At 45.8% G+C, this 141554-nt stretch overlaps 4 protein-coding genes across 4 annotated transcripts; all 4 read left to right on the top strand.

Moving 5' to 3' along the window:
* The first annotated feature begins 12232 nt into the window (after positions 1–12232).
* Positions 12233–38018, top strand: SERPINE2 (serpin family E member 2). The gene is made up of 9 exons (XM_054175585.1): positions 12233–12284; positions 26742–27016; positions 29368–29595; positions 30862–31059; positions 34480–34678; positions 34801–34901; positions 36132–36218; positions 36765–36848; positions 37619–38018. The coding sequence occupies exons 2-9, from the start codon at positions 26761–26763 to the stop codon at positions 37654–37656; spliced, it is 1191 nt and encodes a 396-aa protein (XP_054031560.1). The 5' UTR covers positions 12233–12284; positions 26742–26760; the 3' UTR covers positions 37657–38018.
* Positions 38019–47519: 9501 nt separating this feature from the next.
* On the top strand, positions 47520–69061 carry WDFY1 (WD repeat and FYVE domain containing 1). The gene is made up of 12 exons (XM_054175599.1): positions 47520–47760; positions 55045–55112; positions 55670–55743; positions 56476–56530; positions 57897–58047; positions 58571–58683; positions 61515–61641; positions 63295–63400; positions 65924–66025; positions 66752–66882; positions 67841–67949; positions 68546–69061. The coding sequence occupies exons 1-12, from the start codon at positions 47624–47626 to the stop codon at positions 68603–68605; spliced, it is 1233 nt and encodes a 410-aa protein (XP_054031574.1). The 5' UTR covers positions 47520–47623; the 3' UTR covers positions 68606–69061.
* An 18806-nt stretch (positions 69062–87867) lies between these two features.
* On the top strand, positions 87868–95570 carry AP1S3 (adaptor related protein complex 1 subunit sigma 3). Its single transcript, XM_009897607.2, has 5 exons — positions 87868–87885; positions 90235–90413; positions 91879–91987; positions 93626–93763; positions 95271–95570. The coding sequence occupies exons 1-5, from the start codon at positions 87868–87870 to the stop codon at positions 95304–95306; spliced, it is 480 nt and encodes a 159-aa protein (XP_009895909.2). The 3' UTR covers positions 95307–95570.
* A 33595-nt stretch (positions 95571–129165) lies between these two features.
* SCG2 (secretogranin II) lies at positions 129166–135124 on the top strand. The gene is made up of 2 exons (XM_054175614.1): positions 129166–129205; positions 132772–135124. The coding sequence occupies exon 2, from the start codon at positions 132786–132788 to the stop codon at positions 134661–134663; it is 1878 nt and encodes a 625-aa protein (XP_054031589.1). The 5' UTR covers positions 129166–129205; positions 132772–132785; the 3' UTR covers positions 134664–135124.
* Positions 135125–141554: the final 6430 nt, after the last annotated feature.

Raw genomic sequence — 141554 nt, forward strand, 5'->3', positions numbered from 1 at the left:
CTGTCTTTGGACTAGCATATGAACCAAGAAGGAAGTTCCTAAGGAACTGAAGTTGCTTTATGCAGCTCATTGCCATCCAGATTTACCTTCCCAAACCTTCTTGATTACGGGAGAACTGCCAAACCCAGATTCCTCTGATACCACAGGGCATGAGACAGCACAACACAGCACAACAGTGCTAATGCTTATACCTCCTGTTGCTTCACATGCCTTTTGCTCCTTCCTTCCCAGGGCATAATCAGAAGAAGCCTCTACAAGGGGACTTAACTGCAGCTATGTGAAGCTGAGTAAATGTTCGATGTGGACCTCCAGGACTTCTGAACCACAGGGCACACCAAATGAATTATAGATATGGGCTACTTCAAGGCATTGTGACTAGAGGGAGGTATATCTGTTTTACTAAAGAAATGCAGCTGCTGGTGTTGACTGTCCAGGAACTTGTGAAGTTAGAAAGTCAAGTCCAAGTATTTATGTTCTTTGAGTAACTGACTTCAGAGAGAAGCTGAAATGAGCCAGCGTTCTGCAGTGATCCTTCCTCCTCAAGCCCTGACAGCTTTCCTGAGTGCTGTCATCTGATGGGAAGGCACTGGGTCTGCAGCATCAATCATTTCTGAAGCGCTGTCGAGCCCGGTGAGGCAGAGCAAACCTGAGCTGGGGACGCTGCTGCCAGCCTGTGAGCTTCCTGACTTAAAGCTTATCCGCTGGGCCCAAGTGGTGCGGCTGGAAAACAAAGCAGCAAAACCCTTGCTGACAAAAGGAGATGGAGGCAAGCCAGGTCTGCAACAAAGCAAAAGCTGCAGATGTAATGTGCATCATCTCAGCCCCATTAAAAGAAGAAAGGACTCTTGTGTGGCCAGGGGAAGTCTCAGGGCACAGAGCGGGCCTGGACATTGATTTGTGTCCCCTCTTATGAGACTGAAATATGGTGGGGAAGACAAAGCTGTCTGGCAGCACACACAAAAAATATGAAAAAACCAAAGAAAAGTGATGTTTGTTTTACCCTTTAGTAGGAGGTGATGTGAAACAACCTTGGGTTCATTGTGTCCTGTCTTGGTTAAGGAATAGCTTTGATCTCTGGTCTTCTGGGCCATGTGTATGTGAGGTGAAAAGGTGCTGAGCCAACGAGGACCCTGAGAGACAGACCTTGGTGCAGAGCTGATGTTTTGTTAGGCTAGCCCATGAGCCCATCAGTTTACACGTGGTTTCAAAATGCAGACAGTGGGCACAGCTTGGAGATGGAGACCTACCCCAAGCACTGTCATGATAACTGTGGAAATGGCATCACTCTCTGCAAAGCCAGAGTAGCAAGGCAAATTGCTACAGCCTCTGTTTAGGAAGGAGCACTCATGGTGCTTGGGCACCAGCGAGATGTCCAGACTTGGAATGGAAATGTGCTCCACCAGCCCTGTTCAGACCAGCAAGATCACAGAATTGCAGAGTGCTTAATTGCTTCTAGAAGGAGCCATTGGCTGGACATCTTCCTTAGTTTTCCCAATGGTGCTAGGCTTCATGGATGGATCCATCTGCTGAAGACTCAGAAAAAGGAAGAGCTTGTTCTGGTGCAGCACAGAAGTGGGTAGAGGCTGGCCTCAGCTGTCTGAGCAGGGCTTGACCCAGAATTGCCACCAAAAGGGCCAGAAATTAATGAAGCTGATTGGAAGTTGTGGTGGAAGCAAACCACAGGGGAAGAACATGGGTTACCGCTGTCCAGAATCCAGAACAGGCTGTCTCAAGGAGATGTCTGGACTAAACTATAGGCAAGTTCTCTCCTGCCAAGAAGGAAGAACACTGGTCTTGGAAAAAGCTGATACTGGAATGCAGAAAGAGGTGAGCAAACCCAAGACACTGAGGTACTGACCACACCAAACAAAGGTGGTGGATGGAAAAATACATTGGGGAAATAGCAAAAAGAATGTTTATCAACACAGTGATAGGCACATTCCAGATTGAGAGATATATATATAAAAAGAGAAAATATATGCATAAAACTTGGCCTTAACCCGAGCTGAATGTTAAAGTGCCAAGCCCTAGAGACCTTGAGAGGCCATGAGAAGTATGACAGAGTTTAAGTGCAGGCAGAAAAATAAAGAGACCAGAAGGAAAGTATTAAATACTTTGTTAAGATATAAGAGAGTTTTCAAAGCAAGACCTGATGTATGTTTATTAGTTGACAGGTAAGAAACCTATACTCTTAGCCAAAGACTGCCTGATCTGCCATCTTCCACATGCTTTTGGCAAATTGAGCAATAAAAGATTTCCTCTGAGTATTACTCCAGCTTGCCAACTCAGAAGTTAGTCTTTATTTTGAGCAAGCTGACTGGAGATGCTAAGGTGTCAGGTCTTGCTGACATGTAATGAGGGAGTTACATCCCAGTAGGAAGCTGGAAGGCTCATTGTGGGTCTAGAGGTTGTGCTTGCCCTGACACACCAAGGAGAAGCCAGGTTAGCTCAGGCAGGCAGGAGCAAGGTACATTTGCCTTGGCTGTCTGCCGACAGTTTCCTTCCTGCCTGAATGACAAGTGATTACAGGCTGGAGCTGCTAATTATTTCAGACAGTGGTTTGAACCTTTGGCAAATCAAAGCCATTGCATTTCTCTCCTAGACTCTGTACCTTAGATATTTACTTCTGGCTGAACAGGCCAATAACATGCTCCCTTGGACAGGCTTAGCAGCAGCCTGTTTCACTCAAGCAGGTTGAAATCAAAACCCTCAACCTTGTTTGTAACTGTAGGCTTCTGAAAGAGAATGGTAATCTAAACTGAGTCTTGGGCTGAATCCAGAATTTGTCTTAGACCTTATCCTCAGAGGATACAAAGTACTTGTTAGCCCCAAAAGTCACTTAAGTGGGTGGAAAAGGCACCAACAAAACCCCAACCAAAACAACAATCTACAGTCTTAATCTGTTGATCTCTGGGGAGAATATTAAGTTTTTATTGTTTCCCTGTCCATAAAATGCAGGAAACAGTCCTAATGGCCCCTCCTCTACAACTTCCCCTTATTTATCACAAGAAATGGCCCTTCTAGGCTCTTTGGTTTACTTCTGCAAATAGATTATGCAAATACAGCCCAGAGTTCACTGGCTGGAACAGAACAGACCAAACCTCTGTGCAAACCAATGCAAGGTGCCTTCATGTGGTGCTGCTTCAGAGTGTGAACTGATTGCTCATGAAGAAGGCAATGCATTGTACTGTGCCATGAGCTGAGAGCATGAAAACACCCAGGGAGTCTTGGAAAAATGGCTAGCCTGGCAGGAAAGCAGGTTTTGCAAATGCTTGTCTTATAAATGTGTCTTCTAATAATTACATTTTGTTAATTTTCAGACAAAATAAGCCCCAGAATGGTGACTGAAAACTTTAAGTTTGAAATTACTGTGTTGATTTGATTATATATATATATATATTCAGAGAATCATGGAATCATAGTGTGGTTGGGGCTGGAAGGAACCTTTGGAGATTATCTAGTCCAGCCCACCTGCCAAAGCAGGGTCACCCACAGCAGGTTTTCTAGGATCACAATGTCCAGGTAGGTTTGCAGTCTCTCCAGAGGAGACTCCACAGCCTCTCCAGGCAGCCTGGTCCCTCACAGGCTCAAAGTTTTTCCTCATGTGAACACAGAGCCTCCTGTGTTCCAGTTTGTGCCCATGGCTTCTTGTCCTGTTGCTGGGTACTAATAAACACAGTTTGGCCCCATCTCCCTACCCCCTACCCTGTATACATTGATAAGCATGGAGAAGATCCCCTGTCTGTCTTTTCTCCAGGCTAAACAGCCCCAGGTCTCTCAGCCTTTCCTCACCAGAGAAATGCTGCAGTGCCCTAAGAATGTTTTTATCCTCCAGTGACTCTCTCCAGGAGTTCCTTGTCTCTTTTGAATGGGGGAGCCTAGGACTGGAGACAATATTCCACATGTTGCCTCACCGGGGCAGAGTGAGAATCTCTCTCAAAGTGCTGGTCACACTCTTAATGCACCGCAGGAGTCCACTGGCTGCCTTGACTGTGAGGGCACATTGCTGGTTCATGTGAGCTTGTCCCCCTGCACTTCCAGGTCCTTCTCCACAGTGCTGCTTTCCAGCAGATCAGCCACTAACCTGTTCTGGTGTGTGGGTTATAGTCCACACAACCTCTTGTCTTGTTTTTTTCAGCTCAAAAGATCCGAAGGAACTGACATCTGAGAGACTTGTCTTGGCCAGAATGCCAAGTCAAGCTTTCCAGAAGAATGTGTCAGTAAGAACTGAACTTATCATTAAGTTATCTTGAATAAATTAGGTATTGTGTATTTCCTGAAGAGCATGACGAAAAACTCCCTCAGCCCACAATCTCCTGGTAGGTTATGGCAAAAAGCCCGGCTAATATCTTATGCCTCTCTTTTGGTTCACATCCAAAAGGATTTGTTTGTTTGCTTTCACCCAGGGGAAAAAAAAAACCAAAAGGAGAATAGGGATAGCAATACAAAATTCATGTTTTGTTTGTTAGAGAGCACTTACTCCAGACTGTAAAGAAATTCTTTCCCAGCATGGAAAAATCTGCACTGATGTGGCTCAGATTTGAGAATTAGTAATGAATTTCCCCAACTGGGGACAGTTTTGAATGTCTTCAGGGCAGTGAGTCACTCTAGTGGTGCAACCAAACTCAACTTCCTTATGCTGAATGACCAAAAACCCCAACAAAACCTTTCCCAAATGCGAAACTATCACTGAAAAGGAACAAAAACATGTTTTGGGGTGGTTTTTTTTCAGCCATTATGGCTGCCCTTGTGTGAATCACACAGGGAAATGACTTGTTAATGGATTTCTTCTTTTACTCTTCATTGGCAAACAACCAAGCCAAACCCCTTGCTTTGTTCTTATTTTTTTTTGTCTTTTATGGATTGTTTTTCCATCTGGTTTTAGAAGCTTTAGAAGAAGTTGGTTAGCAATTATATTGAAATCCAGAGTTCTGGGGTTGTACCCACAGACTTCCTGAATACCCATGGACTGACCGCTTTACCTCCACTTCTGTTCTGTAAAATGGGAGTAATTCCACTTAGGCCATTGCTAGAAAATCTATTCATTGCTGCAAGACACCCAGCCAGCACAGGAATATTCAAGGCATATATAGATTGTATTTTTCCTTGTAAGCGTGCACTGTGTGGAGTTTAAGCTAATAAGCCCCAACGATGATTCATGATGATAGGATGATTCATAAGAGGAACAAATTTGAATAGATTTAAATATGTACATGTAAAAGAAGTAAGTACAGCCTCCCAGCACTCTTTGAAATATAAATGTGAGAATTCCTTTAGGTATGATGCTGGAAGCCTTCATGTCAGACTGTACTGGCAGGTGCCAGGCAGAACGAGCAAGCCAGGACTGATTTATTCAGCTTTCTGCTACCAGACCCCAAAAGGCTGCAGCCCCACATGACTCTAAACCGTGGAGCAAGCGTTGGATGAGTTCCACGAACATCATCTTCTGCTTTTACACCCAAGTGTTCTGGACCAGCTTCTCAGAGTACAATTGTCATTTTATTCCCTTCACAGAATCCCAGCGTTGGAAGGGAGTTCTGGGGATTGTGTAGTCCAACCTCCCTGCTAAACAGGGTCACACAGAGCAAGTCGCCCAGGGTCACATCCACGTAGGTTTGGAATCTCTCCAGAGAAGGAGACTCCACAATCTCTCTGGGAAGCCTGCTCCAGGGCTCTGTCATCTTCACAGGAAAGAAATTTCTTCTCATCTTCAGATGGAGCCTTCTGGGTTACAGTTTATGGACATTGCCCCTTGTCCTGTTGCTGAGCATGACTGAAAAGTTTGGCTCCATCTCCTTGTTCTCCACCCTTTAGAGATTGATAAGCACTGAGAAGATTCCCTCTCAGTCTTCTCTTGTCCAGGATAAACAGCCTCAGGTATTTCAGTTTCTCCTCATCAAACAGATGCTCCAGTCAATCCCCTCAGTACTTCTGTAGCCTCCTCTGGACTCCTTCCAGTAGTTTCTTGTCTCTCTTCAAATGAGGACCCCAGAACTAGATACAATCATCCATCTGTGGCCTCACCAGGGCAGAGTAGAGAGGAAGGAAATCCTGCCTCTACCTGCCTGCCACACTTTCTAGTGCACTCCAGAAGACTAGTTCCCGTCTTGGCCACAAGAGCACATTGCTGTCTCATGGTGAACTTACCCACCAATACTCCCAGGTCTTTCTTCACAGAGCTGCTTTACAGCAGGTCAGTTGCTGTCATCCTTAGAGTATTATTTACAGCTGAGTAGCAAAATGCTACAGGCTGAGCAGACAGGGCACTATAAATACCAAGAGCAGGGCAGTTCCTCACTCTAATCATCTCCTCCTGCTTTTATGCAGACTATAAATGATGGGCCACAGAGGGAATTGCCACTCATCTCTAGGAGTCAAAGGAGTTCCCGTGCTGCATTCTGTCCACACCAAGAAAAGTAATTTAGGCTTGACATGGCAGCACTGGTTTTCCTAGCACTGAGGAGCCACAGATGAGATCTTTTGTCCTTCAGCTGAGTGCAAACAGCCCAAGGTTTAGAACAAGTTATTGACAATAGCAAATGGTAGCACTCCCAGCCTGGAATAACAGGCAAATTTCAGCCCAAAAAAAAAGTGGCATCCATTCATCTCATCCCCCTCTTTGACCCCTTGCCGACACTTGCTTCTCTCAGCGTTGGGAACCAGGCCATGCCTTGGCCAGCCTCAGGGCTGCCATTTGCTTTGTTTGTGCTTCTGGCTCATTCCTCTGACTTGCTTCCCCAGAGCCAGCTGAGCTGCCTGTGATTTTCTCCCTCTGCCAAGTCTGCTTTGCTGCCTTCTTTCAGGTCTGGAGCTGTTCTGCTGCCTGCTCTTTTTCTTACAGCTGTCCAAGTGAGCAGAAAGAGTTGAGCCAACAATGAAACTTCACCAGCTCTGGTCACTTGAGTCCTACGACTTAAACACAGCATGTAAAAGCTTAAGGAGCAGCTTTGCTGATGAAGCTTAGCCCCAAATCCACCCAAATCCAAGGTAATCTGGAAGCAGCTCACTGCCTCAGCGTCAGATAGTCTCAGGTGAGAAGGGGGCTGAAGCAGCTGGGAGCTGTGTGTGTGTCTTGTCAGAGAAAGTTCGTGACCTAAAGGGTTTACTTTACATGTCTGCATATAGAAAGTCATCAGAAAATTTAGTGCAGTGGTCCTGCTTTTCCCCATATGGAGCTATGGGGCACAGGTTGAGACCCAGCTCCAAGATGCAACCAAGTTTCCACCATGCAAAGGAGGATAGGAGATGCTGAGGACAAGGCTGTCAGTTGAATTTTCTGCCCAGCCTAAGGGCTGTTCATGTGTTTTATCCACTGGTTGATTAATGCAAAATACAAAAGTGTTCTGTCTTGCAAGCAGGGAGTGGAACTGTGGCCTCCATCCCCCCAAGGGATGTCTTAAATATGAAGCTACGGCGCTGTGCTCTTCCCTTCCTTCTGCCTGATCAAATGCATTTTTAATTCTTTAATGCAAAGCAGGAAGGCATCAGCTCAAGAGCTGAACAGCTCTCCCTTGCTCCAGCAAAGCCTCAGACAGGGTGGCTAAAGGCCTTTCATGGGAGTAAAATCGTACTCCCCATGTTCTGAGTGACCACTGAACTCCTGGGTATGGGACGAACGGTGTTGTGCCCTTCCCAGTTGCATGCTGGGGCACAGCACCAGTACTGTGGCATGTTGCATCCCTAAAGCATTTCAGAGTCACTCTTGCTGAGGTGCTCAAACACACCTGCTGTGGTGTTTCCATTGCAGGCTTGCTATGAGTCAAGTCACAGATACCTTCTAGTTAAAACACTCAGATGAACACAGTGACAGCCAATAAATCAGAGAATACCAGCATGGTGGAGTTTAGAAGGGATCTCTTAGGATCATCTAGTCCAAACCCCCCTGCTACAGCAGGGTCACCCAGAGCAAACTGCCCAGAATCAAAACACCCAGGCAGGTTTGGAATCTCTCCAGAGATGAAGACTCACTGCTTCTCTGGGTAGGGCTTCAGTACCCTCTCTGAAAAGAAGTTTCTCCTCATCTTCAGACAGAACCTCCTGGGTTACAATTTATGCCTGTTGCCCCCTGTCACTAGGCACCACCTTGTCTTCATGACCTCCACCCTTTAGATATTGATCAGTACTGAAAAGATCCCCTCTCATTCTTCTCTTCCCCAGGCTGAACAGCCCCAGATCTCTTAACCTTTCCTCATCAGAGAGATGCTCCAGGTCCCTCATCAACCTCATAGCCCTAAATAAACAAGAGAACTGTTGACTGAAAATGTTCCCCCACTCCTGCCACCAATAAAAGCAACCAGCAATCCAGTGTGTTTGCAGGGTGAAACAGTACAAACTTTTTAACCCTCAATACCGAACTCACCTCAAAGATTTAGTGACAAATATTCCTCTTACTTACAGCAGTATAAACTTAGGGAAATTTCACCCAAGTTAATGTATTGCTGGGTGGGGGATTTTTGCCTCAGCTCTCATTATTTGTTGGGCTTTTATTTATATTCAGTCACTGTGTGTGTATACAAATACAAAGCAGTAACTTCTGCCAGCAACGAGAAGAGTGTGGAGTCTGCTATATAAATCAATATTTCTCAGTCAATATGTTGCAACCCCTGAAGGGGTTATAAAAACCATCTGGGGGTTTGTAAAGCACTGAAAATTTTATAACAAGCTCAAGCAAAGAAAATGTCATTTCTTCCACTCTCCAGAGTGCAGCACCACGCTCTTGGCAACCTGTCAAAGCCATACATGAAGCAATAAATTCTATAGGCTTAGCACTTTCACCCTGATTTTGCACATCGGCTTTGTAACACATCTATGGGAACAGTGACGTTTCTTTTACCTTCCCATAGGATTTCCAGCCTGAGCTGCTTGAGAAATGGTGCTCTTTTGGGTTTCAAAATCTGGTCATTTTCACGAGGGCCTCTGCCTTAGTCTTCTCTTAAGCTGCTTGTTAAAACTACAGCCTATTTTGTCAAGCTTAGGCTTGTTTGTGTTGGAGCCCATTTCTCTGTTTCATCGCAACTTTCTGCCTGTCAGCTTCCTCTTGCAGCCTGAATCTTACAGGGGAACATCAACATTTCCCTCTGTGGGAAGAGATATTTAGCTTCAAGTGGAAAAAATGGATGAGAGTTCCTGCATCCTTATTAGCAACTTGCTGCATGGTTTGAAATCTGCCCTTTCTGAGGTGAGATAGCATCTGGAGAACCCCCGGGCTTTTAAGTACAGCCTCACAGCACACCTGACTTCTCACTGAGTTTTGCTTTTGTGTGCACATCTTTAATCTCTGTGCATAGCTACTTGTCTAGGAAATTGACTCAGGTAGCAACCATGTGTACCCACGTGCAACCCCACAAAAGAATCTCCACCAGACCCTGCAATGCTTCCTATGGCTGAGTTTAAGCCAGGCTTGCTCCTAGCTGCCACAGACCTGGCTGTTTTGTCATTCCACTGGCTCCAGCATTCATCAAATCTCTCAAAAGGCTCCTTCACAGAGTAAATTCAGAAGGCTCAGCCCCTCAGAGAGGTAGAATTAAAAGGAGTGAACAGTGTGTTGGCAGCTCTCAGATTGGATGGGCCAATCTCGCACAGCTTCACCCCAGACTCCTCCTGAATTCAATTATTTTGGCCTGGTGCTTGTGTTTCCACATCTGAGCCCTTTGCTGATGCTAAGTACTTCCTAGGTGTGTTGCTTCACTCTTTGCAAACAGTCTGACTAGTTAACTGTTTAATGGGTGTAAATTGGATCACTTAAGACAATTGCTAATGAGGAGAAGCAACGATTTCTTGCCTGGGCAAGAGATGCTTGCCTACAGCTACTTCAGTTTCTATCTGTGGGCTATGTTGCAACAAGAAAGGGGAAGAACAATATGGACTTCTGACTGCAACACTTTAGCTTCAGCTTTGGTGGGCTGGAACTGTGAGGTCCAAACTGGGCATTATTAAAACTAAGTGTATTTCTCAGCAATTTGTTTGGAATACAACTTCCTTTATTCCTGCCCTCCTACTGAAGACAAGACTGTGGGTTTGGAACCAGTCTGGGGGCGTTTAAGGGTTTGGCTGTTGATTTTGGTCTTCAGCCTTTTGGACTAGGGCCAGGATTCTCACCCCAAAGTCTGGGTGCAGCTGCCTTGTCCTGATCTGGGTCTTCTGCCTGTTTTTCATAAGCCACATTGTACCAAAAGGCTCCTAAAACAACTCAGTAACATTTTCCCATGTGTTTTTCATGATGTTAAGCAGTTGAGAGGGAGATCTGACACAGTCTACATAGCTTTCTGTCTTCATCCATGAGAGAAAATGGATACTCAAAGGTTGTCTCTGCTAATATAAAAAATCATGGGGACAGGTGGTGTGATTTTTTGGTTATCTTTAATTAATCTCTATTCTCAACTCAGAAATGGACCTGCCTTTGTAGAAAGAATGACATGAAGCATTTTGGTAAGAAGACAATTTTTGATTAAAACAGCAAAATTGATCTAGTTAGTATATAGCCCAAGAAACTGTCCACCTCAGCTGCCATGGCTCATGAAGAAAATATCCTTTGACAGCCCAGCCCACTGGTGCCAGCACTTTGTCCCAGCCAAATTGTCCTTGCCCTGGCTGAGGCTGAGCTCCTTGCCTCTGTGATGTGTCATTTCCATCATCCTGCCTGCCAGCACTTTGGTTTCAGCCAGGCACAGAATCTCTCCAGAGAGCCCACCTTGATGGACACAGGACTCTCTCATCTTAAAGACCAACAGTGGTCACCACTGCTGCTCTGGCTTGTGCCAGGAGATGGATTGGTGGGGGGTTTTTCATCCAGAAAAGTCCAAATTCCTGAGAGAAGAAATGTAGTCTATTGCATACTTGTCCTTTTTCTTCAAAACTGGACTGTGCCATGTGTGAGAAATTTTCTGGAAGACAGGAAGAGAAAGGATGACTTAACAAGGCAGTGCTGTGCTCTGCTGGACCAACACTCTGCTTCTCTGGGGGTGTCTGCAGCACTGCTTTTGGTGTAAATAGCGGAAATTCTCTCTTGTGCTTTGTCAGCTGAGGAGTCTGGGGCTGTCACTCAGTGTTAAGATTCACATGCCTTTTTCCAGCATTGCACTTTTGCCCTGTCACGCTGCTGTGTCTGTGCTGTTACACTAGAATGGCAGTTTGCCTTCCTCAGATACTCCTTTATGTGGCTTGTGAAGTGTAAAACTCCAGCACCACAGAAGAGATGGTGGTCCTAGGCTACTGGCATCTTTCCTTGCTGCTAGAGGATGTGAGTGCAGCAGTTCCAGCTGGGGGGAGCATGCAAGAAGGCTGGGATAGGGAGAGGAGTTCCCCATGTGGCTGAAATCATAGAATGGTTTGGGCTGGAAGGTACCTTTAAAGGTTGTCTAGGCCAACCCCCATGCAGTCAGCAGGGGCATCTTCAACTAGAGCAGGTTGCTCACAGCTCCAAACACCCTGACCTGCAATGATTTCAGGGACTGGGCATCTACCACCTCTCTGGGAAACCTGTGACAGTGTTTCAACACCCTCCATGTAAAAAAAAATCTTCTTTCTATCTAGTCTGAATCTCCCTACTTGTAGTTTAAAACCATCACTCCTTGTCCTGTAAAACATCTGTCCCCAGCTTTCTTACAGGCCTCTTTAAGCACTGAAAGGCTGTAATAAGGCCTCCCTGGAGCCTTTTCTTCTCCAGGGTGAACAACCCCAACTCTCTCAGCCTGTGCTCACAGCAAAGGGGTTCCAGCCCTTGAATCATGTTATAGCCTCCTCTGGACTCACTCCAACAGGTCCATCCACGTCTTTAATCTGCAAATCTCCCTTAACGCCGCCGCCAGGAAGGGACCTCATGGTGCTGGGAAACACTGCAGCCTTTGGTCTCGGTGGTTTCCATCCCTTCCCTGCCTTCTGTTTGGTCAGTAGTCCTGCCCCGCAAGTACTGCAGCTGCTGCCTACGCTTCCATCTCCCTGCGGTCCGGAGAGAAGTGAGAGCGCCCAGTAAGGGTCAGGAGCGACATCCGGACGGCAGGGGCAGGAGCATGGGCGAAAACACGCGGCCGGCCGTGCCTAGCAGTAGTACCGGGGCCGTGGGGTACCCCTCTATGCTCTGGACCCCACCTCGGCGGCTCCCGACCGCGCTTCCCACCCCCTTGCCGCGGGCTCCTCATCAGCAGCCGCAGGCAGCTCTGCCCCGAGGCGGGGGCTCAGCGGAGGGGCGGAGCGGGGCGGGACGCGGATGCTATAAACACCCGGGCGCCGCCGCGCTCCGGCCGAGCGGTGTGGTGCAGCGGGCTGGCAGCCGCCGGGAGCTGGAGGTGAGCGGCGGCTAGCTCCGGCTACCGGAGGAGGACGGCGACGGCGGACAAAGGGGCAGGGGCAGATCGGAGGAGGAAGGGGAGGGGGCCGGGGCGGCCTGTGGGCTCCGGAGCCGAGGGGGGCAAGGGCAGGAGAAAGGAAGCCAAAGTTCCCTGTTGACAGCCTGGAGGCCGCCGACGGCAAATGCTCGTTCCGGGCGCGGTGTCCTGAGCGCTCTCTGGTTCTGCTGTGCCTGCTACAGTCTCCCACAAGTTTCCCAGCGCCGGGAGCGTGGGCGCTGTGGAGCGAGTGGGTGCTGCTGGCGTGGGGAGTTCCTTCTCCTTGTTGGTTTTGGACGCAAGGAGGTTTTTTTGGTTTACAGCGGGTTTCCAGTCTGGGAGTTCTATGCTCCGCCCGGGTGGGAAGCGCCTGCTCCCCTCGGCTCCATCCTGTGTCCCTGGTGTCCCGGTAAGCAGCAAGAACGGAGCCAGCGCGGAGTCTGCTCCGCTCCGACGGGTGCGGGAGAGGCGCCGCTTCCCGAGCATCGGCCTCATCGTTAGAGCCTGGAAACTGAAAGTTGCTCACTTTCTTAATGGCTCTTATGAGAGAAAGCTTGCTGTTCTTGTACTGAAAAAAATGAAATGAAATCATAATTCAGTTAACAACTGAGACTTTCTTTGCGTATCAAGTGATAGGGAAGTGTTTCTAGCCATTGTGGTTTGAGGAAGAAAGAGTGTATATATTCTGTTATTGAAACAGGATTTGGATACTGCTGGTGGCATCAAACTGTGTGTTGAGCAGAGAACTGCTTAGCTGAAACTCTGTCTTGGCTCCCTTTTGAGTAATGTGGGAGCGAGCTTTACTGAGTTCTGGGAGGATTTGGGAATGCAGAATACACCTCGGGAGAGAGTCTTTTGTCTCCTGATTAAAATGGTGTTTAATACCTTGGCTCAGCTTTGTGCAGGGCAGGAGGATCTTCACAGAGAACTGAAACCTTTGGGGATACCATTGTGCTAACAAATACGTGTGAAAATGTCAGGTTTCCCTTAATACACTAGAGTAGCTGTGTATGGATTAGAGGCCTCGGTGTGACTTCTTTCTCTCCCCCTTTCTCACGCCTGCTTATGATTCTGAAACATGGTTTGGATTTTGTGGTTTTAATTGCATTCTTGGGCGACTTCCTGAAAGGGAAACCTGGTAGGCTGAGGTTTTGTTTGTGTTTTGCCTTTTTTTCTTTCCCCCCTTACTGCACTGAAAAATTACTTCTGCCTTCATTTGCTCATGTGTGAGCATTTAGTAATGTCTTACCCCCTGCTCTCCACAGGAATTCATTAGAAACCTGGTTTTGTAAGGACTATTCACAGAATGTGTGTAGGTGTGAGCATCTGTACTGTTGAGGAGCTTCAGAAAGGGGAGAAGCAGAAAACCATGAGCGAAGTGAAAAGCAGCTGCTGCATGCCTGCTGGGTGATCAGATGAGTCTGTAAAGTGTGTGAAGTTGAAGACCAGTGCAAGTAAAAAGGCAGGATGATTAAATAGATTGATTCAAAGGCATGCAAGAGGTGCTAGCTTGGAATTTCAGCATTTTCTGGGGTACAATTTGTAGGACACCTGTGAGAAGAGCAGCTGTCTTGCACAGGAGTAAACTTTGAGTAAGGGATGCTAGTCCACAGCTTCTTTACAATCGCTTTAAGTTGTGTCAGAGAGTCTGTTGGTGAGTTTTGTCAGTGCTCTTAAAATGCTAAAAAAAGCTGCTGATAGGGACATTGCCTAGGGATAGGTGTCCTACAGACTTCTCTTGGGTGATATGGCCATTACTATAGACAATTGCCTGTATGTAGCTCAGTGTTCCTCGTGTGGGAGGTGATATAAACTCATGTCAGTGCAAAAAGGAAAACCACAGCAGTCTGCAATGGATTTAGTCTCAAGGTGTGTACAGAAGCTTCTGTTTGGTGTTGTCATTGACAACCAGGAGAATAGTGTTTCTTGGTGGCATGCAGAGACTTTTAGCATGGGTCTCTTAATTGCACAGCCAGAAATGTGTTCCAGTCCTAAAGCTTCTTAGCAGCATGCTGTTAGGCAGAAAACTGTCAAGCAGTGAGCCCAGGAAGGTGCAGTAGACATTTTTAGACTGGATTGAAGCATGTGTATATAAATCTATAAAAATAACCACCTCACCTTATTGCTGGGAAATAAAATGGAGATGTTTATAAACCTTGTACATCTTCGTGTACAGCAAAGGAGCGGTTCAGAGGGGGCTCTGGCTGGAGCTTTGTGTGGCTGTGGTGGTAGGCTCAGTATCTACCTGGCTCATACAACAAATTGTGACTTTTGATTCTCTCTCAGCAGCTGCAGTGCTCATGCTTGAAAAGGCTGAGGCTCAGTGGAAGCATTTTCTTGGAAGCCAGAGTGAGGGTTGTCTAGATTGCTTGGATTGCTTCATCACGAGCATGCATGAGAGAGCATGCTTTTGTAATATTAAGTGGGGGGAAATCAAGCCTAATCATCAAAATGTTTCCAGTTAGTTGGTTTCTTAACTGGATTCTACTATTCTTCGGGGTCAAAGGTTTTATATACACAGGAAGATGCGGAAAAAGTGGATTAATCATCACTAATCTGGGAAGTGTTGCTGGGTGCAGTCATCTTTGTGTGCCTCAGGGCATCCTCCCAGTCACCTGTGACATCACTTAAAAATCATGTTGTATGGCAAAGTACTGCCCTGTAAGTGCCATGTAATTCAGTGCAGCTCTGCTAACCATAAACAACTTCTGAATGAGCAGAGTGATATAAAGAATTGCCTCTTAGCTTTGGAGAGCAGGCAGTGTGGAGTAGCCACTCACCTACCTGTGGATTTAAAGATCAACAGTGTGAATCAGACTGTGAAAATATAACAATTTATTTTAATTGGAGTAACTATATTTCCATACACAAACTGAGGAAGCTGAACATGTGCAACCATGTGCATGTTAAGGTGTGTCTCTTCTGCAATGGTTAAAATCGTGGGGTGGGAAGGGACCAGAAAAGGATGAAAATAAATGGTAGAATCCTGCAGTTGTAGCCACACAAATTCTTAGGCCAGAGTGCTGTGGAAAAAAAGCTGTCCTGTGTTCTGCTTTTTCCCCTGTCTCCTCTTCAGTGTTAGTCTAGTTTACTGTGCAACTTCTGCAAGCACAGAGGAGGTCGCTGCTTAAATTGGAGCCAGCCATCATGGGCAGGAAGTGGACAAGGCAATTTTAGTGGCAGTGCTAGTAAATATGAGCCATAGTTTCTCAGGTTTTGTCGTGGCCTTGAAAGACCTCTAAGTGCTAACTGAAATGCTTTATATATCCCTTAGCACCTCTTCTTGAGCAGTGTCTGTGGAAACACATGGTTTTGGCAGCTACTGTATCTTGTCTGTGGTCTGATGTTCACCTTTAATAGTCAGAAAGAGGCTTTTTCTTAACGTTTCCAGGCTGAAATCAGCATGTGACTCATGCTGGGATCTGATAGATACACCACAAAGCAGTTAAAATATGAAAGCATATTAATCTTGTGGATTCGTCTCCCCATGGTGGAAATCTGTCTTGCTGACCACACTCAGCAATGTGATATAATCCATGTGCTTCTGGCAGCCTCTTGTTCTCTTCCTGGGACTTATAAACAGGGCTTTGAAATGTTTTAGTAGCTTGGGACTATGACAGCAATTACAAAGGGCACCAAGACTGATTGCAAGTCCTGAGCTCAAAACCCCTGTTCAAGGCTGGCTGTATGTAGTGGCCTGCAGATGTGGGTAGAAACCGAGAAATGTTTACCAACAGACTGTAAGCCACAGTTGTACATCACACTGCAGGCTCCAGCAGTAGTGTGCTGGTGCATCTTAGCTCTCTTACCTCAGCTGAGGTACAGATGATAGGAATTCATATTCATCAGCTATGTAGCTTTGACCACACTTTTTCTTCAATAACTTGAAAAGCAAGTTACGACTTGAATTTTAAACAGGAGGACAGTTTGTGATCGTCACTGCTAATGAGGCAGCTGTGTTAGCTGATCTGCACTGCAAGTTTCTGTTGAGCAAAGTTTGTGAGTGGGTTTTGAGGCTTCTTGTTTGGTTTTAGTAGGCAAGGGGCAGTCTCTGTCATTGGCTTTGACGGATTACAAGCACAAAAAAAGTGAACTGAACATCTCTCTAACTTGTCTTGTCTGTTACCACCTTCTTGTACATCCTTAAGCAATCCCAGAAATCCTGTCTAGAACTTGGATATATGTTAGCTCTGTGTCCCCATCTTGCTCTACACCTTCCTTTTCCATCACTGAAGCAGGCTTGAGGCCTCCAGCTGCTCTGGCAGCTCATCATAAAAGGCTCCTTTCCCAGCTAATTGCCTACTTCCTCTGCTGAGGTTTGTCATCTGCGCTGCAGAAAGAGCCCCGGACTGTGCGGAGGCTTCTCAGCCAACGCAGCTCAGCCTACAAACTTTCAGTCTAAACTGAATCAGATGGTCTGATGTGCCAGGTCATGATCTGCTCTGGCAAGATTATCATGCATAGCTCATTCAGTTATCTTTTTTCCTACGGAAATTCAGGGCTTGCCTTTCCAGAAACCTTTAGCAAAGCCCAGTGGGATTAATTGGAAGTGAGGTCAGATTAATGAAAAGAGTTTGTTTTCTTAAATGAAAGTTTCTAAATTGCTGTTCTTTCTCTTAACTCATTAGTGTAACTCTTCTTGAAGATGACTGAGGAGGTGTTTGAGTATTCGGGGTACCCAGCACAGCGCTTCATTCCTTCCTCCTTACAGCATCTATGACTTCTGATGCATTTTTGACTGCCTGGTTCTGCTTCTGAAGCTGAGGGGAGGAAAGGGTGAATACAAGTAGGTGTCTCTATGCTGTAAAGACCCCTGTCCTTTTGGGGTAGCCTTTAAGCTAGTTCTGAAATGGATGAGAAAAGGCTACTGGAAAACTTGTATCTGATGTTGCTGTGATCTTGTTTCAGTGTCCTAGAGACAGAAAATGATATGATGTTTTTTGTTTCATCTTTAATATTAATACCTTAAATCCTTGGCTAGATTACACTTTGAGTTACATTTATCTGATGAGGACAGGGTTTTTGACTTATCTTTTGAAGAGGAAGTGGTTGATTATTAATGTTGTATGGTATGATTAATAGATAAATAGAAGGCTGGTCTTTTATCGTGCTCCAGATAATCCAACCGCAAGTGATGTAAGTGGTTAGAACAGCGCTCCTGAGCTCTCCAAGTATTTTTGTCAGATGGTGGCATCCCTTAGATACAAATGCTTCTAAGTTTCAGGTCTGAAATACCAATGAGTTTAAGTATAAATTCTTATAAAAGCTCTTAGTATGAACACAGGACTGGTTCTGGTTTATTTTTAGGGTTAAATGAGTGTATTAAATACAATCCTGTAGCTTCATAGAGCTACCAAAACTGTTAACATCGAAGTCTTACCTCTTCTAAGAGGAAAAATAAGGAAAAAACTTAGTAATACTGAATTGCTTGCAGCAATTTAAGTGAGGTTTCTTAAAGGCCACTTAGACTGAGAGCCTGTCTCGTTAGTGTCACCGGTTGGGCATCTGTAATCAAAGCGCGCTTAGATCTTGGTAAGGTACCACGTGGACAGTGTCTCCTGTCAGCTCTCCTAGTTTCCCAGAAGTAGAAAAATGTTATTGCTGCATAGAACCCCCAATTTCCAGTTGTGTTGTGAACCCAGACTGAGCCATAGGGTGTGGAATGATGGGAGCTGAGGAAGTACAAGTACTCTTTTTGCGGAGTAACTAAACCTTGAAGGTGTAGAATCTGAAGGCAAACAGTCATCTGTCTTCTACTCCGTAGCAGCTCTCCTGTTTTGTCCAAGCCCTGCTGGAGTCTTTGCTGTTGGTTTCAAAACTCGATTCTGTCTTTACTTCTTTTAGTCCAGGTTTGGTTCTGTGGTTTGGGGTTTTTTTGCTTGGCAGTTCTCTAGGTCTAAGTGTTACAGATATTAGTATCTGAACCCTTCCAAAGCAGAATGTGTGCTGCAGAGTTCTTGACGTTCAATCTGCTCCAGGCGCAGCTCTCAGAGTCTCCCAAGTGACCATGGAGCCACCTCCATGAGGCTATTTCTGCTCTCTCAGCCTGGTATGTGCAGGTGACAGGACATGTCCATAGCCAGCAGACTCAAATTTACCTAGGGATAGAAGGAGCAAGTTTCAGTTTGCTCTGCAGGAGTGCAGAGGTGCAAGAGACCTAGTATCAGAAGAGTACTTCAGCAAGTGGAAATAAAGAATATTGAAGGGCAACCCAGAACCCTTAAGGAGGAAGATCAAATACTACAGCAGAAGTGAAGGTTAGGCTGAAGGTGGTGGTGAGGTACCTAATAAAACATCAGCTGTAGTTAGTCCAGCACCATGTGGAGTTACCTCAACAATCTGTGCTTGCCACTGAAGAGTTAATACCCTGAACCTCATTAATGAGAGGTTGCAATCCTGCCTTTGGCTCTTAATGAGCCTGTACTTGCATAGTGAGCATTGTTAATACACAGCAAATGTGGGAACTCTGGTTCCATGTGGCTCAAGGGAGACCTTATTGCTGTCTACAACTACCTGAAGGGAGGTTGTAGCCAGGTGGGGGGTTGGTCTCTTCTCCCAGGCAGCCAGCACCAGAACAAGAGGACACAGTCTGAAGCTGTGCCAGGGGAGGTTTAGGCTGGATATTAGGAAGAAGTTCATTATAGAAAGAGTGACTGGCCATTGGAATGGGCTGCCCAGGTAGGTAGTGGAGTCACCATCACTGGAGGTGTTGAGGAAGAGACTGGATGGGGTGCTTGGTGCCATGGTTTAGTTGATTAGATAGAGTCCAACCTATCACCCAACACTATCTCAAAGGTCTCTCCCAGTCTGGTTAATTCTATTCTATTTTTCCTTCTACAAACTTAGAATGGGTGCCTGGGTTATGGATCTGCTGCATTTTAGGAAAATGTATTAATCCTTGAGCCACTGTTCCCTCTACTGAGATTGATCCAGAGCAAGAGAGTAGTCTCACTGCCATGTTGTGAAGGTGTCTTTGGGGAAACTGGTTCTGCAGCATTAGTCATGATGGGCTGACTGTCCCATGCTCTTTCTCCATTAAGTTAAAATAATGACATTGCATGAATAACTTCAGATCAACATAACTACTTGTTTAATAAAGGCACACCAGTAAATGAAAAACTTAATTCTCTGTAATCTTCCTGATACTGTAAGACTTGATAATAGATCTTGATGAAGGCTGTAGAAACACTGCTTTAAATACAGGAGTAAGCAACCCATAGAAACTCAACAATAGTTGTTGAACCCACCATAAGGGGACAACATGGGCTACAGTTTTATCATTTTCAAATGTTGAGGCCCAGAGTTGTCTCCATAAGTCCCTTGCTCTGTGATGCCAGTAAATTCTGTATTTCCCTCACAAAGCAGAGCTAAAGTTGGCTTTTTATAGTTGTGTAAATGAGGGATGAGAGTAAAACACGTATCTGTCCTCTTGAAACTCTGGGAAGTACTTGTGTAGTTGTAGTATGGTTACAACTGAGTGGTAAAATCCCAAATTGGCTGTGGCAAGCTATAAAAATCAATTTCATATGCAGTGAATGATCAAGAACCATCATAAACCAAATGACACAGAAGCCAGATGCCAGTGAGAAAATTAGTCTAGCTCAGTAGCTGAAGATGCCAGTCATGAGGCTACAGAAGGTTTTAAATGGAGCTTGTCTCTGTCCTTTTTGCTGAATGGACACACTCAAGAAATGGTGGTCAGGACTCTTCATAAAAGAAGCACTAAACTGACTTTCTGCACATGTGGGAGCTGTGCTTGGACAAAGAAGGTTCCTGCCTAGGGCCAGCCAGTTTTACAAGTCCTGCTGGGAAATTCCCTCTTGGCAGAGGAGGCTGGATGGACAGGGAGGAAAGGGAGGTGTTCCAGATGGAGACAGTCCATCTTGAAACAAACAAATGCACTAACAAAAGGAGAGAATTGGAGAAAGGAGTAAGGTTGAGAGGGGAAAGCCTCAGGCCCAGTCCCATGTTTTCTGTGATTGTGTGGAACGTTGGCTGTAGTCCTTGAAGTCAGACCAATATCTTAACATGAAAAATGTTTTCTAAAAGACCTTCCAGCTTATCTCTGTGTACAGATTCTATTTATCTCATGTTGTCAGTAACTCCTTTTCAGATTAATGGAAGTACTGAGTTGCTTAAAAGCTAGCAATCATTCTTTCTTAGTAAGGCTCTGTGTGTACTAAACCTTCCAGGTATTGAGTAATAAAAATTTGTTTTCTTCTGTTAGATGTTTTTCATGTGACCTGACATGTTGATGTAATATGGCTTTTATTTTTGGTATCTATGGAGATTTCTGTGGGGGTTTTCCTTATTTCTTCAACGCAGAAAGCACTGGAAAGATCTTAGATGAAAGGGAAGAGCCAATGTTCAGGATGCACCAGAAAACGTGAAGGAAGGTGACCTATTTCATATCTCTGTTTTGTGGCACTTACCTGCATTCAGACCATGAGTCCTGCTGCTCTGAACCAAAAATTGTGTTCAGATGTAGCAGAAGCCAAGCAGCACGGTAGAGAGGATACTGCCGCTGGAGGCTTTGGGACAGAAGCGGCTTAGGCAGAAGGGGAGTTGTGTACACATGTGAGGGGGGGAGGAGAAGCCTACCAACAGGCTTGAGTGTTTTAATATGTTGCCAAGTGTGCATCACCAGAAAAAACAAGACCCAGCATGTGACCTTCCCATTGCAACCAGAGCAGTCTCATTGCTTTGGAGAAACAATTGGGGTGTGCTCAGCCAGCTCCTTAAATGACTATTAACAAGTTTGAGTATTTATTCAGTTCTGCTGGAGAGAGTTAGTTAAATGCCTGAAGTGAAACTGCTTTCTTTGAGCTCACATGTCAGTTGAAATAAGACTTTTAAATTAGTAGCACAGATGGTACTGACAAGGAAACATCAACATCTCAAACTTGGAGAGGTCCCTGAATGTTTGTCCCAGCTGAGTTTCTCTGGGCATGCAGGCTACCCACTGCCTGCCATGTGGACTTGGGGGCTCTCAGCTCTTTGGCTTTGGTACAGTGAAACCACCAATGCTTCAGGACTCTGCTTTTCCATTTTACTCCGAGCTGTGCTCACTGCTGGTTTGGTTACAGTGATTCACAGAAGTCTGGTGTTTGAGCATCCTTTAGAGAAACTGCAGGATCCATCTTGCAGCTGCAAGAATGAGCCTTTTGGGTTGTACCATAGATTCATAGAATGGTTTAGGCTGGAAGGGACCTTGAAGATCATCTAGTTCCAAGCCCCATGCCATGGGGTGGGACACCTTCCACTAGACCAGGCTGCTCGAGGCCTCAGTGAGCCTGGCCTTGAGCACCTCCAGGGAGGGGGCATATTGCTGTTCAAGTCAGCTTCAAAGTAAACTCTTGGGTGGTGTCTCCTGGAATACTAACTACATCAGTACAGACACTGGAAAACTTGTGTACAGTTCACTATTTCATCCTCAATTCACTTGCTCTCTGGAACAGATCATTTCTCCAACTTTTATTTTAAGTCTGGGTGGTTTTTTTCAGCTCATGTTTTTGCCTCTGGTATTGAACCAAATGAACTTCTCTTCCACTCTGGAAGAGTACAGCAGCTTCATTTGGCTCCATGAAAACTAAGGCTTTCCTAAGCTAGTTCTTCCCTGTAGGAGGATCTCCATGTGCAGCAGCTTTTTGTGCCTGGGGCTGAAGTGGTAACTTCTACCTGCTCCATCAAATGCCTTTCTAGACCTAGATCTGTATTAATGTAACTTCACTGTTTTAACCAACCATCCTGTAAATGCAGGCCAAAAGCATTGTGTTCTCTTCACTGCCATAAATACTTCCATAATAACCTCAGCCAGAAGCTTTAAACTCTGCATTGTGTGAGTGATACATTGAGCCTAGTGAGTTGAGTACGCTGCTAGTATGCACGAGGGTTAGTGCTTGCAACACCAGCTGGAGGCTGAGGTCATTCGGAGATTGGTAGCCTGAAGACATTTCATCATCTGTCATGAAAGAACAGAAAGCTACCAGTGCAGATAGGGCACACGGTGGTGTTCCTCTCCTGCCTTCCCTAGAGCTTTCTGCCTGAGTGAGCTGCGTGTCAGAAAACGCTCAGCTGAATGCAAAATGCTGTCACCTGTTTTGTTCAGAAACTTCAGCATTAGGGTGAAGAACGGTACTCGCATAACAAAACTGATTCGGGGGGGTTTAGCATTCTCTAGATGCATTTCTTTGGGTCATTGTTAGCATTTCTGCTGCCTGTTTAGAAGTTGAAGTTGTGGGGTGTTGTCCTTCATGTAAGTTTTCAATCCAAGTGGGCAGCCTGCCTTGAGGGATGGTTTGGATTGGGTTGTTTTGTTGTGTTGGGTTTTTTTTCTCTCTCCTGTTCAGCATCTTTCAAAAGCCCACATTTATGTAAATGATTTTGCTTATACACCTTCCTCCTTCTCAGTTAACTATGCAAAAATATAAAGGTCACAGGCAAAGAAATGCCTAGCTTGTATTTTTGTTTGAAGCATTAGATTCAGATTTAACTATCAAGAAGTTTTTAGCTTCATCGTTGTGAAAACTTGTTGAAAGCTTGTTGATATTCGGTGTAGCAGGTCAACTGTTTTCCATCCTACACATCCTACATCCTTTTGGATTTTTGGGGTTTTTTTTTTCTCCTTGCACTGTACTCAAGCTCTTTCTTTCAGGATATGTAAATGCACTTCTTGTTACTGAGCTGCACAGAAGTTGAGTATACTGAAACCCATGCCAGAAGCATTAATACCATGAATGCTACTCCTGCTCAAAGATGAAATTAGCTCTCCATTTAGCTGGTTAAGCTACGTGATGGGCATGGCAGGGCCAAGAAGTGACTGCCCCATCTAATGCTGAAGAGCAGTTCCACTTTTTACCCATGCTCAGAACAGTGCACAACTTAGTTTTGTTCACTGAGTAGGTATCTGCTAAAGATTGTGTTCTATAATGGAGCCTGTCCTGCCTTAATGGCCTAGCAGGAGGGAGAGGTTAGGCAAGCCTGGAGACCTCTGGGGAAATCAGGTCCCAGAGGTGACAGTTTTTCCCTGAAATAAGGCAGGGGGGGGGAAAAAGGCAAACCTAAAAACCTGCAGCAGTGGCCTTGGCAGCAGAGTTGGGTTGTTCTGACAAGGCTTCACACATGTCAAGGGGGAAAATGCAGCTGAGTCTGGCAAGGGTTGTCACTAGTGGGGAAGAAAACTTGGAACTTGCAGTGTACTGTGGTGAAGGCAGAGAAGAAAGAAGTGCCTGACTTCAGTTAAGCTTGTGCAGATGCTGTATGTGACAATGAAATGTTGTGTTATTTGCTTCCATAGAAGTGTCACTCCTGTCTTTACCCTCATCATAAACTTCTGGCAATGTGTCAAGTAGATGTGCTCAAAATAGCCCAATAGCTCCTTGTTTGCTGGCTGGATCAGGTGGAGCTACCTCAGCCAAAAGCTGGGTTTTCAAATTACAGCTCAGTGGTGTGCTCAGTGATTGTCTGTCACTGTCCCTGGTCTCCACCACTACATGGGGCAGGCTGTATTGAACCAACATGGGCTGTTTGCTCCTAAGCACATCTACTAGGAATACCCTCAAACCCAAAACTCAGCTGCTCTTGGAGTAGTGCCTCCTGCAAGGCAGCACTGCTCTTGGGATAGAGCTGTTGCCTGGGAGTGAGGGAAGTTGGAAGCCTTCCCCCAAGAACAAAACTAGAGTTTTCAAGTGGTTTACTAACAAAGTCCAAGTTCCCTTTCTCTGACAGGTGCTGTTTCTCCCCATGGCTACTTCAGCTGTAGCCAGTGGTATGGGGGTGCAGAACAAATCCAGGACATGACTCATAGCCTGCTTCAGGATAGTCAGTGTTTAGGTCTTCCTCCTGCAGGTCTTGGTGCAACTGCCCAAATACAGACTAGTTTTTGGACAAAGCTTAAGTGGTGTCAGCTGCTGGGTGGTGTGGAGCACCTGTGGAATGAATGCTTCTTCAGTAACTCAAACTGTTAGAGTTTAGTAGGTTGATGGGAAAGGTTTAATTAGTGGGCAGGCTGTTAACCTACTTTGTAGGACAGTGTTTTCACTTTTTCTTGCATAACTTAGATCAGTCTGACAGGCTCCTGTGGTCACAGCTACACTGACAGCTGGGTTGAGGGGAGAAAGCTGTCTCAAGTCCTGCATTACTTTGTGTTGAGCAGTTGGTGTACCCTGTGTTGCAATGGCAAATTTTGACACAGCCAATTCCGTCCCCTTAAATGGTGCAGAAGAAGGTGGAAATGCTGAGTTTGTTGCTTTCAAGTATTTTAGCACAGTTAAAGTACATGCTATTAAAAGATGATTAAATGAATCTGTACAAACACCAGCTGGTTTTCTGGTAATCAAGTGCTCCAGCATGGTTTGAACTGGCAGCGTAGGTAGGCTGTGTGTGATGGCAGAGCACTTGGTGCAGTACACCCTTCCATGTGTGTGGGAGGCAGCTGGGAATATCACTGGGAAAAATGCTCTCAGTGCTGCCTGTGTCTGATAGCCTCCAGCTCTGGGGCTGCTGGAGCCAGAAGAGCAAGTGTGCAGTGCTGAGCAGGGGGCTTTAGGGCAGAGGAGACCTATTTTGGAGTTTTGAATGTGGTATGCAAATGACACTTTAATCACTTGGGTATCTCCTGCAGCCTGCTTCAGGGAACTAGCTGATGACTCTGTTTGAAAGATCTTGGAGCACAAAGCAAGCTCAGTGAGGGAACAAACTGGCTTGTTGGTCTGGAACTGGAACTTGGGGCTCTTGAATTGTCTTAAAGTAAGAATGCTGTGACTGAAATGCTCACAGTTGAGCAAGGAATCTAATTTCATGAGGTAGGAGATTACTGCATGACTAGTGCAACAGGTGCGTGAGTGCACAAGTGCAGGTTATGGGCTGACCTGTTGGAAAGCAGCTGTGTGGAGAAGGACTTGGGACTGCTGATGGGCAAGTTCACTGTGAGCTAGCAATGTGCTCATGGGGCTAAGAAAGCCAACGGTCTCCTGGGGTGCATTAAGAGTACGGCTGGCAAGTCAAGGGAGGTTCTCCTTCCCCTGTGCTCTGCCCTACTGAGGACACATCTGGAGTACTGTGTCCAGTAATGGGCTTTGCAGGTCATGAGTGATGAGGAGCTACTGAAGAGAGTCCCCTGGAGGCCATGCAGATGAGGGGACTGGAGCACCTTTCTCACAAGGAAAGGCTGAGGGACTAGGGGCTGTTTAGCTTAGAGAAGATGGAGTGAGGATCTTCTCAGTTGTTACTAATATTTTAAGGGGTGGAGGGAAGGGGTGATGGGAAGAGGATGGGGGCAGACTCTTTTCAGTGGTGCCCAGCAAAAGCATAAGGACCAGTGGGTATAAACTGGAACCCAGGAGGTTCCACCTGAACATGAGGAAAAACTTTTCCTGTGAGGGTGCTGGAGCTCTGCAACAGGCTGCCAAACCCACCTGGACATTGTGTTCCTGAACAACCTGCTCTGGGTGACCCTGCTTTAGCAGGGGTGTTCGGACTAGATGATCTCCAGAGATACCTTCCAACCCTCGCCATGCTGTGATTCTGTTCTGACCATCTAAGTACCTGTTTGCCCTAACAAAAAAGGGATTGAACATACTTGCCTGAGGAGGAAATATAGCCTCATAGTTACAGTACCCAGTGTTTGAAATATGGGCTTGGTTCTCTAATCGCTTGTTGAGAGCTCCTGGACAAACCTGCTGCCACTTGTGCCTCACTTCTAGGAGCCCATGGCTGTACCAATATTGAGTTGTGTTAGGCCTTAGACCTGCAGGTGAAGCTTGGCCCATGCTGAATGAACTTCCTTCCATGCTCATTACCTGTGGGGTTCTCTTCATTGGGAAAGTACAGGCTTCAATCCAAATTCCACTTTGTGCTTTGAAATTTAAAAGTCTTCCTCTCTGTTCCCAGCATTGAAAAGTCAGTTGTGCAGCTAACTCATTCTAGGCAGGTGTAAAGTCCCACCAGAGAAGGTCTGTTTGTGTCTGTATCCATGCTTCTGTTCACTGCAGAAAGTGACCTGCAGAATGTGTTGTGTGCATCACATCTTGGTGGGCAAGGAGCACACCACAAGGATTCTTTGCACTAATTGATCCTCAAGGGCAGTTTGAATTGCCAAGACTGCATTTAACTGAAACACCAAACTAGCTGAACTTGTGTGTGGTACAATGTAGTCTCCAGGTTGGTGGCTTCAGTCTTGTTAGAGTCGCTGATCTCTAACTATTTGTAGTTATCCCTGTTTCTGGAAACCCCTGGACCAAGAATACAGCAGTAAAATGTGAGTCCCATGGCCAGAGCTCTGTGAATGGCACATGGAGCATGTGCAAGACTTGCTGCTCTTCAGATAAATAAGAATTTAAATTGAAGATAAAAATTGTTCTACTTGTGAAAGCTGACTAAATTCCACCCCTCCCACCCCCCCTTCTTGTCCTCTTGCAGGTATCGCCAACCAGAGACCATGAACTGGCACTTCCCACTCCTCTTTGTTCTTGGGACTTTGACATCTGTATGTTCCCAGTTCAGTTTTTATCCTTTGGAGGAACTTAGCTCTGATGTTGGCATCCAGGTCTTCAATCAGATAGTGAAAGCTAAGCCTCAGGACAACGTTGTTGTGTCCCCTCATGGGATTGCATCAGTCCTGGGGGTGTTGCAGCTGGGGGCTGATGGCAAGACAAAGAAGCAGCTGACAACTATGATGAGATACAGCGTCAATGGTCAGTGATTCTCAGGTGGTTTGGGTGTATTTTGTCAGACTATTCATGCTGTTCTGAGGTGGCTTTCAAAGTGTGGCAGACTGCATCATACACCAATTAACTCTGTTTACCAAAGCAGAAAATGGACACACTTGAAGTTAATTGGCAATTTGTGTGTGGACATTGTACATGCAAGCAGCTTTAATGACTTCAGGGGCCTGCCTAGAACTACCTTCAGCCTTACAAAATGGATTTTCCAGAGCAGTGTAGATGGTGGTGTTGTGCTAGTACAGTGCAGGAAGGCTGCAAGTGCTATGCTGAGCAGTCCTTCATGTGCCACACCTTGAATAACAGGGCAAGAGAATATTTCTTGTCCCCGCATTACAAGTGCTGCAAACTAACCACACAACTGACAATTTCACTTGGATGCTCTTCAGCTTTCTTTATTTGTGTTTCTGCTGCCAAGATGCCTGAATGTTGCAGTTCTTGTAGTGCCCTCCTCTCAAAAGAGCTGTTTCGGCTCATCTCTAAGCCTGACACTGCATGCATCTGTGTTTGTATTCCTCTGCCAATGCCTGCCCCTGAAGAGGGTGTAGGCTGAAGGTTCTCACTGCTTTACTTTGCATGCTGAGTATCCATGTGAGTGTTTGCCTGCAAGACTTAACATCTTAGTGCCATCATTCTGCCTCCCTTCCAGGGATAGGACACCCCCCACAAAGTAAGTGCACATTTCAATCTTGAGCTGTGTTGTCCTTTCTTCACTTGCTTTGCTGTTTTGGTGCTGGGTTTTAAAGCAAACCAATTTGTCGGCTTAAGATCTGAATGTTGTAGATTGAAATCTCTTCATGGGATAACCATCTTCAATATCAAATGAATGCTCAAAACATAAGTACTTGCAAAACATTTCAAGTGTTTCATTTGGCCTGCAAGAATTTCTAATACTGAGACAGAGGTTCTCAAACTTCTAAAGAAGGTAGCCAGTACCTTCTAGAGACTTGTTATGGAATCCTACCTGTCTCTTCACAGATCTCTTCTGCTCTTGTTCATGATTGCCTTACAGTCATTTGGCAACCACAACAACTTCTTTAGAAGGGTAACAGTTGGGAAGTATTTAATTTATCTTTAGCTGTCTTTTAATGCAATTTAGCAGCTGGAAGCAAAGAGGAGAGCCAGCATCATGAGACCAGCCAGCTCTCCCTGGATCACCACCAAGTGCTCCGTGGACCACCAGTGGTCCACAGAATACAGTTTGAGAACCTCTGTTATGGTATGTTCTCCAGAAGAATTTGCCCATAATATTGGAGAGTGGAGGTGTAGCAATCCATACAAACAGTGCTGTTGAAGCAGTTGTGACACATGAAACAGCAAAGCCATCTGAGGCTTTTTTTTCTCATTTGCAGCTAAGAGAATAACTCTGAACTAATTTACTCCCTTTGTATCTCCTATCTCAAGTTTGTCTGCATAAGGAAGCAGTCTGGAAGTGTTGCTGCCTAAATTGTTGGGAAACAGAGGGAGCCCGTTAATTGCTGTAAAACCAGCCAACCAAGGACCCTGCTCATTGTCATGGTTGAACATGAGGCTGCTTGCCTGGCAAGAGCTTCCTTGTGTAGACAAGCCCTCATTCATAAGCTGCAACGAGGAGAGCTGGGTATGGTGAACATAGCAGTTCTTCTGTGCTGCCATATGCCTTCCCTCACACACAGTGAAGGAGCTATCCAGCACTTGGTACAAGCTGCTTTCAGGTCCTCAGGATCTTGACTGTAGGCACTGGAACCTGCTGCATTCCCTTTTTTTTTGATGGCAAGCTCATGTGTTAAGTGTGTTGACTCCTGCTTGTAGCTGATTTAGGCCAGCACTTAGTCTTTACAACTTGAACCTTATTACAGAAGTCTTGACAGCTTGCATTATTCCCCAGTAAATGGAAAGGAAGGATGGTGAGAGAACACCTTCTGCTTTGTGCTCTGAGATTCAAAACCACCTGCCTAACCCTGAGCTGAGCAGACTGAATCCTCTACTTTTCTTGTCACTCTTACAGAGCTGACAGGTGACCTGGGCTTGTATGATAGGAAGTACATCTTGGAACAGTTTGCCCTGTGGAAGAGTATGGCTAGTAGCCCCATTCTAGGACCTGAACTACTGTGTAACATTTTGAGCATCCAAGTTAGAAGAGCAGCAGCCATCACAGGTCATGTGTTTGCTGGGAAACAGGAGTGTTCTCCAGATGAGAGATCAGGAGTTGGTATTTTGGAAGGCCTCTCAGAATGCCTGCTTTGGTCTCTTAATGTCTGACCTTTCATGTCATGAATAGTTGCATATAAAGCAAATGTTTGTTCATCTTATTCTAAATTAAACTTGCTGTTCTTTTTAACTAGGAGTTGGTAAAGCCTTAAAGAAGATAAACAGGCTCATAGTCTCAAAAAAGAATAAAGACATTGTTACAATTGCTAATGCAGTGTTTGCAAAGAGTGGCTTTAAAATGGAAGTGCCTTTTGTTACAAGGAACAAAGAGGTGTTTCAGTGCAGCGTCAAGAGCGTGGACTTCGAGGACCCAAATGCAGCTTGTGATTCCATCAACCAGTGGGTGAAAAACGAAACAAGGGGTGAGTATTGGCGAGTGCTGCTTGTGTGGCTGAGGGTGGTGGCATCTGAGATCCCCCAGATTCAGATGGAAGGATGAGGAGGTAGAAAAAGTTCTGCCTTTCAGCTGGCATCAGTGTGATGTTTGGAAGATCGTGGGCCAGGTATCTGTGGTCTTAATGACCCAGGAGATGTGCCTGCCTGGTGGCCTTGAGGGATGTGTACTCTGTGTGTGTGTGTGTTCATCTGCCCATGGGACTAGGGGAGCTTTTACTGTTTGTTATCCTTGTACAAGAAGCAGAGTTCAATTGGAGTTCTGCTTTTTCAAACACAAAACCTGCATTCAAGCAACTCAGATATTTTCACTCAGCAAATCAGACTTGTGGAAAGCTGCAGAGTGGTTCAGCTTTTGCTCTTAGTGCCCTAAGCTCTTGCAAGCTATGGCTGTATTCATACAAGTCATGTTTGGTAGAGCGTCTTTATTTGACCCTGCCTCCACAGAGCTGCTTATGGTTCAAGCCTCTTGGAATCTTCTTGTCAAGCTAATGTATGCTAAAGCCAGAGATAATACTTGACAACACACTTAGTCTATGTAAGCCACACATTTGGTAGCCCTTGAAATTCAAACCAGTGCCCTCCTGGATGTGAGGAGAGCATTAACAAGCTTGGATGTGCTCTTTGTGAAACGAGGCTGTCAAATTCTTTCTCTGCCACCTCACCAGTTTTGCATAGCAGTGTTGCAAGCACTGTGTAAAATGGGGAGGAGCTTCAGCCAAAGCTATTAGCACATAGATCTGTGCTCATGCTGGAAGGGTAAAGCACTCTACCATCTGTCTCTCAATGAGCAGGAGTTTGTTTCTGATTGTCCCAGAGGTTTACCTTGACAGAATACTGCCAAGTGTGTGAACCTCAAATGTGTTGCCCTGTGCAAAGTAGTGACAGGACAAAGGTAATGGCTTCAAATGGAACAATCCAGGTTTATACATTAAGAAGAAATTCTTTCCTTTGAAGGTGGTAAGGCACTGGAACAAGTTGTCCACAATGTTGTGGAGGTTCCAACTCTGAAAGGGTTCAAAGCCAGGTTAATGGGGCCTTGAGCAACCTATTCTGATAGGTGTCCCTGCCTGTGGTGGAGGGTTGGAACTAGATGATCTTTAAGGTCCCTTCCAAGCCAAGCTGTTCTGCGAGGAGCTGGCACCCTTGCAGATCAAGTGGCCTGAAGTAAGGTTCTTCATGGACAGTTGGCTAATGTTATGGCAGCAAGTACTTAGACTTTCTATTTCTTCTAGGTATGATTGATCAGGTTCTGTCTCCAGATTATATTGATGGCAGCTTGACCAGGCTGGTTCTAGTAAATGCTGTGTATTTCAAAGGCTTGTGGAAATCAAGATTTCGACCTGAAAATACAAAGAAACGTCCCTTTAATGGAGCTGATGGGGAGATCTACCAAGTCCCTATGCTGTCCCAGTTATCCATCTTCCGCTGTGGTAAGCTCAATGGCCAGCAATGGATGTAAAATTGGCTCTTTTCCTTCCAACTCCAACAAGATTTTGCTGTATGTGAGCTGTTTAATGGTACTGCTTTTGCTAGCTGATTTAGGAAGCTTGTGTTGGAGAAGTACTTCAGCAGCCTGAGATACAGATGAATTTGCTGTGCAAGGAATTTAAGGTCTGCTTAAGGCTGGGTTCCCTGTCAGAGTGATTGCCTTATCCTTTGCCTTTAAAAAGGAAAATCTGGAGTACCCAAACCAACAACTTTGTGACTTAGGCTTTGCAGTAAGAATATTTTTTTTTAAGGGCAAAAATAAAGAAAAGCAGCCTTGAGTTTTCTTTGAGTTGTGCTTGAAGGAAAGATTGGAGTAGAATCACTCCTTACTTTACTGTAGTATAAAGAAATGGGACTTGCACAGTCCCCAGTCCTGTGGGAGCAAGAGGAGCTCGGTGTCAGTACGCTGGCTCTGTCTCTTGAGGTGTGAACTTGCTCCTCACATTCAAATTAAGTCACAAGTGAAAAGAAGTTCGACAGGTTCAGCCAGGCTTCCATCAGGGACACTCAGAGCTGACATGGGCAGCTCAGTGGACTGATAATGTATTTCAGAGCTTCAGCTTTACAGTCCTGTGGGGATTTTATTGGTCAAAGATTGAAGCTCTGATAAAAACACCTTCCAAGAGAAGTGCTGCCTGGAGGTCATTTCCTTGTGTACTAAATACAGCCTGAGACTACAGCTTGCTATAAATCCAAAATCTCAGACCCACTGTGCTCTTAAATACCTAGCTTTACTGTTAGCAGTGCTCAACTAGCATTAGTAGCTTTGTGTTAAAGTAAACTCTGTCCAAAACCCCAGGTATTGGAGCAGAATATGGTGTAATGCTTTGAGAACTGCTGAAAGAGTGAGCAGGTGAGGTGGGGAGGTCTCCTGCAGTGTATGGTCCTTATCTATGGACTCTGAAAGAAGCTCACAACTGAAGACAGATCTTAGCAAGACTAAAGGCTTTTGACTTCTGATTCTGATTAAAAATTACATTATGTTGGCCTGCATTTAAGCTAGGAAAGCTGTTTTAGATTGAGTGTCTCCAGATATCCTAACACAGGGCTTCTGTCTGTCTTAAGCTTGAAAAGGGATCTGTAATAAATGTCTTAAGTAGCTTAAATCCAATCAGTTGACTGTGAAGATGAGTCCCCTATGTATTTTATGTATCTTAGTCCTAAGGATGTAGTAGCATGTAGCAGGTCAGAAAAGTGGTGCTTCACTCTTGGATGGTCTATTTTTTGTGGCTGTCCTGTAGCTGGATTCTGTAACCAGCATTGTGATCTGCAGACCCTTCTTTGAGAACTGGTGCCATAAGGGAAAGGAAATGATCAAACTGCCAAGCTTGACACAATTCCTGCAAAGTCAGTGCACTGCTGCTGGTTTCCTAGCAGCAGGAGATCAGTCAAGGTAGGATGCATGGTCCTGGCAGCAAGATGGAGATGTGAGTTTTTCAGCTTGGGCTGACAAGTGCAGACTTACTTGAAGAAAGGGAAAGATAATAAGATTTTTTGGATAGCAGCAGCTTTTCCAGAAACCTTGTCTATAGTTACACTGGCAAGTTTTCACTTGAAACTCCTATAAAAATCATTTACATCCCTGCCATGTGCCAAAAATCCTACAGCAACCAAAGGGAACTTGGAGGAGGAGAGGGTTGCTCAAAACCAGTCTTCACAGCACTTCTGTAACTCATGGAGGTATCCTTATGTCACTCCTCCTCTAACCAGCCTCCTGCACTGCCTCACTGTGGCTGTTCTCCACTGCTTTGGAGGACCAAGTATTGCTTCCTACTGAGACCCTTATTAAGCAAGATGGTGAAGTCAATGCAACAGACAGGAGCTCTTCCAGTAACTCTTGGAGGAGGAAAAAAAGCTGTCTACAAGATTCTTCAGCTGGACAAGACAGTCTGTTGCTTGGGAGTTTTTTTGCTCTTTGTTTCTCAGTGCTTGGTTGGTCCTGGTATGTCTGGTATATGTATTGGACATCCAGCTGATTCACAGACCTGGTGACTCCTAACATAGTTGGCCTGCTGCTCTGGGTTGATGAGGTGTGTCTGGGAAACTATGCACAGCAAACTCGAATGAGTACTTGCATCATGGTGTCATCCTGTACTAGCATTTTCACAAAGCCTGAGCCACTTCTGAAGGAAGCCAGCCTGGGACTTCCTAGGGTCAGTTTTCAGATGTGGGCAAAGCTTTTCTAACAGATACTTAGATCAGAATTGCAGAATGGTAGGGGTTGGAAGGTCCAGAGAAGGGCAATGAGGCTGGTGAAAGGCCTTGAGCACAAGCCCTACGAGGAGAGGCTGAGGGTGCTGGGGTTGTTTAGCCTGGAGAAGAGGAGGCTCAGGGGAGACCTTATTGCTGTCTGCAACTACCAGAAGGGTGGTTGTGGCCAGCAGGGAGTTGGTCTTTTCTCCCAGTCAACCAGCACCAGAACAAGAGGACACAGTCTCAAGCTGTGCCAGGGGAAGTTTAGGCTCAAAGTGAAGAGAAAGTTCTTCACAGAGTGAGTTGTTAGCTGTTGGAAGGTGGTGGAGTCACCGTCCCTGGAGGTGTTCAAGAGGGGACTGGATGTGGCACTTGGTGCCATGGTCTAGTCATGAGGTCTGTGGCGACAGGCTGGACTCGATGATCTTTGAGGTCTCTTCCAACCTTGGTGATACTGTGACTTCTGGAGATTACCCAGTGCAACACCCTTACTGAAGCAGTCCCACAGAGCAGGTTACCCAGCATCATGGTGTAAAGCAGATTTGGAATGTTTCTAGAGGAGACTCCACAACCTCTCTGGGCAGCCTGGGCTAAGGCTTCAGCACAAAATTGTTTTCCTCATGTTCAGATGGAGCCTCCTTGCGTCCAGTTTGTGCCTGTTGCCCTTTGTCCTGCCAGTGGAAACCACTGAAGAGCCTCTGGACTCTTCTTCTTGACTCCTGACCTTTAAATACTGAAAAGCATGGATAAGATCCCCTCTCAGTCTTTTTGTGTTCAGGCTAAACAGCCCCAGCTCTGTCAGCCTTTTCTTGTCAGAGATGCTCCAATTCCCTGCTCACCTTTGTAGCCTCTGCTAGGCTCTCTCCAGGAGTTCCCTTATTCGCTTGAACTGGGCATTCCATCACTAGACACAGTACTCCAGATATGGCCTCATCAGGGCAGAGTAGAGGGGGGAGGAGAGTTTCCATCCACCTGCTAGCCTCGGTGGTCATAATGCATCCCAGGAGATCATTGACTATCTTGGCCAAAAGAGCATGTTGCTGCCTCACAGGCAACTTGTCCACCAACACTCCCAGGTCCTCCTCCACTTCAGTAGGTGTCTAAGGGTAAAATAGAGATTTAAGGCTGTAAGATAATCAACCATGATGCTTTGCTGGGTTTTTTTTTAGGCACAACAAGTACTCCAAACGAGCTGTGGTATAACATCATCGAGCTGCCCTACCATGGTGAGATGATAAGCATGCTGATCGCTCTGCCCACAGAAAGCACCACACCCCTCTCTGCCATCATTCCCCACATCAGCACAAAAACAATAGGAAGCTGGATGACCACCATGGTAGCAAAAAGAGTACAGGTTATTTTACCAAAGTAAGTACTGACATCATCCATTTGTCCTTCAGGGAGTGTCCTGGTGTCTCCTCTGATGGCCATACACTAAGGCAGCTTTCCTGCCTAATACTGATCCCTTCTATGTTGTTTATTCCGACTAGATTTACAGCAGTAGCAGAAACAGACTTAAAGGACCCTCTGAAAGCACTTGGCATTACAGATATGTTTGACCAGTCAAAGGCAAACTTTGCAAAGATAACAAGTAAGTTGGTTTTGTTTGGTTTGGGTTTTTTTGATCTATGGTGGTCCTTCATAGTCTCATTGTTGAATAAAGCGTTGTCTGTCTCTTGGATCGCTGTTACCATGACGTTGGAGGTGTTTTGTAGCCAGCCAAGCATAGCTGCTGGCTTCTGTTGAACACTGTTTGGGTTTTTTTTTCCCCTTTGTGTTTCAGTAAATCATGTTGGTCAGGTTCTTAAGATGTGATGTTACAACCTGAGAGTTTCCAGCGCTGTCTGAAATCATGGCAGGACACCACTGTGCCTTAGACTGTTACAAATACTGCAAGGGCAGTATTTACTGTTCCCTGAATTTTGTGCATGACTCTTTCTTGAACATAGGAAAGATCAAGGACCAAATTCCCAGTTTAAGGGACTAGACCAAATCAGAGCTGTAAATAGAACGAAATCCTGAACTGGTTTGGATGGGAAGGGATCTTTAAAAGTTATCTAGTGCAACCCTACTGCTGTCAGCAGGATCATCTGGAACTAGAGCAGCTTACTCAAAGCCCTGTCCAACCTGACCCAGAATGTTTCCAGGGATGGAATATCTACCATGTGTCTGGGCAACCTGAGACATTGTCTTGCCACCCTTAATGCTAAAAAACCTTCTTCCTTCTATCTGTTCTAAATCTCTCCTCTTTCGGTTTAAAACCATCACCCCTTGTCCTGTCAATATTGGTATCTGAAAATGTAGCGTAGACATTGTTGAACTCATACCTCTCAAATGTGACCTTATTTCTGTTCTGTTTCAATTAAACTCTGGATTAGCTTCTACAGAGAGATCCAACAGAAACCCTGCTTTGTGCTGACTTAACCTGAAAACAAATCCCTATTGCATTGAAAGCAAGGTGCCTTGCCAAATGCTGTTATTTCCCCTGACACTGAGATAAATGGGAGTGTAACTGAAAATCAGACAACATTATTTTTTCAGTCATTTAAAAATGCAAGTGGACACTTCTAACTTGAACCACCAGACAGGTTATTCTGTTTACTAGGTTATCTTATCTTACTCTTCCCTCCTCTGTTACTTTTGTAATTACTCAGGTATTGATTGTGTTCAGAGATACTACAGGTAGTGTTCTTCACTGCGGTATGAGGATTTCAGCTGTAAACTTCAGCTTTAACTGTTCTTAGCCATGCTTGCATAGCTGCTAGCCACAGGGTGCTTCAGCACTCATGCAGCTAAGTGCTGTTCTCCTTGGGTGTTTCAGGGACAGAAAGTCTTCATGTGTCTCATGTTCTGCAAAAGACCAAAATTGAAGTTAGCGAAGATGGAACCAAAGCTTCTGCAGCAACAAGTAAGTGCTGGTAACTTCAAGACTCAAAACTATTAGGAAGAAGGCCACTGAGCACAGATAGCCCATGCTGAGACCATGGTAGGAATGCACCCTGACTTGATGCTAAGGGACACAGTTTAGCACCACACTTGGTGGATTTACATATTGGTTGGAGTCTATCTTAAAGGTCTTTTCCAACCAAAACCATTCTTCTCTTCTATGATTTGTATCAGTTGATGTATTTTATGTAGCTTCTCAGGAACTTGCCAATGCTGATCAGACCATTAGTATACTCTTAAGAAGTATAAAAATACTTTCTCCTAGAGAAGTGTTTTCTAATAGCTAACCCTTTGGCCACCAGGTTAATGTTCTGGCAAAGAGGACTAAGCTGCTATATCCTTTGGGTGACAACCAACGACTTCCTTCCAGCTTTCTAGGGCTGTTGTATTGTCTTTTTAATATGGTTCCTAGTACAACAACACACACTCTGTGTTGCTTTAACTGTCCACACTGGTAGATCTCATGTATCTTGTGCTGCCTAACTTTAACCCTTCTCTCTCTTGCAAGCTGCAATTTTGATAGCCAGGTCCTCCCCTCCCTGGTTCATCGTAGACAGGCCGTTCGTGTTTTTCATCCGGCACAATCCCACAGGTAAGCAGCATTTGTGTGGACTGTCTTAGAAGTTACCAGCTGTGCAAGACACAAAAGAAGTCTGGAGCTACTGAAAAACTACTGCTTTAAAACAAAAATCCTGCAACTCTGTTTTTATGCCTTTAATATTAGATTATTTTATCTGAGCATAATTTAGAATGGGAAACGTGTAAGTACTGGCTGCCAAGTTAACAGAACCAAGCATGGCAGGTTCATGAGTCCAAGTAAGTCTTTACTACTCTCAGTTTCATGAGTGGAGATGAAATAACTGATGGTGAATTAGTGACTAGGACCCATCCTTCTGATGGACAGGAAAATAGTGTTAGGGCAAAGGCTGCAATAGGGACTTTGGGGATCTAGGGTGGTGCCTCAGCCTGCTGGGAACAAAAGTGAGTGTTCAAACATAGTGATAGTCATTTCTGTGCAATATGGATTGAATCCTAGAGCCCAGCTGCCCTAGTTACCTGAATAACTCATCTATTTCTTGCAGTGGCATGTGGAAGATAGATATGCCCATTAGTAGGGAGCAAGGTGCTAGCTGCCAGCACTGGGGGGTAGAGAAGGCTTCAGTCCCCATTCCACAAAACCTCACAGAACTGTGTGTGCCTAGAATTAGGAGCTGGTCACCTATCCAAACATTCCTTTCCCGGGCTCAGACTAGAGAGAGGTTTGACAGGAGTGGGATGAGGTGGCTTGGCTGCACTCTGAGGACTTCCTGGAAAAGTTTATTTACAGACTGTGGTAATCCTTGCTCTCACTTCATCCCTCAGGTACGATCTTGTTTATGGGACAAATAAACAAACCTTGAATGTGGAAAAGACTTTTTCTTCAAGAAGTAAACAGACTCATGTGGCACACCCCTGTCCTGTTAAATATTTTGTACACTACTCTCTGGCTTCACTCAAGAGCTAGTTGTAACCACTGGCTGGGTTTTGAAACAGGAGTCAAAGTATTTCTGGCTTGGTGGGGGAAAAAATGCAGATTGAAACCTACAGTGTCTCTTCAAAATGTATAAAAGATTCTCTAAACTACTGACTGGTTGCCTATGCTAACAAACTCCTGAGCTCTTTCTGTATCTACTAAGAATTTTATGTATGGCTTTTGTGAGAGGATTTTTAACAAGCAATGGTAAACATTTCCATTAATGTTGGTTTTATTCTTGGGGGGGGGGGGAGGGGGAAGTCTAATTGTGTAGATACCACCTATGGAGATTCCTTTTTGGTCCTTGAGTATCTTGAGCCCTGGATATTCTTGGTAGAGATAGATGAAAGGTTCTAGCAATTTTTATTTAGTGCATGTATCACTGAGTTTTGAAACTAATGTGGTGTTAGAAACACATCGCATCGTCCTGTCTGTGTGATGTAAAGGTGCCATTGCTAGGCTACACTTTCTATTGGATTGAAATTTTATATTTGGGTTGGTTTTTTTTTGGTTTTGTACAAAGGAAGAAATAAAACTGCATTATGAACAGTCAGAGGTGTGGACCCTGTTTGTGCTGATGGGTTTCTGGGTCCAGAGCCCCGGAAAATGCTTGGTTGAATCTTCTACAGACGGTGAAGGAAAGGGGTGGTGAGGGATTTGCATGTGGGTAGTTCTATTGCTTGCAGCTGATTTACTGCTGAAGTCACTCTGCTGTGGATGAAATGTCCACACGTTTGACACTGGATGAATTTGCAACAGCATTCTGGCCTGTATCAGGAATAGTGACAAGCAGAACCAGAGGAGTGATTGTCCCCCTGTACTCAGCACTGGTGAGGCCCCATCTTGAGTGCTGGGCTCGGTTTTGGGTGTCTTGCTACAAGAAGGACACTGAGGTGCTGCTGCAGGTCCAGCATAGGACAATAAAGCTGGTGAAGGGTCTGGAAAACAGGTCCTATAAGGAGCAGCTGAGGTAACTGGGGTTTAGTCAGGAGAAAGGGCTGAGGGGAGACCTCACTCTCTACAGCTACCTGAAAGGAGGTTGTAGTGAGGTGGGGGTTGGTCAGTCTTCTGCCGAGTTACAAGTGATAAGATGCTTTCACTCTGTGGCCTCAAGTTGTACCAGGGGAGGTTCAGAGTGGATGTTAGAAGAAAAATTCATAACAGAAAGAGTTATCAAACAGTGGCATGAGATCTCCAGGGAGGTGGTGGAGTCACCATCCCTGGTGGTGTTTGAAAGGCACATAGATGTGGTGCTGAGGGACATGGCATTTGTATTGGAGGTCCCATCCCTGGAGACATTCCAGGTCAATCTTGATGAGGCCCTGAGCAACTTAATCTAGTTAAAGATGTGCCAGCTCACTGCAGGGGGTTGGACAAGATGACCTTTGAGAGTCCCTTCCAACACTGACACTATGACTTTAGCACCAGACTTGGTGGAGTTAGGTAATGGTTGGACTTGATGTTAAAGACCTTTTCCAACCAAAACAGTTTCATAACTCTATCCATAGCTTCAGTATCTGAAGTGCAGAGTCTTCAGATACTGCCATGTGAGGACATGTCAATGTATACCTTTGAGCCTTTCCAGATCCCTGTGCTGTGGGTTCCAAATGCATCCATGTGTCTCCAGCTCCTTGCAGGACTCTCCTGAGAGCACAGCTCTTCAAAAGACAAGCAGTAAATTTTGTTGGCTCCTCACAGATGGTTCTTTGGAAGCTGCTTGTGCTGCTCCTGTGGCAGCTGAGGGATTTGGATGGGAAAGGTAGATCTTTGATAGTTGCTTCTCTTAAGGACATGCTTGTGGTGAGAGAAGCCTGGCTGATGGTAGTCTGTAGGGAGAAATTCCTGCAGTGTTTGACAGCTCAGCACTGGTGTAAGTGGATGCATGTTGTACGTATCCGTGAGCTGGAGGGTGAAGGAGCATTGAGGTTGTTTGTTAGGTCAGAATACAAATCACAGAATGGAAGGGGTTGGAAGGGACCTCTAGAGACTGAGTCCAACCCCCCACCAAAGCAGGATCACCTATGGCAGGCCCCACAGGAACACATCCAGGTGGGTTTTGGGAGTCTCCAGAGAAGGAGACTCCACAAGCTCTTTGGCAGCCTGTTCCAGTGCTCTGTCACCCTCACCATAACCAAGTGTGTCTTCGTGTTGAAGTGGAACCTCAGATGAGGGGGAAATGCTTCCATCAGAGAATACACAAGTGTCATGGATGGGCCCTCCGAGCCCAGTGCAAAGCCTGGGATGAGATATCATAGTACACTGGCACAGATAACACACAGCTACTAACTTAGTAATGAGGAATAACAAAACAGCTCTGTAGGAACAATGTCTGGCTCTAACTGCTGGCCTTTCTTCCTGCTGGAGTTACTACTGCAAACATCAGGAGCAATAAATCTGCTTGGATGCCTTTTACAAGATGTATTAGCTGCCTACCACCAAATGCTCATAACCTAGGAAAGCAGTGCCTCTGCTGTGTGTTCTCTTGTGCTGCTCCATGCTGAGGGCTGGGTCGTTGTGCTCAACTCCAGGTGAGTGGAAACACCAGCGTGATCTCCCTGCTCCTGTCTCACTGGGGAGAAAATGAGCCATGCAGGCTGGCGGGGGGCTAGGGAATCCAGAGACTAAAAACCCCTAAAACTCTTTCAACACCTAACTCATGTAATTAAAGATGCTGTTGCTGAGAAGGAAAGTTCTCCTGGCTGGCCAAGCCGGGCTTGCATTCAACTTTTAGTATCTCACAGAGATAAGGAGCAAAAGTAGTAACAGAATTGGTAGTGAGGTTTGCACAGTTAGAGCAACACTCCCCGCGGTTTGTCTTGCATCTGGCTTGGGTGTGGTTTCTCCAGCAGAGACAAGTTGCTTCCAACTATGTAGCTATGACCTGAGGTAGACTTTGGAAGGAACGGGGTGTGATAGAAGTGAGGTTCAGGGTGCCTTCTGAAGGCTCTGGAGCAGTCTGGGATCGTATTTCAGGGTAACACTTGCTGTTTTGATACCCAAAATAAAACTGTAACCTGAGAGTTTTCCTGCTGCTTCTAGTGGTGAGTTGGCACTCAAACTGAACTCCTGTGGGGGCTTGGACAGAGCAGCAAGCAAGCCTGGGACTAGAATTGGGCAAGAAAAAAATGCAATGGCCTAAGTTTTCAGGTTTCCCTTAGCAGTGTTTGTAAACAGCTGTTGGTTGCCTCTGCTAGCCCTGAAATAACTTTCCAAACAAGATGATCCTAAGAGTACTGAACAAATAGTATCTGTGGGTATTTTTCCTCCCCCAGACAAAGCAAAGCCTGACAAGGAAGAGCATGGCTTGGCAACAGTGAACAGGCTTATTCAGGCCTAATGGAGCTGAGGCTCCATCTGAGCAGGCTGGTGGGGAATGTCACACGTGGCAGCTACATGGAAGCTTCAGAGTTTTGCAGTGCATGGGTGAAATATGTCACTGCTCGGAAAAGTGGGGTTCAGCTCTGATACTCCTGGACAGGTGTCTTTGTTTCTGGGGGTTTTTTAAGTGCTAGGAAAGAAAAGTTTCACAAAAGCTGTTCTAACCTAAGATGTTTATGGTATTTGCCTAGAAACTGGGTAAACAAGAGCAAGATGAAGGGAAGTGAAATAAGAGCCTGGGAAGGAGTGGGTTAGATTAGCTGCTACAAACTTGCTCTAGAGTAATGCTCTGTCTGGGCTCTTCTGTCCTGGGAGCTGATTCCTATCCCATGTCCAGCTCCACACAGTAACAGGAGTTCAGCTGTGATGTTTCAGTGTTCACTGTAGCTTTATTAACCCTTGCTGCAGCAGGGTGTTAGCTGCTCCTGGAAGGCTTGGAGGGATCTGCCTGTCGTCTGCAGAGGCTGTCAGCTGTTTCCAATCTTTGTCTACAGGAATACAAAGCTTAGGGTGAATGCTTATGCTGCTTGGCTCTGCTTCTATCTACTCCTCATTTATGCCCAGTTGCTTCATAGTTAACTTTGTCTTTATGGAAATGTCAAAGTGGTCTTGGGTCCCTGCTTGAGGGCAGGAGGAGGTCTGGGGAGGAATGGTCCTTGAGAAGGAGCAGACAGTGCTGTAAAGCTCTCAACTTCATGATGGATCAGGAACTTCAAGCAAGAATGTAACTCTATGCAAATTTGCAACTCAGAAGATCTTATTATCTGCCTGCTGATCCTGTCTGCTTTCCCTGAGCATGCCTCAGTTTCTCCATCTTTAAAAGTGGAGGTAGCACATCCTTTATAAACTCCTCTGAGGTGGAAAGCTCATCAGTAATGGGACTGAAATCCTGGGCAGGGAATGGGTGGTGGAAAATTCTTATGGTTATAATTGCTTCAGCCTAGAGACTGGGTAGGGAGGAAGAGTTTGGTGAAACTCATCATACAAGTGGCTACTCACAAAGTAATTAACAGGAAACCAGCAGGATATTAATCTGCTCTGCTGCACTTCACCTTTGTGTTCCTAACTTCAGACAGCTTGAAAAAGGCTGCTTTTCTTTTACAGCTGCCACATTTCATTCACACTTGAGTTTTCAAATCTCATTTCTTGGGTGGAGTAGGGAGGGGCCAGATCCTGAGTCCATGCAAAAGAATAACTGCTGTTCACCCTCTGGCGTCACACCAAATTCCCTTTCCCATCAGCAACCTCTTCTTTAAAATGTGACTGCATTGCCTCCCAGCAGTGGAGTGGGTTAATAAAGATGAAAAAAATGAGAAAGAAACTCAAATACCTCTTGTAAGCTATGTTCTAAAAGCCTTCCCTTTGCTTCAAAGGAGGAAAAAGCCCTTTGGCTTAGCCTCATCCACTTAAACTGTATATATTTATTAGTAATGCTGCTACATATTGCAGTTGAAACCTGTCTAACACTAATAATTTCCATGATTACTGTGGTGCCAGGAGGCTGTGACAGTCTTGTGTGCTGGATGTGGCAGCCAGGAGATGACAAACCCCTGCCAAAGGCAGGAACCTGAGAGCGGAAGCCATAAAGAGTAAAGTTCTCCCTCCTCTCTGGGCTGGTGGTGAAGTCAATGGGAGACTGCACATCTCCTTGCTCTTAGTTTGCTATGACTGATGGGCAGTGCTCACTCACCAGATGACAAATAGACCTGATGATCACAAAGGTCTTTTCCAACTAAAACAATTTCATGGCAGTTTTCTGAGATCTCTTGACTGATTTGTGTTTTGTGTGCTGCAGGGATGTGGAGTCATGCAGGCTGGATGCTGCTAGCTTACAGAAACAGCCATCTCAGGGCTGAGCTGCCTTCAGTCCTTTCTGTCCTTCAGATCATCCTGAACTTCCCAGGGATGCCATTTTTGCTTTCAAGGACATGGTGGGGGTAACTGTTATAGTCTGGAAGACTGGACCTTGTCTGGGATGTGTGTAATGTGTCATAGATTCCTAGAATGCTAGGGGTTGGAAGGGACCTCCAGAGATCATCAAGTCCAACCCCCTTGCAAAGCAGGACCACTTAGGGCAGGTCACACAGAAATGTGTCCAGGTGGGTTTTAAAGATCTTTAGAGAAGGAGACTCCATAGCCTGTTCCAGTGCTCTGTCACCCTCACAGTGAAAAACTTTTTTCTCAAGTTGAGATGGAATTTACTGTGGTTGAGTTCATGTCCATTTCTCCTTGTCCTGTCACTGGGTATCACTGAAAAGAGACTGGCTTCTTCCTCCTGACAGCTACCCTTCAGATATTTGTAGACATTGGTCATATCCCCTCTCAGCCTTCTCTTCTCCAGACTAACCAGCCCCAGGTCTCTCACTCCTTCCTTGTAAGCTAAATGCTCCAGTCCTTTACTCATCCTTGAAGCTCTCTCTTGAACTCTTTCCAGTAGTTTCCTGTCCCTCTAGATCTGGAGAGCTCAGAATTGTACACAATATTCTAGATATGGTCTTGACCAGGGCTGAGTAGAGGGGGAGAAGAACCTCCCTCAAACTGCTGGACACACTCTTATGAACTTCCAACATACCTCCAATATACACAATTCATCCTAAGCCAAGAATTACCTTCACTATGCCTTTCCTGTCTGCTAAACCCATGGCATCTCCCTTGAATATTGGGCTCTTCATGCACCAAGTTCCCCACAATTAAGTGCACCAGCTCTTGAGGTTTGTGATTGTGCAATGGGGGGGTGAATCAGATGCTTTTCCTTGGGGGCACTGAGCACCTGGAGCCTGTGGCCCTCAGTTAATGATGCTGGCTGTGAGCCAGCCTGCCCTAAACCAAAGGCCTGGATATATCTCCTTGCTTCATGGGCAGCATTTGCTTCACTTTCGGGCTCATTTGCACTGACTGGTTTGGGATTGGAACATGGGATGGACAGGGGGGCAAACAGCTCTTTATCTTTTGTTCTGCCTGACCAGTTTGGGCTCCTCCACTGTCCCCAGATGGCTGAGGTGAGGATTCTGCTGCTATGGACCTCTTCAACGCTTCATTGGTAGGTGTGTGCCCATGAGAAGGACGGACCCATGTCGCCTTTGGCCCTTCTCACCCTGGTGTGGGCAGGATGTTGTCTTCAGTGGGCATCATGGGGTTTCTGGTGGACCTGGGGCAGCATGTGTCCCTTTGAGAAGTGGTGCCACCCTCAGTGCTGCTCTTTGTACCATTTTAAATACCCAAAAAGAGATTCTAAAGGGAAAGGATGGAATTTGACTGTTTCTTCTCCTGGGTGGTCTTTAGGATGTCCTCTAAGAAGCAGGGTCAGGTAGAAGGACCGAGAGGGTGATTTTCCTGCAGTGTCGGCATCTCCACGCGGCGGTATTTCAGCGGGAGGTTCCACGTTTCATGTACCCTGTCCCACCAGGACCTCGTGCGGGTGAGGCGAGCGCAGTCCCCGCGGCCGTGCCGTTGGCTGCCCGGGGCGAGCACAGCAAGCCCGCAGTGCCCTCTGGTGGCCACGACTCGGACAGACACTCACAGCTCACCTCGGTCACAAAGCCAGCTCTCCCGAACCCGGGTTTCCTGAGCTGAGCCGCACCTTCCTGGCTCTCCTACCAAGCTATTCATAGAATCGTTTTGGTCGGAAGACGCATTGGAGTCCAGCTGTTGAGCCAGCACTCCAGGACACCACTACACTGTGCCCCTCTGCACCACATCTACACAGCTTCTAAATACCTCTGGGGATGGGGACTTCACCACTTCCCTGTGCAGCCTGTTCCAGGCCTTGACAAGCCTTTTAAGGAAGATTTTTTTCCTAATGTCCAACTTAAACCTTCCCTGGCACAACCTGAGGCCATTTCCTCTTATCCTATTGCTTGTTACTTGGGAGAAAAGACCAACCCCACCTCTCTCCAACCTCCTTCCAGAGAGTTTTGGAGAGCAAGAAGGTCACCCCTGACCCTGCTTTTTTCCTGGCTAAACAATCCCAGGTCTTACCACAACCTCTCCATGTGAAACCTGGATGAAGGCTTGCACAACCTTGGAAGAAGTGAAGGTAATCAGTCCCTTGTTAGAGGGACTGGTATCTTGCACACTTCATCTTACAGCTTTGTTTGATTGTGGTGGTGGCACAAACAGGGTGATGGAAAAAATAGCTTGAGGAAGGATATGAAATGTAGAGAAAAAGCAGGTTCTAAGTTTGGAACTGGATCAAAAGAGGAAGACCAGAGAAAGAAAAGCACCATGACACACGGATGAGCTGAATGAGTAGGGAGTGGGCAGGGTTCAGGAAGTAGGAAGGGTGAAGGAAAAGGGGATTCTGGAAATACAGAGGAAATATGAGAAAACAGGGGAAAGCTGAAGGCAAAGCAGACTATATTTAACCACATGTATTTTATAAACTTCAAGCTGGGCCCGTTCTTCCTGTGTCTGTTTCCTTTCTTGTCTGGCAAATAGCTGGGAAACACAGTAAGGCAGATAAAAGTCCTCTCTTGGGACAGCTCAGAGGACAGACAATCCCTGTCTGTTGCCCTGCTCCACGAGCTTGAGGAAGCCCCATTCGACCTCCCTGGCTGCAAGTGTGTGACCTGGTCTGTGCTGCTCTATCAGTTCCCATCACTGTGCTCCAGGCAGTTTGTCCTTACCTCAGCTTGGGCACAGTTCTATCTGGGTCATCCCCAGATAGTGAGAGCAGAAAGAACTTCACCCAGCTCCCAGTTAGGATGTTCATGTAAGATCAGTGTATCTCCAGCTATGTTGTTGTCCAAATATTTACATATTTGCTAGACCTGGGATTAAAATCTACATGTCTGCTCACTGAGATGAATCCTGACCAGCTCTTGTAAGCTCTCCCCAAGTTCCTGGCTCATCCTGACAGAAAGGAACTCTGGTTCAAGATTGAACTCAAAAGTGTGAGCACCACCAGTGCCATGGTCACAGCAACTGCCAAAAAACTAGCACCACAGGAAGGGGAGGAATTCTGCTGTTGATTAACCAGCTACATGGACAATATTCACGTGCACTGGACACAGACACAATAACCAGCACAATCCAGCTGCTTAAGAACTTAAAAGGATGAAGGCTTACAGCTGCTTCTAGTTTAAAATCCATAAAGAAACCAGCTAATATATTTCCTGTGACTACACATCCTTCCTCAGCCCATATCCCCCCACTAATGACTCCAGGGGGAATATCCTTTTCTTTGCTCCCTTATGGTGGCCCCAGGCCAGTTATGCATGGGCAGTGAGCTTATCCACCGAGTGGATAAGGAATTGGCTGACTGGTCACAAAAATTTGTGGTTAGTGGCTCAATGTCTGAGTGGAGACTGCTGACCAGTGGTGCTCCTTAGGGGTCAGTACTGGGACCAGTGCTGTTTAACATCTTTGCTGCCAACATGGACAGTGGAATTGAGGCATCCTTGGCAAGCTTCCATATGATGCCAAGCTGAGTGGTGGTGTCAGTGTGCCCGAGTGACAGGATTCATCCAGAGGGATCTGGACTAGTTTCAGAGGTGGGCCTGTGTGAACCTCATGAGGTAGAACAGGGCCATGCTATACCTGTGTAAGGGCAATCCCCAGTATCAGTCCAAGGTGGGGGATGAAGGGATTGAGAAGTCCTGCAGAGGACTTGGGGCTACTGTTGGGTGAAAAGCTACATGTGGTCCATCAATGTGCACTCACTGCCTAGAAACCAGCCATACCCTGGGTTGCATCAAAAGCAGTATGGGCAGCAGGCTGGGGGGGAAGGGATTCTGCTCCTCTGCTCTGGTGAGACCCTACCTGCAGTGCTATGTCAGCACAGGAGAGACATGGCTATGTTGGAGTAGGTCCACAGGAGGCCACAAAAGTGATTAAAGGCTGAAACACCTCTGCTGTGAGGACAGGCTGGGAGTGTTGTGGGTTTTCAGCCTGGAGAAAACTCCAAGACCACCTTACTGTGGCGTTTCAGTATTTAAAGGCACAATGAAAGGCAGCGCCTTTAAACTAAAAAAGGGTTGATTTAGATTAAATACAAGGGAAAAGTATTTTCACAGTGAGGGTGGCATGACACTGTCCCGGGTTGCCCAAAGAGGTGGAAGATGCCTCATAGCGGGAGGCATTCCAGGTCAGGTTGATCGGAGGTCTGAGCAAGCTGCTCCAGTTGAAGATGTCCCTGCTGCCTGCAGGGGAAGCGGACTAGATGGTCTTTAAAGCTTCCTGCCAACCCCAACAATACTGTGACTCCTTGATTCTGCTCCCTGGGAACCCGCAGCCCTTCTGGGGGTGTCACCCCGCAGCGCCCAGCAGCAGGCACGGCGGGAGCGCTCCCCTGCTCCCCCGCGGAGCTTGCCCCGCCCGGCGCCGGAGGTGACGCCAGCGCGGCGGCAGCGGCTGCGGCGCTACACAGGGCACCTCGGCCCGGCGGGGCGGCGCCGCTACACGCAGCCTTACGGCGGCGGCTCTCGGGCTTCCCCCGCACCGTCAGCTGATGGGCGCCGGGCCGGTGCCGCGGCAACATGGCAGCCGAGATCCACTCGCGGCCGCAGAGCAGCCGGCCCATCCTCCTCAGCAAGGTCGAGGGGCACCAGGATGTGGTCAGCGCCGCGCTCCTCATCCCCAAGGAGGACGGAGTCATCACGGCCAGCGAGGACAGGTAAGCGGGGCCGTGGTCAGGCCCCTCACAGACCGGTGAGGCCCATTAGGGCCTGCTCGGTGAGGGGCTGGGCAGGGCGGACCTTGCCCGGGCAGCCCCTCGGCGGAGTCGGATCCGGGCCGCTCTCCCTCGTCGGCGGTCCCTGCTCCGCGCGGAGCTGGGTCCTTGCTCCCCAGTCCCGGAGCCCAAGTTTCCGCTCCCCTCTCTCGGCGTTCCCCGTCCCGTGCCAGAGCCCTCTCAGTCCCCGAGGCTCCGGGTCAGCTCCTCTTTCTCGGTGGCTTCTGCTCCGTGTGGGGCTGAGGCTGAGCCCCCGGATCCGCTCCCCTCCTCGGCATTAGCAGCTCCATGTAGGGCTAGGGCTGAGCCCCTCGATCCTGGAGCCCCTGAAACGGGGGCAGAGCCGGGGAAGCGTAGCGCTGGGGTGAGGGGGAAAATCAGTTTTCAGGCTCTAACTTTGCCAGGAGGCACGCAGCCATGACTCTGCCTGGAGCCATAAGGAAATAACCGAAGTTACAGTTCGAAGGAGGAAAATAACATTAACCAGTTGCGTTCCCCTTCTTGTAGGAAAAAACTCATGTGCTTCATGCTTTCCAAGCCCCGCGAGGCAGATGGAAAAATGAAGCTCGTTTGTGTGTAAAAAGGTTCTGCAGTGATTATGAGCAGAACCAAAAAATGCGGGAATGTATTTTTCTCTGCCTTTAGCTGTGCTGGTTTGATTCACTTGTCGGTACATTATTGCTGCTCCTGTCTGTCGGGAGAGTTGCAGCTCCCTGAGCTGCTTCAGTGACAGCAAGCCCAGTCTGATGTCTCGGTCTGAAGGTCTCAAACCTGCTGCCTTCTGGGTGAAACAGTTCAGGGAGTGAGTTGGCAGATCTGAGGGGAGAGGTGGCGATGAGCTGCCAAGGACAATGGTTTCTGTTTGGAAGGGCAAACATTTTCTGAGTCTTCTCCTCACCCTTGAATCACACAGCCTGGGAAACATCTGCCACAGAAGTTGGTAATGTCATTAAGCAGTTATTTAGAAGAAACGAAAATGAGGAAACAAGTAGCACTGAGGGTTGTTGGCTAGGAGAGAGGTGAGGGTTCTGCAGCATGATGAGAGCTGGAATTTCTTCCCTGATGTGTGTAAAGTGACTTGTAAATGTGCAGAGGTGTAGGAGATGCTTCGGAAGAGCTCCTGTCTAGAAACAGCAGCAGTGGTCAAATGGACCATGCTGGAAGGTGCTATCTGTGGGATGTGGCTGCAGGTATATGAAACTTTTAAACCTGAATTTGTTTTAATTTTTGTCTGAATTATCTTTTTAGAAGACTGTGAGGGTACAAGTGCTGCAAATCAGCAGAGCTATGATGTTACCTGAACTGCTGAGCTGGGGTTATTTTGTCCTGGCATTTAGGTTACAAAGAGCAAATGAACCACCTACCAACAGCACTTGCTATCTTTATGTGCTTCCTGTGAGCCAAGGCATTCAGGATTTGACAGGGAACAGAACAGATAAAGTGCAAAAGATGTTAACTTGTCCTGGTTTAAGTATAGTTTACCAGACACTTTCAGTTTCTCATCTGCTTGCAGTAAAGCAACCAAATTAGTACAGGACCTGTCATAGTGCTGCTCTGTCCTTGCTTTGTGTGGAGAGGTGGTGAGAATGTATTTTTCATTGGTATGCTAAGGATTGTTTTCAAGCACCCGGTGAACTCTAGAAAACAAGCAGCAGAAGTTGTTGAATTTGCAAGAGGAAGACTTCAGAAGTAGTTCTTTAAAGTGGCTGGTTGGATTCCACCTCCCCATGCACCTGTTTTTTGGTGTGAGGTTTCTTTTGGTGTTGGTTTGGGGGTTTGTTTTATTTCGTTTTGTTTTTCTCCCCTCTGAAGATAAACAGATTTAATTCTTAGGTGAGTTATCAGTTATGAGGACAGGAGTGAAAACTTGCCACTGAATTCTACAAACCTGAAGAACAAATGCTGTGTTTGGGGTAGATGTTCTGGTACTCAGGATACCAGATGAAGCAGGACAACATTGGCTTTTTGGGTATCAGAGTGGGCTGAATCTCTACATGTCTGCTTTCAGCTTGTTTGATGCACTTCCTGAAGGGGAGAACACGAAATAGCAGCTTTTAGGAGTTCATGCCTGAATTAAGCTAGAGAAGGATTTGATGGTGCAGGTTTGCAGAGCAGACAGTGCCAGCCTGTGAACTGAAAGGTCTGAAGGGTATGAGCCTCCACAACTTCTCTGGGTAACCTGCTCAAAAAACTCATGAAGGCTCCAACCCTGGAAGTATTCAAAGGCAGATTGGATGGGTCCTTGAGCAACTTGGCCTAGTACGAGGTGTCCCTACCCATGGCAGAAGGCTTGGAACTAGATAATCTCTAAGGTCCCTTCCAACCCAAACCATTCTTTGATTGTGTGAAGGTTAGCAGTCTGCATGTTTGGGCTGTGTTGATAAGAGCCAAGGACCCAGCTGCATCTTTATCTGGTTGGGTTTTGATACTGTGAAGAGACCCACGCAAAGAGACCGAAGGCTGTTATCCATTTTTGGGGTGTGTAAACCTCTAAGAGATGGTCTAGACTGAAGGATTAATTCATGCACTGTATTGCCTCTAATCTGGGATACCTCCCACAGCACATCTGGGCCTACTCACTCATGTATCCTTCACCTACACTTCAATGTTCACCTACAGTTTAATGTTATCAAACTTGCTGCTCTGCTGTTGGGGTGTAGGTGTTAATACCTCATACCTGGTTCTGCTGCTAACAACAAGCAGAGTTCAGAAGTGAAAGAGCTGCTGTGAACACTGAAAGAGTAGGGCCAAAGTATTTCTTCATTGCATCTTAATGCAGTTAAGGCTGTGAAGTATGTCATAATAACCAGCCTGGGGAGTGTGTTTACCAGTTAAGAGTGATGTAAAGTTTGGTGCACAAACATTGGCTGGGAAAGCTGTGGATTAGCCTCTTGTTAGAGGAGTTGTAGTTCTATTTTGAATGCTAGTGTGAGAAGTAATGGTTCTGTTTTTTTATGAGGGTACAAAAGATTCTGCAATAGGTCTGTGAACACTAACTAAAATCTAGCTCCAGCTGCTCTTTCAAGTTTTGAAGCCAAAAAGAGGAAGCATGAATACTTGCAGAATTAAATAGTAAAGTAATTTTTCAGTGGGATACATGCCAGCTGTGAAGCTTTCTCAGAACTTACCTAGAAAGGATGATTAACTCTGTGTCCCTGCAGGCATTTTTCTGACCTTGGCTGCTGGACAGTGTTTGGAATGGCTGTAGCACATCCCTCAGCCTCTGCAGGCAGTGCAGATGCCAGCTGTGGGTTAGATCTGTCTGCTCCAGGCTGGCTTCTGTTTTCTCCCATTTTCTCCCATCTGAAATAGGGTGGTGTGGGCTGCAGAGATCTGTGACAGGGACAAATCCTTGAACTTAGTCTTATTGTCCTTGTCTTCAAATAGCTAAGGCAAGATGAGTGTTTCCCAGCAGCAGCTGGAGATGCTATGGGATGATAAGCCATTGTGCAAGACCCTAAATGCAAGATGAAGGTATTATATTTCCCACAGGCTTATCTCTGGAGTCACTAGCCCTTCTGAATGCTGGGGTTCTGTGACCAGCAGCAGCTGCCATTGTTTCAGTTCTGGTATTAGGGTTTGGGGAGGTTATGGAACTTATATATTGGTCAAAAGAAGTGTTTTTGTGAGCAGAAATTAAATCAAATGCATCAACTGCAAGCTGTGTCCTTGAGCTCCTAGCGCACTGATTCAGCTACATTTCCGATGCAGCTTTGGGAACATAGACAATAGCAGCCTAAATACTTCTGCTTTATTTTGGCTATCAGAAGAAGGTAACCTTCTGGTTTTGATAGGAAAGCAGTTCTTAGAGCTTGATTGCAAATGGGAAAGCAATTGTTGGTGGTCTGAAAGTGTTGGGGAGATACAGCTGGATCAGAGCTGAGGTGGCTGTGTAGTTCTTGAGGCAGCACTTGTGTCGCGGCGAGCGTGGGTTTGCCTGCTAATCTTTTACCGCTTCTTTTTCCACGACATATTTGCATCTGGCTTTTAGAGAGCAGCTGACATGGCATCAGCACAAACACTGATGGAATCACAGAATCATGGAATGGTTTGGGTTGGAAGGGAGCTTAAAGATATTTAGTTCCAATGCCCATCCCATGGGCAGGGACATCTACTAGATCTGGCTTTGAGCATGTCCAGGGTTGGATCTTCCACAACTGAAGCAGTGGGAGGACTTCTCTAGTCCTTTAAGCTAGAACCGGTATTTCACAAGTTAATTTGGCCTAACAAAAGGCAATAGCACCACAGGAGGTTGGTAGAAGAGAGAATCCAGAAGAAGTGGGATGGAATTTTGGCACAGGCTTTTTGCTGATCACTGTGAAACAATCTCTTCAAATTTTGCTGGGTCAGGGCTTTGTGTAATTAGATATAAAGCTTTTGGAGAGCTTATCTTTGCAAGCCTGAAGCTGGTGAAGTCTAAATCTCACTTAACTGAAATAAGCTTTCAGAAGTTACATTTGCTAGCTCTGGCAGCTGTTTGCTTAGGCTCTCAACTTTAGTGTTGATGATCAGTGCACACGTCATACTTCCAGCAAATAATTTGCTCAGAGAAAGTAAATCATTGCTTCTTTTACGTTAATTTCCAGTTTAGTGGACCAGAACACAGGGAGGAAACATGGGGAAATCAGCAATGCATGATCTCAGTCACTCTGATAACTCAATTTCATTATTTGTGATCTAAAAAGAATATCATTTTGGCTAGGAGTGAAAGAATTGAGTAAGGGTGGCAAGCTACCTTCTGAGGTGTTCAGAATGGTTTGAGTGTGATGGAGCTGCATTAAAATACAGTTTAAAAATCCCTTAAAAACTCTGAGGTGTTCACCCATGCTACCACTGGCATCTGCATAAGACTAGAATAGAAGAATAGAATAGAATAAACCAGGTTGGAAGAGACCTTCAAGACCATCATGTCCAACCTATCATCCAACACCACCTAATCAACTGCACCATGCAACCAAGCATCCTGTCAAGCCTCGTCCTGAACACCTCCAATGATGGTGACTGCACCACCTCCCCAGGCAGCCCATTCCAATGGCCTGTCACTCTCTCTGTGTAGAACTTCTTCCTAACATGCAGTCTGAACCTCCCCTGGTGCAGCTTGAGACTGTGTTCTCTTGTTCTGGTGCTGGTTGCCTGGGAGAAGAGACCAACCTCCGCCTGTCTACAACCTCCCTTCAGGTAGTTGTAGAGAGCAAGTCACTCAGGGTATGACCTCACCAGTGCTGAATAAATGGAAGTGATCTCTTCTCTAACCCTGCTGACCTCATTATTCCTGATACAGGCCAGGCTGTTCTTGGCCTTCTTGGCTACCTGGGCACACACTGGCTTATCTTTAGCCAGCTATTGACCAACACCCCCGGGTCCGTTTCCAGCCACTCTTCTTCAAGTCTGTATCGTTCCAGGGGGTTGTGGTGGCCCAAGTGGAGGACCTGGGTGGTGTTTGCTCTGTTTCTGAGTGGTCCTCTGAAGAAAAGCCCATAAATGGAATACAAAACTACAACACTGCCTTTATAACTTCAACCTGAAAAGTTCTCATGCTGATAGGAGGTACCAGTGCCCTCCTGTGTTCTTTTTGCAATCCTTACCAGCAATCCTATGTGGTGTTTACCAAATCCACCCTCTAGGTTTTGTTCTTACAAAATCTAAATACCAGGCCTATTTTAGCTAGAAGTAAATAGAAGCACTCATCTCAATGAAGTTTCTTGACAACATTTCCAGGCAGACATATTTACTTTTAGGTTTCCATTCAGGAATGAGGAAGTTGGATTGAAACAGTAGCAAGAAGGCAAACAATGGTTTGGAGAGGAAATTTCAAGTGGACTTAAAATAACCTTAGCACTGTCTATATGTGAGCACTTTTTGCTGTAAATTTCCCTTCACGTGTGCCTACGGTAGGAATGTTTTCATCTGACAAGAACTTTCTACTTCCTTGCTGATTCTTTGATATCCCTCCCCCCAGAATTTGACAGTCAGGAGAGTGGAATACCTTGAAACATTCTCAAGACTGCTTTTGCTTTCCTTCCAAGGCCTGCTTCTGGAAGGTTACAGATAAAACATATTTCTGAAGTGCTTTAGCTTGCTGTCTCAGTTGTCTTCTCAACTTCTTTTGGTTCCCATTGGCTGGCTAATCAATCCTGCTCAGATTTGAGTCAGAAGAGCTGTACAAGTGCTGCTGACATGGGTTGTCCTTTGCCTTCCTATATGAGAGAGCAGAGGCATAGCTTAGAACAAATAATACTGAACTAGATGTGATGTCCTCTGTGGATCCAGACATAAGTGTTTGGGGATGGGTCTTGATCAACAGCTGGCTGAATAGGAGTCAGCAGTGTGCCCTCGTGGTGAAGGCAACCAGTGGTCTCTTGGGGTGCATTAAGAAGAGTGTAGCCAGAAAGTCAAGGGAGATTCTTCTCCCTCTCTACTCCACCCTAGTGGGGCCATATCTGGAGTATTGTGTCCAGTTTTGGGGTCCCCAGTTCAAGAGAGACAAGGAACTACCGGACATAGTCCAGCAGAGGCCACAAAGGTTGTAAGGGGATAAGAGCATCTCTCCAGTGAGGAAAGGCTGAGAGACCTGGGGCTGTTTAGCCTGGAGAAGAAAAGACTGAGAAGGGATCTTCTCAATGCTTATCAATATCTAAAGGGTAGGGATCAAGAGCACAGGGCAACAGTTTTCAGTGGTGGCTAGTAGCATGATGAGGAGCAACAGGCACAAACTGGAACCCAGGAGGTTTCATCTGAACAGGAGGTAAAACTTCTTTCCTGTGAAGGCGCTGGAGCACTGGAACAGGCTGCCCCAAGAAGTTGTAGAGTCTCCCTCTCTGGAGAGATTCCAAACCCACCTGGACATTGTGTTCCTGGGCAACCTGCTGTGTGTGACAGCTTTAGCATGGGGGTTCCACCCCCTACCATGCTGGGATTCTGTAATGTGTAGCAATTTATGAGGTGAGCTTAGACAGCATTTCCATTTAGTAGCTACTGAAACTCGGTGTATAAATAGTTGTAAAGAAACCCCTTGAGTATCCAAAGGTGGCAGTTCTTAGCTCTGTTATTGTTATGGTCAAGCACTGTTGGAGTGCTGCTATTTCTGTTATATTGTCCCTCTAACTGTTATGCTTGAGGAGCATAACAGTTAAGAGGATTGTAGCTGATATATCAGTAGTAAACTGATTCAGAAGCAAAGGATAATGCAGTGAAAACTGTTTTCTCCCCATTTTTTCCACCTCACAGAACAATACGAGTGTGGCTGAAGAGGGACAGTGGACAATACTGGCCCAGCATCTATCACACCATGTCATGTAAGTGCAATGCTGGAGGTGGTAAGTGATGGCCACTGGGGTAATTTTGTTGGGTATTTCTTTTCACATCTCTTTTAGCCCTTCCTTTCAAAAGGGAAGAAGTTCTTTTGAGGTTGTCTGCTCAGCCAAGTTTTAGGTAATCTCAGAGACAAGAGTCTTTTAAATTGCATATTGCTCCCTAGCCCTTTACCTGATACAGGTGTAAAGAGCAAGGTACTGATCTTGTCTGCAACTCAGGGTTCATTTTGAGATAAATCTGGTGAGCTGAAATTCTGAAGGGTAACCAGCTGCATGCACTGTTGCTACTAGCTAGACTTTTAGCTTGTGCAAGACTCCTCTGGGCTGCGCTTTGGGGCAGGCAGTCACATTTGCACATAGTTCCTGGCACTGTACCGGAGTTACAGCAGCAGTGTCCCTGTCCTCAGCTGCACACATGGGAATGTAACTGCCTTACCAAGGGACATTGATCTGTGCAGACTCAATCTTTAACAGCTTCTGTCTTGGTGTATTCTAATACCTCTGTGTCAGTAACAGCAACGTGCTTTCTTCTTTGGCAGCACCGTGTTCAGCCATGGCATATCATCATGACAGCAGACGAATATTTGTAGGCCAGGATAACGGAGCTATCATGGTAAGCTGCTCTAACTTTTCTTTCTAATGTTGATTACAGAATCACAGAGTGATAGGGGCTGGAAGTGACCTCTGGAGACATCTAGTCCAATGGCCCTGCTAAAGCAGAGTCACACAGAGCAGGTTGCCCACAGTTACCAGGGTACAGGTGGGTTTGGAATCTCTTCAGAGAAGGAGACTCCACAACTTCTCTTGGCACCCTGGTCCAATACTCTGTTGCCCTCACAGGAAAGAAGTTTTTCTTCCTGTTCAGATAAACCCTCCTGGGTTCTAGTTTGTGCCTGCTGCCCCATGTCCTGTCACTGGGCATCACTGAAAAGCATCTGGCCCAATCCTCTTGATCCCTGCCCTTTAGATATTGCAAAACATTGAGAAGAAAATTGGATGATAGGTTGGACATGATGATCTCGAAGGTCTCTTCCAACCTGGTCTGGTCTATTCTATTCTATATCCCTCTGCTTTTTCTAGCTGCAGACTCTTTAGTTGTGGAAATTGCAACACTAGCTCTGAAGTGACAAGAAACAGAGTTGGTTTTTTTAATTTTTATTTTTTTTCTCCTTTCTGGCAAGTCTTCCTTGGCTGTAGTCTTGCTGTACAGTGCTGTGTACAGGGACAGAATGACCTCTCTGCTCCTGCTGGCCACACTTCCTGATAGGCCAGGATGCCATTGGCCTTCTTGGCCAGTGCTTATGTCACTGCTCTCTCTTACCTAAAACTTACTCTTTGTTTTTAGGAGTTTCATATTTCAGAGGACTTTAATAAGATGAACTTTGTGAAGACCTATCCAGGTAAACTCTTAAGTACTGTTTAACACTAACACCTGTGTGAAGGGGAGTCCTCTAAAACACTTGGGAAACTGGAAACAGTTACAGCTTAATAACACCTAAATATGCTTTAAGCCTGGCTGACAATCTAGTTGTTGGTTAAGGATATCTGCCACAGATAAATGTCCTGCTATTGAGTAATCCTGAGTCTGAGCTGCAGTGCTTGTCATTAAGGTCAGTGCATGAAATTGCAGCATTGTTTTTGTTGGAAAAGTCCTTTAAGATTGAGTCCAACCATTATCTAACTTTTCATTATTGGCCTCCAAGTGTAATGAGCCAGAACTAGTGAGCTCAGAGTCTGCTCTTCAAGTGGAGCTGTTGTACTGCCTGAGTGTCAGATAAGAGCTTTCTAAAGGTGCGTTTTGATATTTACAACTTCTGTCCTTACTTTCTGTAATAATTGGGCTTGATTATTTCTGCCTGGAGAGTCCTTGACTTTTGTCAGAGAGCAATAGGGATGGGGAAGAAAAAAATCTCTTATTTTTGCAGGATAGGGATTGCACTACTATGTCTGGAGATACTAATTTCAGTATACATTTGCAAAACTCAATTGCTGGTTAAAATTGGAATATTAATGTGAAAGGCCTGAAGGAGGCTTTTAAAGACTGCATACTATGTAGTGAAACAAAGCACATTTTGTCTTCTGACTCCCTGACACTGATAGAAGCAATGTTCTTGCTTAGGAGAAAAAGACCTTGTTCTTAAAGCAACAAACCCCCCCATTAATCCTCAGGAAGAGGACTTGACAAAATGATCAGGGGAAGTGCTTGCATCACAGGGGGCAGGGAATGCTTCTTTCTTATGTTTGTGTAACTTCTTGCTCAGTGGTAGCATTCTAAATGAAGTTGGGTGGGCTTTGGTTGCTGACACAGGTAGCAAATGGACTTAAAGATGCTTCCAGGTGCTTAAAAGTGTGAATCTGAGCATAGCTTCCCTGGGTTGGGAAAAGGGGGATGAGAGGGATGTAAAGAAAGCAAGTAAGGTTCTTGGATGTGTAACATTACTCTCTAGAAGCCCTGGTCTGACTAGAAGAAGCTGAGAATTTGCCTGCTCCTTAACCAGAGTGATCTGGGCTGAACTCAACCCCTCTCCCTGTGGGAGAAAGGCTTAAATCTGTTGACTGACATGTTTGGTACACTTAAGATATTCAGAGGCCAAACGCCAAAGAGAACAATGCCTAGAGGCAAGTATACTGTAATGGTAACAATGCCTCCCAGGGGCATTGCTTAAATGTCATTTTCAGCCTCTCTCTCTCAGTTGGAACATAAGAACCATCTCTTGGATTTTATTGTTTTTCTAGAAGCTAAGCAGAATGTTTTTGTTCTCACAGCTCATCAGAATCGAGTGTCTGCTATTACTTTCTGCCTGGCCTCAGAGTGGGTTATCAGCACTGGTCATGACAAGTGTATCAGCTGGATGTGCACCAGGAGTGGGAGTATGCTTGGAAGACATTATTTCACCTCTTGGGCTTCGTGTCTACAGTATCCTTTGAACTATGATTGCTGTCCTGAAAGTGGAAGAGGACTTTGTTCCTTTAGCTCATTGTTCACTCCTTCTCATGTAAAAAGCTGCAGAACAAACTCTTGCAGGTCTGCAAACCCCTATTCTGTTCAAATATTTAATACCTTTAGCTTGAGGAGTTTTGACATCTCTTGTGGAAGATCATGAGTGTATTCTATAAATATCTGCTAGATATAGTCTCATTCTACTTGGCTTGCCATAAATTTATTCCATGGCTTCTCCAGAGGCTTTCTGAAACTTCTCTTGCTCATCTTCAATAGTGTCTTACATGCACATGTAGGGAGGTGTGAGGAGAAGAGAGGAATGAAAATGGCTTAACTGTTTCCATCTCCAGCTGCCCTAGAAGTGGTTATGTAAGAATTTATCTGGAGTATTAAAATACTCATTTCCAGGTTGTTAGATTCTGTGGCTGCCAGCTGTGCTGTTTCAGTACCATCAAATACTCTTCAGAGCAAATGAGGCTTCTCCTTGATGGGCGTTCAGATACGACCACGAGAGCCGGCACGCCTTCGTTGGTGATTATTCTGGACAGATCACTCTCCTGAAGCTCGAGCAGAACACGTGCTCAGTCATCACCACGCTCAAAGGGCATGAAGGTAAAGTAACTCTTCCTTCCAATTCCACTTGGCTCAGATTATCGTTATTTTTTGTGAATCAGGTTGAGAGAGACATTCAGTTGGGTATCTGGCTCTTCAGGGTAGGTGCGGGCTAAACAACTAGTGCTGTTCAAAGCTTTTAGCAGAACATTCTTGCCTTTTAAATCCTGGCAGGTATTTTTATTATAGATGAAAAATAATGGTAAACTTCTGTGTTCAGTTACCCACTAGATGGCCACCTTTAAAAACTTTAGTCTCCTTAACATGGAGAAGAATGTGTTCCTTTTTTTGTAGCAGAGGCCTTGTAGTAATATAATAATGCCTAAAGCAGCTTTACAACTTCCAATCTAGATTCTAAAAGCCACCTGCTCTTCCCAGTTCATCTTTGATGCTCTAATCAGGCTTTATAAGAAACAAAAATATACATAAGAAATTTAGAAATTGCAGGATCAAAATTGTCCAGTCAGAGACAAATGATCTCATCCTATGTAGTATAGCTGAAGTCCTTATATCAGGCCCTGCTTTTGGGTCACAACAGCCCCATGCAATCCTCCAGGCTTGGGTAAGTGTGACTGGAAGGCTGCTCAGTAGAAAAAAAGACCTGAGGGGTGCTGGTCAAAGGCTGGCTGAAGATGAGCCAGCATGTGCCCAGATGGCCAATAAGCATCCTGGCTTGTACCAGCAATAGTGTGGTCATCAAGGAGAGAGAGAGAGAGGTGGTTGTCCTAGTGTACTTGGTATTAGTGAGGCAGCACCTCAGATACTGAGTTCAGTTTTGGGCCACTCACTCCTAGAAGGACACTGAGGTGCTGGATCAAGTCCAAAGAAGGGCAGATTTTATGGTTCTGTGATTTTTAAATGAAGAACCAAATAGTCTGTAACATGATAATAGAGCCACTGTGTACTGTCATGAGTAAGGCAAGGATGCCAATCATAAAAGAATGTGTAATTTAATAATATACTTGGAGAAATCACAAGACTTAATGCTTCTCCCCATGGGTACTGGCAGCTTTCAAATCAGCTGACTAGTTTGTGTTTTTAGGGATGAATTACTGGGTCATGAGTCTCTGACCCACTGGAAAATGCTGCATTGTTTAATAGCTGTAAGTACAGAGCACACTTTGTTAAAGACTTGATTTATAGATGGCCATCAAATGATAAAGCAGGGTTTAAATGTGGGGGGGCAAGTTGAGAGCACTGTAACAAGCTGAAGGACAACAGGAAATGGCCTCATGTTGCACCATGGGAGGTTTAGATTGGATATTGGGAGAAAATTCTTCACTGTAAGGGTTATCAAACACTGGAATAGGCTGCCCAGGGAGGTGATTGAATCACCATCCTTGATGTATAGGTTGTATAGGATGTATAAGGTTGAGCACCAGACTGTGGAGTTTGGTAGTGGTGGGACTCGATCTCAAAGGTCTTTTCCAGCCAAAACAGTTCTATGATTGTGTGTCTCAATATGGCACTACTCACATATTCCATTCATGCAGATGTGGTGGACTCTAAGCACCAACTCTCACTGTGCTGTCTGCATAGCAGAAAACTTGGCTTTTGTGTAGGTTCCCTGAGGGGATTGTGGCCCTCAAAACAAGAACTGATCTAGTATAGAAAATGATTAAATGGGGGGGTCAGAAACAAATTTTTCTTCAACTGGTGTAAAATGGGTGATGTGTGACCTGTCTCCTCTGCAGTACCTGTGTCATATTCTCAAGGCCTGGTAACTCTGAGCTTAAGCAGCCTCTAATTCTTCTCTTGAGTGCAGTGATGTTTGGCAGACTTCAAAACCCTGACTCCTTGTTTCCTTTCTAGCTCTTACTGTGGCTTCAAGCAATGTGTGCTTTATGCTTTACCTGGGTTTAGAGCTTCTCATTCAACACTGAGCTTCCAGAATTTTCCATGTTTAGCAGTGTGCTCTGTGTGAAGCTGAAAGAATACTCAGACTGCCATTTTTGGTGTGGGTGCTCAGTGTTCTCTGAGGCAGCCATTCCCAAATGTCAGTCTGAAAACTGTAGCCCTAAAGGAAGGAAGAAAAACCTCCTGTTCCAGAGAGCTGGAAGGGTCTGGTTTGGGCTGTAATTACCACTCATCTTGCTTTTTGACTAGCAAGGCTTTGGATTATGATGAACAGTGGAAAGAAGCTTTGAATGGAAGGCTATTCCTGCAACTTCAAAACTACAGGAGGCATGTGTGACAAAATTCTTTAGTCTCCTGTCTACATTATGGTGCACATGGGTTTAGTATAAGACTGCTCCTGTCAGATGACTCATTTTTTGTGTGTCTTGCTAATGAGGTGAACAGCCAGGCTGGGCCTTCTGAAATCTGGCTTTTTGATTTAGTGTATAGATTTGCTAACAGCAGTGAAACTGTCAGTTAGTTTCTTATTCTGGTCATTTTGAGGTTGTAAATGGTTACATAAGGGAGTTGTTTTATCTGTGAGCATGATGTTCTGCAGCCACTGACCAAGCACTCTGCTGTACTGTAGCTTGGCAAGTTTCAATACTTTCTGTCCTCCAAACCTTATCAGCGGCCTGTTGACTTCTCAAACCAAATCCCTAGATAAAGGTGCAGAAAGCTAGTAACTCCAACATTCTGACCTATGCTTTGCATCTAACTTTCTTCTTGGGGGATATTTTGTTCTGTTGTCAAGTGCCCTTTGCTCCTCTAGCAGGACTTTATCTTGCTATTCCATCCTATTCTTTGCTTTACAGCTTTCAATATCTGTTACTGCAGCAAGGGAGTACCTCAGGTTTCACTTCAGTGACCCAGAAGAGCATGATTATGTTGGGGAATGGCTCCCTTGGATCTAACTACAGCATGTTCTTTCCTAGGAAGTATTACTTCTCTGTGGTGGGATCCTGTTCAACGCCTGCTCTTCTCAGGTGCCTCTGACCACAGCATTATCATGTGGGACATAGGTGGAAGGAAGGGGCGAACACTGCTGCTCCAGGGACATCAGTATGTAACGGCATCTCATTTCTACTGCATGTTCTGTAATGAACACAGAGTCCTATGAAGACTAAATAGCAAAGCAGGACATTTGAGTCTTTGAGTAATAGGAGAAAATTACTTTTGGCAGAACTCTGAGGACTTTGAGGGGGAATAATCAGCACTAGGAGAGCATTACTGATATATCTTTTTTTAGCTCATTTGATACTTCTAAACCATGATGATTCTATGAGTAATGAGAACATAACATAAGTAGGTTATAGAAAGAAGTGGGTAACAGTCCTAAATCATCTTGCTTGGACTTGATGTGAAAGTTGTGTGCTCTTGTATTGTTGCCTATGAGGATAGGGCTAGAAGTATGTAAGCAGGTTGCATATGGCCTTGAGCAAGCTGGTCTTTATAGGAGGTATCTGCTTATGGCAACAGATTAGGAACTTGATGATCTTTAAGGTCCTTTCCAAACCATTCTCTGACTCTCTACCTTTTTAGCATAACCTTTGATACGTTCCTGTTCTCCTGTCTCTGTCAGTGAGGTAATCAACTGATTGGCTAAGTTACAGGGATGGTCTTTTAGATTGAGAAAGCACATCACATCTCTGCTCTGTGGGTTAGGTACTTAGCTGTCTGTATTTAATCAACTTTTTATTTTTTACAGAGAGACAACACTAGCTGCCATTTGTAAATCCAGTGCCTAAATTCAGTCCAACAGGCAGTTCATCTTAGAAATATTCTACTCAGAAATGCAGTGATAGTAGAGATCTTGTGTATGTTTAAATATATATTTGTATAGTGCATTCTAATTCTGTAGATGCCTCCATCCATCATTGACTATCTAAGGCCAAAACTGATAGTCTTAGCCACAGAACTCTTGGTAAATCTTGATGATTTAGTTTTATGGCTGAAGAACTAATAATGAGTACTGGTTACCAAAAAGTAACTGAAGTCAGGACAGGAGGATTTTCTGCTGCTGTTACTGCTGCATATGTGCCCTGGTGAAGATGTACAACACTGTTCAAATATTCCACTTAGCATCAGACTTCATTCTGAATGGGAAAGTAAGCTCTTCTGAGAAGCAGAATGTTGGCTTTTGTTTAATTCAAACTAGATGCTGCAAAACAACCTAACAGTGTTGAGAGCCTTTGTTTAGTTTCTGAGGGTAGCCTTTTATTTTGTCATGACTCTAGTTAGGGTTAAACTGTTTTGGTAAAGGCACACTTTGCAGCTGCAAAGTGACTTACTGGGACTGGTTAGCAGAAGTGGAAGCTCCTGTTTCCCAGCTGTATCTTGAAACAAATATTTCTCTTTGTTTCTGCAGTTGTCTCTGCTTTGATAACTAGCTCTCCTTGCCAACACAAGAGTATTTGCACACACACTCTGAGCCAGCTGCCACTCATCTCACCATCAGTGTTTATTTCCAGCAAACATGGAGCTACACCTCTGGTATCTTGGGCGAGCCTGCAGAAACACTGTTCTTTGGCACATCCCCACGCTGGGGTGGTGCTTAGGTGACAACATCTGCTCACTCATCTTTATAGCTCTACGTAGTAGATTTAGCAAAATGCTTGGAAATCAGCTCTATCTTCCTAGGCAGCTTTGCAAGGATAAATGGGGACTTGCTGGGAATCGAAGCTGTGTTCAAATAGCTGTCTGTGTTGTTTGCAGTGACAAGGTGCAGGCTATCTGTTACATCCAGCTGACACGGCAGCTCGTATCTTGTTCGGCTGATGGGGGAATTGCTGTTTGGAACATGGATATCAGCCGAGAAGAGGTAAGATCCTGTCCTAGGGCAGAGATTCACAGTGGCTATTCATACTGCATTGTGGTAGAGGGATTCCCAGGATGGCAGTAGTGCATGATGGGCATGGCACTGCATGGAACCTTATCTCAATGAGACAACACGTTCACTGGGATGGCTACAGCCCTTTGCTGCTGGAACACTGAGGCAGGCAAACTTCTGCAGAAGAAACCTGCAGGCTGTGCTGCCAAAACACATCGAAGCAGGTAAAGCAAGATGCTGCTTTGAGATGTAGGTCAAAATGTAGAGATTTGGTCCCCAGACCTCTGTACACAGCATCTGAGCCTGCCTTGCACAATCTTTCTGCATCACTTCACATCCATTACAGGAGCTGAAAATACATACATTGTTGCTATCTTTAGTGAAAACTAACTCCTATGATTATAGTGTGGTTGCCCCCACATAGCATCACCATTCCTTGCCCCATTGCTTTTCTTTAAACACAGGTGTCACAAGTAAGGCCTGTTTTCTGACCTGTGTTGAGGTGTGACCCTAAACACCCTGAATGCTGTATGTGATGCTCCTGACATTGAGTGTGATCTTTCTGCACAACTTCTGTCATATTATGAAACATTGTAGCTGCAAGGAATTGACTGACAATACAATTGGGAAAAACAAGATGTGGCTGTTTTGCTTCTGCATCTGCACACAGTAATTAAGGGATCTTCTAAATAATAGACACTGTTAATACTATTAAAATAATATGGTTAGCTTAGAACAGGGCTACGAAAATGCTGTGGGGACTGGACCTTTTCTCTGATGAGGAAAGGTTGAGTGTGGAGAAGAGCAGTCTGAGAGGGGATCTTATCAATGCTTATGAATAGCTAAAAGGCAAGGGTCAAGAGGATGGGGCCAAACTCTTGTCAGTGGTGCTCAGTGACAGGATAAGGGGCAATGGGTACAAAGTGGAACTGAGGAGGTTCTGTCTGAACATGAGGGAAAATCTCCTTCCTGTGAGGGTGCTGGAGCACTGAAAGACCAGGCTGCCCAGAGAATTTGTGGAGTGGTCTTCTCTGGAGAGATTCTGAAGTCATGTGGACATTGCAGTGCCGGGCCATCCGCACTGTGAGACCCGGCTTTAGTGGGGGGTTGGAGTAGATGACCTCCAGAGGTCCCTTCCAGTCCCCACCGTGCTGGGATTCTGTGATGTCTCAGAACTCATTGGAAAAACATAATCAAACTAAATCCAAAGCAAAGAAAGTAATGTTTAAAGAATGATGAACATCCTGCCTCTGAAGCATTAGCCAGTGAGTCATATCATAGATTATCATCTTCAACTATGCACTGATGCATCTAAGACCAAAGACTCAGTTCTTTAATTAGAAGGACTGGCAACTCCACTGATAGCTGCACTATTGATCTTGGGCAGTTCTGACTTTGTGTTGTCAATTGTGCTGGTAGTGTTTGCAGGTTTTAATTAATACCTGAAATTAAGATGAACAGAATAGGAATATATCCAAGCCAGAATGTCAGTTGTCATTTAAAAAATGCTATTAAGTGAAAACTGCTATTGTAGAGTGGCTGCAAGAAGGAAGGTAGAACATCTCACTTGGTGGTGGAGAGGCGACTCATTTCTTTGGCTCTCCTCCACACATCCCACGCTGGACTTGTTATTGCCCTTTACAATGTTTTCCAATACCATGGGATAAGGAAGGGGGCTGCAGTCAAGGTTGAAGATGTAGGGATTGGACATCTGGTATGCATAAATATCCATGGTGTGAAGGGGATGCAACTGACAGTATGATTGTTTTGTTACTGTCAACAATGGGTGTAAGTACATTGAGAGGAAAAGCTTTGTCGGGATTCAGGGAGTGTCCTCCATCAGATGTAGGTATGGTGTAACTCAAGTCTATGTATTACAGGTAGTGTGCCTTTCTTTCTATCCCTGACAGGGATGCTTATTTAATGTATCTGAGAGTGCTGAAATCGGTGAAAGCTCTATTTTCATTTGGCCTAGTCCCATTTATGGTGGAAAAAATACGTGGGTGGGAGAAGAGGTGCTTAATGAAGATGTGGGGAGGGTGGAGAATGCAGATGAGTTCTTAATTATTTCAAACTGCATTCTTAGCAAAGCAGAAAAAAATATTTAACTCCAGAATTTACTGCTGGAGTCCTTCTCTTAGCTTCTACAATTTACAGTATCTCCTAAAAATCATCTAGGCAACCGGAGCGGCAGGCTCTGAATGCCCGCAGCAAGTTTAATAACTTAGATGGTTGAATTAGGTTTTTTTATTAAGGCAGTAACATAACATAACTGCTTCAGGCTTAGAAAGTACAGGAGGTGTCTGGGTAACAAATAACTTTAGTCTTGGGTTTGGGGTTTTTCTGTACTAAATTTCTATGCGTTCCTCCTTAGGCAATCCATTGTTATGATGTTCAGAACTGAGATGAGGCATCTTTCTAAGGCAAACTTTACTCTGGCTTCTTAAAACCAACTTCCTCGGCTGTTGTATGAGGAAAAAGAACTGATTGCTTGCATCTCTTGCTCTTTCCTAGGCTCCTCAATGGCTTGAAAGTGATTCCTGTCAGAAGTGTGAACAACCTTTCTTCTGGAACATAAAGCAAATGTGGGACACAAAGACATTAGGGTTGAGACAGGTGAGGTTGCTAGTTGGAGTGCTTTGCTATGCTTCAGCAAACAGAAAACCACTAAAGCTGTTTGCTCTTTTAAACTGGTGGTAGTTTGCTGCTTTGAAGTGAAGGTTTACTGAGAGGTCATAGCTCCTACTAGGTGCTAAGGAATTTTCCAATTCTATGGAAAGTGTTGCATCAAGCTTCTATCACAGGGCAGAGCAGGCTGTGTTCAGAGTGCTCTGTTGGATCTCTCAGAGTATTTCCTTGCACTGGAGTTGTGGACTCCTCAAGTGTTGTGTGAAGTGGCACACAATGCCTCATAACTGAGCAAATTGCATCCTAACATTGGAGGGTACTCAGTTCAGTGAAGCAGTGATGGCCCTGCTCTTGCTGGGCTGGAATGTGAAAGCTTTCCAGGGAGCTTCCTTTTTCAGAGGGACTCGCCAAGCACCAAGATGTCTGTTTCTGACTTCTTTAGACTTATTTCCTTGGTTGCTTTTTCAGCTGCCTAATTTTCCCTGCTCCTACAAGGGACTTGCTAAAGGAGACAGGAGGATGAACAGGGAGCATATGGTGGTAAACCTGTTAATGGTCAAGAAAACCATTGGTCTTTGGTTGAAGTAGCAGGTAGCTTCCTAGTGGATTGCTTTGTTAGAGGTAGCACACCAGACGCTTTGTGAGCACTTGGTAAGATGGTCAAGTGGCACAGTATAGTGATTTGTTTCTTCTGGGTTTTTGTCTTACATGAAGCATCACTGCAGAAAGTGTGGGCAAGCAGTGTGTGGCAAATGCAGCACAAAACGGTCAAGTTACCCCATCATGGGATTTGAGTTCCAGGTCCGTGTCTGTGATTCCTGTTTTGAGTCCATCAAGGATGAAGAGTGAGTACTAAGGAGTAATAAGTTAAAGTAATCCTGCTGAGTTGCAGAAACATTGGGGCTTGCTCCGTGCCCATGCATATTAGTACACAAACGTGCCAAGCTGACAGCACTGTGATAGCAGAGATACCTCAACAGGCTCTGCAAGCTGATTTGGATCCAATTTCTATACCATGATCCCTGATCTAGAATTGAAATGTTTGTCTCAAGCTTTCTGTCTAGGTAAAAGCTATTGATCACATTTAAAATGGCTAAGCAGGTGCCCAGCAATACAGCACAGCTGCCAGGATGCCTGTGTGTTAGCTCATGTGCAATTGCTGACAGCTGCTTCCACAGGAATATTCCTCACAGCCTGGCATTTTTTTCCCTGTACAAACAAATTGAGTTAAACACCATTTGCTGTTTCATTAAACTCTTCTTGGCAATGAAGAAACCCTCTTTTTACCATCGTATGAGCAGCACTTTCTTGTCTCGTCACCTCCTTGGAGTGTTGAAATGCCAAAGTAATCAGATGCAAATTTTTGAGGTGTTTGGGGTTTTTTTGATCTGTTGTTTGGTTTTTTTTGGTTGTTGGAAATGTTTGTTTGCATGCTTGAGGTTTTTGCAAAAAGGAGGTGCTGTGCCCTAGCTGACTCGCTATATCCAGCAGGAAAAAGTGTAGCTAGACTTGAATTATTGAGCAGCAGCATTTACCAATGCAGTGTTCCACTCCTGCTCTAGTACTGGTAAGAGACAGACTGCAGAAGGCCAGTAAATGTCACTCCTGTGTAACAACAGAAGCAGTGCTTCAGCATTAGCTGCTCATTTAACTCTGTCCCCTTTCATATGGCACTGCAGTCCTCGGGATTGAATTACAAGTACTTGAGCAACGTCATTTTCATGTCATTTTATCTTGTACTCTGTAATGATGCCATCAAGCTTCAGCTGATGGCTGCCTCTCGCTTGGGTTCTTCTCATGCAGCCGTACGTCCTTGGCAACCTTTCATGAAGGCAAACACAACATTTCACACATGTCCATGGATATCTCCAGAGGGCTGATGGTGACCTGTGGGAGTGATCGGATTGTGAAGGTATTTCTGGACCTCTTTCCTGCATTTATTGGAGTAGTTTAATAGAGAACTAATATTTGTGTATGCTTTTTTTTCTGACAACTATTGCTACAAATCTAACTATTGTGGGCAGCAAGAACTGCATGTGTTGGAGACTGTTCTTCCTGCAGCTGAATGGGGAAATGACCTATGACTCCACTGAGTAGATGCTAGCTGTCAGAACTGGTTACTGGTGGTGTCCTCAGGACAAACAAAGCAGTAGGAGAATGTGCCAGCAGCATTAAAGATACAGACACAATGAAACAAATGTGCAGGTTTCCTTTGCTCAGTTATGACTGTTCCAGTTGGTCCCTGCTTTTCTTATAAGCTCTTTGATAACAAACTGTTTAAAACAGTTGAGTCTTCTCAAGACTTGAAGGCTCAGGCTTGGCTTTTGGTTTGTCAGGCTGGTATAACTCTATGACATTTCCCTCGAGTATAGCTTAAACAGGATGTGCTGTCATGTGTCCAGGGAGGCCTTTGTTTGCTTCTCTGCTTCTTACAGAAGCCACCTCTTAGCTCTTACAATAATGCTGGTGTGGTGATGATTTTTTTCCCCCCACAACATTCTCTTCCAGATCTGGGACATGACTCCAGTAGTTGGTTGCAGCCTTGCAACTGGCTTCTCTTCGCGCTGACCTCCTGCCTGGCAGGTTGAAGCACCTTATGTACAGCAATACGCACCGACGGAACGGAGTCCTCCTTACCAACCTTACTGCAAACACTGGTCGCTTGATTCTTCTCCTGCTGCTGTTCCAGGATGGACAGTCACCTCTGTAGAGCACGGCTTTTCTCTTGGGCTCACCAAGAGCCTCCTTGGTGCAGAAGCGTGGGTTTTGCAGCCTCTTGGACTAATGTCAGATGGCTTACCTGCAACACGACGCCTTGATGGAAGGACCTGTTGTATCTCAGTTTACATATTTAGTGTTAACAATGTGCTGTCTCTGCTGATAGATCTTGTACAGACACCTCCTAGCCTAAACGTTACCCGAGTAAAATGAGTGTAGTAAACCCAGTTTGTGCAACTAGTAGAATAAATCCTCTCTTCCAAAAAATGGTTCTGTAGAAACACTTCTGAGCAGCCCCTGGCTCAACTGCCTGCCTCCAAAAGGTATGTTAGTTACTCCTGTGGAAGGAGAAGGTACTTCAGAGTGGCAGGGAGCTTCTTTATTGTGAGACAGTGACAGAGGCTTTAATCACAAAAGATTTCCTTTGCTGGCTTTCTTGTAGTGTGTGTCTTTAAGAGTTAGTGAAGCCACTGTTGTGGGACAGCTTTTCTGTTTGGGTAGCTGGTGAGTCTCTGAACAACTCCAGGCTCTTTAAGTCTTGTTTTAGCATAGCTAATAAACTCTAGTTCTTAGGAGAACATGCAGCCCAGCTACTCTACTCTAAAGACAGGTTGTAGGCATGAGCTGTGCACTTCGATAACTCTGCCATGTTAAATGGCTAAGGAAAAAAAGGCCAGCTCGAGCTTAGAGACTTTTCCTGTGGAAAGGCTGATATTTCTTTACTGCTAGGGAGCCTTCCTCTGCCAAAATGCAGCATAAATTCAGATACTGCCTTGGTGTTGCTTAAAACAGATAAATACTGAGCAATAACTACTGAGGTACAGAAGAGCTGCATTTTTCCCCTGCTCCTAGGTCTTTTAATGCTAAGTAACTGATAGCAATCCTTCCCTGTTTCGAAGTTGAGGAGCACAAAGAAGACCTGGGAGGCTTGTATGACTGCAGTTGGCACGTACAGGAAATACCTAGTGAGGCAGTCAATAAATTGGCTATTGGTTGTGTCAATCTACATTTGTAGACTGCAAGGAGAACAAAATTCTAAGAGCCAGCTGGGAACTGGTTAGCTCTGAAAACAGCTGCCTATCTGTGAGGACAAAACATGTGGGTAGGTTAGATGGCCCAGAGTAGGTGGTGTTGCACAGCTATCAAAGGTAGAAGGCTTTTTCTGGCAGAGGACTTAAGGGTTTATGCTGTCTTTATTTACAGCAACAATCAAGTGGTGCTATGAGTGTTAGTGAACTCAAGGCCAAGGTGTGTAACTTGACACTAATAATCTATGTTGGTCCATGCTGTAAACTGACAGAAGTGGCAATGTCACAATTCACTTGTGTTTTAAGCCAAAAAGCTAATGGTCTCCAGAGGGCATTAGGATCCAGGCAAGGTTACTTACTCTTGTTTAGGATCTGGCTTCACCTGCCTTTCCATGGACCTTCTCTGGAAGTTTTGTGAAGAGTTTTTCAATTTGCTGGAGGTACTGGGCTGCTGAAGAATAAAAAGAAATCTCTCTTGTGTCCTTGCCTTCAGTTCAGGATTCAGCACTTGTCGCGCTGATTTGATTCATCCCTCGCTACATGCTGTATCACTTTGGGGGTTTTTGTGAAGGCTTATTTCTATGCTGCTTGAGAGAAAGTCAGCAGGTACTGGAAAAAAGTTGCAGCTTTCTGCTCTGAAGGCCTTCACCCTGGTGAATTAGGAGGGAATCTGAGTGATTGAAGGGGTGGATAAACTTTGGAATAGCTTTCAGACTTCTTCCTGTCAGGCTCAGGATGAGAATGGAGGCCTTCTGCTATGCAGTGTGTGTAAGGCAGTGTGAGAGCTGCATTGTTAGAACTGTTTAAGAGGTAAGGAGGATCTGGAGTTGACCTGGAGCTTGATGCAGATGTGGGATGAATAGTGTATTTCTCAAACCAGATGTTCTGAGCTTACACCAATGATACTGAGGTGTAACTCCTTTGCAGCTATCACTCCTCAGCTCCAGCTCGTTTTAGTTTTGACTAGTCAACATGGCCCTGCTCAGTATACAGCTCCTCCTTTTCCTGTGAATACTTCCTCTGCTTCTTCACATTAGTTTTGCCACTAGATAATATATTCTCTACTACATATTGTTAAACCTAAGAAATCTATTTTCTATAACTGATATACTTAAAGATAGTGCCAGTTCAGATACAACAAAACAATCATGACTGCTAAATCATTAGTCATCTAAGTATAGTCTGGATGTTGACTGAGTGATGCTTACAGACCACTAAAGAGCTGGTGTTTTTGTTAACAACGCTCTTGAAGGCACACTGTCCCTCATGAAACCAAACATAGCTATCTCAGCTCAAGTGTGTGATTACTGAGAAGCATTACTGATCTCGCTTGTAGAACTTCCTTCACTGGGGCAGGGAAGGGGAGCAAAGGGTACTAATCTGTGCTCATTCTTTACTAGTTGTATATCTGTACCCTGTGTAGTGAAGAGATGCTAGATAAAGCTGTCCCTCGCTCCTTCTTGTCTGTTTTTTAAACTTTGATTACATGTACAATAAAATATTTCTTGATATTCACTTAGTTTATTTGCATGATCCATCTTTTCTTGCGTTCTGTGAATGCACAACCCCCATCATATGCTCTGGCTCCTCCTTTGTGGCCTGTGCCTAAATTCCAGGCTGGAGGGAGAGCTTAGATTTGTTGTGTTGGAGCTGAATGAGCTGCAGCAGCAGAGTTAAAAGCCTGTGATGAACCAGTGGGCTGAGAGACACACTGCTGTCTGGTTCCAGCTTGGGATGTATAAAGCTGTCCTGTATCCTGCTCATATAGACCTCTTCCTTGAGCTACCTGGTCTAGTAGAAGGTGTCTCTGCCCATGTTGGGGGGGTTGGAACTAGATGATCTTTAAGGCCTCTTCTCTGGTTTATCTGATTCCCCTTGAGGTCTGCAAAAGGCTCTTAGAACCTGTATCAGATGATGACCCCTTCCACGAAATCTCTTGGGCCTATCTGAAATACTAGATAAACTGATTTATGCTCGGTGAGATGAGCACACTGGGTACACAGAGCAGATAAAGTGCAGCCTTAGGAGGTGGTGACACCTGTCTGCTAGTAGTTTCTCAGAGAGAAAGGATGAGGACAACCTGGGAGGCATCCTTGTCGCTCACAATTACATCCTTCACCAGCACTGACTGGCTTGTAATACCTGAACGTTGCCCCATAACATGGTGTAGCTCACTGCTAGAGTTAGGTAATGATTGGACTAAAGGACCATAAAGGTTGTCCAGCTTGAACTATTCTGTGACTGTCATTTTGATAGCTTAAATGTCTTACCTTTCTCAAGGCAAAATACTGTTTTCTAGTTCTAATAAAAAAACTGGAAGCAACAAAGCTGTTGCTGATCTCCAGTGAGAAAAACCTCTCTAGATGTCTGTGGTGACCATCTGACAGAATGCTTTAAATAAGATCTGTAAGTGTTGTTTGCCTGCCAATGGTGTTCTCAAGCACTACAATACATGTGCTGGGTTTCAGAGTGAGAAAGCAGAGCTGATCACTTCTCGCATTCCTTACATTGCAAATTTCATTTCCATTTTAAATGGCCTGCTAATGCTCTTGGCAATAAATTTCTTGTCATGGGGTTGACTTTATCCATTGGAGAGCTTTAGAATGCGCTAGATGCAGGAATGGGGCAGGTGTTCATTGATCAGATTTACTGTTAAGATACTTCAGAGGGAAAGTTCTCTGAGGCTTTTTGTCTCTCTAAATGTAGAGTCCTCAGTGCTGCCAGACCTGGCTAGTGGTGAAATACCATACCCTAAATACACAAATGTTTCCATTTCTGCCAGGTTAACATTTAAAGGGTTTTTTGGTTAGTAGATTGGGGGTTTATTTGGTTGGTTTTGATGGGGGATTGTGGGGAATGTGTTTGTCTTGGTTTGGGTGTGTTGTTTTTTGGTCAGCAACTACTGACCATCTTTTGCAGCATGGCTTTTGAATGCTTTCTCCACTTCTCTGGTGGATACAAGGTAAGCTGTCTAGATGATCTCTTAACTAATGCTAGCTGTGAGGGTTTTTCAGCCTTTGGAAAGAAGAAGTAAGGATATAGTCTCTAAGGAGCTGTGTGCGCTCTACTAAACTCTCAGATTCAAAGGCAGTGGAGGAATGCATTAAAATAGTATCAGTAATAAAATCTACACAATTTTCATAAAATCAAATATAAACTATTTCAGGAAATCAAGTGAGTTTGGTTTCTATAGGGCCAGAAGAAATCTTGCTTTCTGCTTCTATAGCTCAAGCCTTTTCCCAGCCAACAAATGGGCAGCACAGAGCTGCCATAACTAGCTGTCTTCCAACTTACTTGTGTACCCAGGGTCTCTTAACCAGTTTTACTGTTTAATTTGTGCTCACACAGACAAGTTGAACCATATTCTTTGACTTACTTTTGATGTGCTAGTTTGGGTGGGATTGACTGGCTTGGCTGCAGAATATTTGTTACATTCAAACCTAAATTGCTTTTTGTCACGAAGATAGCACAGTTTGCCTTACATCTGTAAGTGAATTCCTGAGTAATTCTGTTTACCAAAGCCCTGGTGTGGCATGAATCATGCTTTTTGCAAGACAGCCAGAGGCTGAGATCTCTCTGAGCATTTATCCAGCTCAAAACTAAGGCACACAGATCTAGAAATACAGGTTGGCTGCAGGATTTCCCATCTGTATTTTTATACATGGTCTTCCATTTTTCCTCTCTCATGCTCCCTGGCTTGCAATGCGTGTGTTACGGAGGTGCGTGCTTTCCTTCCCTTGGTTAGAGGGCCAGGCACAGAACAGGGTTTAACTTGCTCCTAGCTTTGCTACTATAGCTGTCTTTCAAATAATTATGATACCATGACTCATCATACTGATTTTTCTTGATGGAGCCCGTGGCTTCAGGTGCTCTCAAAATCTCTGCATGAACCTCTCAAAGCTCTTCAAGTGTTTCTGAGCTGAAGCGCACGCACCCTGTGTCGCTGAGCAAGAGCGGGCATTGCTTGCTAATATTCCTTGCTTGTGTTGCTGCTAAGCCACTGCTGATTTTCTGTTCTACTGCTGTCCTCTGGCTTTTCTCCATGCATATTCATTTATCCTTCTTTGTTTCTAAGTTTATGGTTTCTTCTCCAGGTTTCCTTCACAGCAGCATGTCCGTGCAGGAGTTGGGCTCCTTGAGACAGGTGTTAGCAGCTATTGAAGCACAACTGACACGTTTGCCTGAGCACTCTGATCTGTGGCTCCTGGTCTTGTCTCTTGCAGTGGCTGAATTCAGGATGATGGACAGAGCAGACATAAAGGGTGAGTGTCTTCTTGGAAACAACCTACTACCTCACCCTCAGTGGCAGAGCTCTGTTCTATTAAGCACCCAAGCCATAACGTGCTCCTCTGTTTGCTACAGGCTTTGCAGAGTGGTAAAGAATACTGTAAATTCTTACAACCCTGACTGTCAGGACCCAGTGGTGGGCACCAGAGCGCTTAATCTTGGTGATTAGGCAAGGTCTGGGATCAGTCTGTGTTAGTGAGGCCACATCTGGATTACTAGGTCCAGTTCTGGACTCCCCAGTTTGAAATACAGGGAACTACTGGAGAGAGTCCAGTGGAGGGTACAAAGATGTTGAGGGGACTGGAGCATCTCTGACAAGCAAAGGCTGAGAGACCTGGGAATGTTTAGCCTGGAGAAGAGAAGACTTGAGAGGGGATCTTCTCAATAGCTAAAGGGCAAGGTGGGATAAAAGGATGGGGCCAAACTCTTTCCACTGGTGCCCAGCAACAGGACAAAGGACAGCAAACACAAACCCAGGAAGTTTCACCTCAACATGTGTGAGAGTTTAGCATCACACTACAACACCATGTAGGAAAACTTACTTCCTGTGAGTGTGCTGGAGCACTGGACCAGGCTGCCTGGAGAGGTTCTGGAGTCTCCTTGTCTGGAGAGATTCCAAATTTGCCTGGATGTGATCCCAAGCAACCTGCTCTGGATGACCCTGCTTTAGCAGTGAGGTTGGACTAGATGATCTCTAGAGGTGCCTTTCAACCCTCACCATGCTGGATTCTGTGTTCAGTGGGACTGTCCGTGGTACTTACAGGCTTTGGAGAACACCATGGTGATTTCTGTTAAGGGTAGAGAAATGCTGCATGTATCTAAATGTCTGTGGGATACTCAGTTTAAAGCTTGGTTTCATTATCTAGAAGAAGGAAACAAGGCTGTAAATTGTGTTTGTTACAGTTCTGTGGAGAAGAAAAGCTGGGATACAAGTGTGCTTTCAGGCAGTGAGGGATGTTTTGGTCCTCATCCTCCAAAACAGCAGTTGTTCTGTTTTATGGTGTGAATACACTGCACCAGCTGAGCACTGCTGATTCAGAACCACGGTCTGAGCACACTTAGCTTTTACCACAGGATTGCAAGAGGAAAAACCTGAAAGCAGGAGAGGGAAGGTGGAGAGGGCCAAGACCTGCATGGCAGTGTGGTCAAAGCACACAGAGCCTTCATTTAAGGGGTGATAAGGAAGAATAATATCTGTTAATCTCACTGAACACAAGAGGGCTACAATAACCCATTTTCTCTTGACAGCAGGAGAATTCTGGATGGAGCTTCATTAATGTCTGTCTAGCTTTGGCCTGCTCTTGGTTTTATACAGCTAGGGAATGAAATAAAATGATACTTGACAGACTTTAAGTGCTTGTGTACACCTATCACTTCAATGCAGTGCTATATTTAACACCCTTCTAGTGCTTTACACTGCTTAGAAGTTGTGACTACTTACTGAACATGTTGCTGCTGCTGATAAGATATCAAAATCTATGGCACAGATGCATAGCTCGATATGTTCTCTAGTGATATGAATGCTTTGTTCTGCACTTAAGTTGCAGAAAATCCAGATTGTGTGAGCAAATAAGGAAAAGAGAACATATGAGGAGTGGAAAGTTGCCTGGAAAAGTACAAACCCCTGCCTAGTAACCATAAGCAAGTGTTAGATTGCTTCTCTATTGATCCAAAGTGCAATTAAAAGCTACCCCCTGCAGCTGAATTTAGATTGGGCTTTTAAAGTTTTCTTTTTCCTTTACAAGCCTGGTATCAAATGGAAAAAAACCTCAGCATAGCAGATCTCCTGTAATATCACCCAGGGTGTGCATCAGTCTGAGCCCCTTGGTTAGCCCAGGGCTACCTGAAGTATGTGGCTCTGGGTGCCTGGCAGCTCAGTTTTGGTGCTGTGAAAAATAGAATCAAGGCATGTGCTGGCTGGCATCAGTGTTCTACCTCACTTGTGCACTCTGTGTCAGTAGAAAGGTTGCCTTCTGTGGTACAAATATGGGAGTTTCTGTAGAAGGAAACCTACAGGACTTTAGAAGGAGGTGAGAATGTTGTGTTTTGTTCTCTCCCAGCTGTTCTTGAGGCAGTGATTTGTGTCTCTTCATTGGAGCTGTCAGGATTTGTTTCTTTCCTTGGAAATGTAGATGAACACAACATCTCTATCCATCACAAACCTATAGTAAATGTAGAGCTGTATTTATATGGTCCAGAATCAGTATCCACCGTCTATAAAGCTTGTGGAGATTAGAAGGACCTAAGACAAAGCTTGTCACAGGTTTAGGACTCTGTCAGCCCATGGCATCTGACATTGTAGCAACACCCAAACTCACCAAAGCTTATACCTAGGAGCTAGAGAAGATCTTGCCAGCAGCTGGAGGCACACAAGGCTCACTGTAACTCCTGGTGTGAACATTTTCTACTCCAGAATGTGAGAGGCTGCTGGAAGAGTGGAATATAAGCAAAGAGGAGGCAATATCCAGTAGCAATACAAAGCTACTTGCCTCACTTAAAAGCCTTTTCAAAGGACCTTCAAGAAAGCAATATGAGAGTTTTCCATCAAGCAGAGACAGAAATCAAGAGAGAAATAAATCTGTGTTACTGTGCAAGCTTTCTGGGCTGCAAGACATCTAATTTAGGTATGATCTGCAGCCTTGTATCTGTAGGACAGCAACATTTTTCTCTCTAATAACCTGCAAGACTGGCCATCGTGGGTTGATGTTGTCTGCTGCTGTTGTGTGCACTGTATGCTGCTTTTTTTTTTCCTGATGTACTTGCAAAAACCCAAAAAGCAGCTCTGGAATCCATGGGCCTAACTGGGTAAGGTCTTTGCTTAGAGAAGATTATTGGGAGCAAAAACAAAGTATTTCTGTTCATCAGCAAAGTAAATGTTATAGCTGGGTAACAAGTAGGCTGCTGAACAGTCATTTCCATGGAACTTTTTAATTCTTTTTTAAGTAGGGGGAGTAAGGGGAATGTTTATCCCACATCTTGAATCCAGACATTTTATGCTAGGGGCTAGATGCATGCTGTGTGCTGGGGAGTGTCTCTTCTTTAGACTACAAACTGGGACTTCAGCGTCCTAAGCCTTCTCATTTGCTTGTTTGCATCTGAATTAGACTCTTGATAAGAAATTGAGATGCCTCGGGCCTGACTTCAGAGCTTTTATTGCAAGTGCTGAGTCTGTGGATATTGCACATTCTTTGGGTACCAGCTGCTTATCAGTAAATTTCTGAGAGAGGTTACAGGGATTTGCTGATCTACCAGCAGATCTGCTCATGCCTTGCTCTCTCATGCAGTTCCACAGGTTAGCAAAGTCCAGCAATGTAAGGTGTTTAAACTATGAGCTTCATATTGATGGATAAGGGCTGCAGGGCAATCATGCAACACAAACTGAAAACCAAGAGGTTCCATCTTGAACATGAAGAGAAACTTCTGTGAGGGTGATGGGGTCCTGGACCAGGCTGCCCAGAGAGGTTGTGGAGTCTCCTTCTCAGGAGAGATTCCAAACCAACATGGACGTTGTGATCCTGGGCAACCTGCGGTGGGTGACCCTGCTTTAGGCAGGGAGGCCGGACTGGATGATTTCTAGAAGCCCCTTCCATCCTCTGCCACTGTGTGATCTATGCCTTTAGCTGGACCAGAGTGTCTGTAGGGTTCGACTGCTTGGGAGTAGCTAGGACGGAGGACAGAAACTGCATTTTTGTCCAACTCGGGTATTGCTGTGGGGAGGAAGGTGCCTTTGCGAGGTTCATGTGCAGAGGGTGTGACAGCTGGGGGCACCCCGTGCGCAGAGGGGCTCTGCAGCCCCTGCCTGTCTTCGCCCCCACGTGCTCTGTGGGGCAGCCGTGCCCAGGGGGGCCTCGCTGCCACGGGCACACCTGCACTGTCTCTGCCACAAGCCTGCCCATTTGCCCACGCTCCGCTCCCCTTCTCTCAGGGGCAGAGGCGAGGAAGAGCTGTGGACAACGGTCCCTCGCCACCGGTATGGGGACAGCGCAGGACTGCCTCGGGCAGCGAGGTAGCCCGCATGCCCTCACAGCTCCTCTCTCGGCTGGCACCTCGCTGCTGCCCACGGGCCCCGGCCCTAAGTCCCCCGACGGGCGCCCGCCCCAGCGGCGGCAGCGAGGAGGCGGAGGCGCCTGGGGAGTTCCCTTTCGGGGCATTGTGGGAAGGAGCGATGCGGCCGGGGCCTCACCTGTGGTGGGGCGGGGAGGAGGGGAGGGGAGGGCAGGAGAGGAGGAGGGAGGCGGCCGGCAAGTAGCCGGGCCGGGCCGGGCCGGCTCCCAGCCCACCGCCGACCAACACACCATGGTAAGTGGGCTGGGGCCACAGGGCTTCACCGGGCGGCAGCAGCTGCCTGCCGGAACCGCCCTTCGTCCCCGCGGTGCCCCCCTCGAGGGGCACGCTCTCCGGGCGTCCCGATGCGGCTGGCAGGAGGCGGAGCGGCCCCCGTCCCTCGCAGCCCCGGGAGGGCTCGGTCCCACTCGGACCCGTGGGAAGACCCTCCGCGGGCCGGCCCGGACGTTGCGCCTAGGGCAAACAGAAATGTTTGAGAAGGCAAAGTCCCCGCAGAGGTGGGTCCGGCCGTGGCACCGCGCTGCCGTCTGGGCTACCAAGGGAGAGAGAACGTCCCGGAATAAGTGCGGCAGCGGCTTGTTGTGCTTGGAGAAAAGAAACTTGGGTTTATTAATTTATTTATCTTTAAATCGTTCTGCCGGGATAATCCGACTTGGCTTTACACAGAGGTGAAATGTGTTCTTTAGCCAGTGCGTGCCAGCCCTGCTAGGGCTGTGCCGGCTGCTCAGAGGTGCCAAAATACTATTTCCAAGCAGGTTTGGGCAAGGTTTGCACCTGTTCTGAGGAAATGAACCTTAGATTCTTTTGCTTTCTGCCTTCTGGCCCGTGGGGTGAGCTTGGGTCATGCTATCAGCTTTTCGTAGCCAACCAGGAAAACAAGGCTGTACAGAGAGAGGTTCTATAGTCTTCCTGTAACTTGAGGAGTGGAGGTTCAAGTCGGCTCCAGTGCCGGGAGAAGGATCAGGTGTGGTTTCACATGGATCTGTGTCTTTTAGCTGGCTTTGGTGTCAGAGCAGGGCAGTGCTGAGCAGTGGGTTTTCTTGTGGTGGGAGCATTGGAAACAGCGTTTCTCCACGTGTATTCCCTGATGCTAGGTAAGTGGAGAGCTTGGGTGGCAGCCTTGCCTCCCCCTCCAGTGCTTTGCACAACTGCTTGGTCTCATGAGAGTTGTAGGAACTTTGCACTCTGCCTTTCCTTCAAGTAATGCTTCCATGAGAGAACATGTGGGTCTGGTTCTGTTCCGTGTGTGTTGTCTTATTGGCAACCAGCCTACATATGGCTGGGTAGAGGCAGAAGCAGTGCCTTCTTTTAGCTTGGAAGGGGCCAATATCCCTTCAAGTTGATGAGCTGACAGGCAGGATGCTAGGATAGTGGCCCTTTGATTCTCCAGTGCTGTGCTTGGTGGTGGTTTGGTGGGATCAAAAAGGACTGTTGTGGTTATTCTCTCTTGTTACATGTGACGACCAGTATCCTCAGAATAATGGTTAGATTTTCCCCTCCAGGCTCTCAGGCAATGAGATGGTCAGTGATGCCTCTTAACTGAGAAACCACCTCCCTGCTTGGTAATTCCAGTTTGGGGCAGGTTCTGTTAGCGTGCCCTGAGCTGACGTCCCACACAGCTTGCCTGTTGTGTGCAGCTGTGATATCAGTTACTGGCTGTGCAGCTGAGGAGAAGTCTCTCAACTCCTTCCTTCATCACAGGCCAAGTTTTGTTGTTTGTCTCTACTCTCAAAGGCAGAGCTCTGTTATTTCTTTTCAGTGGTTTAGCCAGAATGTTAAATGTGGTAGCCTGCTGTATTTAGACAGGCATCCCTGTCATTAGGGTTGCAAATGGAATATGCACAGTAATGAATTTACAGACAACAATGCAGCCTCCACACCTTAAGTCCCCATATGTATCTTTCTGGTTACACCCTGAGAGCCCTACATAGCCACTTCCCTCCAGTAAAGTTGATGTAAACAAGTGGAGTTCCTATTTTGCCCTTGAAGGTCAGTAAATAAGGTAGTTGATTTCAGGGAAGCTGATCTCAGAACCCTCCCTGCTGCAAACACTTCACCAATGCCAGTTCTCAAAGCACTCACCAGGGTCTCAGGGGAGTGCTGCTTACAACAGTGCTCCTTATTGTCAACCTGGAGCCCATCCTCTCTATTGATTGTTACAGTTTGATAAGGTGAGTGTGCATTCTTGCAATTAGTAAGCTGGGTTTTGTTTTCCTTTTCTGAGGTCACAGGACAAACCCTTCCTGGTTTTATCACATCTAGTGCTGTCAGCCTTGCCCTGTTCTGTTGCAGAACTAGTGCTGATGAAAAGGTGTTTTTGTCAGGACTCTCATCTCGCTTAAAATCCCAGTGTCTGTCTCTCTGAAGGGCTTGTCACACTGGGTTGAGGCTTCAGAAATAAGTGTTACTGGGTTACAAACCAAGAATAAGCCCTTATTCAGGCTTGAGAGTAAAGAATTTTCAGTGGATCATTTAAAGTCTCTGTAGATTGGTCCCTGCAGTTTGGAATTACAGAGTTGTGCTTACCAGGTTTTTTCCCGTGTTTTGAGATCTGAACGGCAGGCACTTGCGCAAGTAGTGTCCCAGCAAGAGGCTTGTTCCAGGTATTTGCTGCCTTGTAGGTTTCCAGGGAAAGAGTCTGTTTAGCAAAGCGAACTCCACATCCACAGATGGCTTTTCTGCTCAGCTGCTACTCCCTGACATCAAAAATAAAAGGCTTTTAAGAGACTAGATTCTGCTCCCTGACATACGTGGGTGCAGCAAATAAATGCAGGATTGCTGTCCCAGCAAAGCAGAGAGCAGAAAATTATTAGTTTCCCCAAGGACACCTGTTGCTGTAGTCATTCATGCCTCTGAGTGTTTCAACATCTATATCCCGCTGCCACCTTGGTGTTATCAGTGTGGCTTTCACAACAGTGCAGGGCTCTGGGTGCACAGCGCTGAGTGCAGGATTGGTGTCTGCCTGGTACAAGGCCTGCTTCCCTCTTACCTATGCTGCCAGTCAGTGCAGCAAGAAAAACTGGTACTTGTGGATGTGATCTGAAACCCTGGAAAAAGGTCAGAAGAATCCCTTTGAGCAGGAGGGCTCTGAAAATGGACTTGGCCTGAGTGAAAAAGAGTTGGCAAGCACTGTTTGCTCTTAGTGAGACATTTGATAGCAGTGCCTGATCCAGAAGCTTGGGTGGAAATATTGAAGTGACTGCAGCTGCTGACACCTGCTTGGTGCTTGAATTGGACTCTTAGCTCTTCTCAGTATTTGCCTCACCAACAGCCTCAATGTTAAAATAGCCTCAGATCTGCAAATACACTTTCTGTGCTGCGTGGAATTTACTGTCTGTAGTTTGAAGAATATCTTTGCTGCAGCAGTGTATTGACCTAGAGGAGACGATGAACTTTGCCTCTGAAAGACCAGAAGGGCAGCACATTGGAATACAGAAAATGACAAATAGATGATTCTTGTTGTTTGAGACAGCATTCAGTGTGGAGGGGGAGGAAAAAAAGAAAGCCCATGTTGGTGTTTCTTTGCTTACTTCTTCTGTAGTGAACTCTTCGTGTGAAAGTAGATACTGGTAATGGCATGGCATCCCTTTTAGAAGATCCTGAGTAGATAGGCTTTAAAGCTTGGGAGGAATGATAGAAATGCATGAAATCATGGACACCGTGAAGAATGATTGCTACAAAAAGAGTCAAGGTCCATGCTGGGTAGTTTTTAGGCACTAAATACAAAGGGGAATACTTTTTCACGCAGCATAGTGAATGTTTTTAATCCACTGCCACGAGCTGCGGTTATCTTAGTAGTTAGGCAGACAATGGGTCCACAGGCAGGTTGTCTGGATCCAGGTTCTGGCTCTGAATCCTTAAACCTGTGACTACCACAGTGATTTTACACATGCACTGTTATTTATGCTCTTCCCTTCTGGAAGCTGCTCAGATCAGAGTGCTGCTCAGGGGGTGATCTGGGATCTGGTGTTCACTTATTCCCTCTGATTCAGTTGGACTTCTGAGAATCATTTTGTGGGATTTGCTAGGGAAAAAGTGGTTTAGGATTTTTCTCATGAGGGATGTAATCTCTGATGTTGATGTGATCTGGTTTTGGATGTTCTCTCTCAAGTACTCACCAGTCACAAAAAAGAAATTTAGGTATGTCTCGGACATGGGAATTGCTATCATGGAGAGTGCCTGGAGGGCTTTGGAGAATGCATTGGCATCTGGGCTGGGCAAATGCAGGACTGGAGGGATCATGGGCAGCCAGACCTTCTGAAGGCATCAGTTATAAGCAAGAGCAGCAAAGGGACAAAATGATGAAAGGATTGAGGAAACTGATGGGTCAGGGAGGGCAGGTAGAGCTGCTTTCCTTGAAGTCCTCATAAGATTTATGCTTCAGTATGTGCATCAGGCATTAGTGTGAGCCAGTTGGAGTCTGTCCAGCAATGCCTAAATTAAAACTGTATAGCTTCTGTACAAAGAATTCTTTCTTTATCCCTCATTACCATCCCTGCTCATTAATTTCCCTGCTGTCCTGTTCCTGCAGGCTCTCATCTGCATTCACGTGGCTGCTTTGGGTGTTTGCTTTGCTAAATGGCTACCCCGGACCTTTGCATTCTCTGGGATGTCTTTGGGCTGCTGCTGGGCCAGGTCTGGCAACAGACACAGCAGGGTGCTCCCTTTTATGCTGCTCTGGGGCACTGTCACTGGTGTTGGCAGGTGACAGCCCTGTGACATCAGGGTGATGGGGTCCCCCCTGCACAACCCTGCCCAACATCCACCATCACTCCACCCACTGCCCTTCTGCCCAGCATTCTTCAGAGGATGGGTACCTTGGGGTGCTGGTGCCAAGGCAGTCCCTGTGTCCAGGAGACCTGGGGGACTTGTCCCTGCCCTCAGAGGCCATGTACTAGGGCCCACTGCTGGGCATCCCTGATGTGTCTTCTGGCACTTGGCTCCCAAGGACAAACCTTGAGCTGTTAGTCTTCTCTCAGGCCATGACAGAAATGAACCCTGCAGGCTGGAGACTGCCCTGATTAGCTTGGCCCCTCTCTGTGGAGCTTATGTCCATAAACACTTTTCTCCTGTCCATATTATCCATGAGATAGAAGCACCTGTCAGTGTCTGAACTGTCAGTGCAGATTAAAATCCCTCTTCACCAGACACTCAGTGCCCATTGTTGTCTTGCTGCTTGTTGGAGCTTGAAGGTAGTTTTGGCCAGACACCTGCTTTCTTCAATGGCTTGTTAACCAGCGCAGGAGCTCCTGTGTGGTCATCACCCTCTGTTTCAAACCCTGAGGCAAGCAGTAAACACAGATTGCAATGGAATGAGAAATGGAACCATTTTGGGGGGAAGAAAACACAGAATTTGCCCTTGTCTTTGACTTGCACTCCTGCAAGCTGGAAGGAGAACACGTGAAGTGCTGGGTGAGCCTTTGCCTGCTCAGCTGTCCTGTTTGGATGATAGCTGTGTTTGACTCAAGTGAGACTCTCCAGAAGGTTGTTGGCTGGATCAGTACTTTAAGTGCTTGTATGCTGCTCAATTTCAGATCGTCAGTAACAAGCAAAGGGCAGCTTCTGTGTGACGAAAAGCATAAAATCAATGTGCAGCTATAGCTACATGTGTCTGTAATGATCTGGCACAGCTTTTATTGCATGGACTTTGGATGTATTGTTCAGGGGAAATTGGTCAGAAACATTCCTAATGGAGATGAAGCGAGGAAGAATCCAGTGCCAGTTTGGCAGCGGTGCGCTGCTTCAGGCTCTTCATAGGATCAGCTTTCCATTCAGTTGCTTTTTTCATGCTTCCTGACACCATACAGACAAAAAGTGTGTTTTAAAGTTGCATTTCAGAGAATCATGATGTTATGTTAGTTGGAAAAGGCCTTTAACATCACTGAGTCCAACCATTCTCTAACTCTGCCAAGTCTGGCGCTAAACCATGTCCCTCAGAGCCACAACTCTGTGTCTTTGAAACACCTCCAAGGATGGGGATTCAGTCACCTCTCTGGGAAGTCTATTCCAGTGTTTGAGAACCCTGTCAGGAAAGAATTTTCTTCTAATATCCCATCTAAACCTGCCCTGGTGCAACTCGAGGCCATTCCTTCTCATCATATCATCACTTGTTCCTTGGGGGAAGAGACTCACCCCCACCCTGTTCCAGCTTCCTTTCAGGGAGTTGCAGAGAGTTAGGTCTTCCTTGAGCCTCCTTTCCTCCAAGCTAAACAACCCCAGTTCTCTCAGTTCCTTGTAGCGAAACCTTTTCTCCAGACCCTTCAGCAGCTTCCTTACCTTTCTGTGGACCTGATTCAGCACCTCAGTGCTGAGCACAGAGGGATGATTGCCTCTTTAGTTTTGCTGGCCACACCATTGCCAATACAGGCCAGGTGGCTCTTGGCCACTTGAGCATGCTGCTTGCTCACCTTCAGCCAGCTGTTAATCAAAACCCCCAGGTCTTTATGGGCAGTTTTCCAGCCACTGTTCCCCAAGCCTGAAGCATTCGTGTGCTGCTTGTGACCAAAGTGCAGGACCCAGCACATGGCCTTGTTGAATCTCAAACAACTGGCCTCATTCCATTAATCCAGCTTCTTCAGGTCTCTCTGTACCTACCCTCAAGCAGATGAGCACTCTCACGCAGCTTGCTGTCATCTGTAGAACTCAACAGTATTTAATAAACTTCTCTGTCAACTTCTGTGCTGCTGTGGCTGGGAGTTTTAGTGTCAGAACAAATAAGTAAGGCAATAACAGTTTGAATAAAGGAGCCTCCTTGGGGTTCTATTGGATTGCTTTGAAAGTCCCGAAACCCACGGGTATTAAAGGTCAGCAGACAGATGGGGACGTCATGCAGCAGCAGAATACCAAATGCCTGTGCTTCAGTGTGTTTTTACTGTCTTCTGCTGATATGGCCAGATTGTTAATACATCAGATCAATAGATCTTTTTCATTTCACCCTACTCGCCTGGCACTCCAAACCCTCTGTGTATTGACAGTGCGGCTGTTCATTTGGGGGTTGATCAGTATGCACTTCCCTCCCTCCAAAAAACCCCACTAAACAAAGTGAAAACTAAAAGGAGTTCTTCAGATGTTTTGGAGCAAACCAATCGATCATCTAATGGCTGGAATAATTTGGATGTTTGTGCTCTTGAAGAGAACTTCCTGAGAGCAGGTTTTGTTACCTCGTGTCCAAAAAGGAAGAATAAATGCTAGCACAAAAATACCTGGATGGCTCTGTTGGGAAATACATTCCTGTTGGAGAAAAGTATGAAAGCGAGGGAAAGACAAGCAGAATATGAACTCAACTAGACTACAATGGTGCCAGGAGATCAGGGAGCCTTCAAGGAAGTCAGAATAAGTTAATAGAGAATTTGATAAGAAGTAGTTTCCTCTCTGTCAGGTCCAGCCAGTTGGTCTGGTTTTCCCCAGGCTTCTGTCAGCAGCTGTTGTCATGTCAGCAGCCAAAAATGTGCATTTTTTCATCCCACTTCCCTTTTTACATGGTCCACAAGCTCCTCTCCATTACCATGTCATATATTGCCTACTGGCAGCAGCTGCAGAGCTTCTGATTTCTTCTGAGCTGTCTCTCATGATTCTAATTCCTAACTGGCAGATTTTAATTGCTGTGAGTTTCAGCAGTCTTTCGAGTTTACAGAGGTGGATTTGATAAAGGTGGCAAGCTCTTGAATGGGTTCAGAGAGGTTACAGCTGAAGCAGAGTCTAAACCCAGTGCTGCTGGAGTGACAGAGCTGCCTAGGTGAGCAAATCCTTGCCCAAACCAAGCACCCAGGAAGAAAGTTGCTTGCTTTTCCCACTCTTCAGCCACCATCTCCCATTTTGCCTTCCCTCCCCTCAGGCTCCTTGGAGTTGTTTCCCTGTCCTCTCCCACTGAGGGACCTGGAGTAGCCAGATGCCACAGAACAGGTTTGAAACCAGTCAGCTAATGTTAAGCAGGTTAAATTCCAGGAGGAGGAGAGGCATTTCTAGCACACATTCTTCTCAGCAAGTTGAAAAAGGAACAGATGATGTGAGTTTGAAACCAGTGAGCTGGCTGAAAAGTGTTTGATCAGTCTGGAGTTTGAAATGGCTAAGTACTGGGGGAGGCTGCACTGAAGGGGATCTCCAGTCTTGGCAGCGAACAGCTCAGGGGACAAGCTTGGGTGAGCTGCTTATCAGATCAGAACAGCCCATGAGCAAAAGGAGAAAAAGGTCTCATGAGGAAGGTGAAAAGGAAATCACAGTGATCGTTGGTTTTGCACATCCCTCGCGTGTTTGCTGCGTGTGAACACGTAAATCTTTGTTCTGCTCACCCTGAAATGATTTCATGTCCAAGTCTATCACTTGATCTTTTTGTAGCCTTCAAACTAAGGATGTTTTTCTTATCCTGGTGGAGGTTTGTAGGCCAGAGCAAGACAGGAGGCCCTGTAATTCTCTGACCTGTTCTGTAACTTAAAGCTGTAGCTGATTGAGAGATGCATGAGAAGAGGATAAGAGTGCAGGCTTAGAAGTCTGGTTTAAATAACCCCCCAAACTATTTCCGAACTAGAAAACACTGAAGATTAAACTGGAGGAGTTTAAGCTATTTGCTGACGTGTGGAGGGCATTTTGCACAGTGCTGTAGGTGATTTGATCTGATCCAGTAAAACAAGTTAATAAAATTACACTCTGCTCCCAGACCAAAGCTTGTCTCCTGCAGACTGCAGCGAAGGCAGCTGATGCTCACGCACAACCTCGTGCATTTCATCCCGACCCACTCAGGCTTGGACCCGAGAATTCCCTCTGGCATTGCCCTGGAGTCTGGGGGTGGTTAGTCATAGCCAGCACACCCTGGAATGGCGGGAGAGGAAACCAAGCACTCTGCTTCAGAAGTAATTTGCTTGAAGCAAGTAATTTACTCTTGGTATCTTCTGGAATTAGAACTTTTAAAGAGGAGGAAAACGTTCAGGATAATCAACCTCTATTTGTAGTTTGGCTGCTGAAACCAAACAAAGCAAAATAATCCTTAATCAGCATCCATTTTGGCATCTTCTGTGCCCAGATGGCCAAGAACACTAACAGCATGCTGGCCTGTATCAGCAATAGCGTGGCCAGCAGTGCCCCTGTGCTTGGCACTGGTAAGGACACGCCTTCAGTATTTAGTTTGGGTTTGGGCCTCTCACTAGAAGAAGGATATTGAGATGCTGGAGCAGATTCAGAGAAGGGCAATGAAGTTGGTGAAGGGTCTAGAGCACAATGTCTTGTGAGGAGCAGCTGAGGGAACTGGGGTTCTTTACTCTGCAGTAAAAGAGGCTGAGGAGAGAGATCTTCTCTCTACAACTACCTGAAAGGAGGCTGGAGTGAGGTGGACGTTGCTCTCTTCTTCCTAATAACAAGCAACTGGACAAGAGGAGGTGGCCTCAAGTCATGCTAGGGGAGGTTTGGTTGGACATGAGGAATAATTTCTTCCCTGGAAGGGTTTTCAAGGCCTGGAAAGCGGTGGAGTCCCTGTCCCTGGAGGGATTTGAAAGACCTGTGGATGTGGTGCTGAGGAATGTGTCTTGGCGTTCACCTGGCAGTGCTGGGTTAAGGGTTGGACTTGTTGATCTGAAAGGTCTCTTCCAACCTAAACTCTGCTATGATTCTATCACTAGCACTGAAGGAAAGCAAATATGCTCTGACAGTTGAGGAGGAACAGATGAGTGGTTAGATTTGTTTGTGCAGTGCTTCAACACTTCCAGGTTTATTGAGGCATCGAAATCTTTCCAGCAAGCCGTAATGGACAGAGGTATGAGGGTGAGGAATGTGTGGTATTGTATCAGTGTGGCTGGGCAGAGCAAAGCTGAACTGAATGCAGCAGGTCATGGTTTAGCACCAGACTTGGTAGTTAGATTATGGTTGGACTCAATGATACTGAAAGTCTTATCCAGCCAAAATAATTATGACTCTCTGCTGTCAGCTTTTGATAGGGCTTCATTGCCTAATTCCCTACTTTTTCAGCTGACTCTGATCATCATACTTTATCTGATCCACTGTGTCTTTAAGATTTGTTTATCAAATAGCTGCTGCCTGTGTCTGCTGTTAAATGGACACCCACTGACCTGCTGCTCTGCTTTTCAATAAATCCTTCTCTTGCCAAAGGCTTTGGATCAAGTGAAGTAATCTTTCCTCCATCCAGCTCCTCTCAGTAGAGAAGCGTATGAACAGTAAGCACTGTCCCTTCATCTGCTGGGAAGAGGTAACCCTGATAGGTAGAATATCACTGTGTCAACCCCCCAGTGGTAACAGGATCAGAGAAAGGCAAAAACGTGGTGCTTTGATCTTCACTATAATCAGACCTACCAGCAGCAGAGTTGGTTTTATTTAGCCTGCTCATCTGGAGAGTGTTGCAGGACTCAACACAAGGCAGCTGCAAAATCCTTGTGATTTTGTTAAGCACATTAGACTAACAGTGGCAAGAGCTGTTTTTGCAGCAGCTGGTCCTGCCACAGACACACAGGAATAAAGCAGTCTGTCTTTCCTAGGGGACCAGAGGCTGTTTAGCCTGGAGAAGAGAAGACTGAGAGGGGATTTTCTCAATGTTTATCAATAGCTAAAGGGCAAGGGGCGAGAGGATGGGACCATACTCTTCCTAGTGGTGCCCAGTGACATGACAAGGGACAACAGGCACAAGCTGGAACCCAAAAGGTTCCATCTGAAGATGGGGAAAAACTTCGTTCCCATAAGGATGCTAGAGCCTTGGACCAGGCTGCCCAGAGAGTTTGTGGAGTCTTCTTCTCTGGGGAGACTGCAAACCTACCTGGATGTTGCAATGCTGGGCAACCTGCTGTAGGTGACCCTGCTTTAGCAGGGGGTTGGACTAGATCTTCCCCAGAGGTCCCTTCCAACCACCACCATGCTGGGATTCTGTGATTCCCTAAAATTATTCCACATCTGAAGGCTTTCTCAGGATAGTTATAACTCTTATCTCTGGATTACTCAGCAACTGTGTGACTAAGTAGCCAGAAAATGGTTCTGACTTATGAGTGAAAGCTTTGTTTGAAATCCAAGAGTGATTTGATTTGATTTTTGTAGGGGTTTTTAACTTTCTTTTCTGTAGAAGGTGTTCTGGTGCACTTCTCTGCTCAGACTCACCAGTACTTACAGTTGTTTTGTAATCTGGCTTTGTAATCTTGATCATGATTGTAAACATGCACTTTGATCCTTGCTGGGGAGATGGAGTGTTGGGAAGCATAGGGACAGCAATGAGCTGGAATAGGAAACAAGATGAAGATTAGGCTGTAGACTGAGAAGGTGTAGGGAAGGATCTAGGCTAATGGGAATGTGCATCTAACAAGAACCTGCCAGCTCTTCTGCTGGTAGTTTGCAAGGGTTGGCAGCAGGAGAGGAAGATGAGGCTCCTGTGCTTCTCCTGCTATCAAGGGAAGACTTGTCTCTGTGTAGGCAAGTGGCAGTGTCCCTGTCCTTGTGCACACAGCTGTGGCTATGAGCAGACATCCTTCCTGCAGTCCCTGGCCTCCAAGTGTTGGTACTGGTGAGAGAAGCTATAGAAATGCCTGTCAAGAATGGGACAGGGCAGTGTCATCAGCATCTGATGGCATCCCTGGCAATTTCTTCAGTACCACTAGTCAAGCTCCCTTTCCAGACTAGGAGTGAGCTGCTTAGTTTGTGACCTGAAGCAGTGCAATACCAGCATTGTTAGTGGCATTGGTTCCTATTTCTAGTCTTGTGCCATGCTGCACCCAGTCTTTATTCCCTTCACTAAGGTGTGCTTAATCTTACTTCATGAGGGGTCCTCTTCTAGGGTCCCCTTCTAACCCCTGCAATGTGGTGATACACCTTCTGTACCCCAGGGAAGTGGTAGAGTAGGAAGCAAAGCTGCTGTTTGCAAAAGGGAAGGGAGTTTGGGTGAGAGAGGATGCAAGAGGGGTGCTAAGGGGAGAGGTCCCACAGGGATGGGTGAAGAAATAGGGGAGGGGAGAGATCTCTGTTTCCGTGTTCAGCCTATTCCAGATCAGTCCAAACATCACAGCATGGCTGAAGATGACCTTAACAGCATCTCAGGGCTGTCTGGCATCAGGCAGAGAGGAATGCTCACCTCTGTCCATGGCCCTGGTGTTACCCATGTTGCTTTGTGTGCTGTAGATCCACTTCATGCTGCTGTTCAGTCGGCAGGGGAAGTTAAGGCTTCAGAAGTGGTACACAACGCTGCCGGATAAAGAGAAGAAGAAGATCATTCGAGAGATCGTCCAGATCGTTCTGGCTCGCAACCAGAAGACAAGCAGCTTTGTTGACTGGAAAGACCTCAAGCTTGTTTACAAAAGGTGTGAGTAATTTGATGGGAATTTGTGAATGCTGTTTGTACAAGTAACACGTGCTTGAAGAGCAAAAATAAAGCTTGCTTTAAGGAAAACATCAAACAAACCTCTAGGTGCCAGACTAGGCTGGTAGGAGCCTGCCGCCAGCCTTCCAACGGTGTGTGACAGCACAGTGTCCTTGGCTACGTGGGAAGGGTGAATTGGGTAAAGAATACAGTCTGGTAAAACAAGAGTAACCTAATGTCAGTGGCTCAAATTCTGTGAGAAGGCTTTAGGCTTCACTACTTCTAATTCCCCAAGGTATCCTGCTGAGGTCTGTGCTGGACTTTGTCAGGCTCCTTGGGAGGCTGCAAGAGCTGTTCTGAGGAACATCCAACTTCTGTCTTGGAAATACTTGCTGGTGTGCAAAGTGTTAGTGCCCATTTTCTTTTCCAAGCAAACCACCATTAGCTGCCTGTCAATTGTAGCAAACAGAAGCTCTAAGGTAGAGCATGCTGCACAAATGAAGTAGCATCTCCCATTGAGCAAAAATCAAGTTCCATGCTGTGAAGTGATGGCTGGAAACAGCTGACCAGCTGCTGTGACAAGCTGGGCCTCCAGCCACAGCACCAGAGACTCGAAGTAGATCATTACTCCTGTCTTGTGGCTGTTTAATCAAAGTTTTGCTGCAAGTTGGTTATGCAGGTTGGTTGTGTGAGCAGTTTCATGCCTTCTGGCTCTGTGTAAAACAGGCAGTTGATAGCCTGCAGGTTTGCTGAGGTGTGACTTCTTACACCTTTATTTTTGTCATTCCATAAAGAGCAGTTACTCACTCTACAGTTTGTTTCACTCCATTCACTGTTAGTGCTGTTGCAGCAGGTGAGAGAGACCTTAAAGTACCACTGCTTTATGGTTTGAGCAAGATCAGTGCTGGAGGTATTCCACTTTGTCAGGGTGGAGTTTGTTTTTCTAACTAAATGAATGATTAGTTTAAATGATCTGATCTTTTCAAGTGTTCTCTGGGGCACTGTAAGAATGATCTTCTCAGTGCTTATCAGTATCTAAGGAGGGGGTAGAGGGTGGCAAGAAGGTGGGGCCAGACTCTATCAGTGGTGTCCAGCAACAGGACAAGGGGCAACAGCCACAAACAAACCCAGGAGCTTCCATCTACACGTAAGAAAAACTTCTTGCCAGAGCACTGGACCAGATTGACCAGAGAGGTTGTGGAGTCTCTTCTGGAGATGTTCCAAACCTCACCTGGATGCCATGCTGAGCAACCTGCTCTGAGTTATGCTGCTGTAGCTGGGGGGTTGGACTAGATGATCCCCAGGGGTGCCTTCCAACCCTCACCATGCTGAGATTGGAGGGTTCTGTGAAAGAAGATTACTGTTTTAGAGACAAGACAGACATGAACTGCTTAACTTGTAGGAGATGAATGAGCAGAGAACTGAGGATCCAGGTGTTTACTCTGGTTCTATCTTTCTTTCCCTAGGTATGCTAGTTTGTATTTCTGCTGTGCAATAGAAGACCAGGATAATGAGCTGCTGACACTAGAGGTCGTCCATCGATATGTGGAACTTCTGGACAGATACTTTGGAAATGTAGGTTCTGCTTTCTCCCATGAGCCACATTCCTGGCTGGCTGATAAACACTTTTCTGAAGCTGCTTTGCTTCCTCTTCCCATCTGCACTACTCCTGACTCTCTCAATCCAGAGTGAAACTCATTATTGAATTATCTTATAAAATAGCACTTAAACTATCATGAGGTTATTTTTCTATCCTCTCTCTCCCCTGCCTAGATTAATCTTGGTGCTTTGTATGTCTGGCTTGGAATAGGATTTGAGAGGAAAGCTGGAGGAAAATTAGTTTTAAAAAACCCTGGCTTGTCACCAGTACTTTAATTCTCTCTCCTGATATCTTCAGGTTTTATTTGTTTCATATTATTACATAACAATTAAGGGCATGTAAATGGCAGAAAAGATAAAGTGGGTGGTGGGGTTTTGTTGTTGTTTTTTAAGAGAAGGTCAAAAGAAGTCTATCAGTAAGTCTTTAAAGATGACAGGAGCCACATCTTTCCAATGAATATTGTTGAAAATGTTCCCACTACCTTAATTCATCCCTTATTTTAATCACTGTGCCATGACTCATGTTTGTTCTGCCTCAAAACAAAAAAGCAGTTGGTGATAAGGTCAGTAGGACAGGAAATTTGTCCTGCTCTGTGGAGTCGTGTGTGAACGACATAAGCCACATCACAAGTCCTTTATAAAACCTGTTATAAGGTTAGTAGGCTGGAAAGGCAGCTTTCTTCTCTGAAAACCAGTAGGAGTGTAGGTTTGCTCTCTGAAAGCCAACCTGAATGCAGTGTATTGAATAAAAGACAGTAAGTGGAATAACTTTTCTCTAAGTCATTGCAGCAGAAGCTGCAATATTAAGTAGTATACAGGATCTTTCTTCACCCTGCTACCTACCAGAAGAGTGCATAGGGAGGAGGATGCAAAGAAGATCATAAAATCATAGCCTGATTTGGGTTGGAAGGAACCTTAAAGGTCATGTAGTTCAAACCTCCCTGCCATCATCAGGGGCGCCTTCCACTCGACCAGGTTGATCAATGCCCCTTCCAACCTGCTTTGGAACACTTGCAGCCTCCACAGCTTCTCTGGGCAACCTGTTCCAGTCCCTCACCATGCTCATGGTGCTTCCTAATGTCCATCTTCTTCCAGTTTGAAGCCATTACCCCTCATTCTGTCACTGCATGGCTTTGTAACAAGTGCCTCTGCAGCTCTCCCATAGGCCCCCTTCAATGCTGGAAGGCTGCTATAAGGTCTCCCCAGAGCCTTGTATTTTTCAGGCTGAACATCCCGAACTGTCTCAGATGGAGCCAGGTTCTTTCCAGTTGTGCCTGGTGACAGCAGTAGATTAAATGGACATTAACTGGAACACAGGGCTTCCTCTCAACATAAAAACCACTTTTTTACTCTGAGGGTAAGCACAGGTTGCATAACAGGACTGGGAAGCCTGTATCCTTGGAGATGTTCAGATGCTGTGGTCCTGGGTGACAGGCTGGAGCAGACACTGCTTGAGCAGGGAGGTTGGACCAGCTGACCTCCAGAGGTCCCTTCCAGCCTCAACCATTCTGTGATATGTTGAATGTATTTGATCATCCTAACAGCTCTTGTGCCAGCAGTGCTTATAATGCTATAACAGGGATTTAGATGTGGGGTGTCTTTTTGTCCTGGCAGGTCTGTGAGTTGGACATCATCTTTAATTTTGAAAAAGCTTATTTTATTCTGGACGAGTTCATCATCGGTGGAGAAGTACAGGAAACTTCCAAGAAGTCTGCAGTGAAAGCCATAGAAGACTCTGACATGTTGCAGGAGGTAAGGCAGAGGTAGACAAAAGGCAAGGACCTCATCTTCCTACATCTTCCTTGTTTACCAGGAGCTTAAAGTGCAGCTCAGCCCTTCTGCTACTGCATTATCTAGAGCTCTCCAAACTACAGCTGGGTGCATTCCTGTATGACCTGCCCTAAGCAGTCCTGCTTTGCAGTGTGGTTGGACTTAATGATCTCTGAAGGTGCCTACCCCTAACTTTTAATAGGTATCATATTGCAGTTAAGAAGGTTACAGAAGCTTTCAATTCAGTTCTCTTGGCATCTACTAGAATCCACTGGAGGTTCTTCATATACTGTTGTTGCTTTCTTGCAGCTTAACTGCTCGTGGGTGTTACATTAAATACTTTAAGAATGTGTCTAAGCTATTTCTGTAAGGGGAGAGCATAATCTCAGTCTGTATTTTGTGAATACATCTGTCTATATAAATACAGAAAAATCTCTTCTGTCTCCCTAATCCATTGGAGACAAATGAGCTGTCCTGCAATGTACAAAACTGCAGCTGTCTTGAGAGAGGACAAGGAAGTTTGAATATTACTGTACTGCTCCATAATAGACACAGCTCCACACATACACAGTGGGATCAAGTGCACCCTCAGCAGCTTTGCAGATGGCACCAAGCTGAGTGGTGCAGTTAACATGCCTGAGGGATGGGGTGTCAACCAGAGGGACCTGGGCAAGCTCAAGAAGTGGGCCTGCATAAAAAAACATGAGGTTCAACAAGGCCAAGTACAAGGTCCTGCCTGCACCTTGGCTGGGGCAATCCTCAGTATTAATATAAACTGGAGAGTGATGAGATTGAGAGCAGTCTTGTGGAGAAGGGCTTGGGGGTACTGTTGGGTGAAAAGCTGGATGAGAGCCTGCAAGGTGCATTTACAGCCCAGAAGCTGGCTGCATCCAAAGCAGCCTTGGCAACAGGTCAAGGGGGGAGATTCTGCCCCTTGACTACTCTCTGGTTGAGACCTCACCTGGAGCACTGCATCCCGCTGTGGAGTCCTTAGCACAGGGAGACTTGGAACTGTTTGGGGCAGGTTCAGAGAAGGCAACAGAAATAATCCAAAGGCTGGAAACCTTCCCCTGTGAGGACAGGCTGAGATGGGTGGGGTTGTTGAGCTTGGAGAAGGCTCTGGGGAGACCTTATTGTGGCCTTTCAGTATTTAAAGGGACCTATCAAAAAGAAGGGCACAGACTTTTTAGCAGGGTCTGTACTGACAGGTTGAGGGGCGATGGTTTTAAACTGAAAGAGGGGAGATTAGGACTAGATAGATGGAAGGAATTTTTTACACTGAGGATGGTGAAACTCTGGCCCAGGTTGCCCAGAGAGGTGATAGATGCCCCATGCCTGGAACCATTCTGAGCAACCTGCCCTAGCTGAAAGTGTCACTGCTGACTGCAGGGGAGTTGGAGTAGATGACCTTGAAAGGTGCCTTCCATACCAAACCAGCCTGTGATTCTATGGTAATGTGTCAGTTTCTTTCTTTTCTGGTTTTTTCCAGACAGTGGAAGAGTACATGAACAAGCCTGCCTTTTAATGCTGAAACTACCTGCAGAGAGGGAGAGAACTGCTGTGTGCACCTCTCAAATGCACTTCCTGAAGTTGTTTCCCAGTGTGCCAGATCCTCAGAGAAATACCTGAAGCCAAAAACTGGAGGGGTTTGTTTGTATAATGGTGAAGATGAAGGTCAGCTAATGTAGCACAGGGTTTAACAATTCTGGGCTTCTTTCTCAGAGTTGTCACTCCCCTTGATCTAGTTTCTCTTCTTGCTGTACTGAACACTTGTTTGGTACTGTTTCTCCTAGCTGTGAATGTTATCATCCTAAATTGTCCTGTTGACAGTACTTTGAAGAGGTATTTTTCCTAGTTTTGATCTGCTGCTGACTGTATGACTCTACTTTTGTACCAATGGCCATTGTTTTGAGTGCAATGATTATTCTGCTCAAATAAGACTTTTTTTTTCTAAAAGCCAAATTGTTGTGGGCCCTGTTTTCACAAGCTTCTTTGGATGAGATGAGAAGAAATACTCTTCTCATGGACCAGACACTTCCTGTCACTATCTTCCTTCTCTTTTCTGCTCTAGTCTGCTAATAAAACCGTTCCAACTGCTACTAGGGTGCACTCCACATCTCTGTTTAATCTGACTGCTGACTCAGGGCCTGCTTCTCCCAGGTTCAATTAATCCTTTGTTTTGCATGGGGATGGCCTATTTATAGCTCTCTCTTCATTTTCCTGTCCTTTTCTAGGTCTACCAGACCTGGACAAAGACTGCAACTTTTAGAAGTGTGCAGCTTGAAAGCAGAAGGTATCCTGAAGAGATTAGTCGTTGGGATTTTAGGGTAAAAATCATCTCATGTATCTTTGATAACCACCAATAACCACTTCTCCCAGTAGAGTTTTCCAGTCCTGAATTCACACCCCTGTTGGAATGATCAGCTTTCCAGCAGTTGAACCTCCCTCATTTCCATGAAGGCTGGAAAATTTAATCAACCTTTTACAACTTTCCAAGCTGCACAAAGGAAAAAAAGGGAAAATAGTAGAGAAGAATCAGCTGGGGCACACATCTTGCTGTGTGTTAGAGAAGATGGCAGCTGTGTGCAGGGAACCAGGTCTGTTAACTGGCCTGTCTAGAAACTGACTGGCTTCCTTGGAGAGATTATTTCTTTCTTCAACAGAATTTAAAGCTTGGAGGAATTCTGTTTCTCTTAGCATGTAACTCAGAGCTAGATGTTTTGTTTCTGCTAAGTGATGAACTTGTCTGTGTCAGCAAGAACGTGCCCAGCAAGACTGGAGAGGTGATTGTCCTCCTGTACTTGGCAGTGGTGAAGCTGCCCCTTGAATATTGTGTCCAGTTTTGGGCTCCTCACTTCAAGAAGACATTGAGGTACTGGAGCAGGTCCAGAGAATGGCAATGAAGCTGGTGAAGGGTCTCAAACACAAGTCTTGTGAAGAGTGGCTGGGGGAACTGGGGTTGTTCATCCTGGAGAAAAGGAGGCTCTCTGTAACTGTGAAAGGATGTTGTAGCCCGGTGAGGGTTGGTCTCTTCTCCCAAGCAGCAAGTGATAGGACAAGAGGAAACAGCATCCAATGGATGTTAGGAATGATTTCTTTCCTGATAGGGCTCTCAAGGTCTGAAACAGCCTGCCCAGGGAAGTGGTTAAATCATAATCCCTGAAATGATTTCCAGGCTGTGTAGATGTGGTGCTGGGACCCATGGTTTAGCAGCTGACTTGTTAGTTTGGGGTGGATGGTTGAAGTCGATGGTCAGCCCCAGCCTAATCGATTGTATGATGCTATCTGCTACAAAAATGAGGTAAGTTATCAAATGTGCCAGAAGGAGCTGAGTATTGATTCATGTTTCCCTCCATCATTTTCTTTACTTTCTGGGCTCAAACAGCCAGCATTTTCCTTCAGGGATTTTTTTCTGCTTTTTTTGCATGTTCTGCATGCTTATTGTAATGTTTTCATTGCTGCTTCCTTCCCAGCCCGCTTGTATCTTCCCTGGGTGGGTGGCTGGGGTGGTTTGGAAGGTGAGACCGCTTTGCCACAGCATGAGAACTCTGCTAATTCTCTGCCTGTGTTACATAGTCTGTCAGTAAAACTGTGGTAAGCTGGTTCTTAGCATCATGCTGCTCTTTTTCTCCTGACTTGATCCATCTGTTTTCTCTGCACTGATGTCAAAGGCATAATTTCAGCACTGAAAAAAAAAACACAACAGTAAAATTGCTGAAGGGCCTTTAATACTCTGAAGACATTCAATTTATCAGTAAATTAATGACATCTTGTGAGTTGTGTGTTATTTTTCTTATGGCTTGAAATGAAGTTTTTTAAAGTGGAGTGTTTAATTGATTAAGGAACCGCTTCAGAATGTGCAAAGATGCTTCTATAAGTGACTTGTAGTCAGTGAAATCATCAGTAGTTTGATTTGCTTTTACTCTTTGTTTGGAGCCGTGCTGTGATTCTCTGACTTGCCTGAATTCTGGAGTGTATCAAAATAGGAGTTCCAAAATGATTTCTTGGTATAACACAGACGTCATAAACCTGTCTTTTCAGTCATCCTAAGAAGGAATGTAGGATTTTTCTGTCATTTTGAATGAAGAAGAATTCCTTAGGGGGAAAAAATGAATTATCTAGAGGTGCTTATGCCAGCCAGGTCAAGTATTGCCAAACTAATGTATCCAGATTGGCTTGGGTTGAAACAGCAAACTTTTGTTTATTCTGTTTATGGCCTTCAGTAAGAAAGAAATTCTTGACCTGAGCAGTATTATATTGAATGTTCAGTTCAACCCCATTCCTCCAAAGGGAAAAGCCCAAATGAAGCCCAAATACTGTCAGGTTACCCTTGGGTCCCAATGTCCAAATTTCTGTGCCTCTGTCTCTGTGGAACTCCATTTTCCAGCAGCAGGACTCTACAGTATGAAGTACAGCTCGTCAGCAGATTGGTCTCTTAGCTCTTTGATTTTTCTGTAAGCATGAGAGAGATTTCTCTTTGTATACATTCACAAATCCCTCTGAAGCATTGCCTGTTTAATTTGTGTTTGGTGCTCATGTTTCTCTTTCCAACCTGCCAAGACTTTTCCAGGAAGTGCTCAAGCTGAAGTTTTCTGAGATCACTTGATGTAGTTACAATTAAACAAACAAACACAACAACAACAAAACCCCACAGACCAGGATCCCTCACAGTTTTCCCAGTCTTGCTAACATAGAATCATAGAATGGTTTGGCTTGGAGGAGGCCTTAAAGATCATCTGGGTCCATCCCATCTTTCTGACAAGCTTCAAGTATGTGTGTCCTCGTTTGCAGTATTGCATTTGCTACACTAACCCTTGATTGTGGCCATGTTGCTAGCTTCTGTTCCCTCCCTTACTTTTTCCAACTCCATCTAACAGAAACCTTCTTGATTTTCTTACTAGCATCTTTGCCTGGAGGGTTCTCACCGAGATCTTGCTGCTTACCAGTTGTGACGGGGCTGGCGCTCTGTCGTGCAGCTCTTTGTGACTCTGAGTTGTGTCACCTTTGAACGTATCGTGGCAATTAAAAAGAGAGACACAGGCGTGAGAGAGGGCAAAAATAACTGTAAAACTGTCATAAGGAATATTAGACATCTGACAAATCATGAGTGAGAGGCAGAATCTCACAGGATTCATCAATTATTATAATTTCTGTTTCTTTTCTCATTCTGCATTTCTGTGGCTTGTTCAAAGGTGTCAACTCTTACAAAGAACTGTAGGGAAGTTGACATTTAGGTTACATCCTATCAGCCTTTGTTTAACCAAAACCCACTGAGAGTGAAGCTACAGCACCTCCTCCAAGCTGCTCCTACAAAAAACCCTTTGTGCTTTCAGAAATCCAGCTGGGAAACATACTGTCAAGCTCAGGTATGGTTCTGTGTCTGAACAGAGTGATGCTGTACCTATGAAAGGAGGAACTGCTCTTGTTTTCATTTCTTCTACAACCCTCTCAATAGACAACACTTTTGATTGTTTTAAATGCTCTGCCTAGCACTGTGCTGCCTTGGAATACAGATTTGAGGAGTTTAACAGTGACTGAGGCTTTCAGAGATAAGGAGAGATGTTTGATTCATAGTCCACTCAAGAGTCGTTTGGTTTGGCAAAGAATTTTAAGATCATGGAATCCAGCCATTCTCTATACCAACTCTGTTGCTGAACTGTCCCTCAGCACCACATCTCTGCATCTTTTAACCACCACCAGTGCTGGTGACTCAACCACCTCTCTGGACAGCCTATTCCAGTGTTTGATAACCCTTTCAGTGGAGAAGTTTCTTTTAATACCCCGTCTTAACCCTCCCTGGTGCAGCTTGAAGCGATTTCCTCTCATCACTTGTTACTAGGGAGAAGAGACTGACCACCATCTTGCTACAGCCTCCTTTCAGGGAGTTGTAGAGAGCAAAATGTTCATCCCTGAGCATCCTCTTCTCCAGGTTGAAAAAGTCCAGTTCTCTGAGCTGCTTCTCATAGACTTTGTGCTTCAGATCCTTTATTGTCCTTCTCTGGAGCTGCTCCAGCATTTCAGTGTCCTTATTGTAGTGAGGGCCCCAAAACTCAACTTGGCACTCAAGGTATGGCCTCACCAGTGCTGAGTTCAGGGGAACAATCACTTCCCTGGCCCTGCTGGTCACATGTTCTCTATGTGCTGTTGGCCTTTTTGGACATCTGGGCACATGCTGGCTTGTGCTTGGCTGGTAGTCATTCAACACCCCCGTGACTTTCTCTGCTGGGTAGCTTACCTGCCACTCAAGACCGTAGTACAAATTAAAATAGAGGTGGTGATTTAAATGTCCATCAGGATTTTCTAGGGGTCTTTTTTGATGAAGATACCTGGTTTAGGCTGAAGGGTAGTAGAAGAGTTTGGTGTTTACAGCAGAAATAACAGTGTCTGCTGCAAGAAGCTTAATGTTTGCTGTCATGGAAACCTGTTGCCTTGGAACATGACTAATGAGACCCAGGCTAAGGCAAAGGAAGAAGCTATTCTGGAAATGGCTCTTCAGAGAAACCTAAGGAAGACCAGCAATAAACATTACCATCAATTACAGGTATTTCAAGTTGAGTTACTCAGTCTCCACCACCTCCCCGGGCAGCACATTCCAACTAGTTGGAACTAGATGGTCCTTGTGGTCCCTTCCAACCCTGACTGATACTACTTCACCTCGTCTTGCAATTTACTTAGCAGCTCTTGTAACCATATTTTCATACATAAATTGCTATAAAATAATACAGAAGTAACCCTTTGGCCATACAGAAATAAAGAACAACTTGTTTGGATTCCTCTTTCCCAGTACACTACAAAACTTACCCCAACTGTTAGGGAAAGGACACACTGAAAACAAACTTGGGGCTGCTTTAGAATGCCCCAGTAAGCTGGGGGTTTAACTGGCAGCTTAGCTTTTGCCTTTGGTTGTAGTTGGCTGTTTAAAGATGGTCCAGGTATCAGGCAGGGACCACTTTTATGTGCATACCTGGATTGCTGGGAACCACTGCTCCAAGCCCAACACATATTGTTGCACACCAGACTCTCCAAAGGGGAGTAGAGTGTTGGTTTTTCCTGCAAGGGTGAACTTTGTGTGTCTCAGGGGAAAAAAACCAATGCTTGATGACTACAGTCATGACAAATTCATTACTGCTTGCTGCAGATTTCAGCTGCTTGCTGGACCAGGATTTGCATGAACTAAATTGCTAGCATCTCTGTAAGCCTCCCTGGCTGGTAGGTATCGTGAATCAGAGTCCTCCTGGAAGCTAACAGCGAGGAGTCTGCCTCAGCTGAGTGGAGCTGACAGTGACAAATGGCAGAGGAACACCTTCACAGAAGGTTCAGATGAGAGAAGGCGTCCTTTATTTCTTGAGAGGACTTGGGTCATGTCCAAGGTGAGTAGTATAATGCCATGAAAGCCCTGAAAGAACAGTGTGGCGAGAGTGGAGTATTCTGGGGGAAAAGGAATGAAGAGCTGGTAGGCTTTGAAAGCTGACAGCTGCCTTTGGGACCAAGGAGGATGTTTTCTGGTGTCTGTTGTTGGTGACTAGGTGGTCCTTGTTCTCAGGGGGAAAACTTGGCAAGGACTACCACTGAGCATTATGTTGGCAATCACAAGAATGCTGGCAAAAAGTCCTGCAGAGGAAAATGAGAGATTATGGATTATTTTTAAACATGGTAATAAAGCATTGATCCACTCTGGTTGGGCTGACAGGTGGAAACCACAACATATTTAGTATGCCAATTCTGTCTGAGTGATGGTAAAAATAGCTAGCATGTCAAAAATGTGATCTTGTAATGGATACTTTAGCATTTAAGCCTGGCATAGCAGTGGTAACACTAGGACCTCAGGATCTGCACTTAAGTCATATTTGAGTGGTGTTCTCAAATCTGCTTGTAGTGGAGGTCCCAAAGTGGTTTTGGACAGCCTGCCCAGGGACTTCTCCTTTCACTTGAAATGGAGAAGAGAGGAAGAAGAGAAGGCTCTGGAGAGACTTTCTAGCAGCCTTCCAATGTTCAAAGGGGTCCTACAGGAAAGCTGGAGAGGGATTTGTTGCAAAGGCATGCAGTGACAGGATGAGGGATAATGGCTTCAAACTGGATCAAGACACACAGATAGAACATTAGGAGGAAATTGCTCCCCATGAGGGTGGTGAAACACTGGAACAGAGAAGTTGTGGAGGCTCCAACTGTGCAAGCGTTCAAAACCAAACTGGATGGAGCCTTGAGTAAGGTGATCTAATAGGAGATGTCTCTGCCCATGGCAGGAAAGTTGGAGCAAGATGATTTTTAAGGTCCCTTCCAATCCCAGCCATTCTATGATTTTGTGAAATGGTCTTCTTAATGCCAGCTCCTTTACTGCCACCTAAGCCCAGTGCTACTTGTGATTCAAGCCTAGATGCAGAAACACTTTTATTACCTTTCTCTTTGCAGCAGCCTTTTAAGGGACCTAACCTACAGGTAGTGCTTAGTGCAAGGAGAGCTGTGCCTTCACTTTGGGAGCACTGACTGCTTTAACCTTGCTTCTGTTGCGTCAGTCAGACTCAGTTGTGGCTCACTGGGAGTTGAGCAGAAAATTCAAGTATCAGCTGAAGTGATGAAAACCAGCAGCACAATTCCTTTCTCTCTCTCCTGTTTTCTTATACTCTGTAGCTACTCATAAGTATGCATGAGGCCTGCAAGGATTCTTGCAAGTCCTTTGTGGTGGCCTCTGTTGCAAGCTCAGACTTCTTTATTTGGGCTATCTGTGTTTTTGAGGTTTAAATCTTCCTGCCTTGCTGTCTCAGCACTGGGGAAAGAGCTCTTTCTTTTCAGTGTTACAAGGGGACTTCTATTCACTGTTCCAACTGTAGAGTCATGCTTTAAGATAAAATTAGTGAGAAATAAGGTATCTTTAAATCCTAACAGCTGATGGCTGCTGGTGGGAGGTTCCTGCACATAATTTTCCAGCTGGAAAGCAGAGGAAGAACTCACCTCTGGTAGTCAGGGCTCTTTCAGAAAGGGAGAACTTAAAATATTGGTGTGTTTTGAGGCCAAGGTAAATAGTGCAGGGAGACATTACAATAAGGGAGGATTTCTCCTCTTACCTGGCTTCTCTGCTGGGGTCAGCAGGGCTGGGGCAGTCAGGCATGTGCTTTAGCTGTGCTGAAATGACTACACCAAGAGCATTGGATCTATCTTCTTGTGGCATTTGAAATGGCAGTGAGGGCTGAGCCAGAGCTCAAACATGCAATTTATGAAGGGCAGCGAGGCTGGTGAAGAGCCTGGGGCACCTGGCCTGTGAGAAGCATCTGAGGGAGCTGGGGTGGTTCAGTCTAGAGAAGGGGAGGCTGAGGGGAGACCTCATTACTCTCTACAACTGCCTGAAGGGAGGTTGGAGCAAGGAGGGGGCAGCCTCTTCTGCTTGGTGTCAAGCAACAAGACTGAAGGAAATGGTTACAAGCTGTGCCAGGGTGGGTTCAGGCTGGATGTTATTTCTTCACTGAAAGGGTTGCCAGACATTGGAATGGTCTGCCCAGGGCAGTGATGGAGTCACCATCGCTGGAGGTGTTCAGGCAGCGTGTGGACCGGGCACTTAGGGACGTGATTTGGTGTTGACCCTTCAGTTCTGGGTCGGAAGTTGGGCTGGATGATCTTGGAGGTCTCTTCCAGCCATTTATATTCTGTGATGGTCTGGTTGTGCTCCATGTATGACTCAGCTTTGACAAAATGTATCAAAATGCTTTTGCTCTAAATGATCAGAATTTGGCTCTGTGGGGTGGGCTGAGAGCACACACGGCCAGCTGAGTTCTGCAAGAACGTGGTGGTTGCCTTAGTCCTGCACAGCACAGAAGACCTGAACAGTGCCCTGGGGCATTGTGTTGGCCTCCAGAAGAAACTGACTGCCTTAGGTGACGAGATCGAGCTAACAGCGGTGTTCCTGCTCCTAACATCATGCTAGGGGGAGTCGGGAGTCATGGGCTGTCCGCGATGCTGCCCTCTAGGCAGCTGGGAATGGAGCTAAATATATCTCCCGTGCCCTGCGCACAGCCGAAGAGCTGCTGCTGTGGGAGCTGGGCTGGTGGGAGGGCAAGGCCTGGCTTCACAGCCTGAAGCTGGCAGAGAAAACAAAATACTGCAGCTGTTAGTAACGAATCTTACCTAAGAGTGAAAGCTTTAATCACCTGGCTTCTTCCCCTCTCTGCTGCGCTGCAGATTTTGTGGGGAAAATGCTGTTGTCCATGTGACAGAGGATTTGCTGTAGGAATGAAAGACTGAATGTTAAGTGCAGAGGAACAGCCCCTTTTTAGGTGATTCTCTCTGCCTCTAACTTTGGTGGCACTGGACCCAGGTTTCTTCACCAGGGCTGCTTTCAAGTGTGGTTTTTGTTCGCATCTGCTCATTTCAGCACAGCCCTAGCAAGGCTTGGAAGCAAAGGGAGGCTTGAATTGGCCGGGCTGTACTTGCTAATGCTTCTCTGCATATCTCTTTGGGCTCCTTTGTCAGGTGTTAGCGGGAAATGTTCTCTGGGAAACTTCAGGGACTGCTTAAGAGCTACTTTGAGTTGGGTGAACACCTTGTGAGAGTGCTCCCGCCTCCTTATGAGCACTGGGAGAGCTAAGACAAGGCGATCAGCACACGCTCCTGTGAGGCACAGCAGCAGAGCTTACCAGAAAGCCCAGTGCCGGGGCTGGGGTTGGATTTTCCAGTGGCTATCTGACAAACCAGCCTGCCCGAGGAAGTGGTTTATGTCTCCAGTGTTCAGCAGTGGAAGCTGTCAGTGCATGCACGCAGTGCAACTCTTCAGGCAGCAGCAGAGATGACCCTGGCCCAAAGCCTGTGTGCTCAGGAGGAAGTTCAGGCTGTTATGTTGATACCTTTTTTTATCTTTTTAATGAAACCTCCTTCCTGCCATTTCAGAGGAGAGGAGGCTTTGACGTCATGTGCTGATGACTCACTGCTTTTAACAGGCCAGCAAGCAGGGATTGAGAGTGCTGTCTGGAGCAGCTGCTCTGTTAATCATTCACAAAAAGCCCAGAGAAAGCTCAAGGGGAATGCTTGTGAATAATGAAATTTCTGTTTTCATTATGAAGACGCAGTTGGTTTACCTGGATCCGCTAGAATCCAGGTATTGGAGGGTGAGGGAAGAGGACAATGATCTCACTGATTTATTGGTATCACTGTACATAGCTTTTGGATAGTCATCAGGATCAGTTAAGCATATACATGATATAACAGTTTCATGCAAAGCTTATGTAAGAGTTCTGACCATCAGCTACATCTCACTTCCTGCAACCGCATCAACCGAGCCCATGTTTTCCACGGGGAAGCAAATGCCCTTGATAGAGCAAGAGATGGATCTTACTGGAAGGCTGAAGATCTCAAAGCCTAAAGTCATGTACTGTCAAAGGAGGTAGAGCTGTCCAGGTTTGTTCACTGATGGGTCTGCTCATAAACACCTTCTGGGGCTGACTCCATCATTCCGAGTTAATGCTGCATCAGTATCTTGGCAAGAATGTGCATCACTTATTCTTCTTGTGAGGAGCTTTAAACCAAAGTTGCCAAAATCCAATGATCAGAGCATTCATGAGGTTCTGCTTTTTAGCCAAGGTCCAAACTGGATAAATTCCTTATTCACTGTTCAACTCTTTCTCTTCTAGTTTTTTTAGGTGTCTTAGATAAGAGCTGCTGCCTTTCACCCAGAAGGGGAATAAGATGGGCAGCTTTCCTTCCAAAGCAATCCCACCCCCTAAGCAGCCAGTCAGAGCTTCCTTAGAGCAGAAGAATGACACTTGGCTGGGACAAAATCACAGAATCACAGAATTAACCAGGTTGGAAAAGATGTTTGATGTCATCAAATCCAACCTATTATCTAATACCAGCTAATCAACACAGTGCTCAAGGCCTCTCCCCAGCTTTGTTGCCCTTCTCTGGACACCTTCCGGCAGCTCAACATCTTTCCTAAACTGAGGGGCCCAGAACTGGGCACAGGACTCAAGGTGTGGCCTAACCAGGGCTGAGCACAGGGGAAGAATGACTTCCCTGCTCCTGCTGGCCACGCTAATCCTGATACAGGCCAGGATGCCACTGGCCTTCTTGGCCACCTGGGCACACTGCTGGCTCATATTCAGCTGCTGTCAACCAGTACCCCCAGGTCCCTCTCTGCCTGGCCGCCCCCCAGCCACTCTGACCCCAGCCTGTAGCACTGCATGGGGTTGTTGTGGCCAATGTGCAGAACTTGGACTTGTTAAATCTCATGCCTCTGGACTCTGCCCATCTATCCAGCCTGTCAAGGGCCCTCTGGAGAGCCCTCCTACCCTCTAACAGATTGACACTTTCTCCCAGCTTGGTGTCATCTGCAAAGTTTCTATTAATTTTAAGGCCTGGAGAAACTTAAATATTGAAAGCTGTAATTCTAATCAATCACAGTTTTACTAATAACTCCAGATAGGGGGAGATTTGAGTTCTTTAGCCTCCCAAGCTGATGAGTCTGGGACGTGGGACAGAGCCCAGTTTGCATATCAGAGGTTAGGGTAGTTATTTGTACTAGCAGGGGAAAATGTATCAGCAAAGCAAGCTGGTGTTGCTTGCAGATGGAACATACTTTATATGACATACCATAGTAATGGAGGTCATCCTTCAGAGCAGAGTTGCTATTCAAAAGCTGAGGAATATCAAAATGGAGGAAATCAAACAGGCACTTAAAAGTATGAGAATAAAACAAAATCAAAAGGAGGAAAGCAGTTACAATTGAAAGAAGCCTTGCTTCTGAGGCCTCGTGTCAAGTGTGGGTGCCACAAAAGATGCTTCTATTTTTCAGTTGCTCATTAAAAAGGGTCCCACTGAAAAGTTATTGTTCCCTGAGCAATCGGATGCATTGTGCAGCCAAACATCAGATTAAAACAGAAAAAAAGATTTATGAAAAGATGTGGGTGCAAGAAAGCAATAAAGCCTGGAGAGATGATTAAAAGCTACCCAGAGAAACTGGCTCTGAGAGGTGCGTTGCAAAACTGAGAAACAATCAGCAGGAAGACATCTTTGGGGGCTCCAAAAGCTAAGCCTGCAGGTAGTCCTGAGCCCCTGGGAGCCTCTGATCCTACTCTCCTGAACTCTTCATATGGGGATGAAGAATGAAGGTTTGAAATCAAGATTGAAGATTTTCCCTGTTCTCCAGCCACATTCTGTTCTCCCAGCGGCAGAGGAAGTATAGATTGGGTTGGTTTGGCTTTCAAATAACCGCTTCGGCCAGGCGTTTCATCTCCTGCTCTCCGTGCCCAGCCAAAAATGGGAGTTTGGCTGGGAGAAATAATACCTGCAGAAAGATTAGCCTGAGGGATGAAACTATCCAGGATGCTACAATGGGCTCTGGAACTTTTTCCCAACCAAGGTCAGCAGTAGGCAGAACTTGCCCGGTAGTTTTTGAGATCAATTGTGGTCTCAGTGGTGCCCAGGGGTGTGTATCAGCCCTCTGGCATTGAAGGGTGACATTCCCTCCTTTGGGCTCTCTCATCCAAGCAGAGCCTGTCTGCTTGCCCACCTTGGTGCTCCTTAGCCATCACAGTGTTGTGGGGTAGGTATCCTATTGTGACAGGCCGAGGAGTGATGGTTTTAAACTAAAAGAGGGAGATGCAGACTAGATGCAAGGAAGCAACTTTCTGCTGTGAGGGTGGTGAAACACTGACCCAGGCTGTGCAGAGAGGCAGAAGGTGCCACGGACCTGGAAACACTCCGGGTCAGTTGGCTGGTGCTCTGCAGAGCCTGCTCTAGCTGAAGATGACCCTGATGACTTCAGGGAGGTTGGAGTAGATGACCTTTAGAGATCCTTTCCAGCCCAAACTGTTTCCAGCCCAAACTGTTCTGTGATTCTATGAAAAAGTACAACTGGTTGCTGGTCAAATAATCAGATTTCTTCCCTCGCTTCTGGCCTCTTGATTGCTGCTCAGGACAGCTCGTCCAGGCTCCTCGAGCCTACTGGCTGCATTCAGTGTCTCATGTGGCAAAGCATTAGGGAGTTGCTGTAATGCTGTAGTCTGTTCCATTAGATGTGTCATTATTAGTTATTGACAGAGCACTCAAAAGATTGGGTTGGGATATTTTTGTTCTTGGTTCTTTTATAAGAAACTGAATAGTTTCTAAAGTTAACTTTGAAGAGTTTAAAACTTTAATGAGATGCCTGAGGGACAGGTTTGTTTTTCTCTAAGGTCAGCAATAAGTTTCTCTTCCAGCTTCTATCCTTGATCTGACACTGTGATTCACAAAGGGCTGTGTCTTGTGCCAGCCAACACATCCTACAAGCTGCTCTCACAGACACAGCACCCAGAACCACAAAATCCTCCTCTGTGAAGATGGCTTCCTGAGCAGCCTTGCTCAAAATCACAGACTCACAGAATGGTTGGGTTCGAAGGGACCTCTGGAGATCATCTAGTCCAACCCCCCTGCTAAATCAGAGTCACACAGAACAGCTTACCCAGGATTGCAATGCCCAGGTGGGTTTGGAATCTCTCTAAAGAAGCATCTCTGGGCAGCCTGGCCCAGTGCTCTGGCACCCTCACAGGAAAGAAGCTTTTCATACTCTTCAGATTGAACCTCCTGGTTGTACTTTGTGCCCACTGCCCCTTGTCCTCTCACAAGGCACTGCTAAAGGTAAAAGAGTAATTCTGACTCTTTGTGAGTTGATGCTCACAAAATTGGAAATGCCTGTTGCAGCCCCCGCTCTGGTGGCCTGATCTTGCCTGCCATGAGCACTGTCCTTCCATGCATTGCAGGAGGGATTCTGAGTCTCTGTGAAGCTCTTCTGCATTTGGAGAGCATGGAGCTTTGTCCCCTTGGAGAGACAAGGACATGCTTTTCCTTGAGATCCCAGCATACTGGAAAACAAGGTCAGCCTGTTTTTTTTGGAACAGATGGCTTCCTCCCATGGAGGGGCATTTCCCTGGCTAAACAGTCTGACTGGATGTATCAAATGCAGCTGTATGTGGAACTATAAGGATAAGAGAAAATTGCAGGCTTAAGAAAATTTAGAGCTGCTGAATAAAATGGCTGTTTCTTTATCCCCCAAAATCAGTCAGCACTGTTATCTCCACCTTCAATAGCGATCTTTTAAGCTAAGCTGAGGTGGCAGGTGACAGGTTATCCCAGTCTCTCCTGGGGAAGGTTCTCAGTGGAAGATGAGTGGAAGTAACTGCACAAGTAGAGCTTCATATATTCTGAGCTGTCTCCTGGAGCAGAGTGAGGTTCTGGTGGGTTCTGTGGAAATGTGAGCTAAACCAGTGCTGATCTGGATGCTAAAACCTGAGCAACATGGATAATGAACTTGAGAAGAGGGTGGCTGGATTACTTGCATGCAGGGAGACTAATTTACTGCTCCCAAGTAAATGCAGGCAGTTGCCATTTTCTGCTTGTGGTTATTTTTCAGGATATAGGGAATGACTGTGCCCCAGATTCTCATCTGCCTGTATTAAAACATACGTGGCGGGGGGAAGGTGACCTACATGCCTTATGCAAGAGAGCTTTATTTGAGATTTCCTGGGTTTCAGGATGTCTGTGTGCTTTCCCTGCCCCCAAAGACATAATTGAGTTTAATTAATTAATTACTTCAGATAATGTTGTGCAGGAGGGAGGAGTGGCTGAGGGAACTGAGGTTGTTCAGCCTGGAGAAAAAGAGGCTCTGAGGAGACCTCATTCTCTACAGCTGCTTGAAAAGAGGTTGGAGCAAGGTGGTGTTCAGTCTCTTCTCCCAAGCAACAAGCCATAGAACAAGAGGAAACAGCCTCAAGTTGGTCCAGGGGAGGTTTAGGTTCGATATGAGCAACAATTTCTTGCCCAAAAGGTTTGTCAAGGCCTGGAACAGGCCTTGGAGAGGAGTCACCAGCCTGAGAGGGGTTTTAAAGACCTGTAGACGTGGTGCTGAGGAACAGTGTTAGTAGTGAGCCAGCAGTGCTGGGTTAATGATTGAAGCTGATGATCTGAAAGATCTCCTTCAACCCCAATGACTCTGTAATTCTGTGACCTCCAGAGGCTCATTTCAGCTCTGGTTTCTATAGTTTTAAGGAACTGTGTGGCTTTAGCAGTGATCATCACTGATGCAGGTATTGACCCTGGAGTGAAACAGGAGCCTTGTCAATGTGTGAACAGCTCTGCCCTTCCAAGGGTGGTATTAGGAGCTATCCCCTCCAACTCTAGCTCATTATCTCTCTTCAGAAAACACAACAGAAATGTAATCCAATCACTTGGGTGTTTAGAGGCCCTGGCTCTTGAACTCGGTAACCAGAGGTGCTTTGTGACTCATTTCCTCTCCTGGGTCACTGAGTCACTGTCCATTCTCATTGCTAAGAACCACCTGGAAGAATCTGAATGGATTCTTGGGCACTTGGTGGTTTATCATAGAATGGTTTGGATTGAAAACACCTTAAAGATAATCCAGTTTCAACTCCCATGCAGTCAGCAGGGACATCTTCAACTGGATCAGAGTGCTCAGAGCCCAAACCTAACCTGGAATGATTCCAATTCTTGGGCTTCTACCACCTCCCTGGGCAAGCTTGAACAGTGCCTAACTTTAGATGTGGAAAGAGACACTTAAAGACATGGGAATTTGTACCCTCCACAGCACCATGAACTATGTTGAAATAGAGATTCAGAACATGTTTGAATGCCTAGCTTAAAGGTGTACAGGAGAAGGACTGAACCACACGTTGAAGGACTTCTAAGGCATTCAACATATGAGGTTCTGTTTTATAGCTTGTTTCCAGAGCAGACCAGAACCCAGATCTGGCTTTCAAATACCATCAGACTTGTAAGGCAAATGCCAAGTCCAAGTGACCAGTCAAGCAAGGATCTTGACCTGAGTACCTCAGAATATTACTGTCAGTACATTTGTTATGTGAGACAGCTGAGAAACTGGGAGGGAACAAAGCAAAACCTGTCTCCATGAAATCTGATTAGTAGCTTTTGCTGGCAAGTGGTGGCAACACATAGTTAGACTAAACACCCAAAGCTGAGCAAGCCTTATGCCTGATTCACCTGTGCTCTGTCCACAGTCATCTTGATGTTCATGTGACACATTCAAATGGTCCCAAGGTCATTGCACAAGCAAGCCCCTGAAAATTAACTTTCAGAGGTTGGAAATGTATTTCCCCAGAGCTCGTGGATATTGAAATCCCTGTTGTTTGGCCCTGCTCTTCACATGATATGTCCTTCTCTTCTGATTGCAATGTTTGTGAGAGATATGTGGTCAGATAAACACCAATAACCAAGATGGATTTGTGGGTTACTGATCCTCAGTATCCCCTGATAATTGATGTAGTTTTGAAGTGGTTTGGGCTGTACCTCCAGCGCAGCTGCCCATGGTTGTCTGTACACTCCTTGCATCTCTCCTTCCCCTTCGGGAATGCTTCTGCCTTCTGGGAGGGAGAAAGGACCATCCCCAAAGCCTGAACCTGGCTTCTGAATCTCTGCACTCTTAAGTTTGCTTTTATTGGTTGTATTTGAGACACACCATGGAGTGACCTAGTGGTGGGACATTGAAGATTAGGACTTCTTTGTCTGGTTGTAAATATATAGCTGCACTTTAGTTAGCCCTCTTTCCCATCATTAAAGCCACATTGGAATACAGTCTATGCTTTGGAACAGAAAATTAAATGTACCAAAGCAATTTGAAAGCAAATCACTCTCAGGAGCTGCATCGAAGCTTTCCATGGGGTTTGCTGTTCCTACAGAAGTTTTCAACAAGCTCTCTGGTTAAGAAACAGAAAGGCTGCATCATTGCCACAGGTCTGGCTGGCAAAACATGCCATAAGAGCAGGATCCTGTTGCTTAGCGACTCATGGAGGATGATTAACCCTTTCCCAGCACTGTCTAATATTTGTGCATCTTTGTGGACAACAATTGAATATGAAGAAACTGCTCTCATTCCTTTAGCAACTAGATGTATTGATTTGTTCATCATGAATAGTAAATGAGGGCCACTTTAATCTTCCCATTTGTCCCTGAAGGAGACTGCTTAATCTAGAGTCATTCTTCCATAGGATGACATCCAATTATTGCAAAGGGAGGATCATGTAATTACAGTAAAGATGGAGTAAGAAGTGATTACTAATAATTTTGGGATGCTGTTGGCTAATGTTACTGCTGATATCTCTTCAGGTGAGCTCAAGTATTTCTAGAATGTCAAGTTTTAAAGGCTGTATTGACATTGCTCTTGCACAGCGTGCCTTAAAGCAGGGTTTGATAGCAATGGTAGTTAGGGAAGTTCCTCACCTCTCATCTCCTTCCAATGCAACAGGCCAGTTCAGTCTTTACTTAGAAATGGAATTAATAACTGAGGTCAATGGGCTGCAGAATTTCACTGTTCTCTGAAAGATACCTAAGATTCCACAAGAGCTGATCAGCAGGAATGTGACAGTGTGGTGAGTGTGTGTGAGTTTATCTGGTGTCACCCTTTTACAGGTACCACAGTGGGGAAATGTTCCATACAGCGTTACTGATACCAGCACTTGGGCTAATAGATTTCTGCAGGACTGGGGCAGTGATTGTCCACCTGCACTCAGCACTGGTGAGGCCACACCTTGAATCCTGGGTTCAGTTTTGGGCTCCTCACTACAAGAAGGATACTGAGATGAGATGCTGGGGCAGGTCCTTTGAGGGGCAACAAAACTGGTGAAGTGTCTGGAGAAAAAAATCTTGTGAGGCACGGATGAGGGAACTGGGGTTGTTTGGCTTGGAGGAAAGGAGGCTGAGAGAAGGCCTTCTCACTCTCTACAAGTCCCTGAAAGATCAGAGTAGGGTGGGGGTCAGTCTCTTCTCCCGAGGAAAAAGCAAGAGGATAAGAGGAAGTGGCCTCAGGTCATGCCAGGGGATGTTTAGGTTGGACATTAGGAACACTTTCTTCACTGAAAACGTTGTCAGACACTGGAACAGGATGCCCAGGGAGATGCATTGAACCCCTCACCATCCCTAGAGGGATATAAAAGCTGTGTAGATGTGGTGCTGAAGGACATGGTTTAGCTGTGACCTGCAAGGGTTGGTTTAATGGTTGGAATTGATCTTAAAGGTCTCTTCCAACCAAAGCTTTCCTATGATTCTATGATTTTTCAAGCATGATCACTTTGGATGGTGCTCATCCAACTTGAGCTGTCTTGACATTGGACATGAAGTCAGTCTGGCCATCTGCAATCGGGGCAAGAGGAGCACGTCTTGTGGGTCACTTATTGAACCTCTTAAATGTCCCCTTGGCTAGGCTGAACTGCTCTGCTTTGCCATCTTTTGGAAGCAGCCTGAGAAGTCTGTCACACTCCAGCCTGCAGCAAGATGAGCCCAGACCTATGGTTTTAGAGATGCCCTGTGAGGCATTCTTTCCACAAGGCTGGCTGTCTAGTGTTCAGCGTGCTGCTTAATAACTGTGACGGAGCAATGTGGGTTTCGGCTGCAGCAGTGGAAAAAACCTCCCTGGGAACAGAGGTTAGGGCACAGACAGAGGATCTTAAATTGCAACGGCCTCTCCTTGTGAAATTAGCTGTTAATAAAAGCAAGAATTCCCCTGGAGCAAGAAACACTCTGGCTTTCACCTCTCCTCCTTGCAGTGTTCTGGCAGCAGCAGCAATTAGTTTCTGTAACTATCAGCCCTCAATTCTGGTAGCTTGAGAGTAGGTTGGGGCTGTTGAGACCAGCTGCTGTGTACACGTGAATCTCTGTGCAGCATCATCCTCAGCATCTTTGTGTCTCTGCCATCATCAGTAGAAAAAAATCATCTGAACTAGAAACATTGTGTTTGCAGGGTTGGGACTCTGTTAGGATTACTCCAGGTGACAACTTGCTGTGAACACAACCTTTCCTATGACATTTCTCTCTCCCTCCGCCTCTCCCCTTCCCTCTCTCCGCCTCTTTCCTTCCCTCTCTCCTTCTTCCTCTCTCTATATATGATTGGACCTGAAGTATGGTGGGACCTGATGATCCTAAAGCTCTCTTCCAGCCAAAGCACTGTTATGTGAACAGGTTTTTTTGAGGAGTGGCCAGGTTTCTTCTGAGGCTTGGAGAGACCTTCTTGCTCTTTACAGCTCCCTAAAAGGAGGCTGGAGAGAGGTGGGGGTCAATCTTTTCTTCCTATAACAAGTACTAGGACGAGAGGAAAGGGCCTCAAGGTACACCAGGGGAGGTTTAGATAGGATATTAGAATGAACTTCTTTACTGAAAGGGCTCTCAAGCACTGGAATAGGCTTACAAAGGAAGCGATCGAATCGCCATTCCTGGAACTGCTCAAAAGAGACAGAGGTGTGCCGAGGGACGTGGTTTGGCACCAGACTTAGCAGAATTAGATAACTGTTGGATTGATGATCTTAAAGGGCCTTTTCCAACTGAAATGATTTTACATCTGAATGTGTCCCTGTATTTCTTAATTTCTCATTATTCAGCAACATTCTGTGTTCCTATCAGGCACATACAGAAGCTGCTGGAGATCTTGTTTTCGTTTGTCCGCTCCTGATGCATCTAGGAGTTTGGGCTCCAGAGAGCAGCCCGTGTGATAAACAAGCTGACTGTGTGCTACCACGTCTCATCTGAGTCTCTATGCCACAGAAAGATCTCAGGGGAGATTAATACTGTAACAGAGGCACAGCCCAGTGCAGATCCTGCTGGATTGTCAGGCAGATGATTTACTGCTGTTTTGAACACCCTTTCTTAACTCACCAGCAGCAAAAGGAAACTTGTGTCATTGATATCTGGGCTGGGTTCTTTTGCTGCTGTCAGTCAGGAGATGGAGCCTGTGAAGGGGGATGATGTGGCATTTCACTAGGATGGATGGATTTGGCTTGCCTGAAGCATGATTTCTCTTGGCACCTCTCAGAGGAAACCCATTTCTCTTGCACTGTGCTAGCTGGCATGTCTCTCTGCAGGGACAGCAAGTGTCAGCTCTGTACCTCTCCTGGCATGCATTCATCATGCAGAGTAGCTTGGTTAAGAGGAAAGAATCCTCTGCTTGTGCTTCCAGCTTTGTTTCTGGGCAGAGACCAGCCTGGGAAAGTGATTTAGGGCAGTGATTGTCCCCTCGTACCTGTCACTGGTGAGGCCACACTTCAAATACTGTGTTCAGTTTTGGGCCACTCACTCCAAGGACATTGAGGTGTTCAGAGAAGGGCAACGAAGCTGGTGAAGGGTCTACAGCACAAGTCTCATGAGGAGCAGCTTGGGGGAACTGGGGTGGTTCAGCCTGGAGAAAAAGAGGTTAAGGGGAGACCTTCTTGCTTTCTACAACTCCCTGAAAGGAGTTTGGAACAAGGTGGGTGTTGGCCTCTTCTCCCAGGTAACAAGTGACAGAGAAGGGTTAAGTTGGACATTGAGAGAAATGTCTTCCCTGGAAGGATTGGCAAGCTGTGGAATAGGCTGCCCAGGGCAGTGGTGGAATCCCCATCCCTGAAGAGACTTTAGAGACATGTGGATGTGGTGCTGAGCCATCTCATCTAAACTGCACTTTTCCCAAGGAAAACCTGGACCATCCTTGAGGTCCCTTTCAACCTGATACTCTGTGATGCTGTGATTAATAATGTGTTTCTAAGAGGAAAAAAAATCCTAAACCAGGATTTTTGTGGGCAGAAAGGTCATAGCAAAGCCATAAGTGTGGATTAATCTGGTTGCCATCAGGGAAATGTTTGTGATTTTTTTTTTCCTACCTTTCTGACAGACCTTGTGTGCAGCTTATAATTATGAAGGGCTGTGTGGTTGTGTCTCTGGAGGAGAGTCTGTGCTTCAGAGAGACTGCAACTTACTTTGGTACTGAAATGTCATAGCAAATGATGCATCATTATGGGGTATGTGGGTTTCAGGGTGAACATGATCCAGGGACTAAGCAGCTTCTGTGGTGTATCCCTCAGGGACATATATATATGCTCCTGGTATATCCCTCAGGAGCATATCAGGTACCTGGGCTTAGACCTTCTGTGAAGTCATAGCTCTTTGTAGAGGGACCTTCTTTTCCCTTGCTCCCTTCCCTGTTGCACCAGAGAAGGATTATGGTGGGGGGAGAAAGGTCAGGTACCCTGGGGCTGCCCAGGGAGGTGGTGGAGTCCCCATCCCTGGAGGTGTTCAAGAGGGGACTGGATGTGGCACTTGGAGCCGTGGTTCAGTAGTCATGAGGTCTTGGGTGACAGGTTGGACTTGATGATCTTTGAGGTCTCTTCCAACCTTACTGATTCTATGATTCTATGAGCGAGGCAGATACTAGGACCTGAGGATGTGCTGGGACCAGGTGGAGTGGATGTAAGTCAGTTCTAGTCCAGCATCCACATTGCCGTTTGCAGCATGCTGGAGCTGCTGCTTGACAAATACCCGCCCTGTGCTTGCCCACAGGGATCAAACTCTCTCAATCTCTCATTAATTTTGGGAGAGGGGAAATCTGGGACCTGCAGATATCCACTAGGTCCGTGTGAACTGGGAATGAAGAAGTGGCACATGAAATTCTGCTCGCTGCACCTGGGACATAAAAGGTAACTGATCTACAAGTTATTGATTTTTCCTTTTCCCCCCACTCGTTCTTAGTTAATATTTGGCCACTCCTTGCTGTGCTTGAACACAGCTGCAAACCCAAACTGTGAGACAGGCAATAAAGAGCAGCTGATCTCATTTTAGCATCCTTTAATTAGTGTAAAAAGTAGCCTGCTGACTGTACCCAAAGTGGGAGGGCTGCACAGTGAAGCGTTCTCTGGGGCGAGTGGATCTGGGATGCCAGGTGAGGCTGCTCCTCTGTTCACTGTCAGCGGAGAGCCCTCAGGAGTATGTTCTTTCCATCCACATGACAGATTTCTTAATGCTCATTACCACACTGATGCCTTAACTGTACCAGGAGAGAGACAGTCAGCTCTGCACAGCTGAACCAGGTCTTTTTTGTCCCCACCATTCTAATGTAATGGAGTAGCTATCAAAGGCATAGCTTGTGCTATGAGATTTATCAGAGGTTATTTAGTTAGACTGTAAAGTGCCATATTTCAAATTGCTTGCCTGTGCTTCACAGTGCTTCAGAGCTTTAAATTCATACTGCTTCAGAGCTAGGATGAACCTTCATCCATGATACGATAGAACAGGAATTTCTACAGTTAGCTTCTGCATAAAACCATGGAAAGCTGTTTCCAGGTGCAGAACAGGGGCTGTGCTGTCACATTTCTCATTGTTGTGGTGTATTTAAAGCAGTTTTCTGTCCTCTGAGTTGTTTCTCTTCTGACTCTCCCACAAGATCTACTGAAATTTTTATGGCATTTTTTATACTAAAGGAGCCTCCCAGTCCTGAATGCTTAATGCTGTGGTGGGCAGGGAAATGAATGTGCTCTGCAGTAAAAGTGATCTGCTCAAGTCCCTGCAGGAAAGCCATGTCGATGGCGGAAAACATGCTCTTGGTTGTCCTGCTAACCCCCATGGCCAGCCTTGCTCTCAAACCTGCTATTTGGACTTGAGTGATGCCCCATCCCTGGAAACATTCATAGAATTGTAGAGGTAAGGGCTGAATGTTTTCCTTCTGTCTAATTTCTGTAGTATCAAGAGGGAGAAAATACTACAGAATCCCAGAGATCCAGGGAAGTACAGATATAACAAATGCTAAATGGTGAAGAGGGGGTTGGCTGCAGGTAAGAGATGTAATTGTTATTGAGAAATATCAGAAGAGGCCCAGGAAATATGTGACTGAAAATGTATTTGACTGCAGACAGTGATGGTCAATTGAAACTAAAAGTCTCCCATTTAAAGATATTCAGAGTACTTCCTGAAACCTGGAGCACCTAATTCCATCTGAGAAGCATTGCCTTTAGTTTGGGAGTGCTTTTCCCCTCTTTCTCATGTGAGCAATTGGATTTTCCTGGCCCATTTGCAGCAGCATGTCATAGCAAAGCATGTTTCTTAGGATGGGTTTTATGTCTTGGGATCCTGACTACAGGTCACAGCTCAGCGCACTGACAGTGTCCACTGACGATGCAGGGCCTCATCAGATACAACTGGATGAGTTATTTGTAGTAAGCAACTGATTTAATTTCTTTCCCTCAGTCCCTGAATGATCTGCTGTGAGGTTTTGACTGCCAGAGAGCTGCATGTGTGAAATGACAATGACTCTTTTATGCAAATGAGCTCCATGCTGCGGGTTGCCTGTTAGCTGCTCAGAGAACCCATTTCTCATGATTTGCTCTCCCAGGTGAATGACAGGTCTGGCAAGTCACAGGGTGTGGAGGCTGATCCCTGAAACAGTAGTTTCCAAACTCACATGGACCTTTCAAGATGATCTTGTCACAGGGATGGCCATGCTCCATGCATATTGTGAGCTCAGAGCCTCATGCAAACAGATTTGCTGTGCTCTCTTCTTCTGTACTGTGTTCATGTCTGTGTTGGTTGCTGACAAGGAATGAGAGTGTCACTCAATTCTAGTGTTTTATTAATGATGTAAAGCAAATAAATGGCTGTAATTCATATATGTGTGTTTGGTGGATTAAAATCAGGGAACACAATGGCAGTTGTATGCATGGATTTACTTTTGGGAGCAGGTTCAGTATTTCTGCTTCCCTGCAGGTTCATTGTGCTGGGATTTGCTCTGTTACACTTCTCATTTCATCCTTTTCCTTAAGATTTCTCTTTTATCATAAGCCTCATTTCATAATTTTAATATCACTGTTGATCAGCCTAATTACCCTTTGGTCCCTCCTCTATGGCACAAACCCTGAAAGACAGACCAAATATTCCTGCCTAAGCTCCTGCACCATCTGCTCTTCCCAGTTCAGAGCCTCTGGTCGTGCTCTCCGGAGGAGCATACATCTGCTCAGCTGTGCTGGCTCTCACACCTTCCAGCTGCATCCCTGGCAGCTGAACTGTTTCCTTTGCTTCCCAATTTCTCCTGTATTAAAATTCTTCCTTCCTATTTCTCCCTGGTCTCTACAGAATATCTCCATTCAACAAAATATGTACTGAGAGGAGATGTCCATCACGGAGAAAGAAACCTCCTCCACAGAAGCTCAGGAAGGATTGGCTCTGCACCAGACTAAGCCTGTACCCACCAGCCACTGGGGTCCTTGTGGAAGAGAGAATCACAGAGTCATAGAATGGTTTGGGCTGGAAGGGACCTTTGAAGGTCATCTAGTCAACCACCCCTGCAGTCAGGAAGGACTTCAAATAAATCATCAGGTTTCTCAGAGCCCCACACCACCTGAACTGGAATGGTCCCAGGGATGGGGCTTCTACCACCTCTGGGCAACCTGTGCCAGAGTTTCACCACCCTCAGCATAAAAAAATTCTTCCTTCTATCTGGTCTGAATCTTCCCTCTTTTAGTTTACCCTTTGTCTTGTCACAACAGGCCCTGCTAAAAAGTCTGTGGCCATCTTTCTTAGAGGTCTCCTTTAAGATCTGAAAGGCCACAATAAGGTTTCTTCAGAGCCTCTTCTTCTCCAGGCTGAACAACCCTGACTCTCTCAGCCCGTCCTCACAGCAGAGGTGTTCCAGTGTTCTGATCATTTTTGTGACCCCTCCTTCTGGACTGCTCTAACAGGTCCATGTCTCCCCTGTGCCAAGGACTCCAGAGCTTGACACAGCACTCCAGGTAGGGTCTCACTAGAGCACAGCAGAGGACAGAGTCCCCTACCTTGACCTGCTGCCCATGCTGCTTTGGATGCAGCCCAGGATACAGTTGGCTTCTGGGCTGGAAACACATGTTGCAGGCTCATGTCCAGCCTTTCATCCACCAATGTACAGCTTTTCATCTGCCAGAGGGTGAGGAATCAGCAGAGGTGAGGGCCTTTGTGTGCCCGGGTGAAAACCAGCTAGCAGAAGCTTGTACAAACAGCCACTCAGGCGGGACAGGCTCTGCAGCCGCAGGCTGAGGGAGAAGCCAAGCAGCAGGATGATGCTGTGTGAAACACACTGTATGTGCACTGCAACAGGCAACAAACAGCCTGTCAGGAGAAGCTGAGAAGGTGCCACTTCAACAAACATTTATGTTTATGCCTTCCTGATGTCAGGCAAGTGACACTGACCCAGAGAGGTTGTGTTTGGTTGGTTTTCATGTTATTATAACATGAAGCGGTTATTTCAGAGGGAGTACCTCATCAATATTGCATCTGCAGCAGATGGTAAAAACCTCCCTGCATGGACCAGTAAGCCATTTACTTCTTCAGACAAGATCTCCAGCGTCTGGCCTTTTGATTCAGCTTTGTGATGCGCTAGTGGAAAACCACAGGCAACCAAACAACTCCCTGTTGGCCTCACCTGTGTGCAGGAGCAGATGCAAACCACGCTCCAGGTAAGGCTGACAGTAATTCATTGTGGTGCTTTGTGACCTGATTTTAAACAACTGCAATGAATGCATCACTTTGGCCTTGATTTTCAAGCAATTTATTTTGTGTGAACACTTCCATGGGATCCAGCATCACACTGAATGCAGGCAGATACAAATGACAGTGTACCTGTCTTTGTTTTGGAAGGTGGTCACTGAGCCCTTGAAGGACACAGCTTACATTTGCAAATGGAAGCCAGTAACTCCATCCCATCATGCTAGGAAAGGACACTTACCACAACCCAGCCTGTGGATCTGGCTGCCAGGACCAGCAGTATCTGTAGAGTTCAAGCTTGATTTCTGAATGCATCTGGCAGAAAATTTCCAGAGCTAAGATGCTGCAGGTTTGGGGTGAGGTATGATAATGCATCTGTTTACTTTCAGATTGGGATCCTATTGAATCTGGATTATCAGCCCAGCTCTCAAGCAGCTCTCTTCACAATGAGCCTTCTGTTGCCTGCAGGGATCCCTGGATACAAATGGTTTGTTTTCAGTACATTTCATTTGATTGGAAAAACAGCTTCTGTTTAATATTTCATAGCAGAGCCCATATATTTTATCTGTGCTGGGACAGAACCTGTGCTTTCCATCTACTCATCAACATGTAGCCAATTTTTTTTGCTCATTTCTTTCATTCTGAGGCAGGGAAAAGGAAAAAAAGAACTCTCAACATCAGACACTCCTATCTTGTGGTTAAGCTGGAACTGTTCAGCGAGATGCCTGCAGCCATAAGCTGCTTGAACTAATATTCAGACAAGATAGTGTGTGAGCTGCTTTCCCTCAGAGTGTTTTTCCCTTCCCCAACTTTCTTGTTACCTGAATAAAAAGGCAGTCAGGAGGCAGGCACACATCTGTTGGTGGTGTCTCAGCCTGGAGCGGGTTTCCATACAAGTCAGCTGGTGGGTGGCTGGGTGGGCTGGCCAAGCGTTTGAAAGAAGAGCAAAGCAGCAGCCTTAGGGCCCCTCAGCCCTTCTCAGGCACTTCCCAGTAAGGTGCATCAGACAGAGAGTATTTGCCCTCAGGGAGAATTGCAGCGGTTTCTCCTGGCAACGCGGATTTTACTTGCCAGTCATAGAACATAAAATCATTTTGGTTGGGAGAGATCTTAAAGATCATCAAATTCAACTATTAACCCAGCACTGCCAGGTCACCACTAAACCATATCCCTCAGCATTACATCTACATATCTTTTTATTCCCTCCAGGGATTAAAATCCTTCCACCACTGCCCTGAGCAGCCTGTTCCAGCGCTTGATATCTCTTTTGAGGAAGAAATTGATCCTAACGTCCAACCTGAACTTCCCCTGGTGCTACTTGAGGCCATTTCCTGTTGTTCTATTGTATCAGGGCTCTGATAGCTGAGAGAGAGGTGCAGCACTGCTATCTAAAACAGTTTGGTGGTCCAGGCAAACGTTCTTCCAGCTTGCAGAGGTGTTACTACTTGTGATGTAGATTGGAGCCTATTTGGGTAAACCATGTCACCGCTCATTGTGTCTTTACATTGTGACTTTAGCTGGAGAAGGGAGTAGCCTGTCTAGCACTTTTTTCTAGCCCAAGTTACTTTTTCAGTATAAGAACAAAACAAATTATACATGCTAACAGAGCTCTTAATCGATTCAGTGGATGGCAAGTTGTGCCACGTCTCCAGCTGTGCCCACCCCGTCCCATGTTTCCAGCATGGAGTGGTAGCTTGTTCGTGTGCCCATATGTAGGGCAGTAGCTTGCTGCTCCCAGAGCATGTTGCGTGATTTCTCTGTCTCTTGCCACTCAGAATATGCCTCCTGCACATCAGGGAGAGGGCACTAAATCTTTCCTGTCCAGGGAGTGTCTCTGCCAGTTGATAAATGGGCCGTGATGGAATTCTGCTCTACTGTACGAGCTGCAGGAGGCTGGCGCAAGGCTGAAGGTAAATGATTAACCTGCATCTCATCTGCTTTTTGCCTTGGTTCTGCAGTCACTACAGTGGCCAAGCTGCTGTTGAAACCAGTCAGCTCTCCCTGGCTGTATATCCTGAATTCAAAGTCAGTACAATTCATCCCTAAACATCAATGCTGATGTGGCAGATGTTCTATGGTAGTTCTGTGTTAATGGCTATAACCACATGGGACCATATGAATGTGTGCTTTCATCTGGATGCATTGCTCATGTTTGTGCTGAACTACCTTTTAATTTAGCATAAATGTTTTAAAAGGGGCAGGATGTGAAGTGATTCTGCCTTGTCCACACAAGCTACCAAATCAATCTACCCTTATCTTGGTAGAACTTGTCTCCAGAAGGAAATTTTGCTAACCCTGGCTCTGTGCCTTGCTCTGAGTCTCTATTTTTGTCACATTTGTGACCAAAGGCTAAATTTGGAGTTGACCCAGATCTGTATAAATTACTGTAGCAGAAGGGTTGGAACCTTGGTAGACACATGCTAAGCAAAGAAGGACAAACCTATGGCCATCAAAAAGGCTGTAATGGCACTGATGAAACTAATGACACTAGCAGAGAAAATTGTTTCATAGTGAGGAAAGCAGAATGTGGCTTCTTGCCCTCCCAGCTTCAGCAGGTTGCTAAAGCACCTGTTGCCCACATGGCTTGGGGAGGGAAGACCATTTGCTCACATGAAGTAATGCACAGGTAGGTCGGATTCTCAGAGACAGAAAGACTTCTTACACAGTGTTTGCCAGAGACAGGGAGATACAAAATTTACTGAGCTTTGTGTTTATGAGTGATGAATGTGAAAATTAATGAGGCTTTAATGTAAGTAAGGGATGGAAATGGCTTAGCCTCAAGATCGAGGCTGGAGCAACTCTCCTAGGGAGACAAGCTGAGTTGGGATTGTTCAGTCTGGAGAAGAGAAGGCTTGGAGGGCACCTTGTTGTGGCCTTCCAGTATCTTGAGGGAGCCTACAAGAAAGCTGGTGAGGGAATTTTTAGGATGTCAGGTAATGACAGGAGTGGGGGAAATGGAGCAAAACTAGACGTGGGCAGATTCAGATTGGATGTTAAGTTGTTCTACACGATGAGGGTGGTGAGACACTGGCACAGGTTGCCCAGGGAGGTGGTAGAAGCCTCATCCCTGGAGGTTTTTAAGGCCAGGCTGGACGTGGCTGTGAGCAACCTGATGTAATGTGAGGTGTCCCTGCCCGTGGCAGGGGGGTTGGAGCTGGATGATCCTTGAGGTCCCTTCCAACCCTGACAATTCTGTGATTGTGAAGTTCCTACAGAGCAGAATTGCTGCAATGATTTAGCAAAGGACTAAATAGTGCAACTAACCATAGGCACTGTTGTGAAATCACTTCTACCTGGGATTTTTTAAGTGAAAAATCACACGAATGTGTGCACAGATCACTGTGGTGCTAACTTTTTTCCACTCTCATATAAAACCTTTATGTACTCTCACAAGAACATCACTGAAAGTCAATTTGGGCTGACTCGTGTGGCGGGTGCCCCAGGTGGGACTCTCACGCTAGCCGGGGAGCCAGGTGGTACTCACTCGGGAAAGCAGAGGCAAAATGGTTTTATCTTTCTGCTGTTGCTTTTTGAGCCCTTGCTCAGAGGTTTTGGTTAAATAATCTCCAGGGATTTTGTGTGAATCAGTGCAGTTTATCCAAGCCATGCTTGTGTTTTCTCCTTCTCCCATGAGCCAGCAGTGGGGAAGGTGAAGCTCCTCAGTAAGATACAACCTGCTTATAACCAGGCATCTTTTTTGTGGTTTGGTTTTTTTTACTCAACTGTGGCAAAGGAAAGTTGAAGGGCTGGATGCATCTTCTGCATCTGAGTGATGCTAGAAGTCTCCAGGTCATGAAAAGTCTTCCGGGTGACTCATCGTTAAAACAGCTTGTGAGCAGCAAAGCCTCCCTGAACGCTGAGATGCTGAGCTCCTTGGGGTGTCAAGGAAAGGGGAGCCTGCCCCATGCTAATTAAAACTCTTTTCTCAACTTCTCCTTGGCAAGGGGCAAAGAAACCCTCTTTTCCTGCTCAGTGACTAAAAACAAATCCTATTTTGGGTTTCAGAAGCAGCTACATGACTAAAATGAGCCCTTCAGTTTCATTCATGTTTGCTGTCTACTAATCTGTTCTCCTCACCCTCAGCAGGGTATGACTCAGGGCTTCGCATTGTCTTCCTCCCCAAACTCTCTGTGTTTTGACTTTAAATCCTGCTGTCTGACGCAAGGCAGTGCTGAAATCCTGACAGTTTGATCCAGCCAGCTCCCGGGAGGCTCTTGATCTTTCCTGGCTGGTAAATGTAGCACTGGGAACAGCTATGCTGAGCTGATATTGATATTTTTACACCAAATGTTGGTAAGCAGATGTCAGAGGCTTGTGAAGAGCCTTGAAACTCCACGGAAGAAAATATGTGAGTATGTATGTGGGGGAGGCCTGGAGATAAAAATAAGTTGGTGGTTGTATGTGAAGACATATATTCCCTAATCTGCTGGTGTTTTGCTATTCCTGGTCCTGATACTCAACTTGTGGAGGCTGTACTGGAACAAGTACAACAGTAAACTCTTTCCCTGTTGATTCATCTGCTGCTTCTACACGCTTGTTCCAGTGGAACATTCTCTCTTCCTCTAGCTCTAGCTGAGCTGATGGATCCCGTCCTGCCATGAGCAGAGGGTTTGTGCTCTGGGCTGGGCCCCCTAGAAGATCTCCCAAGTGCCTTCTCTTCTGCAGACTGAACAACCCCAACTCGCTCAGCCTGTCTTCGCAGGAGAGGTGCTTCTGCCCTCCTCTGGACCCATTCTAACAGTTCCAGTCCAGAGCTGGACACCTCACTGCATGGGAGGTGTCACCAAAGCAGAGCAGAACGGCAGAATCCCTTCCATCAACCTGCTGACCACTCTTCTTTTGAATGTTAAACACTGTGTAAATGTCAAGATTTGGGGTTTTATTTGGTGATATTCTTAGCAAAATCCCTTTGGAGTGAGTAGCACAGCTTCGTGGAGCTGTGTTGGTCAGGCAGGCGTTTAACCTCCTCAGTCTCACTGCAGCGTGGCCTAAAGCCCAGTGATCTGCAGCCACCTTGGCACCCGTGCATTTAAAGGACTGTGGTTGCAAACTGCTCAGCCCTTCCTTTGCCTTATAATGTGACATTTTCCCCTCCCCTTACAGCCTTGGTGATGAAATTCAAGCCATTTATTATGTACTAAATGTAGAGTGGATGAAAACATTTACACACAAACACATTTGATCTTTGGAGCATGCGAAGTAAGGAGCCTAACACTGGGCACAAGCAGAGTTCATTTGGTTTAAAATCAGAATCATTTAAGAGGATCTGTGATGGCAGATGATCTGTTTCTGAAGGGGGCACACCTCCCCCTTCTCATTGCACACAAGAAATGCAGATACCCACATCAGATATGGGCTGAATTTTAAGTGACCATGGCACTTGCTCTGTGAGTAAAGTCAAGTTTGTAGTGAGGTGTAAATTATTTTCAGTTGCCACTGGAAACAGAAGGAGGAGAAATAATCAATATTGACTCGACCCTGCTTTATTTTTAAGCAGACCTGATCTTTAGTGACACCAATTAGAGGAGCAGAGAGCTAGAGCTGAACTGCAGCATCTACAGATCAGTTTGGGGGTTAGGAAAGAGCCAGCAGAGTTTGCCACCTGCAGGGCTGGTTGGACCAGCAACACCATTGCTTTATCCTCTCATGCGAGCTGGGTACATGTGGTGGAAGGCAGGTCTGGCTTGGATACTGTGGTCCTTGAACAGTGGCGGTGGGTTTTGCCACCGTCCCCTCATCAGTGTTGGTGCTGTCCCAGGCACTGGGCACAAGGGCAACAGCAACAAGCCCCGTGTCAGACCTTGTTATGTCCTGGGGACACGTTGTCTGACTTTCCTTTCTCCATTGACTTTATGGATGGGGTGTCTTCTAGCTGGGTATGATACAGCATGGTTGGACTTTGTGATCTTAAAGATCCTTTCCAATCTAAACAATTCTATGATTCTAATACAGTGGGTTTGAGTCCTCTTGCCTCCATCTGCTTGTAAGGAAGTTCCTCTATCCACCCCATGCCCTCTTTCTTCTATGAAATGAAGTCTCTCTGAAGCTTTGCTTTGAAGCCAACGTGCAAGATGCAGGGTTGATTGATTAACTTGCAGCTTCTCATGATGCAGAACTACATACGGTAGAGCACGTGACAGGGCAGGCATTCAGAGAAACCATTTGGTTTGCTGCTGACTGCTGGGTGCAATGTGGTCAAAATGTGCTCAGAAAAAAACAGATTACCGAGCTCCTGGGGTTAAACATTTGATATTGAGCTGGTTCTGATGCAATTCCCTAAAATTCAGAGATGCCATGATTGATCTTACTCGTACAAAATACCATGGAACTTCTAATGACAGAGCAGATCAAATTTTCTGTGGCATGACTCATTCCGAGGAAGAGAATGTCATAGACTCAGTATGACCAAAAAAGTAAAGGCCTGCATAAATGACTGTGTGGGTGCAATCAACCACAGAATCCCAGCATGGTGATGGTTGGAAAGAACCTCTGGGGAATCATCTAGTCCAACTGCCCAGGTAAAGCAGGTCACTCACAGCAGCTTGCCTAAGTTGAAGACCAGTCAGGTTTGAAATATCTCAAGAGTAGGAGACTCTAGAACCTCTCTAGAGCCTGGTCCAGGGCTCCAGCACCCTCACAGGAAGGAATTTCTCCTCTTGTTCAGATGGAACCTTCTGGGTTCCAGTTTATACCTGTTGCCCCTTGTCCTGTTGGTGGGCACCACTGAGAGGAGTCTGGCCCCATCCTCTTGGCACTCACCTTTTAGCTATTTATCAGCATTGGTCGACTCTTCTGCAGGCTAAACAGCCTCAGGTCTCTCAGCATCTCCTTGTCAGAGAGGTTCCACCTAAATATTGAGAGAAACTTCTTCCTGTAAGGGTGCAGGAGATTGGACTAGGGTGCCCAGAGAGGTTGTGGAGTCTCCTCTAGAGAGATTCCATACTTACCTGAGCATTGCAATCCTGGGGAACCTGCTGTGGGTGACCCTGTTTCAGCAGGGGTGCCGGACTAGATGATCTCCAGAGGTGCCTTCCTACCCTCACCATGCTGGGATTCTGTGACCTTCCCCACCCACTAAGGGGTGTCAGCAATAACATCTGAAGTTGGTGGTTTGTGGGCCTTCAGAGCCATGCTGACAGGGCTTTGGTTTTCAGCAGTACATTTCCTGCTGCTCAGGGACAACTTAGACCTTCCTTTGTGCTTACTGCAGGAGATCCTTTTTTGTGCCCCTTCTTTGAGGATGCCCTTGTGGGTCCCAATACAACTGGTCTTTTGGCTCTTTTCTTCCTGGGTCCAGTGATGACAGTGAGCATCTTGGATGGTATCTTGAGCCTAAATAAAGCTGCTGATGGAGAATTTCGGCACAAAATCTGGTCTATTTTACTCATAACTCCACTTGAGAAGCCTCTGGATCTCTGCTTCAACAAGAACACCTGCAGCAAGGGTAGGCCTTTTGTCTGTGTGCACGGCTGCAATTGTTTCCACCTCGCTGTTCTCCTGACAATTGCACTTTGTAACATTTATTGGTTCCGAAGGTACATTCATCCTCAGGTTTTTGTATTTTGTGCTGTAAAAGGTCAAAATTGTCAGGAAAGATTTATTCTGGGGGAAAAGGAGTCCTTGTTTAAAAGCCAAAGAACATTTCTGGAAGGAAAAGAAGGCAGAAGGAAAGAGCTAAACCCCAGAGCAGCAGCTGAAGCACCGTGTTCATTTCATGCTGCCTGATTTACAGCACGGTGGTATTTACTCATCCTGGTGATCCAGGCCCATTCTGCACCCAGGGTGCTGAGAAGGGAGTTGGAGCTGCAATGGCATCACCAGTGGTGCCTGGCAGTGGTGCTGTGGCTCTGTTGCCATTCTCTGCCTCCATCCATGCTCAGGGGAGTAGGACTGAAGCCCTTGGTGGAGATATTTCTGCCTTATTTTTTCATGACATGCACCAGTTTGTCCAACTATCTCAGGCATGGGATGGAGCAGTGTCACTCCCTACCAGTCCCCAGAGCAGCCACCCCTCAGCAGGATGCTCTAGTTAGTCTAGAGCCCTCATCTGGGTGCTCTAGGTGGTCCAGAGCCCTCAGCAGAATGCTCTATTTGGTCTAGAATCCTCAACAGGGTGCTCTAGTTGGCCCAGAGCTCTCAGCAGAACAGTGTAGTTGCTCTGGAACCCTCAGCAGGATGCTCTAGTTCTGGAGCATCTGGGCCTCACACATCTGATGAAGAAGCTGTGGATTGCCCTTGCCCCTGTCACAAAGCTATAACTGGGCTGCAAAAGCTCATTCAATGCATCTAAAACTAAATGGTAAAGTCCCAGCAGCCAGGAGCTGTGAAAATCCAGTCTGCCTTGGGGTGTGGCTCACATTACCTGCACTGTGCTCCTGCCCCACAGACCCCAGCTGGTGCTCCTGTTTCTTTCTCCCCCCCCCCCCTTCCTTTAAATTCCTTTATCTTTTTTCCTTTTATCTTTTTCTTGTTTTTTTCCTCTTAACTTTTTTCCTCTAAACCTTTTTTTTTTTTTTGGTCTTCCTTTCCTCTCCCTCCCCTTTCCTTTTTTTTTTTTCCCCCTTGGGTTTTTGTTTGTTTGTTGGTTTTTTCCCCTCTTCCCCCCCCCCCCCCCCCCCCCCTTTTTCTCTTTTTGTATTTTCCTTTTTTTATTATATTTTTTTCTTTTTCATTTTTCTTTCCCTTTTCTTCTGGTGTCTAACCCCTCGCCAACTTTGTTGCTCTTCTTTGCCCCCTCTTTCTTCTTGTCTCCCCCCTTTCTTCTTGTCCCCCCTTTTCTTCTTGTCCCCCTCTTCTTTTGTAAATTTATTTAAATTTTTTTCCTTTTATTTATTATTTAATTTCTTTTTTCCCCCTTTAAAAAAATCCTTTCTTGTCTCTTTATTTCTCCGTTTCCTTTATTTTCCCTTTCCCCCTTTCCTTTATTTCCTTTATTCTTTCCTTTTCGTGCCTTTTTTTTGCGTTCTCCTTCTTTCCTGTCCCCTTCACCCTCCCCACCCGTTTTCTGCGGGACCAAGCGGGGCGCAGGCTCCCGGTGCCTGCCTCCCCGCTCCCGCTGGCGGGGCCGGGCCGGGCCGCGGCTCGGCGGGGAGGCGTGGCCGCGCGGTGACGTCGGGCGCGGCTGGGGCGCTATAAGCGGCGGGCGCTGTCCGGTGCTGAGCGGCGGCGGCGGCGGCGGCGGCGGGACAGGTAGGGGCTGGCTGGGTCGGGGGCTCGGGGACACCGCTGCTGCCACCCGAGGCGGGGCACGTTAGCAGCGAGTCGCGGCAAGAAGCTGGCGGGGCTGCGGCTGGTGCTGCGGTGACATTAACGCTATGGGACGGAGAGCGGCGGCCACCATCCCGCCGGCAGCGCAGCCGGACGCCTGCGGGGGATGGAGGGGGATATGGGCTGCGGCGGGGCCGAGGTATCACAGTATCACAGTATCACAGTGGTGGGGATGCTGAGCTTCCCTCCTTGTCGCTGTGTCTTGTCACGGCAGTTCGGCTGCCTCGGAGGGTAGGACGGGAGGTTTCTCTTAGTGCAGACGCAGCCTGCCTGGCTCCTGGGATATATAGATGGGTTTGTCCATAGATAACCACGAAAAACCCGTGCCTCACAGCCATTCAGAACTGCTTGCAGTTGGGGATTTTTCCCCCCTCTCCTCACCTCATTGTTCAGGTATTGAGTCCCTTGCCCAGGGTAAAGAGTTAGATGTGCTCAAAACCAGGGCGAATTTACTGCATTCATGCTATTTATTGCAAAAGTCAGTGGGGAGAGAGCACAAGATAGAGTTCTTTATTCCTTTATTTCTTGGTTTTCCATATGGAAAATGGTCAGAACCCCTCACAGACTCTTAGGTCAGGGAGTCGCCTCTAAAAAAGCCTGTGAGTTCTGATCACTGGAAACATTGCCCTCACACCAGAGACAGCTGCTGAGAGAGATCGAGAGAGAAAATTGCTGCTGCCATGGAAACATCCCAGAAATGAGATTTTGGTGTCTGTTTTATGGGGAACTTCTGGCAGCCCTCATTGCTGTTGTACGTGTGGAACTGGAAACTCGTTTGCCTTGCTTTGTAAATAGGAACTTCCACATTTGTTGGCCAAAAGATGATTTTCCTGGTTGTTAGGTGCTAATAGGGGGGAAAAGATGCGCCTCATCTGGGCTGGCTTCCCAGTCACCCATCTGTAGACTGCTTTTAGCTGAACAACAGGACAATTTATGGCAGTATTGTTCTTTGAGAGGCAGAGTATAGAATGTTTTGCTCTAGATCCTAAAGACAGCCTGTTTTCCACAAAATATGGATTAAAATGCTGAAAGGCTGGGAAGGGAGGAGTCCTCTCACCCCAGATAACACAAGCAGTTTAAGGACATGATTTTATGAGCTAAACTAAAAGCCTTTCAATGAAATCACCCCCAAATCCATTCGACTGATCTAGTGTGAGGACTCCCTGCCCATGGCAGAGGGGTTGGAACTAAATGAGGTCCCTTCCAAGCCTAACAAAGTCTATGATTCTATGACAGGGCTTTTAAGTGTCACCAACCACTCAATTCAAAGTGAAAACTAATTCTAGAGAGAAAAAGCACCCAACATATGCTGAGAGGAGACAACAACCTGTTATTCCTGCAAAGGAAAGCCCCATGTGAACAGCATCCCATAGAACATGAGCAAAATTTGCCTGGCTGCCCACAGATCAATTTTAAGGGGATGCTGAAGCTCTTTGAAGTGTCTGCAACATACCCAACCGTGTGCAGGGAAGCAGGTTGAGTTCCTGGGCAGTATAAGTAGGAGATGCCTGGCAGATAATGATGGAAGAATTCTCCCTTCCCCTAGCCCTCAGAAAGGACCATTTCTCATGCACTGATCAAACCAACTCTGTTAACAACCAGAAGAGAAACTCTTAATTTCATTTATTTGCTGCAATAAGCAGCAAAGTGTGGGGCTGGGTTTTTTGGGGGGTGGGGTTATACATTGTTTTGTAGCCTCTAGCCTCTTCTCTGTGACAAAAAAATAAAGCAAAGCGCTGTCTTTGTGTTGGGGGAAACTCAGCTCTGCAGGGTGGGACCTCCTCATCAGTTGCTCTGAACAAATCCTTTGTGAAATCAGATGTATCCAGGCTTGAGGAGGCAGAGATGTTTGGGGGAATTGTCTTCTGTGATGGCTGGTAGCTTGCCCAGGTATCCTGAGGGGAAGTAAGCAGCTCTTAACTGATGCTGCTTTAATTATTTAGCTAAGTCACATCATGTTAGGAACAAAAACCTGGGCAGGAAATCTACAAGTGAGCATGTTTGTGCTCACTTTCTACTTGCAGCAGTGGGTAAACAGTGGTACATATAGCTTTGGCCCTCTGTCATGAATCACCAGCATCTCAACTGATTAAAAAACCCAAAGGAAGCAGAACAAGGCAATTAATCAAAGTGGTTTATCTCCTTGTAATTTCTTTCTCATTTATTTGTTACTGTAAGTGAATCAGAACAGAGTCCCAGCTACGCCCCAGCGTAGCAGTGCCTGAGCATCTCCTAGGCAATGGGTGACGGCAAATCTTCCCTTCATTGGGTGGATGGTACTCAGCTCCACACAAGGCTGGGCTTGTGCAGCTCCATCCTGATTGTTCTGAATTCAGGGGACTATTTCTTCTGCTTCTGTTCTGGAGTTCATTGTCAGCTGGCGTAAGCTGGGCAGTCGTGGTCTTTTGTTGATCTATTCTAACTAATGTAGCTTACTGTTGCCAAGGGTCGTGTTTCTGCCTGTCCTGGGACCTGATTCAATTTCAGCTGAAGTGAATGAATGAATGAAATCACCTCTGAGAACCTCCTTGAGCTCATTTCCGAGATGGGTTTTAGAGCAGCCATTAAAATATTATAGCAGCCTCAGGATCAATTATAGCTTGTCCTTCATATAGGGGATCACTGCCCATAGGAAAATGGTCTGCTCCTAGACTCTCTGAACTAAAATTCACCTATAATACAAATAATAGGAAAGATTATACAAATCAAATTAAATAGCAAAACCTGAAGCAATAAGCTGTGACAACAGAAAGAAACTGGCAAGTCATTTTATATTCCATGTTCTCCAATGTCATTGCAGTCTAGCACCATTCAATGATGCTAACAAGGCACGAAATCAGCTGACCTGTGGAACAGTCTCACAAACTCAGGCTTTGAGTGTCATTTAACTGTAGGGATATGACAGTTAATGGGATGACATCTCTGGGCACCTCATGAGCTGTGTGAGATTTGTGGTTTTCACTTTGGTGCTCCCATTGGAAAAATGGATGTCCATGGAGTACATCAAGGACAGGGATAAGAAGTTTCTAATGCACAAACCCAGAAGTTTCCAGTGAACTGAGGAATTGTTGGAAAGATTCAGAAGATCTCATTTTCCCACTAAAATATATGGCTTCTTTGTGTGAATTATATGAGGTTGCCATAATTATTCATAGTACTGATGGTGTTCTTCACAGAAGCATAGAATGGTTTGGCTTGGAAGGGACCTTAAAGGTCATCCAGTTCCAACCTCCCTGCCATGGACACCTTCTACTAGATAGGGTTGCTCAATGTCCCATCCATCCTGGCTTTGAACACTTCCAGGACTGGAGCCTTCACAGCTTCTCTGGGCAACCTGTTCCAGTGCCTCACTACTCTCATGGGGAATTTCTTCCTGAGGTCTAATCTAAATTCTAAGTTCCAATTTAAAATAATGCTCTGTTTTGCTTCTTACTTCCCCAAGTTTGTCTCCATATATTAACTGCTTCTTTTCTCTTCTTCATTTCAAGGAAATAGTTTAAACATGGGAGAAACAAAAGCTTTCCAGCTCAGAGCAGCCTGCACTCTCACCTTTTTCTTTCTTCTGATCTCTTGGGTTGATGCAGCTTCCTTCCAGCAGCATCAGCTGCTTCAGAAAGATCCAGACTATGTGATGAAGACCTTACAGAGGTTCCCAAATCCTGATATGATCAAAGCTCTGGAATACATAGAAGATCTTCGCAAGCAAACTAACAAGGGAGAAAGCAGCCCTGATTACAGCTCTTATCAAAGTGTCCCCTATCTCCTGCCACAGAAAGAAAGCAAAGATCAGGTTCACCTACCCGAAAATGTAAAGGATTCTTTGACTGAAGACGAGTCTCAGTGGGTCAAGGTAATGCTGGAAGCCTTGCGGCAAGCTGAGAAAGAGTCAAAATCTGTCCCGAAGGAGAATAAAGCTTACGGTCTGGGCTCAGATAACAACTTTCCAGCTGGAGTAACAGATGACTACGAGGCGTACCAGTGGCCTGAGAGGTGGCAAAAATATCTCAAAATGCCTCTTGGGCACTATGAAGACGGTTCAAGAGACAATCCTTTCAAGCGCACTAATGAGATAGTGGAAGAGCAGTATACCCCCCAAAGCCTTGCCACGCTGGAGTCTGTGTTCCAGGAGCTGGGGAAGATGGCAGGGTCAAGCAACCATAAGAAAGAGAGGCTGGATGAGGACCAGAAATTGTATATGGATGATGAAGATGATGTCTACAAAGTGAATAACATTGCCTATGAAGATGTGGTTGGAGGAGAAGATTGGAATCCTATAGAGGAAAAAGTGGAAAGTCAAACCCAGGAGGAGATAAAAGACAGCAAAGAGGAAATCGATAAACATGAAGAGGAAATCGACGATGAAATGAAACGATCAGGAAAACTCAGCTTCCTTGAGGATGAAATAAGAAGAGACAACAAAGACCCAGAGGATGTTTCAAAGCTAATGAATTATTACCTAAAGAGGCTGGTGGGCAGTGCTGGGAACAGGAAATTAAGGACTGGAGGAGAACTTGAGGAAAAAAGAGCAGCCGCGTTCTTGGATAAGCAGCTGGATCCTCAGTCCATAGCTCAGCTGATCGAAATCTCAAGGAATTTACAAATTCCTCCAGAGGATTTGATAGACATGTTGAAAGCTGGAGAAAGAAAGCAGCTTCAGAGCGAAAGGTTGGAAGCCGAGCAGGAAGTGGAATTCCCAGAAGACCTCAACGAGATCACTGACAACAATCTAGGGCAGAGTGATATATTTAAAAGCAGCATAAGCTCTAAAAATGGCTATGTGAAGCAGCCTCTTAATTCTATCCCAGAAAACCTACCTGAAGACCTCAATCTTGAAGATATCATCAGTCTTCTGGGAACTGACAATTTAGCTGATCAGAATCCCTCCTACCTACTAAATCGTCTTAATCAAGAAAATGACTTGCCGAGACTGTCTTACGTTCCCAGAAGATTGAAGGGCCGCCCATTCCCTAAAGCTGCCTGGATGAATGACTTGGAAAGGAGACAAATGGACTACGAGAAGCTGGATGAGAAGGATGAAGAGCTAGCTGATTACTTTGCAAAGGTGTTGGCAAAATACCCTGACATTGTCAATACAAACCAAGTGAAACGAGTCCCGGTGCCAGCTTCTGAAAGCGAGCTGCAGGAAGATGACCGCCTGGAGCAGGCCATCAGGGAGCACCTAAGTCAGCTGGGACCACAGGAGGCCTCAAAATTGGCTTCGCTCAGCAAAAGGCTCTCCATGGCTGGAGAGAGTGATGACACACAAACCAGGCAGTACCTGGATGAGGATATGCTAGCAAAGGTGCTGGAGTATCTAAAACAGGAGAAATCAGAGCTGGAAAGAGATCACATCGCAAAACGGGCAATGGAAAACATGTAATGGTTCCCCGGCTCTTATTTCTCTTCAATGTGTTGACTTCTACCCCAATTCAGTTGTGATTTCTTCCTGCTCTCCCACTAAACAACCTCTGGTAGACTACTTACCATTGAACAGGCTGCATATCTTTCTCAGAGCTGTTATCTTGTTTATTGATATACTTCTATATGTCATAACTTATGGAGCAAACAGCAAATTGCTTCAAGTGTTTGGAGAAGCAACTCAATGAAATCAAGTACAACCATAATATGTACAGCAAATGACCTTTGCATTGTTAATAAAACCATGATACATGAGGAGTGACAGTTAATCAGTTGAGATTTTTAAGATTATTTTGTTACTGTCTGTAGTGGTTTTTTGTGGAGTATCGAATAAAAGAAGAATATAAAGCATTATATATATATAGTTTTATTTACAAGGCTTTTTCTATTCAGTGTTTTACGGTTGATGAATAAATTATTTCTGGACAATAGCCTGTGTTTCTTTGTGGCAGTTGATAGAGTCGTGCTAATTTGACCCAGAAGCTTCTGTTTGTGCTTCTACAGCCAACTCTTCTGGTTTACCACAGAATAAGTGGGTAGCACACGTACTTCTGAGTTCCTGGGCTGGGCTGACACCATCTGTAAGAGTGGTGGGTACCTGAAGAGCTTGCTGAAGGTCAGCCAGGGCCTTATCTACATTAATTATCTCTTCTGGGAATTGAGCCCCACATAATTAATGATTACGTGTCTCTTGGCAGGAGGAGGTAGATAAATAATCTGTCCAGCAGTTGTCCTGTTGCAAAGCAGCTCAGCAGAGAAGGACCTGGGAGTCCTGATGGTCAAGTTTCCCATGAGTGAGCGATGTGTCCTTGTGGCCAAAAAAAGCAAATGGTCTCACAGGGTGCTTCATGAAGAGTGGACAGCAGGTTCTCACCCTGTATCTGGAGTATTGTGTCCAGTTCTGGCCTCCCCAGTTCAGGACAGACAAGGAACTACTGGAGAGAATCCAGTAGAGGCTACATAGATGCAGTGGGGACTGCAGCATCTCTCTGCCAAGGAAATGAGGCTGTTTATCCTGGAGAAGAAAAGCCTGAGAGGGGAATCTGATCAATGCTTATTGAGCATTGAGTGGGGCTCAAGAAGATGCAACCAGACTCTTTCCAGTAATGCCCAGAAACAGGGCGAGGGGCAACAGGCAAAAACTGACACTCAGGAGCTGTTTGGCACAAATCCTGCCTCTGGGCTCTTATTCAAGAAGGGGAGCACAATGAGAAGTTTGGATACCAGCATGATTTTGGATCTAAAAGGTCCAAATCTATGCATAAAATGAGAGATTCTTTCAGAGATTGTGTAGAGGAGGAAATAAGCTTTGGAAAATTCAAATTTTTGGCATGAATAACTACATAACTTTTTAGGAGCCTGTCTCACAGTGTGGAAGCCACCAGGGACTTTGGGTCATCTTTATAAATCTAAAGGAGGACACTGAGCTTGAAATAACAGACTTGCACACTGTATAACAAAACTACATGGAAGTTTCAAACTGCTTTCTGTATCCTCACCCAAGAAACAAGTGATAGGACAAGAGCAAACAGCCTCAAGCTGTGCCAGGGGGGGTTTAGGTTGGACATTGGGAACAGTTTCTTCCCTGAAAGTGTCATTGTCAAGACCTGGAACAGGTTTCCCAGGGAAATTGTGGATTCCCCATCCCTGGAGGGATTGGCCATTGGAATGGGCTGCCCAGGGAGGTGGTGGAGTCACCCTCACTAGAGATGTTTAGGAAGAGACTGGATGGGGTGCTTGGTGACATGGTTAGTTGATTAGAGAGTGTTGGATGGTAAGTTGGACTCAGTGATCTCAAAGGTCTTTTCCAACCTGGTCTATTCTATTCTACTCTATTCTATTCTGCTCTATTCTACTCTATTCTATTCTAAAAGCTGTGTAGTTGTGGTGCTGAGGGACATGGGCTAGTGGTGACCTGGCAGTGCTAGGTTAATGGTTGGACTCAATGATCTTAAAGGTCTTTTCAAATCAAAATGATTCTGTGATTCTATGATCAATATCCTTTCCTCCTCCAGCCACAGAAATCAGACAATTAATCCTCTTGTGCAGTACTTCATGTCTAGCAAATGACTCTCCAACTCCATTTTGAAATGAAATAATGAGCGAATATTAAACAGGCAGCACCCTCTTGGTAGCTGTAGCCAGCTCTTGACATGTAACCAAAGCTCCTGCAGCACAGCAGACAGTTACAGCAGAAAAGGCAAGAGAACATTATCAAAATGTACATCATGACTCAAGATCTGCTCCACTGAACCACTCCAAAGCAGCCCCTGCAGAGAGGCCGTGTGGGGCTCAAGTGTTTGTTATAGCCAAGGTCCTTCTGCTCTCATTTCGATGTGGTTTATGTTTTCCTTATGGGTGTAGTGGGACTGTCATGCTGTTAATAATGCACACAATGCATAACCCATAACACACACCATCAAGCTCACTATTATATTGATATGCCAAATAAAGTGCCCACCCTGCAAAGTCAGGAGATTTTTAATCTCCTTTGTGCTACAGTTTGCCAGCGTCCCAGATGCTGTTTCTCAGTGGATTTGTCCATCAAAGAAAAACGTTTCTCCTTACATCTGCTGCTTAAAACCTGCTTCATCAGGTCCTCATGTGTAGGGTCCTTCCCAACAAGCAGCCTGAACAGCAATTCTGTATTTGTTCTGAATATACCAAGCTGCTGAGCACCTTGCTCAAGACCTGAGGGAGCTCTCTGTGTGTGTGCCAGCATTGATTGTACTGGGATCCATAAGAGTTAATATCTTTTCACTCTTTCATTAATTCACATCCTGCTGCAAGTGTTTTGTTTACATCTGCATCTTGATGGCTCCATTATTTTATCAGCTGGGGCTCTTAAATGAGAACATTTGTTGATTCAAAAATGAATGTAACCACATTACCTCAGCTGAAGAAATTAGGCTGTTGCAAATTGCAGTGGAAGGGCTTTGAGTGCCATATAATATGATCCTTGTTAGTATTTCTCACTTTGCAAGATACCTTCTCTTTCAGGCAGAGCACTGCCAACCATCCATGGCTTTCTTAATGTGGCCCATCCCTGGGGCAACTCATCTACTGGAGACAGCTGGAATCTAGGTGTCCTAAGTTATGCTTTACTTCAGAGCTCTCATCCTTGCTGTTGCTTGCTAATGAGAAGGCTCAAACATGCTTCTCCAGGCAAATCTTACCCAGCCCACTTTTCCATGACTTCAGGTCATGGAAGTGAAGGTCAAGAAGGCAAATGGTCTCCTGGGGTGAAGAATGTGGACAGCACGTCAAGGGATGTGCCCGCCTCTGCCCTCTACTGTGCCCTAGGGAGACCACATCTGGACTATTGTGTCTAGTTCTGGGCTCACCACTTCAAGAGAGAGTCCAACAGAGTTTACAGAGATGATGTGGGGACAGGATGACCTCTCTGGCAAAGAGAAGCTGAAAGACTTGGAGCTGTTTATCCTGAAGAAGAGAAGACTGAGTGAGGATCTTCTCAATATTTATCAGTGTTATGGGTGGGGGTAAGAGGATGTGGTTAAATTCTTTTCAGTGGTGCCAAGTGACAGAAGTAGTAATGAGTACAAACTGGAACCCAGGAGGTTCCATCTGAACAGGAGGGAGAACTTCTTTCCTGTGAGGGTGCTGGAGCACTGGACCAGGCTGTCCAGAGAGGCTGTTGAATCACCTTCTCTGAACAGATTCTATACCCAGCTGGACATTTCAACCCTGGGCACCTGTTGCGTGTGACTTTGCTTTAGCTGAGGGGTTGTACTCCAGAGATCCCTTTCAACTCTTACCATGACAGGATTCTGTGATTCTTTGTGGCCTCTGTGGGCACGTTGTGTGCAGCGATGACAGACATGGGAGCTGCAGTCCCCAGGTCATCCCTTACCTTCTCCCCAGGAACGCACAGCACCCATCAGCGGCCCTTTAGTACATGATACATAGATCTATATAGAGACAGCTGGATGCCAGCTGCACTTTGCAGTTATTCAGCTACCCAAGTGCCTCTGAAGAGGTTTACTGGAGATTCCAGGAACTCCTGTCAGCAGCAGCAGGCAGGTGTAGAGCCTCTAGTGCATAACGTGGGCAGGAGAAGCTCCGAATCAGAGCTGATTAGCCAAAGCGCCACATTATTCCTGACTTTTGGATCGTTCAGAAACATTTGAGATCATTAATAATTGATTTGCAGATGTTGCAGCACTCTAAATGTGGCTGATTAAATGCACTTGGCATTTCTCTGGAGAGAGGCTGTTATTCCAGGAAACCACTCAGCAGCTGCAAACATCTTGGAATGGGTATACTCAAAACTATAAGTCCACTGACAATGTCTTCCCCTTGTGAAGAAGGAGAAGCATCTTCTGATCCCAGCTGTAATGTGCACTGGTGAGTAGCTGTAGTACAGCTATTTGAAACTCACCACAGCCATTCAGCATATCTGCTGTGGAAAGAGTAGCACTCCCATGCTCTATGTTCCTCTGCTGAGACTGAAAACCTGCAGACAATGAGCTTCAGGCAGGAGAGAGACAAAATGGTTGCTGGCAGCTTCTCTGCTCCCATGGTCTGATTCCCAAGAACCTTTCTGGCACCCATTTAAAAATAGAGCCCTTGGCTGAATCCCAGCAGAAGAGCCAGCACCTTGTGGGGAGTCACAGTGAGAGGGCATGAAGCAGCCAAGTCCTCTGGGTTGTCTGAACAGGATCCATGAGAGGCTTTAAAAGAAACAATGAGCTTTCTACCACCCTTGGGGCACCCTCATTTCATCACAAAGTATGAGTCCATGGATTTGTTTGTCTTCATACTTGAGTGGGAGTAAAATTCTGATATATCTGTGGGGTAGATTTTGTACTACTCCATTTAAATATCTAAATGAGCATGAAGCATTTCTGCAAATGTGAGCAGTTATTTGCCAAGCTTTCATTAACTCTATTGCAGCCACAACCAGCACAGTGGCACCAGTATCAGGGTGGTTTCTCTCCTACTTTCTTACTGCAGTCACCATCACTTGCGTGTCTCATCTACTGGAGATGGTGGGGCCAACCCCTTCCAGAAATTTGCTCAGGGCCACCTTGGGAAAGCATTTTTTGGATTATTTTCTGCTTGCCCTAAGCCCATGCCAAGAAGCAGAACAGGAGGCATACTGCACCTGTCACAGAGTAACAAACTGATTGGCTTTGGGAGGGACCTCTGAAGATCATCTAGTCCAACCTCCCCACTAAAGCAGGGTCCCACAGAGCAGGCTGCCCAGGCTCACCTCCAAGCATGTTGGGAATCTCTCCAGAGAAGACTCCACGACCTCTCTGGGTAGCCTGGTTCAGGGGTACAGCACCATCACAGGACAGAATTTTCCCCTCCTGTTCAGATGGAATCTCCTGGTTCCAGTTTGTGCCCATTGTCCCTTGTCCTGTTGCTGGGCATCACTGAAAAGAATCTGTCTGTTGAGCTCTCCAGGTGAAACACACGGTCATGCTTTATTGTCTGTTTAAGCTCTTTCCCTAAGCATACTTTCTTCAGGATCTTTTTCCAGCTCAAGTACCTGATTCCATTTAGAGTCACATTGTAAATGTGATGCCCCTGAGTGGAAAAAGAAACCTCCCATCCCCACTTTTCTCTCTCCCCTTTGACCCAAGAGAAGATGTCAGACTGTTGGGAAGAGATGAAACATGATTTCTGCAAGGAACACGTTTCCTACCGTGGCTGCGTGGTGTGCCGCCTGCTAATAAATGTCACAGGAAAGCAACAAACCACTTAGACACTGCCAATACTTGTGCTCCCAAATTAAGTATGTAAGAGCCAGGCCAGGAACACTGTGTACAGACACTGAAAAGATAAAAACTACAGATAAATCATTTCAGGGGACGAGTCCAACGTTCCTCACTCATCATTCATCTGGAGATGTGCCTTGATGTCCCTTCAAGTAAGTTTGGGGATGCAGATGTAGTCTGGCAGGAAAACTGTTTTCTGCAACATTTGGGTTAACATATCTTTGGCTTTCTAATTTCTGGCCCTGTCCTTACCACAGTGTGTAGGCTGAGGCTGGTGGCACCACAGACACACAAACCTTTAGAGGTAGCTAGGCTATTGTGGTGGGTTGAAAGGAAAGGCCCAGCTTTCCCTACCCCACTAAGAAGAAGTAAGGGAGAAAAACCACAACTAGCCCAGCTGGTGTAGCGAAGGGAGTGCTGTATTTACAAAGCAATGCTCAGCAGGGAATTTATGTACACAAATATACAGAATTTACAATGTATACAGAAATATACAGCAAAGAAGCAAAACCAGAAACCAGACCCCCGACAGAGGGGGCTTCCCCCTGTGCCCCCTTCACCCCCCTACCTCCCTTTCTCCCCAAAGAGGAGTAGAAAGAGCAAAGGGGTATTAGCAAGGCAGACAAAGTCCTAAGTACAGGGGGGTTAGTATCTTATCTGTTATTTGGCCAGAAGTGGTCAGCCAGAAGGGAGGCGAAAGGAAGCAAAACTAAACGAAAGTTCCAGCTGCTCCGGGTCTTAGGATCTTACTCCCCCATAATCCACCAATGAAATTCGTTTAGAACACAGAATATTCACTAACTTTTAGCCAGAGTGCCCCTTCCTTAAAGGCACAGCCTGAAACGGTCACAGCTATGGTGATCACTTTAATCATAACATTATTTAGCTTAGAAAATGCATTTAAGATTATTGAGTCCATTGAGGGTGATGAGACACTGGCAAAGGTTGCCCAGAGAGATGGTAGATGCCCCATCCCTGGAAACATTCCAGGTCAAGGCTCTGAGCAAACTGGTTTATTTGGTGATGTCCCTGCTCGCTGCACTGACGTTGGACTAGATGAGATTTAAAGCTCCCTTCCAACCCCAAGTATTCTATGATGCTGTGCTCAC

This window comes from Dryobates pubescens, chromosome 32, assembly GCF_014839835.1.
Source record: "Dryobates pubescens isolate bDryPub1 chromosome 32, bDryPub1.pri, whole genome shotgun sequence".
NCBI lineage: Eukaryota > Metazoa > Chordata > Aves > Piciformes > Picidae > Dryobates > Dryobates pubescens.

What these genes read in the sequence shown, in the direction of transcription:
- SCG2 (XM_054175614.1), top strand. Translation starts at nt 132,786, where the DNA reads ATGGGAGAAACAAAAGCTTTCCAGCTCAGAGCAGCCTGCACTCTCACC.
- SERPINE2 (XM_054175585.1), top strand. Translation starts at nt 26,761, where the DNA reads ATGAACTGGCACTTCCCACTCCTCTTTGTTCTTGGGACTTTGACATCT. An exon ending in GTACAGGTTATTTTACCAAA is followed by an intron (nt 34,679 to 34,800) that starts GTAAGTACTGAC and finishes TATTCCGACTAG; the next exon opens with ATTTACAGCAGTAGCAGAAA. An exon ending in CAAAGCTTCTGCAGCAACAA is followed by an intron (nt 36,219 to 36,764) that starts GTAAGTGCTGGT and finishes CTCTCTTGCAAG; the next exon opens with CTGCAATTTTGATAGCCAGG.
- AP1S3 (XM_009897607.2), top strand. An exon ending in CTCAAGCTTGTTTACAAAAG is followed by an intron (nt 90,414 to 91,878) that starts GTGTGAGTAATT and finishes TTCTTTCCCTAG; the next exon opens with GTATGCTAGTTTGTATTTCT. An exon ending in TGGACAGATACTTTGGAAAT is followed by an intron (nt 91,988 to 93,625) that starts GTAGGTTCTGCT and finishes TTGTCCTGGCAG; the next exon opens with GTCTGTGAGTTGGACATCAT.
- WDFY1 (XM_054175599.1), top strand. Translation starts at nt 47,624, where the DNA reads ATGGCAGCCGAGATCCACTCGCGGCCGCAGAGCAGCCGGCCCATCCTC. An exon ending in ATCACGGCCAGCGAGGACAG is followed by an intron (nt 47,761 to 55,044) that starts GTAAGCGGGGCC and finishes TCCACCTCACAG; the next exon opens with AACAATACGAGTGTGGCTGA. An exon ending in TGGATATCAGCCGAGAAGAG is followed by an intron (nt 63,401 to 65,923) that starts GTAAGATCCTGT and finishes GCTCTTTCCTAG; the next exon opens with GCTCCTCAATGGCTTGAAAG.